The sequence below is a fragment of the Cajanus cajan genome, chromosome 6, assembly GCF_000230855.2.
Source record: "Cajanus cajan strain Asha chromosome 6, NIPB_CcT2T_4, whole genome shotgun sequence".
Lineage (NCBI taxonomy): Eukaryota > Viridiplantae > Streptophyta > Magnoliopsida > Fabales > Fabaceae > Cajanus > Cajanus cajan.
Window position 1 is genome coordinate 15,126,596 of NC_138522.1, and position 144,179 is coordinate 15,270,774.

At 38.8% G+C, this 144,179-nt stretch overlaps 3 protein-coding genes, 1 long non-coding RNA gene and 1 other non-coding gene across 10 annotated transcripts; 2 read left to right on the top strand and 3 right to left on the bottom strand.

Moving 5' to 3' along the window:
- The first annotated feature begins 50,231 nt into the window (after positions 1–50,231).
- Positions 50,232–92,842, top strand: LOC145958577 (uncharacterized). The gene is made up of 7 exons (XM_083076083.1): positions 50,232–50,457; positions 50,869–51,071; positions 51,150–51,443; positions 51,570–51,653; positions 51,792–51,843; positions 52,204–53,241; positions 92,703–92,842. The coding sequence occupies exons 1-7, from the start codon at positions 50,232–50,234 to the stop codon at positions 92,840–92,842; spliced, it is 2,037 nt and encodes a 678-aa protein (XP_082932209.1).
- Positions 60,033–60,139, bottom strand: LOC145949441 (small nucleolar RNA R71). Its single transcript, XR_014427648.1, has one exon. It is a non-coding gene; the product is annotated as a small nucleolar RNA R71 (small nucleolar RNA).
- A 19,676-nt stretch (positions 92,843–112,518) lies between the features above and the next one.
- On the bottom strand, positions 112,519–114,382 carry LOC109792398 (polygalacturonase). Its single transcript, XM_020351807.3, has 4 exons — positions 114,210–114,382; positions 113,714–114,025; positions 113,098–113,613; positions 112,519–112,975 (listed from the first exon to the last, which is right to left on the bottom strand). Exons 1-4 carry the CDS (start codon positions 114,339–114,341, stop codon positions 112,757–112,759), a joined length of 1,179 nt encoding a protein of 392 aa, XP_020207396.1. The 5' UTR covers positions 114,342–114,382; the 3' UTR covers positions 112,519–112,756.
- Positions 114,383–120,166: 5,784 nt separating this feature from the next.
- Positions 120,167–131,742, top strand: LOC114915412 (uncharacterized). 3 transcript variants are annotated; one of them, XR_014434571.1, is made up of 5 exons: positions 120,167–120,303; positions 120,443–121,129; positions 121,214–121,331; positions 122,450–123,183; positions 130,852–131,742. XR_014434571.1 is itself a non-coding variant. In XM_083076789.1 (4 exons), the coding sequence occupies exons 2-4, from the start codon at positions 121,056–121,058 to the stop codon at positions 131,017–131,019; spliced, it is 360 nt and encodes a 119-aa protein (XP_082932915.1). In that variant the 5' UTR covers positions 120,177–120,303; positions 120,443–121,055; the 3' UTR covers positions 131,020–131,742. The 3 variants fall into 3 exon arrangements, 1 of the variants encoding a protein (XP_082932915.1); XR_014434570.1 differs by having other exon boundaries at positions 120,170–120,303; positions 122,496–123,183; XM_083076789.1 differs by lacking the exon at positions 122,450–123,183 and having other exon boundaries at positions 120,177–120,303.
- A 1,278-nt stretch (positions 131,743–133,020) lies between these two features.
- LOC145958976 (uncharacterized) lies at positions 133,021–139,426 on the bottom strand. 4 transcript variants are annotated; one of them, XR_014434574.1, is made up of 7 exons: positions 139,316–139,426; positions 138,074–138,852; positions 137,791–137,990; positions 136,616–136,757; positions 135,916–135,997; positions 134,776–134,904; positions 133,021–133,335 (listed from the first exon to the last, which is right to left on the bottom strand). It is a non-coding gene; the product is annotated as an uncharacterized LOC145958976 (long non-coding RNA). The 4 variants fall into 4 exon arrangements; XR_014434575.1 differs by having other exon boundaries at positions 136,616–136,803; XR_014434572.1 differs by having other exon boundaries at positions 136,616–137,990.
- Positions 139,427–144,179: the final 4,753 nt, after the last annotated feature.

Sequence of the window (144,179 nt, forward strand, 5' to 3'; positions counted from 1 at the left end):
CAAAAAAAGAAAAAAGGGTTATTTATCCAAACCAAGCAATATCATGCATCATCTTAGGGACATCCTAAAAACATGATAATGCTTAGTTGAATAAACACAATGCATGCATATTCATCGCCATCATCTCATATCATGCATTCTTATCAAAGATCATGGAGGGATCTAGGTTTGCATTTCATACATCCCTCCTAGTAATTCATTAATAAACATTAATAATAAAAAAGAATTAATCGATGCGTATGTTCAAAGAATGGATCGCACGCCGTTCGTGATTAAATGCAAGCCAACAACCGCGTCAAGCGAACACACGTCAACTCCGTTGTTGGTAATCAAGACAAACAAAGGGGAAGGTCCGACACCGTTAAGGATCACTGCTCCAAGACCTTTTCCCTACGAATCAAATAAGGCTGTGCCATGGATATACGACATCCATTCTTCTGCCGACAGCGATATCTCTAACATCGCTGGACTTGGGGGCATGACTAGGAGTGGCAGGATCTACACTCCCGAAGATCTTCATGACAAAGCTCCCAAGAATAAAGGGAAAGAAAAAAGAAGAGAAAACCGAGGAAAATAAAGAATCCGAGGAGGAGACTGATGAGCTGTTAAAATATATCCGACAGAGCGAGTACTCCATCGTGGATCAACTTCATAAGATGCCAGCAAAGATTACTCTGTTGTCGTTGATCCTATGCTCCGAACCGCATCGACAAGCTCTGTTGAAAGTCTTGAACGAGGCATACGTGTCGCACACTATCTCCCAAGACAAATTCGAGGGGATTGTTAGTCACATCACGGCTAACGATCACCTCACTTTCACCGATGAAGAAATCCCCGTTGAGGGACCGAACAACAACAAGCCCTTACACATCTCTGTAAAGTGCAAGGGATATCACATCGCTAAAGTCTTGGTGGATAATGGATCTTCCTTGAATGTGATGCCAAAAAGAACGTTTGATCAAGTGGCAATCAAGGGAGTCCAAATGCGCCCGAGCAACATGATCGTCCGAGCTTTCGACGGTTCTAAAAGAGAAGTGGTGGGAGAAATCAATCTTCCAATCCAAATTGGACCCACCATCTTCAATGTCGAATTTCAAGTGATGGATATTACTCCCGCATACAGTTGTCTCCTCGGCCGACCTTGGATTCATGATGCGAAAGCTGTTCCCTCTACGCTCCACCAGAAAGTCAAATTCATAGTGGGTGACAAGCTGGTGACTGTACAAGCTGAAGATGACATACTCATCAGCAAGCCATCTGCCATACCTTACGTGGATGCAGCAGAGGAAGCTCTAGAAACCGCCTTCCAAGCATTGGAGATTGCCAATGTCAAAATATTTCCCCGAGAAATGAAGAAGGTAGCCTACATGCTCACCAAGAACGGATACTTGCCTGGACAAGGACTTGGCAAGGATTCCCAAGGAATTCCCGAGCTACCCATTATTAAGGATAATCCAGGGAAACAAGGGTTAGGATACAACCCTAATAAAGATCAAAGGACGAAGAGGAACCAAGATCCTTCTCGACGTTCTTTAAGCCAGATCTTTAGGAAGGCCGGTTCACAAGCGTCAAGGCCGGTCGTCGTCATCAAGTGCTCTTCTCCTTCCGATAGGGATGTATAGACCTGATGACTATTAGAGATTACTCCTCGAGGACAGCCCGACCCCCGAGCCTCGATAGGGCACATGTTTCCATTATGATTATAATAAAATCATTCTTTATCATTTCTTACTGCTTCTCTTCTTTCTTATAATAAATTTCTAAACCGCATTATTTTTAACCCTGTTTGAATAAACATGAATGAGGTTAAAATCATCTTAATAACAATAAACCCACATCATTTTTATGTGGAAGTGTGTGAAAACTTGGAGCACCTTCCCTTGGCCTCGACAAGTGCCATCATGGGTAAAAAGAAATCTTTTAAAGTAAAAGAAGCTCGGCAGGAAACCCAAAAAGGGGGCTGCGCAAAAATAAGAGCAAAAGACCCGCTAGGAATCCCACGAAAGGGTGACCTAGGCAAAAGTTAGGGTTGCAAAAATAAACAAAAACAAAGGTCCGCTAAGACGCCACAAAGGGGCGTTTTAGGCAAAAATAAGGACAATCAAAAAGCGAAAATAAATCTATGATGGTACCATGAGCCGAATTCAAAAAAGGTTCAAGGGAAGCTATCTAAGTTGTCAAATCACAACGTCAAATAACAAGACTTTCTTAACTTCATAAGTGTTTAATCAAACAAGCCTAAACACATGAGCCTACCTTGGCCAGCTATTCTTACAAAAACCATTTTCAAAATAATAATAATCCCCTCTAAAACACAAACTTTTGATCAAAAAATATCTTTCCTTTCTTTTCTCTCTTGTCCCAAACGATTTTAGAATAATCTAGTGGAAACATGGAGATATAGTGGTCAATAGGAGGGTTGACATGTCTTCTAAAGGAAGGGAAGGATCACTTGGTTGATGACACCAATCTCGATATAACACGCATCATTCCTCGGTTACAGAAATCGGCATCGCACAGCCCGTCTGGAGGAATGGCAAAATTCAAACAGAGAAACGCATCGGTTAATTCTTTTGAAAAATGAATCAAATAGAATTAGGTGCATCATACCGCATACATGCATACAGATGATAGGTGTACTGGAAGATCACTTATTCTCTGTTTATTGAAAAAACAAACAAAAAAAAACAAAAAAAAACAAAAAAAAACAAAAAAAACAAAAAAACAAAAAATATAAACTTCAGAAAAAAAAAAAAACAATGTGCCCGTATCATGTTCAGTACACCCGTACTAAAATCAGGGTTATGAACAAATTTTCAACTCAATACGGGCGTACCGAAATGAATACGGCAGCATTGGCCATAACGTCCACACCAATACGGACGTATTGAATTCAATACGGCCCGTATTGGCCCATTCTCATTCATCACAACATCTTCATTCCTCTGCATGCTTCATCTGTGAGTGTGTTTGAGATCCCTCCAACATAAAAAGCCGAAATCAACGAAAAAAGGCAAAATTCAGAAAATCCAACAAATATACAGAATAATTGAGCCTGGAGAGGCTTGCCGAAATAATACTCCCGCATCATACAGAATAACTGAGCCTGGAGAGGCTTGCTGAAATAATACTCCCCAAGAAACATCTCAGCTTGCATTCTTGGGCTGAACAGAAAATCAACAAATTGTACAGAATAACTGAGCCTGGAGAGGCTTGCCGAAATAATACTCCCTCATCATACAGAATAACTGAGCCTGGAGAGGCTTGCTGAAATAATACTCCCCAGAGACTTCTCAGCTCACACTCTTGGACCAAATCCCCAGTAAGAGCTATCAAAGCAAGATCGGTAAGATCCCCCAATGGAAGCAATGATCATCCAAACGAAATATCCGAGTCAAAGGACTCAGACTTCCTCAGTGGAAGATAGCTTTCCAACTCGAGCGACGAGTGAAGCTAAGCCTGAAGAGGCTTTCTAAATAATACTCTGGGATACATAAGATCTTCAATCCCCATTCGCCTACTCAGAGGCACCCCTTCAAAAAGAGAAAAATCAAAAAGATCAATAACCATTCCCCAAGCGGAATCCGGCACTCAGCCGAACACCAAACATCAAGATAATTCACCTACTCAGAGGCACTCCTCCAAAAAAAGGAAAATCCAAAAAAGATCAATAATCATTCCCCAAGCGGAATTTGGTATTCAACCACATACCGAACATCAAGATGATCCGCCTAACAGAAGAGGCCAATCAAAATCAACGACAAAATCCCTCAGTGGATAACAGCCTACACAGAGGCAACAAAAACTGGAAAATCAAAAGAGTCACCCGAATAAGGATAACCGGGATACTCCACCAACGTCGAAAGGACGTCAGCCAATCATAAGGCATCGCTCACATCAGAAAAGAGCATCTTTGTGTCTACACCCCAAGGAATCAGAAATTCCCCAATGGGTACCAACTACGCAATGGAAAGTTGGGACACAAGAACCTATGAGTAACTGCACATCCCCCAGACGGATCCCTGCGTTATCCAGCCCTCAGCGGCATCAAAAGCAAAAACAACCGTCGAAGCAGCATCGTGGACTGTGGAGACAAAGTCATTGCAAATCCCTGGAAAGGGCAAACTCACACTGCCACCGTCGTCACAAACACGGAGGTATGCAGCTTCCGGCTCGGGTGTCGAGCGAAGCTAAGCCTGGAGAGGCGGTACTCACGCTACCCCCGTCGTCAAAAACACGGAGGTATGCAGCTTCCGGCTCGGGTGTCGAGCGAAGCTAAGCCTGGAGAGGCGGTACTCACGCTACCCCGTCTTCAAAAACACGGAGGTATGCAGCTTCCGGCTCGGGTGTCGAGCGAAGCTAAGCCTGGAGAGGCGGTACTCACACTACCCCCGTCGTCAAAAACACGGAGGTATGCAGCTTCCGGCTCGGGTGTCGAGCGAAGCTAACCCTGGAGAGGGTAAACTCACGCTACCAAGGTTGTCAGAAGCACCGAGGTATGCACGAGCCTGGAGAGGCAACGACTAATACTCAACCTGGAGAGGTTACTCAACAATTTTCCACCGGAAGACACTACAAGTCAGAAGGATGGCCTACTCCCCGGACAATTGGGTCAACTCATTTACTTGTCAACCGGTACACCAAAAAAACGTTTGACTAAGTAAAGGGGGGGCAACTGTAGACCCCTTAAATTGTCCGGGTCAGAAATAAGACTCGAAGACTCTCGAAGACCAAAGGAAAGTCAGCCGGAAGGACTCCTAGAGGACCCTAGGATGATTATTCGTAGGTTTAGAAGTCTTAGAGTAGCTTAAAATAAGGTTGTGGAAGGATTGAAGCTCAATACGGCCTCCTAGAAGTTCAGTACGGCCGTACTGAACAATTTGAACTACAATACGGCCATACTGAAGCCAATACGGCCATACTGAAGTTTTTGAACTTCAGTACGGCCGTTGTAGACCCCTAAAATTGTCCGGGTCGGAAATAAAGCTTGAAGACTCTCGAAGACTGAAGGAAGATCAGCCAGAAGGACTCCTGGAAGGCCCTAGGAGGGTTCTCTGTAGGTCTAGAGGTCTTAGAATAGCTCAAAATAAGGAAGTGGAGGGAATGAAGCCCAATACGGCCGTACTGAACTTAATACGGCCGTATTGAAGCTTCAATACGGCCGCAGTGAACTCAATACGGCGTATTGAAGTTTCTGAAACTTCAATACGGCCGTACTGAAATCAATACGGCCGTATTGAAGCTTCAATACAGCCGTATTGAACTCAATACGGCCGTATTGAAATTTCTGAATTTCAATACGGCCGTATTGAACTCAATACGGCCGTATTGAAATTTCTGAATTTCAATACGGCCGTATTGAACTCAATACGGCCGTATTGAAGTTCAAAAATTTCAATACGGCCGTATTGGTTCTGTAGCCCGTATTGGGCCTGTTCCCTATAAATATGACGTCAATTGGACGTCATTTGACACTTTCACACTCAGTTTTGACTCCCTCCTTGAGTATTCTGGGGTTTTTGAGCAGTGTTCTGCCCTAGAAATCTCTCTGGGAGTCGATCCGACGAAGTTCTGGAATTCCGAGCACTTAGCTTGGAGATTCGAACCTAGTCGAAGGGAAATCCTCCGGATTTCCATAGTCAAAATTTTATAGGAGAGAGCGAGCGAGCTTGTAGAGCGAGGGAACGCCAAAAAGCTTCCCAGTTTTACTCAATATATAAAAGCACGCTTCAAGAGGTTTCTTCTTAAATCCTTCCTTTTACTGCTTTCTGTGTGCATATTTAAACTGTCATCATGTAGATAGTTAATTTATAATCGCTTATAATAAATAGGGGTAATTTAGTAATTTTACGCTATTATTTTAGAAATAATCTGTCATAGGGAACCCGAAAGGGGCGCTGTGGGGTGCTAACACCTTCCTCACGCGTAACCGACTCCCTTACCCGACTCTGGTTGTAATGGCCAAAGTTGATTTATAAAATCAATTGCCTTATCCCTTTTTCCAATGTTTTGAGTAAAACATTGGTGGCGACTCCACGAACCCTCCTTTTGCGAAAACCACTAATCCATGGAGGGTCCCGCTTGGGATTAATATGGATTGGTGAGACTTTTAATAAATAAATTGGATAAGATCGACAAGGTCTCAGTTTGAGAACAAGTCGTTCTAATAATCCAATACATTTTCAAAACTAAAAATAAAAAGCGAGCTCGACCGTCTTCGCGATCGCCGAGGCCCGTTTGGGCCGGTGGCGACAGATGGCGACTTCACTGGGGAAGCTTCGAGAGTCAGTCCCATTTAGTGACAGATTGTTTTTAACAAATAATAGTTAAAAATTACTTTATTACCCCTTGCTTGTATGATAACATGATTTATTATATGGCTTTAAATAACTGTTGTATGTTTAAATTCCGCAATTGTTTGAAATACAAACTGTACACAAACCTTTGCACACAACAGTTCCCTCTATACCCGGGGGCATGAGTGATTAACCATAGGGAGTGGATGTTAGTACGGCCGGTTGAATGGGTCTATAGGAGCCTACGAGACCGTTGTCGGAAAAACATCACTCAAGGTGATAACCATGAACTCGAGTCCGACAGTGCGTTGGAGCTTTCCATCGACTTACGACGAGAGGAATTGGGTCCCTATAATGGGGGCACCTTGGGGGCCTTTGACCAAGTGAGAACAGTTAGATCCTCCTTGAATATGCACTTTTCTGCAGGAGACCCCTACCTCGTGATTCGCTCGTGACTGTTCGTGGATGAGTGAATTGTTTGTGCATTTTTATGTGACATTGTATGAGCATACATTTGCACCTTTTAAACATACAACATTCTTTTTTTAAATAAAAAGAATAAATAGAAATAAAGATCTTCTAGTACATGGTGTTAACATCTACCTTCATTGCATTCATATAGGTAGTTTCCCTTTTCACCCAAAAAATACAAAAAAGATACAAAATATTCAAAAGAAAAATAAATATTTACCCAAACCAAGCAATATCATGCATCATCTTAGGAAAATCCTAAAAACATGCTAATGCTTAGTTCAATAAACACAATGCATGCATATTCAACATCATCATCTCATGCATATAGATCATGGAGGGATCTAGGAATCATTCATTTCATACATCCCTCCTAGTAATTCAGTAATAAACATAAATAAAAAGAAAGGATTAAATCGATGCGTATGTTCAAAAATGGATCGCACGCCGTTCGTCATCAAGTGTAAGCCAACAACCGCGCCAAGCGAGCGCACATCAACTCCGTTGTTGGTAATCAAGACGAATAAAGGGGAAGGTCCGACACCATTAAGGATCACCGCTCCAAGACCTTTCCCTTACGAATCAAATAAGGCTGTGCCGTGGATATACGACATCCACTCTTCTGCCGACAGCGATATCTCCAACATCGCTGGACTTGGGGGCATGACTAGGAGTGGCAGGATCTACACTCCCGAAGATCTTCACGATAAAGCTCCCAAGAATAAAGGAAAAGTAAAGGAGAAAACCGAGGAAAAAGAATCCGAGGAGGAGATAGACTAGCTGTTAAAATTTATCCGACAGAGCGAGTACTCCATCATGGATCAACTTCATAAGACGCCAGCAAAGATTATTCTGTTGTCGTTGATCCTATGCTCCGAACCGCATCGGCAAGCTCTGTTGAAAGTCTTGAACGAGGCATAGGTGTCGCACAGTATCTCCCAAGACAAGTTTGAGGGGATTGTTAGTCACATCAAGGCTAATGATCACCTCACCTTCATCGATGAAGAAATCCCCGCCGAGGGATCAAACCACAACAAGCCCTTGCACATCTCTATAAAGTGCAAGGAGTATCACATCGCTAAAGTCTTGGTAGATAATGGATCTTCCTTGAATATGATGCCAAAAAGAACGCTCAAGCAATTGGCAATCAAGGGAGTCCAAATGCGCCCGAGCAACATGATCGTTCGAGCCTTCGATGGTTCTAAAAGAGAAGTGGTGGGAGAGATCAATCTTCCAATCCAAATTGGACCCATTATCTTTAATGTCGAATTCCAAGTGATGGACATTACTCCCGCATACAGTTGTCTCCTCGGCCGACCTTGGATTCATGATGCGAAAGCTGTACCTTCTACGCTCCACCAGAAAGTCAAATTCATTGTGGGTGACAAGCTGGTGACTGTACAAGCTGAAGATGATATACTCATCAGTTAGCCATCCACCATACCTTACGTGGATGCAACGGAGGAAGCTTTAGAAACCGCCTTCCAAGCATTGGAAATCGCCAATGTCGAAACGTTTCCCCGAGAAATGAAGAAGGTAGCCTCCATGCTCACCAAGAACGGATACTTGCCAGGACAAGGATTAGGCAAGGACTCCCAAGGAATCCCGGAGCTACCCATTATCAAGGATAATCCGGGGAAACAAGGGTTAGGATACAACCCTTATAAAGATCAAAGAACGAAGAGGAATCAAGATCCTTCTCGACGTTCTTTAAGCCAGATCTTTAGGAAGGCCGGTTCACAAGCGTCAAGGCCGGTCGTCGTCGTCAAAATGTTTTTCTCCTTCTAATAGGGATGTGTAAATTCAGTGACTATTAGAGATCACTCCTCGGGGACAGCCCGACCCCCGAGCCTCGATAGGGCACATGTTTCCGCTGCGATTATAATAAAATCATTCTTCATTAATTCTTTATTGCTTCTTTTCTCGCTTGCAATAAAATTCTAGACCACATTATTTTAACCCTGTTTGAATAAACATGAATGAGGTTAAAATCATCTTAATAATAATAAACCCACATCATTTTTATGTGGAAGTGTGTGTGTCAACTTGGAGCACCTTTTCTTGGCCTCAATAAGTGCCGTCATGGATAAAAGAAATCCATTCAGGACAAAAATCCTAAAAAAACAAAAAGCTCGGCAGGAAACCCAAAAAGGGGGCTGCACAAAAATAAGAGCAAAAGACCCGCTAGGAATCCCACAAAAGGGTGACCTAGGCAAAAATTAGGGTTACAAAATAATGAACAAAAACAAAAGCCCGCTAAGACATCACAAATGGGTGTTTTAGGCAAAAGTTAGGGCCGTCAAAAAAGAAAAACAAAATAAATCCATGATGGTACCATCAATCGAATTCAACAAGGGGCTCAAGAAAAGCTATCCAAGTTGTCAAAGCACAATCATTAATAACAAAGATGTGCTTAACCTCATAAGTGTTTAATCGAACAAGCCTAAACACATAAGCCTACCATGGCCAGCCATTCTTACAAAAACCATTTTTCAAAAATAAAATAATCCCCTCTAAAACACAAACCTTTGAAAATATATCATTTCCTTCTTTTCTCTCTTGTCCCAACGATTTTTGAATAATCTAGTGGAAACATGGAGATATAGTGGTCAATAGGAGGGTTGACACATCTTCTAAAGAAAGGGAAGAATCATTTGGTTGATGACACCAAAATCAAATATGCATCATTCCTCGGTAACAGAAATCGGCAGAGCACAGTCCGTCTGGAGGAATGGCAAAATCTAAACACAAAAACGCATCGGTTAATTCTTTTGAAAAAAGAATCAAATAGAATTAGGTGCATCATACTGCATACATGCATACAGATGATAGGTGTACTGGAAGATCACTTATTCTCTGTTTATTGAAAAAACAAAAAAATAAAAAATATAAATTTCAGAAAAAACAATGCGCCCGTACCATGTTCAGTACACCCGTACTAAAATCAGGGTTATGAACAAAATTTCAACTCAATACAGGCGTACTGAAATGGATGCGGCCGTATTGGCCATAAAGAAATTTTCAAAGACCTCGTCATGAGGCAACTACATAAATTAGAAAAAATAGGAAAAATTGCTTGTGTATGACAGCAGCAAACAAAATGCAAAGATTCAGAAAATCAACAGCGTCATACAGAATAACTAAGCCTGGAGAGGCTTGCCGAAAGAATACTCTCAGAATAACTGAGCCTGGAGAGGCTTGCCGAAAAAATACTCTCAGAATAACTGAGCCTGGAGAGGCTCGCCGAAATAATACTCTCAAAATAACTGAGCCTGGAGAGGCTTGCCGAAATAATACTCTTTCAGAATAACTGAGCCTGGAGAGGCTCGCCGAAATAATACTCGACAAATTGTACAAAATAACTGAGCCTGGAGAGGCTCGCCGAAATAATACTCTCAAAATAATTGAGCCTGGAGAGGCTCGCTGAAATAATACTCTCTCATAATAACTGAGACATTTCTGTACAGAAAAAGCCGAAAAACAACAGAAAAGGCAAAAATACAGAAAAAGCCAAAAAATGACAAAAAAGGCAAAAATACAGAAAAAGCCAAAAAATGACAAAAAAGGCAAATATACAGAAAAAGTCAAAAGTCGACAAAAAAAAGACAAAGATTTCACATCTTTCGGAATAACTGAGCCTGGAGAGGCTCGCCGAAATAATACTCTCAGAATAATTGAGCCTGGAGAGGCTTGCTGAAATAATACTCTTTCAGAATAATTGAGCCTGGAGAGGCTTGCAGAAATAATACTTCCTCAGAATAACTAGAGCCTGGAGAGGCTCGCAGAAATAATACTCCCTAGAGGAACCTCAACTCATGCTCTTGGATTCAAAATCCCCAGCAAGAGCTATCAAGCAAGATCGACAAAATTCCCAATGGAAGCACGATCGCCCAAGCAGTATATCTAGTCAAAGGACTTAAAACTTCCTCAGTGAAAGATAGCTCTCCAACTCAGGCGTTGAGTGAGTCTAAGCCTGTAGAGGCTTCCTAAATAATACTCTGGGATACATAAGATCCCTCATTCCCCAATCGCCTACTCAGAGGCATCCCTGCAAAAAGAGAAAAATCAAAAATATCAATAACCATTCCCCAAGCGGAATTTGGCACTCAGCCGAACACTGAACTTCAAATCCCCAGTCGCCTACTCAAGAGGCACCCCTTCAAAAAGAGAAAAAATCAAAAAGATCAATAACCATTCCACAAAAGGAATTCGGCATTCAGCCAATCATCAAACATCAAGATAATTCGCCTATTCAGAGGCACTCTTTCAAAAAAGAGAAAAAATCGAAAAGATCAATAATCATTCCCCAAGCGGAATCCGGCTCTCAGCCTATCATTGAACATCAAGATGATCTGCCTAACAGAAGAGGCCAATCACAACCAATGACAAAATCCCCTGGCGGATAACAGCCTACACAGAGGCAACAAAATCCAAAAATTAAAAAGAGTTACCCGAATAAGGATAACCGGGATACTCCACCAACGTCCAAAGGACGTCAGCCAATCATAAGGCACTGCTCATCTCAGAAAGAGCATCTTCGTGTCTACACCCCAAGGAAACAGAAATTCCTCAATGGGCGCCAACTACTCAATGGAAAGTTGGGACACAAGAACCTATGAGTAACTGCACATCCCCTAGACGGATCCCTGCGTTATCCAGCCCTCAGTGGCACAAAAATCAAAAACAATCGTCGAAACAGCATCGTGGACTGTGGAGACAAAATCAACATCCAGAATCCCCAGCGGATAACAGCCTACACAGAGGCAGCAAAAATCAGAAAATCAAAAAGAGATACCCGAATAAGGATGAACCGGGATACTCCACCAACGTCAAAGGACGTCAGCCAAACATAAGGCATCGCTCAACTCAGAGAGAAAGAGCATCTGTGTCTACACCCCAAGGAGTCAGAAATTCCCCATGGGTACCAACAATGCAATGCAAGTTGGGGCACAGGAACCTGTGAATGACTGCACATCCCTTAGACGGATCCCTGCATTATCCAGCCCTCAGTGGCATCAAAATCAAAAACAATTGTCAAAGCAGCATCGTGGACTGTGGAGACAAAATCAAAATCAACATCCAGAACCCCCAGTGGATAACAGCCTACACAGAGGCAGCAAAAATCAGAAAATCAAAAAGAGATACCCGAATAAGGATGAACCGGGATACTCCACCAACGTCAAAGGACGTCAGCCAAACATAAGGCATCGCTCAATTCAAGAAGAGCATCTGTGTCTACACCCCAAGGAGTCAGAAATTCCCCATGGGTACCAACTATGCAAATGCAAGTTGGGGCACAAGAACCTATGAATGACTGCACATCCCCTAGATGGATCCCTGCGTTATCCAGCCCTCAGTGGCACAAAATCAGAAAAACGTCGAAGCAGCATAGTGGACTGTGGAGACAAAAAAAATCATCTCAGATCCCTGGAGAGGGTAAACTCGCATTGCCGAAGTGATCAGAAGACACGGATGCAGACCCTGGAGAGGGCAAACTCAATCACCGAAGTGTTCAGAAAACATGGAGGTGTGCAACTTCCGGCTCGGGCGTCGAGTGAAGTTGTGTCTGGAGAGACCGTACTCGCAGCTTCCGGCTAGGGCGTCTAGTGAAGCTAACCCTGGAGAGGGCAAACTCAAGTACCGAAGTGTTCAGAAGACATGGAGGTATGCAACTTCCGGCTCGGGCGTCGAGTGAAGTTGTATCTGGAGAGACCGTACTCGCAGCTTCCGGCTAGGGCGTCTAGTGAAGCTAACCCTGGAGAGGGCAAACTCAAGTACCGAAGTGTTCAGAAAACATGGAGGTATGCAACTTCCGGCTCGGGCGTCGAGTGAAGTTGTATCTGGAGAGACCGTACTCGCAGCTTCCGGCTAGGGCGTCTAGTGAAGCTAACCCTGGAGAGGGCAAACTCAATCACCGAAGTGTTCAGAAAACATGGAGGTGTCCAACTTCCGGCTCGGGCGGCGAGTGAGGTTGGGCCTGGAGGGGCAATACTCAATCATCAGTGATGTTAAAACACTGGTGTCTAGCTTCCGGCTCGGGCGTCGAGTGAGGCTAGGTCTGGAGAGACAGTACTCAAGGTCTGGAGAGACAATACTCAAGGTCTGGAGAGACAATACTCAGCCATCAACGTCGTCAGAGGCACGTTGGTGTTAAACTTAGCTACCGAGGTTGTCAGAAGCGCCGAGGTATGCAACAACCTGGAGAGGCTACTCAACAATTTTCCACCGGAAGACGCTACAAGTCAGAAGGTTGGCACATCACCCGGACAATTGGGTCAACTCCTTTACTTGTCAGCCGGTACACCAAAAGACCGTCCGACTAAGTAAAGGGGGGGCAGCTGTAGACCCCTAAAATTGTCCGGGTCGGAAATAAAGCTTGAAGACTCTCGAAGACTGAAGGAAGATCAGCCAGAAGGACTCCTGGAAGGCCCTAGGAGGGTTCTCTGTAGGTCTAGAGGTCTTAGAATAGCTCAAAATAAGGAAGTGGAGGGAATGAAGCCCAATACGGCCGTACTGAACTTAATACGGCCGTATTGAAGCTTCAATACGGCCGCAGTGAACTCAATACGGCGTATTGAAGTTTCTGAAACTTCAATACGGCCGTACTGAAATCAATACGACCGTATTGAAGCTTCAATACAGCCGTATTGAACTCAATACGGCCGTATTGAAATTTCTGAATTTCAATACGGCCGTATTGAACTCAATACGGCCGTATTGAAGTTCAAAAATTTCAATACGGCCGTATTGGTTCTGTAGCCCGTATTGGGCCTATTCCCTATAAATATGACGTCAATTGGACGTCATTTGACACTTTCACACTCAGTTTTGACTCCCTCCTTGAGTATTCTGGGGTTTTTGAGCAGTGTTCTGCCCTAGAAATCTCTCTGGGAGTCGATCCGACGAAGTTCTGGAATTCCGAGCACTTAGCTTGGAGATTCGAACCTAGTCGAAGGGAAATCCTCCGGATTTCCATAGTCAAAATTTTATAGGAGAGAGCGAGCGAGCTTGTAGAGCGAGGGAACGCCAAAAAGCTTCCCAGTTTTACTCAATATATAAAAGCACGCTTCAAGAGGTTTCTTCTTAAATCCTTCCTTTTACTGCTTTCTGTGTGCATATTTAAACTGTCATCATGTAGATAGTTAATTTATAATCGCTTATAATAAATAGGGGTAATTTAGTAATTTTACGCTATTATTTTAGAAATAATCTGTCATAGGGAACCCGAAAGGGGCGCTGTGGGGTGCTAACACCTTCCTCACGCGTAACCGACTCCCTTACCCGACTCTGGTTGTAATGGCCAAAGTTGATTTATAAAATCAATTGCCTTATCCCTTTTTCCAATGTTTTGAGTAAAACATTGGTGGCGACTCCACGAACCCTCCTTTTGCGAAAACCACTAATCCATGGAGGGTCCCGCTTGGGATTAATATGGATTGGTGAGACTTTTAATAAATAAATTGGATAAGATCGACAAGGTCTCAGTTTGAGAACAAGTCGTTCTAATAATCCAATACATTTTCAAAACTAAAAATAAAAAGCGAGCTCGACCGTCTTCGCGACTGCCGAGGCCCGTTTGGGCCGGTGGCGACAGCCGTACTGAAACCAATACGGCCGTACTGAAGTTTTTGAAACTTCAGTACGGCCGTACTGAATTCAATACGGACGTACTGTAGTTCAAAACTTCAGTACGGGCCGTATTGATGTCAGAGGCCGTACTGCGCCTCACTCCTATATATAGGACGTCATTTGGACGTCATTCCACACTTTTCCACACTTCTTGGACTCTCTTCTTGAGTTTTCTGGGGTTTTTGAGCAGTGTTCTGCCCTAGAATTCTCTCCGAGAGCCGATCCGACGAAGTTCTTGAGTTCTAAGCATTTAGCTTGAGAATTCGAACTAGTCGAAGGGAAATCTTTTTGATTTCCATAGTAAAGATTAATTTTTAGGGAAGGAGCGAGCGAGAGTGTAGTGGGAGGGAGCGCCAAAAAGCCTCCTAACATTTGAATATATAAAAGCACGCTTCAAAGGTTTCTTCTTCAAAATCCTTCCTTTTACTGCTTTCTGATTGTTGCATCGCATGTTTAATTTATTCATCATGTAGATATCTTATTCATAGCCGTTTATAATAAATAGGGGTAATTTAGTAATTTTACACTGTTATTTATGAAATATCCGTCATAGGGAACCCGAAAGGGGCGTTGTGGGGTGCTAACACCTTCCCCGCACGTAACCGACTCCCTTACCCGACTCTGGTTGTAATGGCCAAAGTTGATTTATGAAATCAATTGCCTTATATCTTTTTCCAATGTTTTGAGTAAAACATTGGTGGCGACTCCAAGAACCCTTCTTTTTGCGAAAACCACTAATCCATGGAGGGTCCCGCTTGGGATTAACATGGATTGGTGAATCATTTAATAAAATTGTTAGTTCGATGAGGTCTCAGTTTGAGAATAAGTCGTTCTAACAATCCACCACTTTTCGAACCATTAAAACGAGTCCGACCATCGTCGCGAATGCCAAGGTCCGTTTCGGCGGGTGGCGACACATAGGAACTCTTTTCTCTTCACTCACATTGTGGCAAGTGAAGAGTTGTTCAACCTTCACCTCCCAATCCAAGTAATCATCAACATTGTCTTTTCCATGAAAGGGAGGAAGGTCATCTCTAGGTTCTCTAAGAGAGGTTGTTTCATGCCTAGGCCTATGTTGCCTAGGGGGTTTTTGATATTATCCATCATCATGGTGACTACTATAAAACCCTTCACTTGAGGATAAGTGAGTGTGTGAATGGTGACTATTGGACCTAGATGATCCTTCTTCATGTTTATGTCTATGGGACCTAGAAGGCCCTTCACCATCATGTCTTTTGGGCTTAGAAGGCCCATGACCCTCATTGGCATGGGGTTTGCTAGTCTCACCCCCCACCACAAGCTTACTTAACAACTCTCTTATAGTTTCATTATTTTTTTCATTTTCTATCTCTTTTTTCCTTATATAATTCCTAAGTTCTCTAAGTTCATCTTTAGTGCTTTTATGACTCTTAGGAGAATGATGACCATGCACACTACTTTCATGAGAATGATCACTCATTTTTGCAAGAGAAAGGTTTTCACAAATCTTAAAGAATTTTGCAAATTGAGTGATAAAGAGTTTCACAAAAGATTTTCTCTTTTTGGTGCAATACTAAGTACTTGGAGGTCTAAGTATACAAGTTGCACTATCAAGGGAGGTGAGCTACAAGGAGCCATTTAATAACCAAGCCTTTTCAAGTGGAAATTACTAAACCCCCTTATACCTTTCTTACAAAAAATTTTTTTCACACAAGCAAGTAAAGTAGTTGTGTGTGTGTGCACGAAACCCCTAATAGGCAAAGGAAGCCTTCTAAACGAACTTAGAAATTAAACAAGTAAAAAGAAAGCAAGTAAAGCATACACTAGTCGTAGGGTCCTAGGGTGGAAGTCCAAGTGACACTTGAAGTTTTTTGGGACACTTCCACAAGTTCTAAAGGTAGTATGAAAAACAAGTAAAACTAGGCGTATCCTAGTGGAAGCCCAAATGGCACTTGAAGCCTTTGGGGACCCTTCCACAAGTACTAAACGTGTCTAGGAACCTTTATTTAATACTATTTTGGAAGTGGTGGGACTTAAACAATTTCCCAAACAACCACTCCTAAATGTAGGTTTGTTTTAACAAAGGAAACTAAAAGTTAACCCAAGGTAGGGTTAAGGAGTTACAAAACAATGGAAACAAAACTAATCAAGAATGCTTGAAGAACTTCCACCAAGGGTGTTTGGAAGCAAGCTTGGACAGCCTTGGAGTCAAGTGAAACGTCCCAAATTGGTCTCCACCAATCCTTCTCTAAGTGTTCCAAATCCGTCACAAGTTCTTCAAATCCGTCACTAATTTGCTTCCAAAATCCGTCTCTAACTTTGACTTAAAAATCAAAACAAGTCTTGGATTCAAAAATAACAAACAAGTGAGCCTTTCCAAGGTGTTTCACTAAAGTTATTTGTACCTCAATCTCCTTCAAGTGTAGACCCCTTCGAGATTAACCCAACATGTCTCAATTAGCCCTTCCTTCCAAGTGTAATGGCTTGAAAAGTATTATATCTCACCAAGGCTTAACAATCAATCAAGAGAGAGTAGAGGCCAAGAAATGAAAACTGAAAAGCACAATTAGAAGAAGGCTACACTCTTGTAGGAATTTATGTGACAAAACAAAGAGAGCCAAGAAGACACAAAGCAACAATTAAAGGCTAATTTCAAAAGCTAGCACACAAAAGATTAGTCCTAGGAATGGCACTAGAATGGATTACAAAAACCAAAACAAAATTTGTGCAATTTTTTTGAGTGTTTCAAAGTATTTTTCCAACCACTAGACAGCAAGCAAACCTCAAGAAAAATCACACAAATTTTCAAGGCCAAGTGCTACTAATAATGTTTTGTTTTCACTTTGCTTTTTCTAGGTTTTTCTCTTTTGTTTTCTTTTCTTTTTCTTATATTTTTGTCTCTTTTCTTTCTTTATTTTCTTTGAATACAGAGATTAAGCACTTAAAACAGAGGCCACACAATTAATAAAGAGGTTTCCAAGTGGTGGAGAAAAGAGAAGTAAGAAGAGTAGAAGTGTAAGTGTACTAGTCAAAATTTTCAACACAAAAATGTTACTAGTTTTGATACTAGTTTGTTCTTATCTTTTGTACACTTTGATTTTCGTTTTTAATACACTTATAACTCTGTTTTCTTTTTTCAAAACAAGCACAAGACACACAAGGAATTTATGGTCACAAATTGCTAAGAAACAAATAGCAATTGAAGTTCACAAAAAATTGACTCTAGAACATGTTAGGTCTAATAACATGCATTGGAATCATTTTATGAGCACACTAAGATTTAATAATGTTCAACCAGAAATGACACCATATATGAACAGAGGTTAACACATTTAGATTCAAAAATAAAAAGGCAAAACAAGGATTTAATGACAAGTAAAACAACTACACATGACTCTAAGACAAAACTAGTAGATTAAGAAATGTAAAATGCTTGTATTCTTGTTTCTTTTTAGGAGTTTCTTTTTAGTCCGAATTTATAGGAGTTCAACGGAAGATAAAAGCAATCCTAAAACATTTAAAAATACATACAAAGAATACCTAAGGCACACAAAAAGATTGATTCACAAGAATTTAGAACATGAACCAAAAACAAACAAGACAAAGTGAGTGTGTTCTATAGATTTATGGATGTGACACAAGAACCACTCAAGGCACACAAACACAAGACAATAAAAGGAAATACATGTAGGAACAGTTTAGACACACTTTTACATGATTTTAACCGAACAAAACAAGACAAGAAATCTTAAGAACGAATTTACCAAGGAGACCTAGCTCTTGATACCAAATGATGGAAAACTTGTTGGAGAATCCGGATTGATGTGAATCCTCTTCAAGTTCCTCCCTAGATCTTTGGCTCCTTGATTCTTCCTAAGCTTTGCTAAGGTCTCCAATGGAGGAGGAGACCTTAGAAACACCACGGTTTGGTGGAGAAATCTCCCAAGAGATGTCACTCCTTGATGAAGAGATAAGTCTCTTCAATTCTCACCACACTCTTCTAGTGAAGGGATAAGAGAATTGGATGAATATCAAAGAGGTTTAGCGACTTTTAAAAGAGAGAAATCTGAACAATTCTTCAGAAATGAAATCTCAATATCTCCAAAAGTGTCTTACAATGAAAGGAATACAAGTATATAGGAGTAGGAAGCTTAGAGAGCAAGCTAGCCTTAACCATGGTTCACTGGGAACCATGGTAAGGTCTAGCTAATCCGTCCATGGTCTAAAGGCTTGGAGAGCAAGCTTCTCACTTAGCTTGCTTGGTAAGCTAGCTAAGGAAAAGCTTGTGCTTCAAGCTTCTAAGCTTGAGAAGAGCCAAGCAATCCAGCCAATGTGAACACAACTAAGGTGGGCGGCTTTTTGGACTTAATTTACTCCAACCGGTTTTGAAAATGTTAATTTGGTTTAGTTAGGTTCATCCAATGTAAAATTTAGCCTAGGACCACCTCTTGGCTAAATTGCTAGTAGCACTCTCTAGCTCGCTAATGCCACTCCCAATCCTACTACTAGAAAACTAAGAAAAGAGTGTATTTCTAGGTTAGGTTAAATGGAGTCAAAGTGCCCAATTAACCTACCCTAGAAACAATATACAATAGCTACTAAAAGGAAATAAAGTGCCTCTCAAATACAAAGGCAAAAATACACCTATACAAGTATCTACTATATACAAGGTACAAGAAATCAAACTATACAATGTATGTACAATAGAGACTATGAGACTAAAAAAAGGAATCATACTCAATACTCATATTGAGCATAGGTCTAAGAAGCATCTCCTCTCTAGAAGCCTCCTCTAGCCTCCTAACCATGGACCTAGTTAAAGGCCCAATGGTCTTCAAGTGTGAGCCTCCTTGGATCAACCTTCATCCTTCTTGGTCTTACCTCTTCCAAAGGGATCCTTGGGGATTAGATTTCCATCATAGTTACTCTAGCCCGAAATACTGCGACAGACCTTAGAGTTTGCCAGGTGACAGGGACAGAGATACTAGGTCCCTATAATGGGGGTACCTTGGGAGCCTTGAGAACCAGTGAGATTAGAACCATCCTATACAATGCACTTTTCTTGACAAGGACCACAGACCAAGGATTTGAACACGATCGTTCGTGGGTGTACGTTGATTGAGCATGTGTGTGTGGATTTATTTGTATTATTTTGTTCTAATATGATGGATTGGAATTTTAAAATAAGCAAACAGATAATAAAAAATATAAAAATAATAATAAAAATTTTATATCCCTTTGTGCATTCTTAGGTCAGCATTCCATTAACATCATATAGGTAGTTTCCTTTTTGTAAAAAAGAAATCAATAAAAGAAATCTCATCTTTACCATGCATCATTCCCCTTTAGATAATAGAAACATGATAAAGATTAGGCAAAAAAAAATGACATGCATTCTAGATTAGCTCATTAATTTCATTCATTTTATTTTATTAGCTAAGGAGGATTAGGTTGTCGTATGTATAGAAAGTTAAGAAAAGTGAATGCTCTAATATACAACAGTATTTGCACTTTAAAGAAAAACCCAAAGCATCTTTAAAATACTATGGTTTGACCCTTGCTTTGATATGTTTGTTAAAGTAAGTCTTCTTAGAATCTAATATAGATTCTCGCTTAATACTGTCAAAATCTATTTGAGCATTCACAAATAAACAAATCAATAAGACTGATATTTATTATTCTCAAATTTCTCTACATTTTGCATTAAATTCATTTAGAAAATATTCCTCCTTGTAAAAGAATAAATGAGAGTAAAAAGGGAAATTAAACTATGTGCGTTAGTCGAAAATAATGGAAAGTAAGCCATGCATAAAGAGTTTAAGGTAAAGAACTCCACAATCATTAAGACGCCAACTCTTGCCCAAAAAGGATAAAGTTGTGTCGTGCAACCGTGAAATCCAAGCGGAATAGGAGAAACGACTATAAATGGATGGATCCACACTCCTAACAAGTTGCAAGCTAATAAAGAGAACCTGCGAAAGACGAATCCCTCAAACATTGCTTGTTAAGAAGCTGCTAGAATGAAAACTTTCAAAGGGCATTCTAGGAAAAAAAAATCGAGAAGCAATGTTTGTTTGAGCTGAAAATCGAGAGACTGCTTGAATGTTCCTCTTAAGAAGCAAGACTCCATGGAAATCTCTATCATCGCTTCTACCCATTCCTACTTCTTAGGAAAGGCTCAGGATATGGGTTGAAAATACCTTTACAAGAGAAGAAGCCAAAGGACCTCCCTCTACACGAGATCTTCTGAAGAGCCACATCCATGCAAGTGGAGGACTAGCTCTACGGTTAAATGACTTAGGCCTCTCTAAGGGGCAACCTCTTTCTTTTTCTTTGTGTATGAATCACGAACTTGGGGCATGCCTGGGCCCTCAAGCTACATTAAATGGGCACGTGTAAATTGAAAATTCTATTTTAATGCCACACACTTTTCTACTTCATTTCTCTTCTCCCTTTTATCTAAGCCTCGTCAACAAACCTTAAATGAACAAGTACATTTGAAATAAGGACGTCATTAGAAACAATGGCTTAATACACAATAAAAAACACATAAAGATCAATCAAATTGGGCATGACTTGTGGATAAAAGTCCAAATGAAATCAGTACAAGGGGCATCCCCCTTTAATGAAGTAATGAAAGATGATCACAAATGCTGCAAAGACAAAAGCCTGACAGGAAACCCATTAAGGGGGCTGCACAAAAATTAGGGCAAGGTCCGCTAGGAGACTCACAAACAAAAAGGGTAGCCTAGGAAAAAGTGAGGATCAAAAGAAAATGTCCACTAGGGAACACATCTCAAGTAACCTAGGCAAAAGTTAGGAGAAAGCAGCATCCCGAGTTGAAAACTGAAAGTCAGCTCGAGAAGATCATTTAATCAATATGCAATCCCAAGTCATCGCTTAACTTTGAAGGAAATAATAAGCTAACGCGGAAAATGATTTCCTCACTTTGAATGTGTTTGTTCATCAGCCTAAACCACTAGCCTACCTCGGCCAGCCATTCTTTTATAAACCATTTTTGAAAAAAAATCCTTTCTACCAAAACTTTTACAAAAAATATATATGTATATATCCCCTTCCTCTCATTCCTCTTGACCTACATGGCATTAAGATAAATTTGAGAGATACACGGAATATGCACAGTGAAAACTCACAAGGAAAAGATGGAGGTGTCCTAGAACAGAGTCTAGGTACACTTGATCTAAGGGCTAACATATCATATCCGGTACAAGCGAGAGGGTTGAACTACACAAACCTTAGGTTCAAGAAGCAACACTGAATTCGACAAGGCTAAAGGCTACCAATCCATGTCATTGATCAATGCGCATAGATTAATTTCTTGAAAGTAAAAATAAATTTGCACTTTAAGCATTAGCATAGAAGCAAGCATAATATGCATATGGCACAAGTGTGCACAAAAGGGTATAAGTTCACTAAAAAAATAAATTTTAAAAAAATCCAATCCATTCCTGCTTTTCATTTTCTTTTACATTCTTGCATTCTTTGTGTGTGTCAATCCATCACTTGTCAGAGGAATCAAGAGGCCGAAGCACTCTAAAAAAGATCAACAGCTAGACAGTGCCTTAAGAGCCAAGATCGTGTCAAAAAGCATAGCCCCAACAAGGGCGTTCCATACAAGTGGTTTCATATAGCTACCAAGAAAAGGAAGACACATCAATAGCAAGACGGGATAGAACAGGAATCGACCGAATAAGCAAGCCCATAAGCATGAGGAGGCCATCGCGCCCTACTCCTCAACTGAATGAAGGATGATCTAAGAGAATGTCGAGACCAGGAATGACTTCCTAACCAAAGTCAGGAGTGGCTTCCAAAATAATACTCATCAATAAAGATTCAGCAAATAACATCATCATGGAATAGATCCCTCCACCAATGATGACAATAAAGAGCAAAAGCAACAACATGAGAAAAAGGAAAGCTTCGTAAATGTTGAAAAAGCCGAAGCATTTAAAAAAAATATATATATATATATATATAGAGAGAGAGAAAAAAAGGCAAGCTTTAATCATGAAAAAGCCAAAGCTAAGAAAATAAAGTTCAGAAAAATATTTCTACCACAAGATCAACGTCTGGAGACGCATCACAATACTCACCTTGACAAGAACAACACCAAACTCTTACCAACCATCCCACAATAAAGACGCTTGGAGAGGCATCACAATACTCACATGGCAGGGGCAACACCAGAATCCCTGTCACCCATCTATCGCCCATCAACACAGGGGCACATCAAGTACATCATGCCCATCCTCCTTGGGGCATTTTTCATCACAAGTCAACAACGAGGGTACCGTCGAGTACCTCAAATCGAAAAAGAATCACCATCAAGTATCCACCCAAGATTTCAAAGGTCATCCTTCAAAGGATATCAACAATCATCCAAGTCAAGAGCTGCCGTCGAGCCTCTCAAATCATTAATCGACAACGAGGGTACCGCCGAGTTCCTCGAAGTAAAAATTGGGACTGCCGTCGAGCTCCCACAATAGGCTAGCTGAAGCCTTAAAATTAGTCAAACTTGAATGAGAGCCGTTATCGAGCCTCTCAAATCAGCGAACGACAACGAGGGTACCGCCAAGTTCCTCGAAGTCAAAATCGGGACTGCCGTCGAGCTCCCACCATAGGTTCGCTAAAGCCTTAAAAATTAGCACAGCTTGATTGAGAGTTTCCGTCGAGCCTCTCAAATCATTAATCAACAACGAGGATATCGCCGAGTTCCTTGAAGTAAAAAACAGGGATTGCCGTCGAGCCCCCACCATAGGCCGGTTAAAGCCTTAAAATCAGTTCAGCTTGATCGAGAACTGCCGTCGAGCCTCTCAAATCAATGAATGACAACGAGGATACTGCCGAGTTTTTTGAAGTCAAAATCGGGACTGCCATCGAGCTCCCAGTATAGGCTGGCTGAAGCCTTAAAATCAATCCAACTTGGTTGAGAGCTGCCGTCGAGCCTCTCAAATCAATGAACCACAACGAGGGTACCGCCGAGTTCCTCGAAGTCAAAATCAGGACTATCGTCGAGCTCCTACCATAGGCCGGCTGAAGCCTTGATCGAGAGCCGCTGTCTAGCCTCTCAAATCAGTGAATGACAACGAGGGTACTGCCGAGTTCTTTGAAGTCAAAATCGGGATTTCCGTTGAGCTCCCACCATGGGCTGGCTGAAGCCTTAAAATATCAGTTCAGCTTGGAGAGGCTGAGCTACAAAACTACTTCAACAACAAAGAGGGTTACCTGACCTTAGCAGTGGGCTGGCTGAAGCCTTAAAATATCAGTCCAGCTTGGAGAGGCTGAGCTACGAAACTACTTCAACAACAAAGAGGGTTACCTGACCTTAGAGTGGGTCGGCTAAAGCCTTAAAATATCAGTCCAGCTTGGAGAGACTGAGCTACGAAACTACTTCAACAAAAAAGAGGGTTACCTGACCTTAGAGTGGGCCAACTGAAGCCTTAAGATATCAGTCCAGCTTGGAGAGGCTGAGCTACGAAACTACTTCAACAACAAAGAGGGTTATCTGACCTTAGAGTGGGCCGACTAAAGCCCTAAATGTCAGTCCAGCTTGGAGAGGCTGAGCTCGGAATATACTCCCTCTTTAACAAGCTCACAAATAAAAGAATTCACTACATGAGACAAGCATAAGCAACAAGAAGCATCTACATCAAGACCAGAAGCCTAGATGTTTCGAATTTTTGCCTCACTATCACAAGAAAAACAATGGAGCACCTACTCGAAGACTGAAGATCAGGTGTATAGTTTGTCACCCTTGTTACCCCATAGAGTATGCAACCAAACACTCAAGTGCTCTATGTCGCCACCGGCCCGAAACGGGCTTTCGGCATTCGCGAAGGATGGTTGGACTCTTTTATTTGTTTAAAAATATGGATTGCTAGAATGACTTATTCTCAAACTGAGATCTCGTCAAACGAGCAACTTTATTAAAAGGCTCACCAATCCATGTTAATCCCAAGCGGGACCCTCCATGGATTAGTGGTTTTCGTAGTAAAAGGGTTCATGGAGTCGCCACCAATGTTTTACTCAAAACATTGGAAAAAGAAGCTTAAGGCAATCGATTAAAAAATCGACTTCGGCCATTATAACCAGAGTCGGGTAAGGGAGTCGGTTACGTGTGGGGAAGGTGTTAGCACCCCACAACGCCCCTTTCGGGTTCCCTATGACAGATTATTTCTAAAAATAATAGTGCAAAATTACTAAATTACCCCTATTTATTCTAAGCAATTATAAATTAACTATCTACATGATGACAATTTAATATGCACACAGAAAGCAGTAAAAGAAGGGATTTTTAGAAAAGAAACCTCTTGAAGCGTGCTTTTATATATTTCGAGTAAAACTGGGAAGCTTTTTGGCGTTCCCTCGCTCTACAAGCCCGCTCACTCCTTCCTAAAAAATAATTTTTGACTTGGAAATCCGATGGATTTCCCTTCGACTTAGTTCGAGACTCAAGCAAAATGCTCAGAACTCAAAAACTTCGTCGGATCAACTCTCCGAGTGATTTCTAGGCAGAGCACTGCTCAAAAAAACCCAGAATACTCAAGAAGAGGGTTAAAACTGTGTGTAAAAGTGTCCTATGACGTCAAAATGATGCCATATTTATAGGGAACAGGCGCAATACGGGCTATGGAATCAATACGGTCGTATTGAAATTTTTGAACTTCAATACGGCCGTATTGAGTTCAATACGGCCGTATTGAGTTCAATACGGCCGTATTGAAATTCAGAAATTTCAATGCGCCCGTGTTGAGTTCACTGCGGCTGTATTGAAGCTTCAATACGGCCGTATTGATTTCAGTACGGCCGTATTGAAGTTTCAGAAACTTTAATACGCCGTATTGAGTTCACTGCGGCCGTGTTGAAGCTTCAATACGGCCGTATTAAGTTTAGTACGGCCGTATTGGGCTTCATTCCCTCCACTTCCTTATTTTAAGCTACTCTAAGACCTCTAAACCTACAAATAGCCATCCTATGGTCTTCTAGGAGTCCTTCTGGCTGACTTTCCTTCGATCTTTGAGGGTCTTCGAGTTTTATTTCCGACCCGGACAATTTTAGGGGTCTACACTCTAAAAGGTAATGATATGAGCAAATACACCTATCCAAGGGAAGCAACGTAGAAGCGTCACACAAAGAGACAAAGAGAAGACACGGACGAAATGTCTACGTCTTTACTTGCCTTTAGAAAAGAAACACAATGTTATTCCAAAGGACAAGTAAAGAAGGGCAGTTGTAGACACCCAATTTCGTCTGGGGGTCATACAAACAAAGAAATGGACGTCTATTATCAAGGAAAGGAACTCAAAAAGCAAGAAAACAACAAGACAGGACATCAGACGGCTGAAAGCCCAAAAATAACTAGTTTTAGTGGCCCGGAACGGGTTGTCCCAAAACTGGAACCGGTCGTTTTAGGGGTCTACAGCTGCCCCCCCTTTACTTAGTCGGACGGCCTTTTGGTGTACCGGCTGACAAGTAAAGGAGTTGACCCAATTGTCCGGGTGATGTGCCGACCTTCTGACTTGTAATGTCTTCCGGTGGAAAATTGTTGAGTAGCCTCTCCAGGTGGGTGCATACCTCGGCGCTTCTGACATCCTCGGTAGCTGAGTTTACCCTCTCCAGGGTCAACTTCACTCGACGCCCGAGCCGGAAGTTGAACACCGACGTGCCTCTAGCGACGCTGGTGATTGAGTACCGTCTCTCCAGACCTAGCCTCACTCGACGCCCGAGCCGGAAGCTAGACACCAGTGTTTTAACATCACTGATGATTGAGTATTGCCTCTCCAGGCCCAACCTCACTCGCCGCCCGAGCCGGAAGTTGGACACCTCCATGTTTTCTGAACACTTCGGTGATTGAGTTTGCCCTCTCCAGGGTTAGCTTCACTAGACGCCCTAGCCGGAAGCTGCGAGTACGGTCTCTCCAGATACAACTTCACTCGACGCCCGAGCCGGAAGTTGCATACCTCCATGTTTTCTGAACACTTCGGTACTTGAGTTTGCCCTCTCCAGGGTTAGCTTCACTAGACGCCCTAGCCGGAAGCTGCGAGTACGGTCTCTCCAGATACAACTTCACTCGACGCCCGAGCCGGAAGTTGCATACCTCCATGTTTTCTGAACACTTCGGTACTTGAGTTTGCCCTCTCCAGGGTTAGCTTCACTAGACGCCCTAGCCGGAAGCTGCGAGTACGGTCTCTCCAGATACAACTTCACTCGACGCCCGAGCCGGAAGTTGCATACCTCCATGTTTTCTGAACACTTCGGTACTTGAGTTTGCCCTCTCCAGGGTTAGCTTCACTAGACGCCCTAGCCGGAAGCTGCGAGTACGGTCTCTCCAGACACAACCTCACTCGACGTCCGAGCCGGAAGTTGCACACCTCCATGTTTTCTGAACACTTCGGTGATTGAGTTTGCCCTCTCCAGGGTTAGCTTCACTAGATGCCCTAGCCGGAAGCTGCGAGTACGGTCTCTCCAGACACAACTTCACTCGACGCCCGAGCCGGAAGTTGCACACCTCCATGTTTTCTGAACACTTCGGTGATTGAGTTTGCCCTCTCCAGGGTCTGCGTCCGTGTCTTCTGATCACTTCGGCAATGCGAGTTTACCCTCTCCAGGGATCTGAGATGATTTTTTTGTCTCCACAGTCCACTATGCTGCTTCGACGTTTTTCTGATTTTGTGCCACTGAGGGCTGGATAACGCAGGGATCCGTCTAGGGGATGTGCAGTCATTCATAGGTTCTTGTGCCCCAACTTGCATTTGCATAGTTGGTACCCATGGGGAATTTCTGACTCCTTGGGGTGTAGACACAGATGCTCTTCTTGAATTGAGCGATGCCTTATGTTTGGCTGACGTCCTTTGACGTTGGTGGAGTATCCCGATTATCCTTATTCGGGTGTCTCTTTTTGTTTTTCTGGTTTTGTCGCCTCTGTGTAGGCTGTTATCCGCTGGGGGATTTTGTCATTGATTGTGATTAGCCTCTTCTGTTAGGCAGATCATCTTGACGCTTGATGTTTGGCCAAGAGCCGGATTCCACTTGGGGAATGATTATTGATCTTTTGATTTTTTTTCCTTTTTTTTTTTTTGTAAGAGTGCCTCTGAGTAGGCGAATTATCTTGATGTTTGATGATTGGCTGAATGCCGAATTCCGCTTGGGAAATATTTATTGATATTTTTTTTGATTTTTTCTCCTTTTACAGGGATGCCTCTGAGTTGGCGACTGGGGAATGGGGGATCTTATGTATCCCAGAGTATTATTTAGGAAGCCTCTGCAGGCTTAGCCTCACTCAACGCCTGAGTTGGAGAGCTATCTTCACTGAGGAAGTTTTAAAGTCCTTTGACTTAGATATTCTTCTTGGGCGATCGTGTTTCCATTAGGGATTTTGACGATCTTGCTTGATAGCTCTTGCTGGGGATTTTGAGTCCAAGAGCGTGAGTTGAGGTTTCCTCTGGGGAGTATTATTTCTGCGAGCCTCTCCAGGCTCATTTATTCTGTACAATTTGTCGAGTATTATTTCGGTGAGCCTCTCCAGGCTCAGTTATTTTGTATGAGTATTATTTCGGCAAGCCTCTCCAGGCTCAGTTATTCTGCATGAGTATTGTTTCGGCAAGCCTCTCCAGGCTCAATTATTCTGTATGATTTGTTGGATTTTCTGTATTTTGCCTTTTTTGTCGATTTTGGCTTTTTCTGTGTTTTTGCCTTTTTTATTGATTTTGGCTTTTTCTGTGTTTTTGCCTTTTTTGTTGATTTCGGCTTTTTCTGTGTTTTTGCCTTTTTGTTGATTTCGGTTTTTTCTGTACAGAAATGTCTCAGTTATTCTGAGAGAGTATTATTTCGGCGAGCCTCTCCAGGCTCAATTATTCTGAAAGAGTATTATTTCGGCGAGCCTCTCCAGGCTCAGTTATTCTGAGAGTATTATTTCGGCAAGCCTCTCCAGGCTCAGTTATTCTGAGAGTATTCTTTCGGCAAGCCTCTCCAGGCTCAGTTATTCTGAGAGTATTCTTTCGGCAAGCCTCTCCAGGCTCAGTTATTCTGAGAGTATTCTTTCGGCAAGCCTCTCCAGGCTTAGTTATTCTGTATGACGCTGTTGATTTTCTGAATCTTTGCATTTTGTTTGCTGCTGTCATACACAAGCAATTTTTCCTATTTTTTCTAATTTATGTAGTTGCCTCATGACGAGGTCTTTGAAAATTTCTTTATGGCCAATACGGCCGCATCCATTTCAGTACGCCCGTATTGAGTTGAAATTTTGTTCATAACCCTGATTTTAGTACGGGTGTACTGAACATGGTACGGGCGCATTGTTTTTTCTGAAATTTATATTTTTTATTTTTTTTGTTTTTTCAATAAACAGAGAATAAGTGATCTTCTAGTACACCTATCATCTGTATGCATGTATGTAGTATGATGCACCTAATTCTATTTGATTCTTTTTTCAAAAGAATTAACCGATGCGTTTTTGTGTTTGGATTTTGCCATTCCTCCAGACGGACTGTGCTCTGCCGATTTCTGTTACCGAGGAATGATGCATATTTGATTTTGGTGTCATCAACCAAATGATTCTTCCCTTTCTTTAGAAGATGTGTCAACCCTCCTATTGACCACTATATCTCCATGTTTCCACAAGATTATTCAAAAATCGTTTGGGACAAGAGAGAAAAGAAGGAAAGGATATATTTTCAAAGGTTTGTGTTTTAGAGGGGATTATTTTATTTTTGAAAAATGGTTTTTGTAAGAATGGCTGGCCATGGTAGGCTTATGTGTTTAGGCTTGTTCGATTAAACACTTATGAGGTTAAGCACATCTTTGTTATTAATGATTGTGTTTTGACAACTTGGATAGCTTTTCTTGAGCCCCTTGTTGAATTCAATTGATGGTACCATCATGGATTTATTTTGTTTTTCTTTTTTTGACGGCCCTAACTTTTGCCTAAAACACCCATTTGTGATGTCTTAGCGGGCTTTTGTTTTTGTTCATTATTTTGTAACCCTAATTTTTGCCTAGGTCACCCTTTTGTGGGATTCCTAGCGGGTCTTTTGCTCTTATTTTTGTGCAGCCCCCTTTTTGGGTTTCCTGCCGAGCTTTTTGTTTTTTAGGATTTTTGTCCTGAATGGATTTCTTTTATCCATGACGGCACTTATTGAGGCCAAGAAAAGGTGCTCCAAGTCGTTATGCACATTTTCACATAAAAATGATGCGGGTTTATTATTATCAAGATGATTTTAACCTCATTCATGTTTATTCAAACAGGGTTAAATAACGTGGTTTAGATTTTTATTGCGAGCAAGAAAAGAAGCAATAAAGAAATAATGAAGAATGATTTTATCATAATGGAAACATGTGCCCTATCGAGGCTCGGGGGTCGGGCTGTCCCCGAGGAGTGATCTCTAATAGTCACTGAATTTACACATCCCTATTAGAAGGAAAAGGACACTTGATGACGACAGCTGGCCTTGACGTTTGTGAACCAGCCTTCCTAAAGATCTGGCTTAAAGAACGTCGAGAAGGATCTTGATTCCTCTTCGTTCTTTGATCTTTAACAGGGTTGTATCCTAACCCTTGTTTCCCCGGATTGTCCTTGATAATAGGTAGCTCCGGGATCCCTTGGGAGTCCTTGCCTAATCCTTGTCCTGGCAAGTATCCGTTCTTTGTGAGCATATGAGCTACCTTCTTCATTTCTCGGGGAAATATCTCAACATTGGCGATTTCCAATGCTTGGAAGGCGGTTTCCAAAGCTTCCTCTGCTGCATCCACATAAGGTATGTTGGATGGCTTACTGATGAGTATATCATCTTCAGCTTGTACAGTCACCAGCTTGTCACCCACAATGAATTTGACTTTCTGGTGGAGCGTAGAGGGTACAGCTTTCGCATCATGAATCCAAGGTCGGCCGAGGAGACAGCTGTATGCAGGAGTAATGTCCATTATTTGAAATTCGACGTTAAAGATAGTGGGTCCGATTTGGATTGGAAGATTGACTTCTCCCACCACTTCTCTTTTAGAGCCGTCGAAAGCTCGAACGATCATGTTGCTCGGGCGCATTTGGACTCCCTTGATTGCCATTTGCTTGAGCGTTCTTTTTGGCATCACATTCAAGGAAGATCCATTATCTACCAAGACTTTAGCGATGTGATACTCCTTGCACTTTACAGAGATGTGCAAGGGCTTGTTATGATTCGGTCCCCCAGCGGGGATTTCTTCATCGGTGAAGGTGAGGTGATCACTAGCCGTGATGTGACTAACAATCCCCTCAAACTTGTCTTGGGAGATAGTGTGCGACACATATGCCTCGTTCAAGACTTTCGACAGAGCTTGCCGATGCGGTTCGGAACTTAGGATCAACGACAACAGCGTAATCTTTGCTGGCGTCCTATGAAGTTGATCCACGATGGAGTACTCGCTCTGTCGGATAAACTTTAACAGCTCGTCTGTCTCCTCCTCGGATTCTTTTTCCTCGGTTTTCTTTTCTTTTTTTTTTTTTTTTTTTTTTTTTTTTTTTTTTTCTTTATTCTTGGGGGCTTTATCATGAAGATCTTCGGGAGTGTAGATCCTGCCACTCCTAGTCATGCCCCCAAGTCCAGCGATGTTAGAGATATCGCTGTCGGCAGAAAAGTGGATGTCGTATATCCACGGCACAGCCTTATTCGATTCGTAGGGAAAAGGCCTTGGAGTAGTGATCCTTAACGGTGTCGGACCTTCCCCTTTATTCGTCTTAATTACCAACAACGGAGTTGACGTGTGTTCGCTTGGCGCGGTTGTTGGCTTACACTTGATAACGAACGGCGTGCGATCCATTCTTTGAACATACGCATCGATTAATTCTTTCTTTTTATTAATGTTTATTAATGATTTACTAGGAGGGATGTATGAAATGTAAACCTAGATCCCTCCATGATCTTTGATAAGAATGCATGATATGAGATGATGACGATGAATATGCATGCATTGTGTTTATTCAACTAAGCATTATCATGTTTTTAGGATGTCCCTAAGATGATGCATGATATTGCTTGGTTTGGATAAATAACCCTTTTTTCCTTTTTTTTTTTTGGGTATTTTGTATTATTATTTTTTTTGGGTGAAAAGGGAAACTACCTATATGAATGTGATGAAGGTAGATGTTAACACCATGCAATGGAAGATTCTTATTCCTATTTATTCTTATTTTAAAAAGGAATGTTGTATGTTTAAAAGGTGCAATGTATGCTCAAACAATTTCACATAATCAATGCACAAACAATTCACTCATCCACGAACAGTCACGAGCGAATCACGAGGTAGGGGTATCCTGCAGAAAGGGTGCATATTCAAGGTGGTTCTAACTGTTCTCACCAGTCCAAGGCCCCCAAGGTGCCCCCATTATAGGGACCCAATTCCTCTCATCGTAGGTCGATGGAAAGCTCCAACGCACCGTCGGACTCAAGTTCATGGTTATCACCTTGAGTGATGTTTTCCGACAACGGTCTACGGGCACCTATAGACCCATTCGACAACCGGCCGTACTAACATCCACTCCCTATGGTTAATCACTCATGCCCCCGGGTATAGAGGGAACTGTTGTGTGCAAAGGTTTGTGTGCAGTTTGTATTTCAAACAATTGCGGAATTTAAACATACAACAGTTATTTAAAGCCATATAATAAATCATGTTATCATACAAGCAAGGGGTAACGAAGTAATTTTTAACTATTATTTGTTAAAAACAATCTGTCACTAAATGGGACTGACTCTCGAAGCTTCCCCAGCGGAGTCGCCATCTGTCGCCACCGGCCCGAAACGGGCTTTCGGCATTCGCGAAGGATGGTTGGACTCTTTTATTTGTTTAAAAATATGGATTGCTAGAATGACTTATTCTCAAACTGAGATCTCGTCAAACGAGCAACTTTATTAAAAGGCTCACCAATCCATGTTAATCCCAAGCGGGACCCTCCATGGATTAGTGGTTTTCGTAGTAAAAGGGTTCATGGAGTCGCCACCAATGTTTTACTCAAAACATTGGAAAAAGAAGCTTAAGGCAATCGGTTCAAAAATCGACTTCGGCCATTATAACCAGAGTCGGGTAAGGGAGTCGGTTACGTGTGGGGAAGGTGTTAGCACCCCACAACGCCCCTTTCGGGTTCCCTATGACAGATTATTTCTAAAAATAATAGTGCAAAATTACTAAATTACCCCTATTTATTCTAAGCAATTATAAATTAACTATCTACATGATGACAATTTAATATGCACACAGAAAGCAGTAAAAGAAGGGATTTTTAGAAAAGAAACCTCTTGAAGCGTGCTTTTATATATTTCGAGTAAAACTGGGAAGCTTTTTGGCGTTCCCTCGCTCTACAAGCCCGCTCACTCCTTCCTAAAAAATAATTTTTGACTTGGAAATCCGATGGATTTCCCTTCGACTTAGTTCGAGACTCAAGCAAAATGCTCAGAACTCAAAAACTTCGTCGGATCAACTCTCCGAGTGATTTCTAGGCAGAGCACTGCTCAAAAAAACCCAGAATACTCAAGAAGAGGGTTAAAACTGTGTGTAAAAGTGTCCTATGACGTCAAAATGACGCCATATTTATAGGGAACAGGCGCAATACGGGCTATGGAATCAATACGGTCGTATTGAAATTTTTGAACTTCAATACGGCCGTATTGAGTTCAATACGGCCGTATTGAGTTCAATACGGCCGTATTGAAATTCAGAAATTTCAATGCGCCCGTGTTGAGTTCACTGCGGCTGTATTGAAGCTTCAATACGGCCGTATTGATTTCAGTACGGCCGTATTGAAGTTTCAGAAACTTTAATACGCCGTATTGAGTTCACTGCGGCCGTGTTGAAGCTTCAATACGGCCGTATTAAGTTTAGTACGGCCGTATTGGACTTCATTCCCTCCACTTCCTTATTTTAAGCTACTCTAAGACCTCTAAACCTACAGATAGCCATCCTATGGTCTTCTAGGAGTCCTTCTGGCTGACTTTCCTTCGATCTTTGAGGGTCTTCGAGTTTTATTTCCGACCCGGACAATTTTAGGGGTCTACACTCTAAAAGGTAATGATATGAGCAAATACACCTATCCAAGGGAAGCAACGTAGAAGCGTCACACAAAGAGACAAAGAGAAGACACGGACGAAATGTCTACGTCTTTACTTGCCTTTAGAAAAGAAACACAATGTTATTCCAAAGGACAAGTAAAGAGGGGCAGTTGTAGACACCCAATTTCGTCTGGGGGTCATACAAACAAAGAAATGGACGTCTATTATCAAGGAAAGGAACTCAAAAAGCAAGAAAACAACAAGACAGGACATCAGACGGCTGAAAGCCCAAAAATAACTAGTTTTAGTGGCCCGGAACGGGTTGTCCCAAAACTGGAACCGGTCGTTCCTAAATTGGAACGGGCCGTTCCGAGCCAGCTAAAAGGCTTAAAGACTCTTGGTTGGAACAGGCCGTTCTAGACCTGAACGGGTCGTTCCAAACTAATCAAAAGGCCTAAAACCTTGGTCTGGAACGGGCCGTTCCTACACCAGAACGGGCCGTTCCTACACCAGAACGGGCCGTTCCAAACTGTTAAAAAGGCCTAAAAACCTAGTTTGGAACGGGCAGTTCTAAGCATGGTAACATAGTGTTAATCTCAACTCTGGAATGGGCCGTTCCCAGGTGCGTGATTAACACACAACGTTCTGCTCCAAAACAGGTCGTTCCGGTTTTGGAACGTGTCGTTCTGGCCACTTTCTGATGCCTATAAATAGACAACTCGGGCATTGTTCTCAAGACTCCAAATTTCGTCCAGACTCCTTAGAGCTTGAAATTTCTCTCTTTTTTCTCTCTCTCTCTCTTTTGTATTTCTTGAGATTTTGTGAGGGACATTGTAGTGTGAAACGTTGCCACAAAGCACCTAAAATCTTCATATTTTGAAGATACAATAGAGCTCATTCAAGAGGTATTTCAGTTAATCTCTTTCTCTCTTTTTTATTTCTTATCTATAATAAATATTGTTATAATTAAAATAATCATGTAGACATTTTAGGGTTAATTGTATAATTTAAATTTCAAGCATGTAAATAATTATTAATAAAAGGGGATTTAATATTTCTATTATTATCATTTATAATGCTAACTTCATCATAGGGTACCAATTAAGGGCGTTGTAGGGGTGCTTAATACCTTCCCTACACGTAACCAACCCCTGAACCCAATTCTGGTTATCAAGGCTATTATTGGATTGTTTAAAAAACCTTTTCTTTTTTCCAATGTTTTGAGTAAAACATTGGTGGCGACTCCATGAAATCATTTTTCAAAACCATTAATTAAGGATTAGTCTGGTGTCCGGGCATTCCTTAATTGATGAGACTTTCAAAAGGATGTCTAAATCATTAGTCGCGAGATCGGACATTTTCGGGTTGCGACAACAGCAAGGCTCTTTTCACCTTGATGGCATCGTTACTAGCATTGGTGGAGACATGATGACCAATGTGAAGGGACCCTTGACTCCTTGGATCAAGTTCTTCAAGATTAACGTCTTTAATGGAGGAAATGATGAAAATGGAGGTTGGATATTAGGTATTTGATGGAATGCTTGAGAGGTACTCTAGGGTTTGGCTCACTCCAATGTAGATGAAGGCCACTCCTAGGGTTGTTACTCAAGGTGGAGATAGGTAGGGTTCTTGGTCGAAAATGATCAAGAGAGACTAAGGAAAATATAAAGGCACAAAAGGCTCACTCTATATTAATTTCCAAAGTATTTACAAGGAGGCTAGCCTAGGGTATTTATAAAAGGGAGGATGCATTTAGGGTTACATTTGAGAGTGCATGGCCAAGTAATGCAATCCAAATGCACTTCAAATGAAACCTAAATTAACCCTAGATGCTACTCGGTGGCCAAGTATGGAATCTTTAGGTTTGGTTAAGCTACATCTAGGTGCATGATAAGACCATGCAACCTAGGTGCCCTTCACTTGGGCCTAAGCCTTGCCAAGTCCAAAAATAAATCCAATGTCACCAAAAAACATGTCTAGGCCTAGTTTCCAACCTTAATAAAATATCCTATCTATAAAATAAAATCCTATAATCTAAGACACCCCATAATAGAAGGGTAAAATGGGAAATACAAGTAAAAATAAATCCTATGACTAAGATACCCCAAAATACAAGGGTAAAATAGGAAATACTAGAAAAATAAATCTTATGTCTAGGCAGCCGAAATACAAGGGTAAAATAGGAAATTAAAGATGATGAGTCATTATTTTCCCTTACTTTCTTACCTTTCTGTACTTATTTTAATCTCTAATTTGTGCTTAATTGTTTATATTCTGTACTGTTTTCTATTTGGGTTTTAATTCGACCGGTAATTCATATTTTAATTAATTTGAATTTTCTGAATCTAATTATTCCAAATTTCATTTTCAGGGCAGTTTAATAATTATCTGGGCTTGGAATTAATTTCTGGAGTTCAAGTAGAGCTGCCACGTCATCTGCCACGTCATCTTCCACGTCATCTGCCATGTCACTGCTGCACCATTTTCCACCTCAGCAGTCATTTTTAGTGTTTTAGGCTATTTTATTATTATTGGGTCAGACTTGTATTTTTTGGGGCCCAATCTCATTTTAGGTCATTTTTAGGTTTAGGTTAGGGCTGACTTGGCTACCACTAGGGGAGGGGTCTGATGTGACCACGTGAACAGTAGCCCCCTTCATTATTCTGGACGTTTTAGCTTCTTCTTCTTTGAGTTTTTACGTTTTGGTCTCTGGAGGTGCAAAAACGTTTTGTTTTTCTTTCTCTGCTCAAAAACTCCATTATTATTCACGTTTTTCTTCCTGTTCTGCTTCCTTTAAGTTTTACTGGTTGTAATGTGAGACTCCATTTACGTTTGAATACAGATTACTTTCGTTCTCATTCTCATTCTCTGCCTTGCAATTTCGTTTTCGTTCTTCTCCTTGCATTTTCGTTTATGTGCTGCATTTTGATTTAATGGAAGACTAAAAACCACTGGGTTGGCTTCTTGTTGTGGATTGTAATCTCTGTTTGAGGTTGTGTATGTGTGTTCATCTCTGTTCTTCTTGTTCTTCTCCAGTAAACCTCTGTATAAATGCCACAGTTGCTTAATCTGTGAAAAGGAGGTTGATGTTGTATACGTTTGCTTAATTCGTGTAGGGAAATCTTGAGTTAATCTTCGCTTAGTTGGTTAACTCGGATGGAACAAGGATTAAGTGGTTAATAGAGTAATCTTTTGAGAAACCAGGGATAAGAGAGTTATAATCCGAACAAGGAGCCAATCCATTTTACTTACTGTGTTATCTGCATTTATTGTGTTACAAACTGAATTTCTGAACCAAACCCCCCATTTTGTGTGTTTAAGCCTTTAACAGTAAAAGACGATCCTTGGGAGACGACCTAGGAGTCACTTCCTAGTACTACATTTACTTGTATTTATTTGACCGGATACGGCTTCGATCAAATTTGGCGCCGTTGCTGGGGACCATCGGTTCCTGTTAAAGGTTGTGTGTTATTTGTTTTTGTTGTGTGTTTAGTGTTTTAGAGTCTTTGTTATGCTCTATGTGTTTTTGGTGTAGTGTGTTTTAGTGTATTAGTATATCAGTGTTAGTGTATTAGTAAACCAATGGAACGGTAACTCGAATTTTGGTGCATTTGTTGTTGTTTTATGTGTTTGTGATAACTGATCTTTATTGCATTTCATAGCTCATTGTCCAATTATATTGATTCCATTTGGTGTGCTAAATCATTGTTGTGTTGTGTTGTGTTGAGCTTCAATTCGTCCATAAGTGTAGACATCAAAATCTAATGCGTTTTTTTTGGCTCAAATTCTGGTGCATTTTGGCTCAAAATCTGGTGCATTTTGGCTCAAAATCTGGTGCGTTTTTCCCCTGTTTTGATGCATTTTTTTGGTCCAGTTTGGTGCATGCTCTGTTTCGGTTTGGGCATGCTCTGTTTTCTCTCCCTACTACTCCTCTGTTCGGGTTCTAAAATTGGGGGAAATTGGTGCGGAGTTGGTCCAATTTTGGTGCACAAATCTGGTGCAAAATGTGGCGCATGAAAAGTTCTGAATAGTGCCAGAATTTTCCAATTAATTGTGATTTTTGGTTTTTATAGCTAGACTTGTTATTTTTGTCTGATTTTTTTTTAGGTAACTTCTTTCAACCTATATTTTGTGTAAAAAATAGCTAGGGCACTTAGTTTGGTCAAGATTTGAAGATAACAAAATTTTTGAAAATTGTTTTCAGCAAAACTTCAAAGGGCCATAACTTTTGCTCTGGTTATCGGAATTAGGCAAACTTTTTTTTCATTTTGTGTAGAAAAAAAAAGATCTATCCAACCCACACATCTATGCAGTGTGGCCCCAGCCAGATCTTCAAAAAAACTTCATTTACTATTTCTTTTTTATTTTTGAAGTTTTATTTCACTATTTTTCCAAACTTTTATATTTTTTTTAAAATAGTTAGGTTTTGAATTTTGTTTTCAAAATTTTTGTGGTAGTGTCTTATGATTTTAGGATGATATTGGTGCATTAGATTGGATGTTTTCTGAGTTTTCATGGAAATTCCCTTTTTACCCCTACTGTTCACTGTCGCCACCGGCCCGAAACGGGCTTTCGGCATTCGCGAAGGATGGTTGGACTCTTTTATTTGTTTAAAAATATGGATTGCTAGAATGACTTATTCTCAAACTGAGACCTTGTCAAACGAGCAATTTTATTAAAAGGCTCACCAATCCATGTTAATCCCACGCGGGACCCTCTATGGATTAGTGGTTTTCGTAAAAAGAAGGGTTCATGGAGTCGCCACCAATGTTTTACTCAAAACATTGGAAAAAGAGGTTTAAGGCAATCGACTCAAAAATCGACTTCGGCCATTACAACCAGAGTCGGGTAAGGGAGTCGGTTACGCGTGGGGAAGGTGTTAGCACCCCACAGCGCCCCTTTCGGGTTCCCTATGACAGATTATTTAAAAATAATAGTGCAAAATTACTAAATTACCCCTATTTATTCTAAGCAATTATAAATTAACTATCTACATGATGACAGTTTAAATATGTACACACAGAAAGCGGTAAAAGAAGGGATTTTTAGAAAAGAAACCTCTTGAAGCGTGCTTTTTATATATCAAGTAAAACTGGGAAGCTTTTTGGCGTTCCCTCGCTCTACAAGCCCGCTCACTCCTTCCTAAAAATAATTTTTGACTTGGAAATCCGGAGGATTTCCCTTCGACTAAGTTCGAATCTCCAAGCTAAATGCTCGGAATTCCAGAACTTCGTCGGATCGACTCCCAGAGAGATTTCTAGGGCAGAACACTTCTCAAAAACCCCAGAATACTCAAGGAGGGAGTCAAAACTGTGTTCAAAAGTGTCCTATGACGTCAAAATGACGCCATATTTATAGGGAACAGGCGCAATACGGGCTATGGAATCAATACGGCCGTATTGAAATTTTTGAACTTCAATACGGCCGTATTGAGTTCAATACGGCCGTATTGAAATTCAGAAATTTCAATGCGCCCGTGTTGAGTTCACTGCGGCTGTGTTGAAGCTTCAATACGGCCGTATTAAGTTTAGTACGGCCGTATTGGGCTTCATTCCCTCCACTTCCTTATTTTAAGCTACTCTAAGACCTCTAAACCTACAGATAGCCATCCTATGGTCTTCTAGGAGTCCTTCTGGCTGACTTTCCTTCGATCTTTGAGGGTCTTCGAGTTTTATTTCCGACCCGGACAATTTTAGGGGTCTACATTCACGTGTCCTGATCAATGTGTTGCATGTAGTGCATGACTAGGAGCAGTCCTGATTTTTTGCATCCATTTGATCATGAGATTGATAGGACATTCCATAGATTAATTAGAGAGCATATCATTCCATCTTTAGATAGTTTTAGTCATAGCCATAGTGATAGTGTTAGTGATAGTCTTAGTGTAAGTGTTGCATCTGAACTTGATTCAAGTCAACCACAAAACATGGGTGAACATAATGGACCTCATGAGAGGACTCTTAGGGAGATGGTTGCACCTGATTTTACATATGAGAGTCTATGCATTCAATATCCTGAGGAAGATGTTCCTTTTGTGCTTAAAACTGGACTAATCCATTTGTTGCCTAAGTTTCATGGTCGTGCAGGTGAGGATCCACACAAGCATCTCAAGGAGTTCCACATAGTTTGTTCCACCATGAGGCCACCTAATGTCCCTGAAGATCACATCTACCTGAAGGCATTCCCTTTTTCATTGGAGGATCTTGCCAAGGACTGGTTGTACTATCTGGCTCCTGGTTCAATAACAGGTTGGGATGACTTGAAGAGAGTATTCCTCGAAAAATTCTTCCCTGCATCCAGGACCACTGCAATCCAGAAAGACATATCTGGAATTAGGCAACTCATGGGGGCAAGCTTATACGAATACTAGGAAAGATTCAGGAGGCTGTGTGCTAGCTGCCCTCACCATCAAATTTCTGAGCAGTTATTATTGCAATATTTCTATGAGGGGTTGAACATGATGGATAGAAGCATGATTGATGCAGCTAGTGGAGGAGCTTTAGGAGATATGACACCTGCTTCTGCTAGAGGGCTGATTGAAAAAATGGCATCCAACTCACAACAATTCAATATGAGGAGTGATGCCATAGTTGTGAGGGGTGTGCATGATGTGGTAGCCCCAGATTCCACTGAACAAAAAAAGCTGGAGAGTAAGATTGATGCTCTCACCAACTTGGTTTCACAACTGGCTGCAAATCAAAAATCATCTCCACCACCAGCAAGAGTATGTGGCATCTGCACTGCAATTAGTCATCCAACATATGCTTGTCCCTCCTTGCAAGAATCTTCTACAGGTCCTGATGCCCCACAAGCATATGCTGCCAACATTTACAACAACAGACCTCCACACCAGCAACAACATAATTATAATCTGTCTTCCAATAAATACAATCCTGGTTGGAGGAATCATCCTAACTTGAGGTGGGGAAACCCTCAACAGCAGCAAAATCCACCACCTTTCCAGAATAATCCCTCAAGTTCTACATATCAGCCTCCTCAACAGAGACCTCCTCCTGCAACTGCAGCCCAACCAGCTCCTCAACCTTCTACTTCTGAACCTTCATTGGAGGAGCTGGTGAGGCAGATGACTCTTCAAAACATGCAGTTCCAACAACAGACCAGAGCTTCCATTCAGAGTCTGACAAATCAAATGGGTCAGATGGCTACTCAGCTGAATCAGGCACAGTCTCAAAATTTAGACAAGTTGCCATCACAGACTGTGCAAAATCCGAAGAATGTGAGTGCCATCACCTTGAGGTCTGGCAAACAAAATTGACGCAACCCCAGCTATACCTACACCTACACCTTCACCTGAGCCTACACTTGAGAAAGAAGGCCCTACAGGTAGTAGCAAAAATTTTCATGCAGGTGGACCTTCTTCCAGTGCACACAGTGATGACTGTCGCCACCGGCCCGAAACGGGCTTTCGGCATTCGCGAAGGATGGTTGGACTCTTTTATTTGTTTAAAAATATGGATTGCTAGAATGACTTATTCTCAAACTGAGACCTTGTCAAACGAGCAATTTTATTAAAAGGCTCACCAATCCATGTTAATCCCAAGCGGGACCCTCCATGGATTAGCGGTTTTCATATAAAGGAAGGGTTCGTGGAGTCGCCACCAATGTTTTACTCAAAACATTGGAAAAAGAAGTTTAAGGCAATCGATTCAAAAATCGACTTCGGCCATGACAACCAGAGTCGGGTAAGGAAGTCGGTTACGCGTGGGGAAGGTGTTAGCACCCCACAGCGCCCCTTTCGGGTTCCCTATGACAGATTATTTAAAAATAATAGTGCGAAATTACTAAATTACCCCTATTTATTCTAAGCAATTATAAATTAACTATCTACATGATGACAGTTTAAATATGTACACACAGAAAGCGGTAAAAGAAGGGACTTTAAAGAGATAAACCTTTGAAGCGTGCTTTCTTATATATCTTGACAGAAATTGGGAAGCGTTTTGGCGTTCCCTCCCTCTACAAGACCGCTCGCTCCCTCCTATAAAATTTTAACTATGGAAATCCGGAGGATTTCCCTTCGACTAGGTTCGAGACTCAAGCAAATGGCTCGTGACTCAAGAACTTCGTCGGATCAACTCTCCGAGTGATTTCTAGGCAGAGCACTGCTCAAAAAAACCCAGAATACTCAAGAAGAGGGTTAAAACTCAGTGTAAAAGTGTAGAATGACGTCCAATTGACGTCATATTTATAGGGATGAGGCGCAATACGGCCTCTGGGGGTCAATACGGTCCGTATTGAAGTTTTGAACTACAATACGGCCGTATTGAATTCAATACGGCCGTATTGAAGTTCAAAAAACCTCAATACGGCCGTATTGAAGTTCAGTGCAGCCGTATTGAAGTTCAGTGCAGCCGTATTGAATTCAATGCAGTCGTATTGAAGTTCAGAAACTTCAATACGGCCGTATTGAGTTCAGTGCGGCCGTATTGTAGTTTAAAATGTTCAATACGGCCGTACTGAACTTTTGGGAGGCCGTATTGGGCTTCATTCCCTCCACTTTCTTATTTTTTGCTACTCTAAGACCTCTAAACCTACAGATTGTCATCCTAAGGTCTTCCAGGGTCTTCCAGGAGTCCTTCCGGCTGACTTTCCTTTGGTCTTCGAGAGTCTTCAAGCTTTATTTCCGACCCGGACAATTTTAGGGGTCTACAGCTGCCCCCCCTTTACTTAGTCGGACGGCCTTTTGGTGTACCGGCTGACAAGTAAAGGAGTTGACCCGATTGTCCGGGTGATGTGCCAACCTTCTGACTTGTAGTGTCTTCCGGTGGAAAATTGTTGAGTAGCCTCTCCAGGTTGTTTGCATACCTCGGCGCTTCTGACAACCTCGGTAGCTAAGTTTACCCTCTCCAGGGTCAACTTCACTCGACGCCCGAGCCGGAAGCTGAACACCAACGTGCCTCTGACGACGCTGATGGTTGAGTACTGTCTCTCCAGACCTTGAGTACCGTCTCTCCAGACTCTGAGTACCGTCTCTCCAGACTTTGAGTACCGTCTCTCCAGACTTTGAGTACCGTCTCTCCAGACTTTGAGTACCGTCTCTCCAGACTTTGAGTACCGTCTCTCCAGACTTTGAGTACCGTCTCTCCAGACTTTGAGTACCGTCTCTCCAGACTTTGAGTACCGTCTCTCCAGACTTTCTTTGAGTACCGTCTCTCCAGACTTTCTTTGAGTACCGTCTCTCCAGACTTTCTTTGAGTACCGTCTCTCCAGACTTTGTTTGAGTACCGCCTCTCCAGACTTTCTTTGAGTACCGTCTCTCCAGACTTTCTTTGAGTACCGTCTCTCCAGACTTTGCTTTGTCTCTGACGACCTAGGCAACTGAGTTTGCCCTCTCCAGGGTCTGCGTCCGTGTCTTCTGATCACTTCGGTAATGCGAGTTTACCCTCTCCAGGGATCTGAGATGATTTTTTGTCTCCACAGTCCACTATGCTGCTTCGACAGTTGTTTTTGATTTTGATGCCACTGAGGGCTGGATAACGCAGGGATCCGTCTAGGGGATGTGCAGTCATTCATAGGTTTTTGTGCCCCAACTTGCATTGCTTAGTTGGTACCCATGGAGAATTTCTGACTCCTTGAGGTGTAGACACAGATGCTCTCTCTCTGAGTTGAGCGATGCCTTATGTTTGGCTGTCGTCCTTTCGACGTTGTGGAGTATCCCGGTTATCCTTATTCGGGTATCTCTTTTGGGTTTTTTTTATTTTTGTCGCCTCTGTGTAGGCTATTATCCGCTGGGGGATTTTGTCATTGATTGTGATTAGCCTCTTCTGTTAGGCAGATCATCTTGACGCTTGATGTTTGGCTGAAAAGCCAGATTCCGCTTGGGGAATTGTTATTGATCTTTTGGATTTTTGCTTTTTGTAGGAATGCCTCTGTGTAGGCGACTGGGGATTTGAAGTTCTTATGTATCCCAGAGTATTATTTAGAAAGCCTCTTCAGGCTTAGCTTCACTCTTCGTTTGAGTTGGAAAGCTATCTTCCACTGAGGAAGTCTAAGTCCTTTGACTTGGATATTTTGTCTGGATCATGCTTCCGTTGGGGAATTTTGCTGATCTCGCTTTGATAGCTTTCACTGGGGAATTTGGCCCGTGAGTGGAAGCTGAGATATCTCTGGGGAGTATTATTTCGGCGAGCCTCTCCAGGCTCAGTTATTCTGAGAGAGTATTATTTCGGCAAGCCTCTCCAGGCTCAGTTATTCTGTAGGAGTATTGTTTCGGCAAGCCTCTCCAGGCTCAGTTATTCTGCATGAGTATTGTTTTTTGTTCAGCCCGAGAATGCGAGCTGAGATGTCTTTTGGAGAGTATTATTTTGGCAAACCTCTCCAGGCTTAATTATTTTGTGGGAGTATTTTTTCAGCAAGCCTCTCCAGGCTCAATTATTCTGTGGGAGTATTATTTCGGCAAGCCTCTCCAGGCTCAGTTATTCTGTGGGAGTATTGTTTCGGCAAGCCTCTCCAGGCTCAGTTATTCTGCATGAGTATTGTTTCGGCAAGCCTCTCCAGGCTCAGTTATTCTGCATGAGTATTGTTTCGGCAAGCCTCTCCAGGCTCAGTTATTCTGTACGAGGCGATCGATTTTCTAAATCTTTTGCCTTTTTTGTCGTTTTTGGCTTTTTCTGTATTTTTGCCTTTTCTGTTGATTTGCGGCTTTTTCTGTTGACCGCTGCCATACACAAGCAATTTTTCCTATTTTCTATTTTATGCAATTGCCTCATGATAAGGTCTTTGAATGTGCAACTAATGTGTGTGATGCATAAATGCAAGTTTTATTATTTAATGTTTTTAGAAAAATGAATGGCTCTCCCTATCCTCCTTTTCTTGGAGGAATTTCTGTCATCGACGTGAGGGAATATTTTTGTGAGCCTTTTATGCAGGAGATTATGGATTTTATAGGAACCCCTCCAATTTTCTTTATTGACCGATTATTAAGGAATTTCATACAATTTTTTAGAAATACCAATTTTAGAGGCATAATCACATGGTCAAGAGAGAAGAGAAAATGAATAGATATTTTATTGATATTCACAAGTGTTTTTACAGAAAGATATACAGAAGGATTTTCTGAAGAATGGCTGGCCAGGGTAGGCTATATACATTGGGCTTAACAATTATATCTGTAATTGTTGCTCTTTACATTCCCCTAGTTGCTTCGGGTGAGATGCCTGAGCCAGGAGCGTAGATGCTGCAAGACGCTTGCTTCTAGAAGATAATCACTTGAACCGCCTTTCGGTTTTCGATTCAAGTGACCGTTGCTTGCTTTGCTTTTACATCTTATTCTTTTGCCCCTATCTTTTGCCTAGGACGTATCCTAGCGGGGATAATTTTGCCTTTGTTTTGCCTAGTACCCTTGTACTGGCGGGCTTTTTGTTTTGCCCTAACTTTTGCCTAGGACGCCCTTTTTGGGTTTTCATCCTAGCGGGCCTATGCAAGCAACGTCTTCAAGCATAGTACTTCTTTACCACGTCAGCGTTGACTGGGTATCGAAGTTCTTTTCCATCCATGTCTGTGAGGATCAATGCTCCTCCTGAGAAGGCTCGTTTTACCACGTATGGTCCTCCGTGATTTGGGGCCCACTTTCCGGTTTTGTCCTTTCGAGTTGGTAGCAATTTCTTCATTACCAACTCTCCCTCATGGTAGACTCGAGGGTGGACTTTCTTGTCAAAAGCCTTTTTGATCTTCCTCTGATAGGCTTGACCATGGCATATGGCGTTCAGCCGTTTTTCTTCAATGAGGTTCAACTGGTCATACCGGCTTTGAACCCGTTCTGCTTCGGAAAGTTTTGCTTCCATGATTACCCTTAGGGAAAGTATTTCGACTTCGACGGGTAGCACTGCCTCCATCCCATAGACGAGGGAGAATGGAGTAGCTCTTATAGATGTGCGTACAGAAGTCCTATAACCATGAAAGCGAAGGGTAACATCTCGTGCCAGTCTTTAAATGAGACAACCATCTTTTGCACTATTTTCTTTATGTTCTTATTGGTTGCCTCGACTGCCCCATTCATCTTTGGCCGATATGGGGAAGAGTTATGGTGTTGGATCTTGAATTCTTGGCACAGTTCTTCCACCATTTTGTTGTTCAGATTAGATCCATTATCAGTGATGATTTATTTCTCCGTGCTTCCACTAGATTATTCTAAAATCATTTGGGACAAGAGAGAAAAGAAGGGAAAGATACTTTTATTCTGAAGTTTGTGTTTTAGAGGGGATTTATTTTTCAAAAATGGTTTTTATAAGAATGGATGGCCGAGGTAGGCTTATGTGTTTAGGCTTGTTTGATTAAACACTTATGAAGTTAAAAAGTCGTGTTGTGATTCGACAACTTGGATAGCTTCCCTTGAACCTTTCTTTTTGAATTCGGTTCATGGTACCATCATGGATTTATTTTTGTTTTTTGATTGTCCTTATTTTTGCCTAAAACACCCTTTTGTGGCGTTTTAGCGGACCTTTGTTTTTGTTTATTTTTGTAACCCTAACTTTTGCCTAGGTTACCCTTTCGTGGGATTCCTAGCGGGTCTTTTGCTCTTATTTTTGCGCAGTCCCCTTTTTGAGTTTCCTGCCGAGCTTCTTTTATTTTGAAAGATTTCTTTTTACCCATGATGGCACTTGTCAAGGCCAAGGGAAGGTGCTCCAAGTTGTCACACACACCTCCACATGAAAATGATGTGGGTTTATTATTATTAAGATGATTTTAACCTCATTCATGTTTATTCAAACAGGGTTAAAAATGATGTGGTTTAGAATTTTATTATAAGCAAGAAAAGAAGCAATGAAGAATGATTTTATTATAATCATAGCGGAAACATGTGTCCTTATTTCATCACTGATATGGGTCCCAATGTTGACCTCTTATATCTCTCGGCCATGCCCCAAATTCACAGTCTCCAATTTCTCTTGACGAGTTGGAGTAGGCGAGCTTCTCGTTCTAGCAGTCTTTGCAGATCCGGAGAGATGGTCTCCTCATCACTGTCCAACTCAACCCATTCACCTTCGGATCCCGGTCAGAGCGAACAATTACAGACATAATTATTTTATTGGTTCTGTTTAGGTTTAGAATTATTAATGTTAATGAGGAAAGAGAGAAAAGAACAAAAAAGAGAGTAATGTGCGAAAAATGCCTCTTTATTGATATGTATTAAAACTGTACAAAAACCCTTATTTACATGAAAAGGTTCTCATGATCTCGGGTACTGATCATGAGTCCCTAAAAGAGAAAAATGAAGGGGCCCTATCGTGGCTTGTTCTTCTCTCTACTCCTGCTTTGGCAGAGGATTCTTGCTCACGTCGGGCGCTGTCGAATCGAAGGTGACCCACCCGGCATCAACAAGGTTTTGGACCTTGTATTTGAGAGCTAGGCATTTCTCTGTTGAATGCCCTGGTGCCCCCGAATGGTATAAACATTTGTCTTGTGGCTTGTACCAATCGGGGTAAGGTGGGTCGATCTTCCTTGGTGGAACATGAGCTAGAAGTTTAGCTTCTACTAGCTTCGGCAGGAGATCGCTATAAGTGGTCGGAAGTTTATCAAACTTCTTCACAGGGGTGAATTGCGATCTTCCCGACTTCGAAGTGAAAGTAGCCGAGGGTATGGTTATAGCATTGACTCCTCCCTCTTTCTTCTTCCCGAAGGTCTTCTTAGCTTCATATGATTGGGAAGGCTTAGCCAGCTTCCCACTTTTGAGTCCTTGTTCCACTCTCTCCCCAATGGTGATGATGTCCGAGAAGAGTGTCGTTGTGTTCCCTATCATTTTATCGTAATAGGGACCAGTCAACGAGTTGATGAATAAGGACACCGTCTCCTTATCCGACAGCGGGGGCTCTATCTGTGCCGCCAACTCCCTCCATCGTTGGGCGTACGCCTTGAAAGATTCGTCACTTTTCTTACTCAAGGCTTGAAGATCTGACCTATCGGGTGTTAGGTCGATGTTGTATTTATAGCGCTTGAGAAAGGCGTCGGCCAACTGCCTCCATGTATGTACTAGATTTCCATCTAGCTGCATATACCAATTGAGCGCAGTATCGGCTAAGCTCTCTTGGAAGTAATGGATCAAGAGCTTTTCATTTGTGGCATATGCAGCCATTTTGCGACAGTACATGGTGAGATGACTCTTAGGGCAAGTCGATCCCACATATTTTGGGAAATCTGGCACTTTAAATTTGGGAGGGAATTGGATGTCCCTCACCAAGCACATGTCGGCGGCATCTTTGATGTCAAAATCATGCCCCTCCATAACCCTTAGCCGATCCTCAAGAGCATGGAATTGTTCCTTTGAAACCTCGGGCTCTTTAATCATGATCCCCGCCCCAAGGGGTACAGCTCGTGGAGGTTCTTCCTCATGTTCCTCCTCCTCATGATGATGGGACTCATGGTCACTGTGGTGAGACCCATGTACATTATGGTGACGCATGAGTTCCATCATTTGCGCCATTTGTTCTTTGAGCTGTGAGAGCTCGGCTGTAAGCTTCTTATTTTGGTCCTCCAGCGCTTCCATCTTCTTGATTTTCTGCGCGCGTGTGAGGACAGGGAGATGACCAGCCACTTTCTAAAATGAATGTTTTATTCTAATTAGTTTATTCATGGTATGAATACACTCTCGATGTGAGCTTGATAAGACTCCATCTTTAAGGCGCTGCCTTTTTAAGATGAAGGTTTATCACCCTCCCTAGCCTATGATCTCTCCCCAACGGAGAATCTCAATAGTCATGGGTCCCTTTTACTCACATCGAGAGGGTATTGGTGATCCTAAAATGAATAATTGATGAGGATGCATGAGGTATTATTGATAATGATGCTTATGCTCCTTACTTTTATTATATTTTCACACATTGGTTTTTCCTCTCATGTCATGACATTTTCATGCATGGGGATTATTCTTTAGACCTTATCACGAGGTTATTTATTAATGCACAAACAATTGCACATAAGCATTTACACAAACAATTCACTCATCCACGAACAGTCACGAGCGAATCACGAGGTAGGGGTTTCCTGCAGAAAGGTGCATATTCAAGGTGGTTCTAACTGTTCTCACCGGTCTGAGGCCCCCAAGGTGCCCCCATTATAGGGACCCAATTCCTCTCGTCGTAAGTCGATGGAAAGCTCCAACGCACTGTCGGACTCGAGTTCATGGTTATCACCTTGAGTGATGCTTTCCGACAACGGTCTACGGGCACCTATAGACCCATTCGACAACCGGCCGTACTAACATCCACTCCCTATGGCTTACCACTCATGCCCCCGGGTATAGAGGGAACTGTTGTGTGCAAAGGTTCGTGTGCAGTTTTTATTTCAAACATTTGCGAAAATTTAAACATACAACAGTTATTAAAGCCATATAAATAAAGCATGTTATCATACAAACAAAGGGGTAATGAAGTAATTTTAACTATTATTTGTTAAAAATAATCTGTCACTAAATGGGACTGACTCTCGAGGCTTCCCCAGTGGAGTCGCCATGTGTCGCCACCGGCCCGAAACGGGCTTTCGGCATTCGCGAAGGATGGTTGGACTCTTTTATTTGTTTAAAAATATGGATTGCTAGAATGACTTATTCTCAAACTGAGACCTTGTCAAACGAGCAATTTTATTAAAAGGCTCACCAATCCATGTTAATCCCAAGCGGGACCCTCCATGGATTAGCGGTTTTCATAAAAAGGAAGGGTTCGTGGAGTCGCCACCAATGTTTTACTCAAAACATTGGAAAAAGAAGTTTAAGGCAATCGATTCAAAAATCGACTTCGGCCATGACAACCAGAGTCGGGTAAGGAAGTCGGTTACGCGTGGGGAAGGTGTTAGCACCCCACAGCGCCCCTTTCGGGTTCCCTATAACAGATTATTTAAAAATAATAGTGCGAAATTACTAAATTACCCCTATTTATTCTAAGCAATTATAAATTAACTATCTACATGATGACAGTTTAAATATGTACACACAGAAAGCGGTAAAAGAAGGGACTTTAAAGAGATAAACCTTTGAAGCGTGCTTTCTTATATATCTTGACAGAAATTGGGAAGCGTTTTGGCGTTCCCTCCCTCTACAAGACCGCTCGCTCCCTCCTATAAAATTTTAACTATGGAAATCCAGAGGATTTCCCTTCGACTAGGTTCGAGACTCAAGCAAATGGCTCGTGACTCAAGAACTTCGTCGGATCAACTCTCCGAGTGATTTCTAGGCAGAGCACTGCTCAAAAAAACCCAGAATACTCAAGAAGAGGGTTAAAACTCAGTGTAAAAGTGTAGAATGACGTCCAATTGACGTCATATTTATAGGGATGAGGCGCAATACGGCCTCTGGGGGTCAATACGGTCCGTATTGAAGTTTTGAACTACAATACGGCCGTATTGAATTCAATACGGCCGTATTGAATTCAATACGGCCGTATTGAAGTTCAAAAAACCTCAATACGGCCGTATTGAAGTTCAGTGCAGCCGTATTGAAGTTCAGTGCAGCCGTATTGAATTCAATGCAGCCGTATTGAAGTTCAGAAACTTCAATACGGCCGTATTGAGTTCAGTGCGGCCGTATTGTAGTTTAAAATGTTCAATACGGCCGTACTGAACTTTTGGGAGGCCGTATTGAGCTTCATTCCCTCCACTTTCTTATTTTTTCTACTCTAAGACCTCTAAACCTACAGATTGTCATCCTAGGGTCTTCCAGGGTCTTCTAGGAGTCCTTCCGGCTGACTTTCCTTTGGTCTTCGAGAGTCTTCAAGCTTTATTTCCGACCCGGACAATTTTAGGGGTCTACAATGACCTACATCAGCCTCCTATCCCTCTTCCATTTCCACCAAAATCAATTCCAAGCAAAAAGATGGAAGAGGTGGATAAGGAGATCTTGGAGACTTTCAGGAAGGTGAAGGTGAACATACCTTTGCTGGATGCCATCAAGCAAATTCCCAAATATGTTAAATTTCTGAAAGACTTGTGCACCCACAAGATGAAGCTGAAGGGCAATGAGCGAATCAGCATGGGCAGAAACGTCTCAGCACTCATAGGTAAATCTGTTCCACACATTCCTGAGAAGTGTAAGGACCCAGGTACATTTTGTGTACCGTGCATTATTGGTAACAATAAATTTGAAAATGCCATGCTTGATTTAGAAGCTTCAATTAATGTCATGCCTCTGTCTATTTTCAATTCTTTGTCTCTTGGTACTTTGCAACCTACGGGTGTGGTCATTCAGTTGGCCAATAGGAGTGTTGCCCACCCCACAAGTTTTATAGAGGATGTCTTGGTTCGGGTTGGTGAACTAATTTTTCCCGCTGATTTTTATGTTCTTGATATGGAGGAGGGATTCTCCCATGGTTCTGCCCCAATCATTTTGGGTAGACCATTTTTGAAAACAGCCCGGACCAAGATTGATGTTTATGCTTGCACCTTGTCTATGGAATTTGGTGATATTGTTGTTCATTTTAATATTTTGGATGCCATGAAATTTCCTTCTGAAGCTCATTCTGTTTTTCGTGCTGATTTGATTGATGATCTAGTTGATGAGCATATTCGTGATTTTGATTCTTCTCATGCTAAGAAGCATTCATTTTCACTTGATTTGCATAGCTGTCTTCCATGCATTGAGTCTGAGTCTGAATCTGAATATCAATCTGAATGTGAAACTAATTATGAGGCATCTGAATTTTACACTTTGGGTGTTGTACCTCTTGCTCTTGATTTTATACAGTCAGAATGCACTAACCATGTTGCAGGAAGTACAAAAGAATCTGACTTGCAGGTTGAGGTACAGGCTGCGGAGCCACTTCTCCCTTTTTTGGTTCCTTCTGATGTTCAGCCAGCACCCACACCAGAGTTGAAGCCTCTTCTAGAGAACCTCAAGTATGCTTACTTGGAGGATAATGAGAAGTTTCCAGTGATCATTTCCACCTCCCTTGATGCTGTTGAAGAGGAGAAATTGTTCCAGGTTCTAAAAAAGTATAAGAAAGCCATCGATTGGACCCTGGCGGACATTCCTGGTATCAGTCCATCCACATGCATGCACAGGATATTACTGGAGGATGGAGCTAAACCAGTGAGACAGCCCCAGAGGCGACTCAACCCCGTCATTTTAGATGTAGTGAAGAAGGAGGCGACCAAGCTTCTTCAAGCTGGGATCATTTATCCTATATCAGATAGTCAGTGGGTGAGTCCGGTCCAGGTGGTCCCCAAGAAGACAGGCCTCACTGTTGTGAAAAGTGAGAGGGATGAGCTCATCTCCACTAGAGTGAAAAATAGTTGGAGGGTCTGTATTGACTATCGGAGGCTCAACCAAGCAACAAGGAAGGATCATTTTCCTCTGCCCTTCATTGATCAGATGCTTGAGCGTCTGGCAGGTAAATCTCATTACTGTTTTCTTGATGGGTTCTCTGGTTATTTTCAGATTCATATTGCTCCTGTGGATCAGGAAAAGACCACATTCACCTGCCCTTTTGGTACTTTTGCCTATAGGAGGATGCCTTTTGGCCTATGCAATGCCCCTGGCACATTCCAGTGGTGCATGCTCAGTATTTTTAGTGATTTTTTGGAAAATTGCATAGAGGTGTTTATGGATGATTTTACTGTTTATGGATCCTCTTTCGATGCATGTTTGGATAGAGTTCTGAATAGATGCATTGAGACTAACCTTGTTCTTAATTTTGAGAAATGTCATTTCATGGTATAACAGGGTATAGTTTTAGGGCATATCATTTCTAGTCGGGGCATTCAGGTAGACCCTGCAAAGATATCTATCATTGCACAATTTCCTTACCCCTCTTGCGTGCGAGAGGTGCGATCTTTTCTTGGCCATGCAGGTTTCTACAGGCGTTTCATTAAGGACTTCAGCAAGAAAGCCCTTCCACTGTCCAGCTTGCTTCAGAAGGATATTGAATTTGATTTTGATGACAGGTGCAAGGAGGCGTTTGATTGCCTCAAGAGAGCCTTGACCACCACGCCTATCATTCAGGCACTAGACTGGACAGTTCCCTTTGAGCTGATGTGTGATGCTTCAAATTATGCACTAGGGGCTATCCTAGCACAGAGGGTTGAGAGATCACCTAGGGTGATATACTATGCTTCCAGGACACTGGATGCTGCTCAAGCAAATTACACAACCACGGAAAAGGAACTTTTAGCTATTGTTTTTGCACTTGATAAATTTCGATCATATTTGCTTGGTTCTCATGTCGTTGTTTTTACAGATCATGCATCTCTAAAGTACCTATTGAAGAAGGCTGACTCAAAGCCTAGGTTGATTAGATGGATGCTCTGGCTTCAAGAGTTTGACTTGGACATCCGTGACAGGAGCGAAGCACAAAACTTAGTGGCAGACCATCTCAGCAGGATTGAGAGAGCTGAGAATAGTGCTGATGTCTTGCCCATCCAGGATAACTTTCCTGATGAAAATTTGTTGATTGTTTCTTCTGTTTCTGTTCCTTCCCCCACCCCTTGGTTTGCGAACATTGTTAATTATTTAGTTGCTTCTATTTTTCCTCCTTTAGCATCTAGAGCTCAGATTGATAAACTCAAGAGTGATGCTAAACATTATGTTTGGGATGACCCCTATTTGTGGAAGTTTTGCAGTGATCAGGTAATCAGGAGATGCTTGCCGGACCATGAGATTGACTCCGTCCTGCAATTCTGTCATTCTTCTGCATCTGGTGGTCATCTTGGCATTCAGAGGACAGCTCGCAGGGTGCTTGACTGTGGTTTTTACTGGCCCACCATCTTCAAGGATGCGTGGAAGATTTGCAGCACTTGTGAGCAGTGTCAAAGAGTAGGAGGATCCCTTACATGGAGACAGCAGATGCCTCAGCAGCCCATTCTATTTTGTGAGGTGTTTGATGTCTGGGGTATTGATTTCATGGGTCCCTTTCCTGTTTCTTTTGGTTTTTCATATATTCTCCTAGCTGTTGATTATGTTTCAAAATGGGTGGAAGCCAAAGCCACCAGAACTAATGATGCTCGGGTTGTTGTGGATTTTGTCAGATCTAACATATTTTGCAGGTTTGGAGTACCCAGAGCTATTGTTAGTGATCAGGGCACCCATTTTTGTAACAGATCTATGCAGGCTTTGCTCAAGAATGTCGCCACCGGCCCGAAACGGGCTTTCGGCATTCGCGAAGGATGGTTGGACTCTTTTGTTTGTTTAAAAATATGGATTGCTAGAATGACTTATTCTCAAACTGAGACCTCGTCAAACAAGCAATTTTATTAAAAGGCTCACTAATCCATGTTAATCCCAAGCGGGACCCTCCATGGATTAGCGGTTTTCATAAAAAGGAAGGGTTCATGGAGTCGCCACCAATGTTTTACTCAAAACATTGGAAAAAGAAGTTTAAGGCAATCGATTCAAAAATCGACTTCGGCCATTACAACCAGAGTCGGGTAAGGGAGTCGGTTACGCGTGGGGAAGGTGTTAGCACCCCACAGCGCCCCTTTCGGGTTCCCTATGACAGATTATTTAAAAATAATAGTGCGAAATTACTAAATTACCCCTATTTATTCTAAGCAATTATAAATTAACTATCTACATGATGACAGTTTAAATATGTACACACAGAAAGCGGTAAAAGAAAGGACTTTAAAGATATAAACCTTTGAAGCGTGCTTTCTTATATATCTCGACAGAAATTGGGAAGCGTTTTGGCGTTCCCTCCCTCTACAAGACCGCTCGCTCCCTCCTATAAAATTTTAACTATGGAAATCCGGAGGATTTCCCTTCGACTAGGTTCGAGACTCAAGCAAATGGCTCGTGACTCAAAAACTTCGTCGGATCAACTCTCCGAGTGATTTCTAGGCAGAGCACTGCTCAAAAAAACCCAGAATACTCAAGAAGAGGGTTAAAACTCAGTGTGAAGGTGTGAAATGACGTCCCATTGACGTCATATTTATAGTGAAGAGGCTCAATACGGTTTCTGGGGGTCAATACGGTCCGTATTGAAGTTTTGAACTACAATACGGCCGTATTGAATTCAATACGGCCGTATTGAAGTTCAAAAACCTCAATACGGCCGTATTGAAGTTCAGTGCAGCCGTATTGAGTTCAATGCAGCCGTATTGAACTTCAATACGGCCGTATTGAGTTCAGTGCGGCCGTATTGTAGTTTAAAATGTTCAATACGGCCGTACTGAACTCTTGGGAGGCCGTATTGGGCTTCATTCCCTCCACTTTCTTATTTTTTGCTACTCTAAGACCTCTAAACCTACAGATAATCATCCTAGGGTCTTCCAGGGTCTTCCAGGAGTCCTTCCGGCTGACTTTCCTTTAGTCTTCGAGAGTCTTCAAGCTTTATTTCCGACCCGGACAATTTTAGGGGTCTACAGCTGCCCCCCCTTTACTTAGTCAAACGGCCTTTTAGTGTACCGGTTGATAAGTAAAGGAGTTGACCCAATTGTCCGGGGAATAAGGCCATCCTTCCGACTTGTAGTGTCTTCCGGTGGAAAATTGTTGAGTAGCCTCTCCAGGTTGAGTTTGCCCTCTCCAGGGTGAGTATTAGTCGTCGCCTCTCCAGGCTCATGCATACCTCCGTGTTCTTGACAACCTCGGGGTAGTGTGAGTTTTCCCTCTCCAGGGTATACCAACGTGTTCTTGACAACCTCGTGGTAGTTGCATACCTCCGTGTTCTTGACAACCTCGGGGTAGCGTGAGTTTTCCCTCTCCAGGCTATACCAACGTGTTCTTGACAACCTCGTGGTAGTTGCATACCTCCGTGTTCTTGACAACCTCGGGGTAGCGTGAGTTTTCCCTCTCCAGGGTATACCAACGTGTTCTTGACAACCTCGTGGTAGTTGCATACCTCCGTGTTCTTGACAACCTCGGGGTAGCGTAAGTTTTCCCTCTCCAGGGTATACCAACGTGTTCTTGACAACCTCGTGGTAGTTGCATACCTCCGTGTTCTTGACAACCTCGGGGTAGCGTGAGTTTTTCCTCTCCAGGGATTTGTGATGATTTTGTCTCCACAGTCCACGATGCTGCTTCGACGATTGTTTTTTATTTTTGTGCCACTGAGGGCTGGATAACGCAGGGATCCGTCTAGGGGATGTGCAGTTACTCATAGGTTCTTGTGTCCCAACTTTCCATTGCGTAGTTGGTGCCCATTGAGGAATTTCTGTTTCCTTGGGTTGTAGACACGAAGATGCTCTTTCTGAGATGAGCGGTGCCTTATGATTGGCTGACGTCCTTTTGACGGTGGTGGAGTATCCCGGTTATCCTTATTCGGGTGACTCTTTTTGATTTTCTGATTTTTGCTGCCTCTGTGTAGGCTGTTATCCGCTGGGGATTCTGGATGTTGATTTTTTGATTGACCTCTTCTGTTAGGCAAATCATCTTGATGTTTGATGTTTGGCTAAGAGCCGGATTCCACTTGGGGAATGATTATTGATCTTTTGATTTTTTCTCTTTTTGTAGGAATGTCTCTGTGTAGGCGACTGGGGATTTGAAGTTCTTATGTATCCCAGAGTATTATTTAGAAAGCCTCTTCAGGATTAGCTTCACTCTTCGTTTGAGTTGGAAAGCTATCTTCCACTGAGGAAGTCTAAGTCCTTTGACTTGGATATTTTGTTTGGATCATGCTTCCGTTGGGGAATTTTGCTGATCTCGCTTTGATAGCTTTCACTGGGGAATTTGGCCCGTGAGTGGAAGCTGAGATATCTCTGGGGAGTATTATTTCGGCGAGCCTCTCCAGGCTCAATTATTCTGTACAATTTGTTGAGTTTTATTTCGGCGAGCCTCTCCAGGCTTAGTTATTCTGTGGGAGTATTGTTTCGGCAAGCCTCTCCAGGCTCAATTATTCTGTACGAGTATTATTTTGGCAAGCCTCTCCAGGCTCAATTATTCTGTGGGAGGCGATTGATTTTCTAAATCTTTTGCCTTTTTTGTCGTTTTTGGCTTTTTCTGTATTTTTTTGCCTTTTTTGTCATTTTTTTTGGCTTTTTCTGTATTTTTGCCTTTTCTGTTGATTTGCGGCTTTTTCTGTTGACTGTTGTCATACACAAGCAATTTTTCTATTTTCTATTTTATGTAATTGCCTCATGATAAGGTCTTTGAATGTGCAACTAATGTGTGTGATGCACAAATGCAAGTTTTATTATTTAATGTTTTTAGAAAAATGAATGGCTCTCCCTATCCTCCTTTTCTTGGAGGAATTTCTGTCGTTGACGTGAGGGAATATTTTTGTGAGCCTTTTATGCAGGAGATTATGGATTTTATAGGAACCCCTCCAATTTTCTTTATTGACCGATTATTAAAGGAATTTCGTACAATTTTTATGAAATACCAATTTTAGAGGCATAATCACATGGTCAAGAGAGAAGAGAAAATGAATAGATATTTTATTGATATTCACAAGTGTTTTTACAGAAAGATATACAGAAGGGTTTTCTAAAGAATGGCTGGCCTGGGTAGGCTATTTACATTGGGCTTAACAATTATATCTGTAATTGTTGCTCCGTACGTTCTCCTAGTTGTTTTGGGTGATATGCCTGAGTCAGGAGTGTAGACACTGCAAGACGCTTGCTTCTAGAAGATAATCACATGAATCGCCTTTCGGTTTTCGATTCAAGTGATCGTCGCTTGCTTTATTTTTATGTCTTATTCTTTTGCCCCTAACTTTTGCCTAGGACGTATCCTAGCGGGGATAATTTTGCCTTTGTTTTGCCTAGTACCCTTGTACTGGCGGGCTTTTTGTTTTGCCCTAACTTTTGCCTAGGATGCCCTTTTTCGGGTTTTCATCCTAGCGGGCTTATGCAAGCAACGTCTTCAAGCATAATACTTCTTTACCTCGTCAGCGTTGACTGGGTATCGAAGTTCTTTTCCATCCATGTCTGTGAGGATCAATGCTCCTCCTGAGAAGACTCGTTTTTCCACGTATGGTCCTCCGTGATTTGGGGCATACTTTCCGATTTTGTCCTTTTGAGTTGGTAGCAATTTCTTCATTACCAACTCTCCCTCATGGTAGACTCGAGGGTGGACTTTCTTGTCAAAAGCCTTTTTTGATCTTCCTCTGATAGGCTTGACCATGGCATATGCCGTTCAGCCGTTTCTTTTTGATAAGGTTCAACTGGTCGTATCGGCTTTGAACCCATTCTACCTCGGAAAGTTTTGTTTCCATGATTACCCTTAGAGAAGGTATCTCGACTTCGATGGGTAGAACTGCCTCCATCCCATAAACGAGGGAGAATGGAGTAGCTCCTGTAGATGTATGTACTGAAGTCCTATAGCCATGAGGAGCGAAGGGTAACATCTCGTGCCAGTCTTTAAATGAGACAACCATCTTTTGCACTATTTTCTTGATGTTCTTATTGGTTGCCTCGACTGCCCCATTCATCTTCGGCCGATATGGGGAAGAGTTATGGTGTTGGATCTTGAATTCTTGGCACAGTTCTTCCACCATTTTGTTGTTCAGATTAGATCCATTATCAGTGATGATTTATTTCTCCATGCTTCCACTAGATTATTCTAAAATCTTTTGGGACAAGAGAGAAAAGAAAGGAAAGATATTTTTGTTCTGAAGTTTGTGTTTTAGAGGGGATTTATTTTTTCAAAAATGATTTTTGTAAGAATGGATGGCCAAGTGATGTTGTGTATTTTACTCGTATTTTAGCACTTTAATTCACAAGAATTCATAGCATAATCATGCATATCTTTCATGTTTTTAATAAATTTTTATATCATTTTCCTATTTTATGCTTTTCTTGGTATGTGTTGTGTTTTCTCTGAGCAGGATCAAGATTTAAGAATTAAAGAGGAAATGCTGAGCTATAGGGAAAATCACGGCCGTGATTCTAAATCACGCCCGTGATTCACCAGAGAAAATCACGGCCGTGACTCCCAATCACACCCGTGAACGCCACTGACCCTTCATAGATGTGCTCCAGAGAAGATCACGGTCGTGATTCTCAGTCACGGCCGTGATTCACTTCGCGTCGATTTGGTGAATGAATGTGCTCCAGAGAAGATCACGGTCGTGATTCTCAGTCACGGCCGTGATGCACTTCGCGTCCCAGCTTTTTAAGTTTTATGTTTTATTTTTATTTTTGTAATTTTTATCTTGGTAGTTTTACCTTTTTACCCTTTTAGGTTATAAATTAGATGAGGTTAGCCTAGAACAGGACTTTTGGGTTTCGGAGACAGTTTTATTTAGTTTTTGACACTTGGAGAAGGTTGGGCGCCTGTGCCATCGACTCTAAGGTTTGCTTTTCTTTTATTCTTCTTTTCCTGGAGAACTACTATGAACTCCTGTGAGTAGTTTCCCTTTTTCTGGGATCAGGGCTTAGCCTCTGAGAACCTCTATATTAATGCATTATTCAGTTTCTTAATTTTATTCCAATTCTTGATTTGTTCTTTTATATTTTATATATGAACTTTAACATTATTGTTTTCATAATAACATTAATTAAGGATGAACTGAGAGGAGAACTTGATTATAATTATGATAAACAATTAATCTTAATTTTCATAATCATAGATAATTAGGGATGAACTGAGAGGAGAACCTAATTATCGGAACCTAAAGGAACAGACTTGAGTGTTAAATCACGAGAGTTGATTTAAGCTTTCGAGGAGCAATAGATTAACAAAGATCTTAATGGGTTTAATTGAACGTAATTACCACGAGAGTAGGGATTAATTTTAATTAAACACGTCCTCGTAGCCTGAGAAGGTGCAAGGATTAAATTAGGTTAAGACTACCTTCAAGATGGAATAGAATTAATTAATGAAAATAATAATTCAATATTGTTGGAACTCTTTGTGCGAACCCTAGATTCCCGGAAATCTCCTTATCTTATCTTAAAGTTTTATCTTATTCATTAATTGCATTACTATCTCTTTTACCAGCGAATCTGATCTTATCATCTCAAAACAAACATTCTATCTGTTTTAAAATTCAAATTAAAATACTAGTAATTCTAGGTCAAACACGTAGTCCCTGTGATTCGATATTTATTACTTGACGACAACCGTACACTTGCGGTTTTTCCACACATCAAGTTTTTGGCGCCGTTGCCGGGGACTACGTCTCTTGATTTAAATTACAATTATTTTAATTCGAATTTTTAAAACAAAAAAAAAAAAAAATTAAATAAATAAATAATTTTTTTTTTAGTGTTTAATTCTCCAATTCAGATTTCACGGGTCACTTTCTTTTTTTTTTGCAGTGCCTTAGGGTTAATGCAAAAGAGATCTCTACGTCTTGGGAAACCAACACCACTTGATCCTGAGATTGAAAGAACTCTCCTGAGAAGGAAAAGAAACCTTTTTAGAGAATTTGACATGGCTGCACAACGAGATAATTTACCGCTTCGGGATTACTCTGCACCCGTAGCTCGTGGGATACCTGGAGGGGAGATGCAAACTGGAGCTACTGTACCAGCTTCTCTGGTGAATATGCTCAAACAGAACACCTTTGGAGGACTACCATCAGAAGATCCTAATGACCACTTAGAGGGGTTCTTGGAAATCTGTGAGACCCAGCAATTTGATGATGAAGTTTCTGATGGAATGCGACTCCGCTTATTCTCACTCACCTTGAGAGATAAGGCAAAGGTGTGGCTAAGAACAGTGCCTAGAGAAAAGATAGCAACTTGGGAATTATGTGAAAGAGCTTTTCTAGAGAAATTCTTTCCTCCTTCTAAAACTAAAGAATTGAGGAAGAAAATCACTAATTTCCAACAAGGCACTGGAGAGACTATTTATGAAGCATGGGAGCGGTTCAAAGGATATCTTCAAGCATGCCCACAACATGGCTTCAACCGTTGGCTTACCATCCAATTTTTCTTTGAAGGATTGGACCAACAAAGCACCATGATATTAGACTCAGCAGCTGGAGGATCTTTCATGGGGAAACCTATTAATGACTGCATGATTATTTTGGAAAATGTAGCCTCAAATCACAGCCAATACAGTGAAAGAGAAGTCACAACAAGGAAAGGAACTCCGGGGCGATATGAAGTGAACAATATTGAGTTACTCTTAGCAAAATTTGATACTCTTAATCAAAGATTAGACAAGATGGAAAAAGCTAAGGTTAATTCAGTGGCTACAAATCAAGTATGTGACCTTTGTAGGGAACAAGGGCACACTGCAGTAGATTGTACCTCAATTTTTACTGGAGAAAAAGAAGATACTACTGAACAAGTGGCAGCTTCTCATAATTTCTATGACACTCCTCGAAGAGAGAAGAGTAATCCATATTCCAACACATACAACCCTGGTTGGAAGAATCATCCTAACTTTTCTTGGAAGAATAACCCAGTTCAAGGAACTAGCAATCAGCAACCTAATTTCCGTCCGTCCAATCACTTCATTAATGGGGAAGGAAATCCAGTACAGACACCCTCAATTCAACAAAGTGTTTCAAGATTAGAAAACCTTATGGAGAATTTTGTCACTAATCAAAAACAGACCAATGATTCAATGGCAAATTCTATTCAAAACCTTGCTGTCAAGGTTGAGAATATTACTCTCCACAACAAGATGCTGGAAAATCAAATTGCACAGTTGATGCCTAGTTCAAACAATTCTCCAGGTAAGTTCCCAGGTAAAACAGTTGCAAACCCAGCTGAAAATGTTAATGCTGTTACTTTAAGGAGTGGGAAGAAATTAGACGGACCTGTGTCTAATCAAAATGATAATATTGAGATTGATGAAGACGCTTCTCCTATGGTTGAAAAACCTGAAAAAGAGAGATTAGAAAAAGAAAAAGTATCTTCATCAAAGCCTCAAACTGTTTATCACCCTCCAATTCCTTTTCCTCAAAGGTTAGCAAGGACTAAACTTGATAGACAATTTGAAAAATTTTTAAATATGATCAAACAAGTGTATGTAAACATTCCATTTGTAGAAGCTCTACAACAGATGCCTACATATGCTAAATTTCTTAAGGATCTTTTAGCTAACCGAAGGAAATTGGATGATAGAGAGACTGTTACATTGATCCATCATAATTTGCCCAAAAAACTTAAGGATCCTGGTAGTTTCTCTATACCTTGTCTCATTGGAAATCTAAGGTTTGAAAAAGCCTTATGTGACCTTGGGGCAAGTATCAGTTTAATGCCTTTATCAATTTGCAAGAAATTAGATATGGGAGAATTAAAGCCTACAGCAATGTCAATCCAGTTAGCAGATAGATCTATAAAATATCCAATAGGAATTTTAGAAGATGTTCCAGTTAAGATAGGTAAATTTTTAATTCCGGGAGATTTTGTTGTTTTAGAAATGGAAGAGGACAAACAAATACCAATCATATTAGGTAGACCATTTTTGGCTACAGCAGGCGTGATAGTAGATGTCAAACATGGAAAATTGTCCTTATCCATTAATGATGAAACAATGGAATTTAATATTGCTAAATCTGTTAGACAACCTTCTCTTGAAAATATTTGCTGCAGGGTTGATATATTGCCTAAAGACATGGAGGAAGAAGTCATGAGATCTATTTTGAGGGATCCCTTGGAGAATTTTCTAGTTGGAGGAAAGCACATAGATCTTGAGGGGATTCAACCTAATTATGCTTGCTTGATCGATTCAAGTCCCCCGTGTAAAGAAAAAGATCCTCTAGTAGAAAGTCTTCTTGAGTCTTCAACAGATTGGCAAGAAGAAAACTCTCTGTCGCCACCGGCCCGAAACGGGCTTTCGGCATTCGCGAAGGATGGTTGGACTCGTTTATTTGTTTAAAAATAGTGGATTGCTAGAATGACTTATTCTCAAACTGAGACCTCGTCAAACGAGCAATTTTATTAAAAGGCTCACTAATCCATATTAATCCCAAGCGGGACCCTCCATGGATTAGTGGTTTTCATAAAAGGAGGGTTCGTGGAGTCGCCACCAATGTTTTACTCAAAACATTGGAAAAAGGGATAAGGCAATTGATTTAAAAATCAACTTTGGCCACTACAACCAGAATTGGGTAAGGGAGTCGGTTACGCGTGGGGAAGGTGTTAGCACCCCACAGCGCCCCTTTCGGGTTCCCTATGACAGATTATTTTTAACAGAACAGTATAAGATTACTAAATTACCCCTATTTATTCTAAACAATTATGAATTGACTATCTACATGATGACAGTTTTAATATACACACAGAAAGCAGTAAAAGGAAGGATTGAAAGGAAACCTCTTGAAGCGTGCTTTTATATATTGTAAAGAACTGGGAAGCGTTTTGGCGTTCCCACGCTCTACAAGCCCGCTCCTCGCTCTCCTAGAACAAAATTTTAACTAAGGGAATCAAAAAGATTTCCCCTCGACTAGGTTCGATCCTCAAGCAAAATGGCTCGGGGCTCAAGAACTTCGTCGGATCAACTCTCCGAGTGATTTCTAGGGCAGAACACTGCTCAAAAACCCCAGAATACTCAAGGAGAGGGTTCAAACTCTGTTGAAAAGTGTCGAATGACGTCCAATTGACGTCATATTTATAGGGAATAGGCGCAGTACGGCCTACAGGGCCAATACGGCCGTATTGAAATTTTTGAACTTCAATACGGTCGTATTGGAGTTCAATACGGTCGTATTGAAAGTCAGAAATTTCAATACGCCCGTATTGAGTTCGCAGCGGTCGTATTGAAGTGTCAATACGGTCGTACTGACTTCAGTATGGCCGTATTGAAGCTTCAATACGGCCGTATTGAGTTCAGTACGGCCGTATTGGGCTTTTTCCCTCCACTTCTTTATTTTGAGCTATTCTAAGACCTCTGGACCTACAGAGAACCCTCCTAGGGCCTTCGAGGAGTCCTTCTGGCTGATTATCCTTCAGTCTTCGAGAGTCTTCAAGCTTTATTTCCGACCCGGACAATTTTAGGGGTCTACAGCTGCCCCCCCTTTACTTAGTCGGACGGCCTTTTGGTATACCGGCTGACAAGTAAAGGAGTTGACCCAATTGTCCGGGTATTGTGCCGACCTTCTGACTTGTAGCGTCTTCCGGTGGGAAAATGTTGAGTAGCCTCTCCAGGTGGGTGCATACCTCGGCGCTTTTGACATCCTCGGTAGCTGAGTTTACCTTCTCCAAGGTCAACTTCACTCGACGCTCGAGCCGGAAGTTGGACATCAACGCACCTCTGATGACGCTGATGGTTGAGTACCGCCTCTCCAGGCTTAGCTTCACTCTTTGTTTGAGCCGGAAACCAAGCACCTTTGCGACGACGGTGAACAGTGTGAGTTTTGCCTCTCCAGGCCTTGCTTTGCTTGTTGCCCAAGCTGGAAGCTGTGAGTACCGTCTCTCCAGGCTTAGCTTCACTCTTTGTTTGAGCCGGAAGCTAAACACCTTTGTGACGACGGTGAGCAGTATGAGTTTTGCCTCTCCAGGCCTTGCTTTGCTTGTTGTCCAAGCTGGAAGCTGTAAGTACCGTCTCTCCAGGCTTAGCTTCACTCTTTGTTCGAGCCGGAAGCTAAGTACCTTTATGACAACGGTAGGCGGTGAGTACCCTTTTTCAGAGATAGCTTCGCTCATTGTCCGAGCCGGAAGCTGCATACCTCCGTGTTTGTGACGACGGGGTAGCGTGAATATCTCCTTTCCAGGGATTCATGATGATTTTGTCTCCACAGTCCACTATGCTCCTTCGACGGTTGTTTTTTTGATTTTGTGCCACTAAGGGCTGGATAACGCAGGGATCCGTCTAGGGGATGTGCAGTTACTCATAGGTTCTTGTGTCCCAACTTTCCATTGCGTAGCTGGTTCCCACTGGGGAATTTCTGATTCCTTTGGGTGCAGACACAAAGATGCTCTTTCTGATGTGAGCGGTGCCTTATGATTGGCTGACGTCCTTTCGACGTTGGTGGAGTATCCCGGTTATCCTTGTTCGGGTAACTCTTTTTGTTTTCTGATTTTGCTGCCTCTGTGTAGGCTGTTACCCACTGGGGGATATTGTCGTTGATTTTGATTAGCCTCTTCTGTTAGGCATATCAGCTTGACGTTCAATGATTGGCTGAGAGCCAGATTCCACTTGGGGAATGATTATTGATTTTTATTTTCTTTCTCCTTTTGCAGGGATGCCTCTTGAGTAGGCGACTGGGGATTTGGGGATCTTATGTATCCCAGAGTATTATTTAGGAAGCCTCTACAGGCTTAGCCTCACTCGACACTTGAGTTGGAGAGCTATCTTCACTGAGGAAGTTTAAGTCCTTTGACTTGGATATTCTGCTTGGGTGATCGTACTTCCATTGGGAATGTCGTCGATCTTGCTTTGACAGCTCTTGTTGGGGATTTTGAGTCCAAGAGCGTGAGTTGAGGTTTCTCTGGGGAGTATTATTTCTGCGAGCCTCTCCAGGCTCAGTTATTTATGAGGGAGTATTATTTCGGTGAGCCTCTCCAGGCTCGGTTATTTTGAGAGTATTCTTTCGGCAAGCCTCTCCAGGCTCAATTATTTTGAGATGTGGGGGATGAGGAGTATTGTTTCGGCAAGCCTCTCCAGGCTCAGTTATTCTGTGCAAACTGGTTGTTGGATTTTCTGTACCTTTGCCTTTTTTATTTTTTTGGCTTTTTCTGTATTTTGCCCTTTTTTATGTTTTTTGGCTTTTACTGTACAGAATTTTAAATTGCTAGAGAATTTTGAATTCAAAAGTGGCAAATTTCATTAAAAATGAATTTGTACAAGAAAAATTTGGGAAATGGGGCTAAGCCCAACCAAATTAGTACATGAAAAAGCACTAAAACAGAAGCCAGTCTTCACTCCTCTGCTGGCGGGTCCTGTGGCGAGTCAGGGAAGCGGCGATGCATCCAGACGGAGAGGTTGTCGAACCCCTGCACCAAGGTATCTAGTCGAGCATCGGTACTCTGCTGCCATGTACCGACACTATGCTGAAAAGCATCGAATCGCGTGTCGATGCTCTGCTGAAAAGCATCGAATCGCGTGTCAATGCTCTGCTGTAGTGTGTCGAAGCGGGCGTCAAAGTATCCCCTGTCCGACCGTGATGTGCTAGCCTCTGGCTGCGGGGTGTCGCCTCCCTCAAAGTCGAGATTGTTGAGGAGGTCGTCGAAGGTCTCGAGGCCATCTACTCGCACAAACCCCCCTCCTGGCGATCTAGCGATGATCTTCATGTTGATCAGGGTGGAGGCACCAATCAATTTTGGCGCCAACGCCCCTGGCTCCGCACCATCGGGACATCCCCATGTCTCCGCCAGCTGTGAGAGGAGTGGGGCAACCAAGATGTACCCCTGTCTGGACTCTCCTCCCTCTCGTATCCCAAACTTCTTCACGTGCTCAAGGAAGAAATATCCAGGGTTGGCCTTCCGGCCGGTGGCCATGCAATATAAGGCCAGCAGATCCGGTCGTGTAATCGACTCCTGACTCTTGGACCTGCCATGAATGGTACTGGTGAGGATCTTGTGACAGATCCTAAGAGCAGTCGGGAGCCGGGAGCCCTTCACCCCTGAATGATAATCCCGTCGGCCAGTGAGCAAACTCCACATCTCAACCGGAGTCCACTGATCAGGCCACTCGCATATGGCATCTCGGAAGGCCAGCTGATCAGTGCGGCTGAAAAACCCTGCCTGGACGTTGAACTCGTCCAACGTCAGCGTGCGGTATCCTTCATTCATCCAGAAATCCACCGCGCAAACATCTTCCCCATAGCTGTTAGTCGACTCCGTGACGCCGACTGTGGCCAAGAACTCCTTCGTGGCCGTCAAATATAGCTGGGATGGTGGATTAAGGACAAATCCCCATCCTATGGCGTCGAAGTAGTTCCTGACATCATTCTCCAAGCCCACCGCTTGGAGAAGCTCAAAGTCGAGCACTCTTGACGGCTCGATGGTGAACGTCTCTATGAGCTGCAGCCGGTCTCGGTGTCGGTCTGTCATTACACGTCTGGCTGGGGCTCTCTGCCTTTTGCGAGAAGATTCTGCCATTTCCGATAATCTCTCTAGGAATGCACTCACAAGCAAGGAATGTGGAGAATGAAGAAAGGTATGCAAAATGAGGGAGGGGAAGCCTTTATTTATAGGCAAAATTCCGCCAATACGGCCCGTATTGGATTCAATACGGCCGTATTGGCCTTTCCGTTGATGTACAAAATTTACATCCAATACGGACCGTATTGGATTCAATACGATCGTATTGGGATTCAATACGATCGTACTGGATTTTAATACGCCCGTATTGGAGTTGAAACGTTGTGCTTAACGTTAACTCCAATACGACCGTATTAATACCAATACGGGCGTATTGGATTTTTTTCTGATTTTATGGTTTTTTTTTTTTTTTTTTTTTTTTTTTTTTTTTTTTTTTTTTTTTTTTTTTTTTTGATAAACAGAGAATAAGTGGTCTTCTAGTACACCTATCATCTGTATGTATGTATGCGAATGAGATGCACCTAATTCTATTTGATTCAGTTTTTCAAAAGAATTAATCGATGCGTTCTTTGTTTGGATCTTGCCATTCCTCCAGACAGACTGTGCTTTGCCGATTTCTGTAACCGAGGAATGATGCGTATTTGTTTTTTGGTGTTATCAACCAAATGATTCTCCCTTCCTTTAGAAGATGTGTCAACCCTCCTATTGACCACTATATCTCCATGTTTCCACTAGATTATTCAAAAATCGTTGGGGACAAGAGAGAAAAGAAGGAAGAGGTATATTTTTCAAAAGTTTGTGTTTTAGAGGGGATTGTTTTATTTTTGAAAAATTGTTTTTGTAAGAATGGCTGGCCATTGGTAGGCTTATTGTGTTTAGGTTTGTTTGATTAAACACTTATGAAGTTAAGCACATCTTTGTTATTAATGATTGTGCTTTGACAACTTGGATAGCTTTTCTTGAGCCCCTTGTTGAATTCATTTGATGGTACCATCATGGATTTATTTTGTTTTTCTGTTTGTCCTTATTTTTGCCTAAAACCCCCTTTTGTGGCGTTTTAGCGGACCTTTGTTTTTTGTTCATTTTTGTAACCCTAATTTTTGCCTAGGTCACCCTTTTGTGGGATTCCTAGCGGGTCTTTTGCTCTTATTTTTGCGCAGTCCCCTTTTTGGGTTTCCTGCCGAGCTTATTATCTTTAGGATTTCTTTTATCCATGATGGCACTTATTGATGCCAAGAAAAGGTGCTCCAGGCTATCATGCACACTTCCACATAAAAATGATGCGGGTTTATTGTTATCAAGATGATTTTAACCTCATTTATGCTTATTCAAACAGGGTTAAAATAATGTGGTTTAGAATTTTATTGCAAGCGAGAAAAGAAGCAATAAGAAATAATGAAGAATGATTTTATTATAATCATGATGGAAACATGTGCCCTATCGAGGCTCGGGGGTCGGGCTGTCCCCGAGGAGTGATCTCTAATAGTCACTGAGTCTATACATCCCTATCGGAAGGAGAAGGACACTTGATAACAACAGCTGGCCTCGACATTTGTGAACCAGCCTTCCTAAAGATCTGGCTTAAAGAACGTCGAGAAGGATTTTGATTCCTCTTCGTTCTTTGATCTTTAACAGGGTTGTATCCTAACCCTTGCTTCCCCGGATTGTCCTTGATAATAGGTAGCTCCGGGATTCCTTGGGAGTACTTGCCCAATCCTTGTCCTGGCAAGTATCCGTTCTTTGTGAGCATATGGGCTACCTTCTTCATTTCTCGGGGAAACGTTTCAACATTGGCAATTTCCAATGCTTGGAAGGCGGTTTCCAAAGCTTCCTCTGCTGCATCCACATAAGGTATGTTGGATGGCTTACTGATGAGTATGTCATCTTCAGCTTGCACGGTCACCAGTTTGTCACCCACGATGAATTTGACTTTTTGGTGGAGCGTAGAGGGTACAGCTTTCGCATCATGAATCCAAGGTCGGCCTAGGAGACAGCTGTATGCAGGAGTAATATCCATCACTTGGAATTCGACGTTGAAGATGGTGGGTCCAATTTGGATTGGAAGATTGACTTCTCCCACCACTTCTCTTTTAGAACCGTCGAAAGCTCGAACGATCATGTTGCTCGGGCGCATTTGGACTCCCTTGATTGCCACTTGATCAAGAGTTCTTTTGGGCATCACATTCAAGGAAGATCCGTTATCCACCAAGACTTTTGCGATGTGGTATTCCTTGCACTTTACGGAGATGTGCAAGGGCTTATTGTGATTAAGTCCCTCGGCGGGGATTTCTTCATCGGTGAAAGTAAGGTGATCATTAGCCGTGATATGGCTAACAATTCCCTCAAACTTGTCTTGGGAGATGGTATGCGACACATACGCCTCGTTCAAGACCTTCAACAGAGCTTGCCGATGCGGTTCGGAGCTTAGGATCAACGACAACAAAGTGATCTTTGCTGGTGTCTTGTGAAGTTGATCCACAATGGAGTACTCGCTTTGTTTGATGAATTTTAACAACTCATCAGTCTCCTCCTCGGATTCTCTATCTTCCTCGGTTTTCTCCTTTTCTTTTCCTTTATTCTTGGGAGCTTTATCGTGCAGATCTTCGGGAGTGTAGATCCTGCCACTCCTAGTCATGCCCCCAAGTCCAGCGATGTTGGAGATATCGCTGTTGGCAGAAGAGTGGATGTCGTATATCCACGGCACAGCCTTATTTGTTTTGTAGGGGAAAGGCCTCGGAGCGATGATCCTTAACGGTGTCGGACCTTCCCTTTCGTCTGTCTTGATTACCAACAACGGCGTCGTCGTGTGTTCGCTTTGCGCAGTTGTTGGTTTACATTTAATGACCAACGGCGTGCGATCCATTCTGAACATACGCATTGATTATTTCTTTCTTTTTATTAACATTTATTATCAAATTACCGGGAGAGATAAATGCAAATGAATGACTATGAGATGCAAAGGCGATAAATCTCAAGAATTCGACTTTATTCATTGAAGAAAGTGTACAACTTTTTATACAATGCTTTGAAGTAATTTTTTACAATAAGAGAAAAGCCGGTAAAAACCCACAGGCGGGTTCATGTTTCTTTGCCACTCATCTTCGGCTTCCTCGATGTGACGACCCATTGCTTTAATCTGTGTATGGACCGCTTGGCTCATATCGTCACTGATTTTCTGAGCCTCCTTCGCTTTCTGAGTATAGTAGTTGATCATGGCCTGTAGCTCATTAAGCTCGTCTTCGGCTCGATCCTTCTCCTCTCGGAGTCTAGCCATTTGTGCTAGTCCCTCCCTTTCCTTTTTGCGGAAATCGGAAAGGTTTGCGGCTTGTTGTTGAGCAACTTCCCGCCATTGTTGTGCATCGGATCGAGTCAAGAGCAGATCTTCTTGCATGTTCTTGATCAACTGAGCCTGCCTTGCATGTTCGGCTTCCAGGTGTGCTATCTTTGCATTGACTTCTTGGAGTTGACTACTCGGTTCAACCTTTGGCATTTTGGATGCCCGAGTAGTCTCCTCATTGAGGTTAGCACACTCATCCTTGAGCCGCTCTATCTCGTGGTCTTTCTTCTTGCATTGCCTTTGAAGACCATCAATAGTAAAACTGGATTCTTCATTTTTTTCTTCAAGAAACCTCATTTGAGCTTCCATACTTTCCAGCTTTTTGGTCAAGGCATCGACTTGTTCTTGCATTAACCTCCTTGTGGTTGTGGTTGCGCAAGAGGTGGATGGTTGAGGCACCCCTCTCTCGTTCCTCCATATCTCGTAGTCGGTAGAGGCGGATACCCGAGGCTTTCCAAGCTCGCGATCTCCCACATAGATTGGTTTCTCCCATGCTCTAATGACAGCATGCATGTCCCTCTGATGTTCGGGATCAAAGGAGAAACACAACCCTCCAAGCTCCTCTTTGGTAAGAACAATTTGAGTCCTCATGAGTTGCCTCATAGCCAATCTAGGTGAATAAGCTATGCAACCTCTGAGGCCCATTAATGGTACGCTTGGATAATTGCCGCATTTTGTCAATACATTGCTTGGACGGAACCAAGGACAAACCCACGTGAAGTGCTCAATACTCCACTGTTCCATCTCTTCCTTCCACTCAGAAGCATACCGGCGGCGTGCGGGGATCTTCGAAAAACTTCTTAAAGGGTCGGGCAAAGTCCCCATATGACTAGAGGCATAAAAGTGTGTGATGCCCCACACATACAACAAGGAGGTACAGCATCGGATAGTTTTCCCTTGCTTCTGTTGAGATAAGTTGACAGAAAGCAAGGTGTCGGCAAGAATGGCAGGCACGGGACTCTTCGTATGTGCGTCCCAAGCGAAGAAGGCGTCCATGGCAGCATGGTCCACTGTGTTAGCGTGAAAGGGGAATAAGATCATCCCAAACACGGCTAACGCTAGAGTCTTGTTGAAAGCTAACCAATCTCCCTCATCAGCCAAAGAAGAAAGGTGGTTTTCAATCATAGCAAGCTTCCAACCCTTGATACTGCCGTTCCCCACTAAAGCAGATAATCGTGGCGGTAGTTTGACTTGAGTGGCAACTCTCTCTACGGCCACATGATTTCCATGGAAAATATAGACCCCTGTTGATTTGGGCCATCGAAGCATGAGTTCGTACTCCTCGAGAGTAGGAACTAAGTCAAACTGGGGGAACTCGAAACAATGTAGATCGAGACTCCAAAAGTGGACCAATGCTCTCAGAAAGGATGGATCTACACAAATCTTCATCAAGTCGAGAACTCGTCCATAGGATTTTTCAAACTCCAAACGAGCCTCTCGTGGCATCAAGGTACAGAGGTGATCCAACCTCTCGGCACGGTATAATAAGAAGTCCACTTTCTTCAATTGCCCTTGCACTCCCCTAGATCCCTCCATGATCTACAGTAAAATGCATGATATGAGATGATGGAGATGAATATGCATGCATAGTGTTTATTTAACTAGGCATTATCATGTTTCTTGGGATTTTCCTAACATGATGCATGATATTGCTTGGTTTGGGTAAATATTATTTTTTGTATTTTGTATATTTTTTTTTTTTTTGGGTGAAAAGGGAAACTGCCTACATGAATGTGATGAGGGTAGATGTCAACACCATGCACTAGAAGATCCTTATTTCTATTTATTTTTATTTTACTAGGAATGTTGTATGTTTAAAGAATGCAAATGTATGCTCATACAATGTCACATAGTCAATGCACAGACAATTCACTCATCCACGAACAGTCACGAGCGAATCACGAGGTAGGGGTCTCCTGCAGAAAAGTGCATATTCAAGGAGGATCTAACTGTTCTCACTTGGTCAAAGGCCCCCAAGGTGCCCCCATTATAGGGACCCAATTCCTCTCGTCGTGGGTCGATGGAAAGTTCCAACGCACCGTCGGACTCAAGTTCATGGTTATCACCTTGAGTGATGTTTTCCGACAACGGTCTACGGGCACCTATAGACCCATTCGACAACCGGCCGTACTAACATCCACTCCCTATGGTTAATCACTCATGCCCCCGGGTATAGAGGGAACTGTTGTGTGCAAAGGTTTGTGTGCAGTTTTTATTTCAAACAATTGCGTAAATTTAAAAATACAACAGTTATTAAAGCCAAATAGATAAACATGTTATCATACAAGTGAGGGGTAATAAAGTAATTTTAACTATTATTTGTTAAAAATAATCTGTCACTAAATGGGACTGACTCTCGAGGCTTCCCCAGTGGAGTCGCCATCTGTCGCCACCGGCCCGAAACGGGCTTTCGGCATTCGCGAAGGATGGTTGGACTCGTTTATTTGTTTAAAAATAGTGGATTGCTAGAATGACTTATTCTCAAACTGAGACCTCGTCAAACGAGCAATTTTATTAAAAGGCTCACTAATCCATATTAATCCCAAGCGGGACCCTCCATGGATTAGTGGTTTTCATAAAAGGAGGGTTCGTGGAGTCGCCACCAATGTTTTACTCAAAACATTGGAAAAAGGGATAAGGCAATTGATTTAAAAATCAACTTTGGCCACTACAACCAGAATTGGGTAAGGGAGTCGGTTACGCGTGGGGAAGGTGTTAGCACCCCACAGCGCCCCTTTCGGGTTCCCTATGACAGATTATTTTTAACAGAACAGTATAAGATTACTAAATTACCCCTATTTATTCTAAACAATTATGAATTGACTATCTACATGATGACAGTTTTAATATACACACAGAAAGCAGTAAAAGGAAGGATTGAAAGGAAACCTCTTGAAGCGTGCTTTTATATATTGTAAAGAACTGGGAAGCGTTTTGGCGTTCCCACGCTCTACAAGCCCGCTCCTCGCTCTCCTAGAACAAAATTTTAACTAAGGGAATCAAAAAGATTTCCCCTCGACTAGGTTCGATCCTCAAGCAAAATGGCTCGGGGCTCAAGAACTTCGTCGGATCAACTCTCCGAGTGATTTCTAGGGCAGAACACTGCTCAAAAACCCCAGAATACTCAAGGAGAGGGTTCAAACTCTGTTGAAAAGTGTCGAATGACGTCCAATTGACGTCATATTTATAGGGAATAGGCGCAGTACGGCCTACAGGGCCAATACGGCCGTATTGAAATTTTTGAACTTCAATACGGTCGTATTGGAGTTCAATACGGTCGTATTGAAAGTCAGAAATTTCAATACGCCCGTATTGAGTTCGCAGCGGTCGTATTGAAGTGTCAATACGGTCGTACTGACTTCAGTATGGCCGTATTGAAGCTTCAATACGGCCGTATTGAGTTCAGTACGGCCGTATTGGGCTTTTTCCCTCCACTTCTTTATTTTGAGCTATTCTAAGACCTCTGGACCTACAGAGAACCCTCCTAGGGCCTTCGAGGAGTCCTTCTGGCTGATTATCCTTCAGTCTTCGAGAGTCTTCAAGCTTTATTTCCGACCCGGACAATTTTAGGGGTCTACACTCTCCAAAGTTAGAACTTAAACCACTTCCTTCATCTTTAAGTTCTTCATTTTGTATGCATCGCATCTTCTTGGAGGAAAGATCCAAACCTTCTGTTGAAGCTCAAAGAAGACTAAATCCCAAGATGAAAGAAGAGGTAAAGAAAGAAATTTTGAAATTATTGGATGCTAAGGTAATTTATGCTATATCTGATAGTCCTTGGGTAAGTCCAGTTCATGTGGTTCCTAAGAAAGGTGGGATGACAGTAGTTAAAAATGATAATAATGAATTAATTCCCACAAGAACTGTGACTGGGTGGCGTATGTGTGTTGATTATAGAAAATTAAATAATGCCACTAGAAAGGATCACTTTCCCTTACCTTTTATTGATCAAATGCTTGAAAGGTTAGCAATGCATTCATACTTTTGTTATTTGGACGGATACTCCGGTTTTCATCAAATCCCTATTCATCCATTAGACCAAGAGAAAACTACTTTTACATGTCCCTATGGTACTTTTGCTTATAGGAGAATGCCTTTTGGCCTATGTAATGCACCCGCTACCTTTCAAAGATGTATGACTGCAATCTTTAGTGATTTATTAGAAAAAGAGATGGAAGTTTTCATGGATGACTTTTCAGTTTATGGTATTTCCTTTGATGACTGTCTATTCAATCTAACTAAAGTATTGCAGCGTTGCTCTGAAGTGAATTTAGTCTTAAATTGGGAAAAATGTCATTTTATGGTACAAGAAGGAATTGTCTTAGGACACCTAATATCTGGGAGAGGAATTGAGGTAGATAGAGCAAAAATAGAAGTAATTGATAAATTGCCTCTTCCAATTGATGTTAAAGGTGTTAGAAGTTTCTTAGGGCATGCCGGTTTCTACCGAAGGTTTATTAAAGATTTTTCAAAAATCTCTAAACCATTATCTAATCTACTTGTGAAAGAGGTACCTTTTAACTTTGATGTTTCTTGTAAGAATGCATTCTACAGGTTGAAAGAAGCTCTCACTACAGCTCCTATTCTGCAAACTCCTGACTGGAGCCTTCCTTTTGAAATCATGTGTGATGCAAGTGACTATGCTATAGGAGCTGTATTGGGACAAAGAAAGGACAAGAAGGTTCATGCTATATACTATGCCAGCAAGACTCTTGATGAAGCCCAAGCCAATTATGCAACAACAGAAAAAGAATTGTTAGCAGTCGTCTATGCTTTTGAAAAGTTCAGATCTTACCTTGTCGGGTCTAAGGTTATTGTTTACACAGATCACTCTGCCCTAAAGTATCTTTTTAATAAAAAGGATGCTAAACCTAGGCTCCTCAGATGGATTCTCCTTTTACAAGAATTTGATTTAGAGATTGTGGACAGAAAGGGAGTAGAAAATGTAGTAGCTGATCATCTCTCTCGACTTCCACAAGACCAAGCAACAAAGGAGGAACTCCCTATTAATGACAGCTTCCCAGACGAAAAGCTTTTAGCAGTTGTTGTGAAAAACAGTCCCTGGTATGCAGATTATGCGAATTACTTAGCATGTGGAGTCCTTCCTGAAGACTTTAATTATCAACAAAAGAAGAAATTCTTTAGTGACCTTAACAGCTTTATTTGGGATGAACCTTACCTATATAAGAGGTGTAGAGATGGTATCTACAGAAGGTGTATCTCAGAAGAAGCAGCTCCTCACATCATTCACTCATGTCATTCTTCCGCATATGGAGGGCATGCTAGTACGTCAAAAACTGCAGCTAAAATTCTACAATCTGGTTTTTACTGGCCAAACTTATTTAAGGATACTTGGAAGATGGTAAATTCTTGTGACCAATGCCAAAGATCAGGGAATATATCCAGGAAACATGAAATGCCATTAAATGGGATTTTAGAAGTGGAAATTTTTTATGTATGGGGAGTAGATTACATGGGACCATTCCCAAGTTCTAAAGGTTACAAGTTCATATTAGTTGCAGTTGATTATGTGTCCAAGTGGGTAGAAGCGATTCCCGCTCAAACGAGTGATTCAAATACTGTCATTAAACTCTTCAAAAGAATTATATTTCCAAGATTTGGGGTCCCAAGAGCTGTGATCAGTGATGGAGGCTCACATTTTATTGAAAGAAAGTTTGAATCTCTCTTAAAAAAGTATAGAGTCACTCACAAGGTTGGTACACCTTATCACCCTCAAACAAGTGGACAGGTAGAAATATCCAACAGAGAAATCAAAAAGATTCTTGAGAAGACTGTATCTACAACAAGAAAGGACTGGTCTTTAAGATTAGATGAAGCTCTTTGGGCCTACCGGACTGCTTACAAAACACCTATTGGCATTGTCGCCACCGGCCCGAAACGGGCCTCGGCGGTCGCGAAGACGGTCGAGCTCGCTTATTATTTTAGTTTTGAAAATGTATTGGATTATTAGAACGACTTGTTCTCAAACTGAGACCTTGTCGATCTTATCCAATTTATTTATTAAAAGTCTCACTAATCCATATTAATCCCAAGCGGGACCCTCCATGGATTAGTGGTTTTCGCAAAAGGAGGGTTCGTGGAGTCGCCACCAATGTTTTACTCAAAACATTGGAAAAAGGGATAAGGCAATTGATTTTATAAATCAACTTTGGCCATTACAACCAGAGTCGGGTAAGGGAGTCGGTTACGCGTGGGGAAGGTGTTAGCACCCCACAGCGCCCCTTTCGGGTTCCCTATGACAGATTATTTCTAAAATAATAGCGTAAAATTACTAAATTACCCCTATTTATTATAAGCGATTATAAATTAACTATCTACATGATGACAGTTTAAATATGCACACAGAAAGCAGTAAAAGGAAGGATTTAAGAAGAAACCTCTTGAAGCGTGCTTTTATATATTGAGTAAAACTGGGAAGCTTTTTGGCGTTCCTTCGCTCTACAAGCTCGCTCGCTCTCTCCTATAAAATTTTGACTATGGAAATCCGGAGGATTTCCCTTCGACTAAGTTCGAATCTCCAAGCTAAGTGCTCGGAATTCCAGAACTTCGTCGGATCGACTCCCAGAGAGATTTCTAGGGCAGAACACTGCTCAAAAACCCCAGAATACTCAAGGAGGGAGTCAAAACTGAGTGAAAAAGTGTGGAATGACGTCCAATTGACGTCATATTTATAGGGAATAGGCGCAATACGGCCTACAGGGGCAATACGGCCGTATTGAAATTTTTGAACTTCAATACGGTCGTATTGAAGTTCAATACGGTCGTATTGAAGTTCAGAAATTTCAATACGCCCGTATTGAGTTCGCTGCGGTTGTATTGAAGTGTCAATACGGTCGTACTGACTTCAGTATGGCCGTATTGAAGCTTCAATACGGCCGTATTAAGTTCAGTACGGCCGTATTGGGCTTTTTCCCTCCACTTCTTTATTTTGAGCTATTCTAAGACCTCTGGACCTACAGAGAACCCTCCTAGGGCCTTCGAGGAGTCCTTCTGGCTGATTATCCTTCAGTCTTCGAGAGTCTTCAAGCTTTATTTCCGACCCGGACAATTTTAGGGGTCTACAGCTGCCCCCCCTTTACTTAGTCAAACGGCCTTTTGGTGTACCGTTTGATAAGTAAAGGAGTTGACCCAATTGTCCGGGGAATAAGCCATCCTTCCGACTTGTAGTATCTTCAGGTGGGAAAATTGTTGAGTAGCCTCTCCAGGTTGAGTTTGCCCTCTCCAGGGTGAGTATTAGTCGTCGCCTCTCCAGGCTCGTGCATACCTCCGCGCTTCTAGTCACTTTGGTAGCGTGAGTCTTGCCCTCTCCAGGGTGAGTATTAGTCGTCGCCTCTCCAGGCTCGTGCATACCTCCGCGCTTCTAGTCACTTTGGTAGCGTGGGTCTTGCCCTCTCCAGGGTGAGTTTGCCCTCTCCAGGGTGGTGCATACCTCCGCGCTTCTAGTCACTTTGGTAGCGTGAGCCTTGCCCTCTCCAGGGTGAGTTTGCCCTCTCCAGGGTGGCTGAGTTCGCCCTCTCCAGGGTGAGTTTGCCCTCTCCAGGGTGAGTTTGCCCTCTCCGGGGTGAGTATTAGTCGTCGCCTCTCCAGACTTGTGCGTGAGTCTTGCCCTCTCCAGGGTGAGTTTGCCCTCTCCAGGGTGAGTTTGCCCTCTCCGGGGTGAGTATTAGTCGTCGCCTCTCCAGACTTGTGCGTGAGTCTTGCCCTCTCCAGGGTGAGTTTGCCCTCTCCAGGGTCTGCCTCCGTGTTCTTGACGACATTGGCAATGTGAGTTTGCCCTCTCCAGGGATTTGAGATGATTTTTGTCTCCACAGTCCACGATGCTGCTTCGACGGTTTGATTTCGGTGCCACTGAGGGCTGGATAACGCAGGGATCCGTCTAGGGGATGTGCAGTCATTCATAGGTTCCTGTGCCCCAACTTGCATTGCATTGTTGGTACCCATTGAGGAATTTCTGTTTCCTTGGGGTGTAGACACAGATGCTCTTCTTGAATTGAGCGATGCCTTATGTTTGGCTGACGTCCTTTGACGTTGGTGGAGTATCCCGGTTATCTTTATTCGGGTATCTCTTTTGGGTTTTCTGATTTTTGTCGCCTCTGTGTAGGCTGTTATCCGCTGGGGATTCTGTCGTTGATTTTGATTAGCCTCTTCTGTTAGGCGTATCAGCTCGACGTTCAATGATTGGCTAAAAAGCCAAATTCCACTTGGGGAATTGTTATTGATTTTTTTTCTTTTTTTTTTTTTTTTTTTTTTTTTTTTTTTTCTTTTTTGAAGGAGTGCCTCTTGTGTAGGCGACTGGGGGTTTGAAGTTCAGTGTTCGGCTGAGTGCCAGATTCCGCTTGGGGAATACTTATTGATATTTTTGATTTTTCTCTTTTTGCAGGGATGCCTCTGAGTAGGCGATTGGGGAATGAGGGATCTTATGTATCCCAGAGTATTATTTAGGAAGCCTCTGCAGGCTTAGCCTCACTCAACACTTGAGTTGGAGAGCTATCTTCACTGAGGAAGTGTTAAGTCCTTTGACTTGTATATACTGTTTGGATGATCGCACTTCCATTGGGGATTGCGTCGATTTTGCTTTGATAGCTCTCACTGGGGATTTTTCCGTGAGCTTGAGCTGAGGTTCCCTCTGGGGAGTATTATTTCTGCGAGCCTCTCCAGGCTCAGTTATTCTGCATACTGTGGAGGATGTGGAGTATTATTTTGGTAAGCCTCTCCAGGCTTAGTTATTCGGTACAAATTGTTTGTTGGATTTTCTATATCCTTGCCTTTTTTATTTTCGGCTTTTTCTGTATTTTGCCTTTTCTTCTGATTTGGCTTTTTCTGTATTTTGCCTTTTTTATGTTTTTGGCTTTTGCTGTACAGAAATTAAAAGTGCTAAAGAAATTAAATTCAGTTATTATGAGAGAGTATTATTTCGGCAAGCCTCTCCAGGCTCAGTTATTTTGTAGGAGTATTATTTCGGCAAGCCTCTCCAGGCTCAATTATTCTGAAGGAGTATTATTTCGACAAGCCTCTCCAGGCTCAATTATTCTGTGAGAGAGTATTATTTCGGCGAGCCTCTCCAGGCTCAGTTATTTTGAGAGAGTATTCTTTCGGCAAGCCTCTCCAGGCTCAGTTATTCTGAGAGAGAGTATTATTTCGGCGAGCCTCTCCAGGCTCAGTTATTTTGAGAGAGTATTCTTTCGGCAAGCCTCTCCAGGCTCAGTTATTCTGAGAGTATTCTTTCGGCAAGCCTCTCCAGGCTCAGTTATTTTGAGAGTATTCTTTCGGCAAGCCTCTCCAGGCTCAGTTATTTTGAGAGTATTCTTTCGGCAAGCCTCTCCAGGCTCAGTTATTTTGTATGACGCTGTTGATTTTCTGAATCTTTGCATTTTGTTTGCTGCTGTCATACACAAGCAATTTTTCCTATTTTTTCTAATTTATGTAGTTGCCTCATGACGAGGTCTTTGAAAATTTCTTTATGGCCAATACGGCCGCATCCATTTCAGTATGCCCGTATTGAATTGAAAATTTGTTCATAACCCTAATTTTGGTACGGGCGTACTGAACATGATACGGGCGTATTGTTTTTTCTGAAGTTTATATATTTTTTGTTTTTTCAATAAACAGAGAATAAGTGATCTTCCAGTACACCTATCATCTGTATGCATGTATGCAGTATGATGCACCTAATTCTATTTGATTCTTTTTTCAAAAGAATTAACCGATGCGTTTTTGTGTTTGGATTTTGCCATTCCTCCAGACGGACTGTGCTCTGCCGATTTCTGTTACCGAGGAATGATGCATATTTGATTTTGGTGTCATCAACCAAATGATTCTTCCCTTTCTTTAGAAGATGTGTCAACCCTCCTATTGACCACTATATCTCCATGTTTCCACTAGATTATTCAAAAATCGTTGGGACAAGAGAGAAAAGAAGGAAAGGATATATATTTTCAAAAGTTTGTGTTTTAGAGGGGATTATTTTATTTTTGAAAAATGGATTTTGTAAGAATGGCTGGCCATGGTAGGCTTATGTGTTTAGGCTTGTTCGATTAAACACTTATGAGGTTAAGCACATCTTTGTTATTAATGATTGTGTTTTGACAACTTGGATAGCTTTTCTTGAGCCCCTTGTTGAATTCAATTGATGGTACCATCATGGATTTATTTTGTTTTTCTTTTTTGACGGCCCTAACTTTTGCCTAAAACACCCATTTGTGATGTCTTAGCGGGCTTTTGTTTTTGTTCATTATTTTGTAACCCTAATTTTTGCCTAGGTCACCCTTTTCGTGGGATTCCTAGCGGGTTTTTGTCTTCATTTTGTAACCCTAACTTTTGCCTAGGTCACCCTTTTGTTGGATTCCTAGCGGGTCTTTTGCTCTTATTTTTGCGCAGTCCCCTTTTTGGGTTTCCTGCCGAGCTTATTATCTTTAGGATTTCTTTTATCCATGATGGCACTTATTGATGCCAAGAAAAGGTGCTCCAAGCTGTCATGCACACTTCCACATAAAAATGATGCGGGTTTATTGATTATTAAGACGATTTTAACCTCACTTATGTTCATTCAAACAGGGTTAAATAGTGTGGTCTAGAATTTTATTGCAAGCGAGAAAAGAAGCAATTAATGAAGAATGATTTTATTATAATCATAATGGAAACATGTGCCCTATCGAGGCTCGGGGGTCGGGCTGTCCCCGAGGAGTGATCTCTAATAGTCACTGAATTTACACATCCCTATTAAAAGGAAAAAAAAAACATTTTGACGACGACGACCGGCCTAGACGCTTGTGAACCGGCCTTCCTAAAGATCTGGCTTAAAGAACGTCGAGAAGGATCTTGATTCCTCTTCGTTCTTTGATCTTTGTTAGGGTTGTATCCTAACCCTTGTTTCCCCGGATTGTCCTTGATAATAGGTAGCTCCGGGATTCCTTGGGAGTACTTGCCCAATCCTTGTTCTGGCAAGTATGGAGCTACCTTCTTCATTTCTTGGGGAAACGTTTCAACATTGGCAATTTCCAATGCTTGGAAGGCGGTTTCTAAAGCTTCCTCTGCTGCATCCACATAAGGTATGTTGGATGGCTTGCTGATGAGTATGTCATCTTCAGCTTGTACAGTCACCAGTTTGTCACCCACTATGAACTTGACTTTCTGGTGGAGCGTAGAAGGAATAGCTTTTGCATCATGAATCCAAGGTCGGCCAAGGAGACAGCTGTATGTTGGAGTAATGTCCATCATTTGAAATTCGACGTTGAAGATAGTGGGTCCAATTTGGATTGGAAGATTGATCTCTCCCACCACTTCTCTTTTAGAACCGTCGAAAGCTCGGACGATCATGTTGCTCGGGCGCATTTGGACTCCCTTGGTTGCCAATTGCTTGAGCGTTCTTTTTGGCATTACGTTCAAGGAAGATCCATTATCTACCGAGACTTTTAGCGATGTGATACTCCTTGCACTTTATAGAGATGTGCAAGGGCTTGTTGTGGTTTGATCCCTCGGTGGGGATTTCTTCATCGATGAAGGTGAGGTGATCATTAGCCGTGATGTGACTAACAATCCCCTCAAACTTGTCTTGGGAGATAGTGTGCGACACGTATGCCTCGTTCAAGACTTTCAACAGAGCTTGCCGATGCGGTTCGGAGCATAGGATCAACGACAACAGAGTAATCTTTGCTGGCGTCTTATGAAGTTGATCCATGATGGAGTACTCGCTCTGTCGGATAAACTTTAACAGCTCGTCTGTCTCCTCCTCGGATTCTTTTTCCTCGGTTTTATCTTTTCCTTTTTCTTTATTCTTGGGAGCTTTTTCTTGTAGATCTTCGGGAGTGTAGATCCTGCCACTCCTAGTCATGCCCCCAAGTCCAGCGATGTTAGAGATATCGCTGTCGGCAGAAAGGTGGATGTCGTATATCCACGGCACAGCCTTATTTGATTTGTAAGGGAAAGGCCTTGGGACTGTGATCCTTAATGGTGTCGGACCTTCCCCTTTATTCGTCTTGATTACCAACAACGGAGTTGATGTGCGCTCGATTGGCACGGTTGTTGGCTTACGAACGGCGTGCGATCCATTCTTTGAACATACGCATCGACTAATCCTTTCTTTTTATTAATGTTTATTAATGGATTACTAGGAGAGATGTATGAATGACTCCTAGATCCCTCCATGATCTATATGCATGATATGAGATGATGGCGATGAATATGCATGCATTGTGTTTATTGAACTAAGCATTATCATGTTTTCGGGATGTCCCTAAGATGATGCATGATATTGCTTGGTTTGGATAAATAACCCTTTTTTCTTTTTTTTGGGTATTTTTATTTATTATATTTTTTGTATTTTTGGGTGAAAAGGGAAACTACCTATATGAATGTAATGAAGGTAGATGTTAACACCATGTAATGGAAGATTCTTATTCCCATTTATTCTTATTTTTAAAAAAAAGGAATGTTGTATGTTTAAAGAAATGCAATGTATGCTCAAACAATTTCACATAAACAATGCACAAACAATTCACTCATCCACGAACAGTCACGAGCGAATCACGAGGTAGGGGTCTCCTGCAGAAAAGTGCATATTCAAGGAGGTTCTAACTGTTCTCACTTGGTCTGAGGCCCCCAAGGTGCCCCCATTATAGGGACCCAATTCCTCTCGTCGTAGGTCGATGGAAAGTTCCAACGCACCGTCGGACTCAAGTTCATGGTTATCACCTTGAGTGATGTTTTCCGACAACGGTCTACGGGCACCTATAGACCCATTCGACAACCGGCCGTACTAACATCCACTCCCTATGGTTAATCACTCATGCCCCCGGGTATAGAGGGAACTGTTGTGTGCAAAGGTTTGTGTGCAATTTTATTTCAAACAATTGCGGAAAATTAAACATACAACAGTTATTAAGGCCAAATAGATAAACATGTTATCATACAAGTGAGGGGTAATAAAGTAATTTTAACTATTATTTGTTAAAAATAATCTGTCACTAAATGGGACTGACTCTCGAGGCTTCCCCAGTGAAGTCGCCATCTGTCGCCACCGGCCCGAAACGGGCCTCGGCGGTCGCGAAGACGGTCGAGCTCGCTTATTATTTTAGTTTTGAAAATGTATTGGATTATTAGAACGACTTGTTCTCAAACTGAGACCTTGTCGATCTTATCCAATTTATTTATTAAAAGTCTCACTAATCCATATTAATCCCAAGCGGGACCCTCCATGGATTAGTGGTTTTCGCAAAAGGAGGGTTCGTGGAGTCGCCACCAATGTTTTACTCAAAACATTGGAAAAAGGGATAAGGCAATTGATTTTATAAATCAACTTTGGCCATTACAACCAGAGTCGGGTAAGGGAGTCGGTTACGCGTGGGGAAGGTGTTAGCACCCCACAGCGCCCCTTTCGGGTTCCCTATGACAGATTATTTCTAAAATAATAGCGTAAAATTACTAAATTACCCCTATTTATTATAAGCGATTATAAATTAACTATCTACATGATGACAGTTTAAATATGCACACAGAAAGCAGTAAAAGGAAGGATTTAAGAAGAAACCTCTTGAAGCGTGCTTTTATATATTGAGTAAAACTGGGAAGCTTTTTGGCGTTCCTTCGCTCTACAAGCTCGCTCGCTCTCTCCTATAAAATTTTGACTATGGAAATCCGGAGGATTTCCCTTCGACTAAGTTCGAATCTCCAAGCTAAGTGCTCGGAATTCCAGAACTTCGTCGGATCGACTCCCAGAGAGATTTCTAGGGCAGAACACTGCTCAAAAACCCCAGAATACTCAAGGAGGGAGTCAAAACTGAGTGAAAAAGTGTGGAATGACGTCCAATTGACGTCATATTTATAGGGAATAGGCGCAATACGGCCTACAGGGGCAATACGGCCGTATTGAAATTTTTGAACTTCAATACGGTCGTATTGAAGTTCAATACGGTCGTATTGAAGTTCAGAAATTTCAATACGCCCGTATTGAGTTCGCTGCGGTTGTATTGAAGTGTCAATACGGTCGTACTGACTTCAGTATGGCCGTATTGAAGCTTCAATACGGCCGTATTAAGTTCAGTACGGCCGTATTGGGCTTTTTCCCTCCACTTCTTTATTTTGAGCTATTCTAAGACCTCTGGACCTACAGAGAACCCTCCTAGGGCCTTCGAGGAGTCCTTCTGGCTGATTATCCTTCAGTCTTCGAGAGTCTTCAAGCTTTATTTCCGACCCGGACAATTTTAGGGGTCTACAGGCATGTCTCCATTTAGGCTGATTTATGGCAAATCTTGCCATCTTCCTGTAGAGCTAGAACACAAGGCTTTGTGGGCAATAAAATACTTCAACTATGACCTAAAGGATGCTGGAGAAAAAAGGAAATTGGAACTCAATGAGCTTGATGAAATCAGATTAGACTCATATGAAAATGCTAAGATTTACAAAGAAAGAACAAAGAGGTGGCATGACAAGCATATACATAGAAGAGAATTCAAGCAAGGGGACTCGGTGCTATTATTTAATTCCAGACTCAGATTGTTTCCTGGAAAATTGAAGTCAAGATGGTCAGGGCCTTTTACAGTTCAAAAAGTATATCCCTATGGAGCTGTAGAAATCAGAAACGATAAAGGCGACATATTCAAGGTCAATGCACAGAGATTGAAGTTATATTTCCATGGGGAACACTTAGAAAAATTATACTCTATGGTTCTTCAGGAACCTACTCAAGTTTCTTAAAAAAAAATAAATAAATAAATAAATAAATAAAATAATAAAAAATAAAAATAAATAAAAATAAAAAAATAAAAAAATAAAAAAATAAAAAATAATAATAAAATAAAATTTCAGAGTTCTAGAGAGAATCACGACCGTGATTCTAAATCACGGGCGTGACCTTCTCTGGAAAATTTTTTGGAAAACTCCAGAGAGAATCACGACCGTGACTCTAAATCACGGGCGTGATCTTCTCTGGAAAATTTTTTGGAAAACTCCAGAGAGAATCACGGCCGTGATTTCCAATCACGCCCGTGATTCCCTGCTGACGCTCAACAGATACAACCCATGATTTTTTGAAATTCCCTTTTTCCCTTATATATTTTCCCCCCTCCTTTTACATTCTCACTTCTCTCAAACTTACGAACTCTGCCCATTCTCTCTTTTCTTCTCTCCCAAACCCTAGCTTCTCACTTCTTCTTCCTCTTCTTCCCTCTTCCTCCCACATTCACTCCTTCCGTTCATCCATGGCTCCCAAGCGCACCCGTACCGTTGGTTCGTCCTCCACCGCTTCCGATACCCACAGTTACGAGGAAGAAGCAAGTGAAATTCCGCACCTTCCTCCGAGGTTCTATCGGAACGATGAACAGCGTGAGCGGAACGAGGTATTACGCTTCCGCACTATCCATCCTACCAGGTATCTCGACTTCCCATTTATTCGTAAGTTGGGTTTACGTGTTGATATCAATTTCATGTTAACTAACATTGGGTGGACAACCTTTGCTACCATGCATAATGATGTTGTTTATCCTCGACTAGTTCTTGAGTTCTTGAGCTCTCTCCACACGGAAATATTATCTGGGCCAAATTGTTCTGAAGGTTTGATTTCTTTCCGTATGTTTAACCAAGAACACGAATTAACCCTGGCTCAGTTCAATAATATTTTTGGATTTCCCACTGGAGGGAGCACGAGAACCCCAAGTTCTTTCAACCCTGGTTCTTTTTGGTATAGTTTGACAGGTACAAGTAATTGGGTCGCTGGAAAATGTAATTCCTCTGCTTTCCGCCATCCCGCCATCCGTATTATGCACCGCTTTATTGCCTCTACTGTTTTGGCCCGAGGTGATTCTGAAGGAAAGGTTCGTTTGAGCGACCTTTTACTTTTATGGGGTATGATGGAAAACAGAGAGGAGCCTATTGATTCTGGCAGTCATTTGGCACGACAGTTCCAGAGTATTTCCAATACCAGCCACGGTGCGATTGTGAATGGCGGCCTCATTACCACTATAGCCAAACACCTTGGCTATCACGCTTGGCTGGACCAGTTAGAACCACTCCCTGGAAGCCGTACTATTAATTTTGCTACCTGCTCTTCTATGAACTGCATTGCGAAAGATGAAGATGATAAATACTACTTTGTAGTAACCCAGTCGGGAGTGCACCACCAGTTACCAAATCCAACATACACCGTGAAGAACCGGGCTACACGGCAGTTTCCACTGGAGCCATTAGAGGACCTACCTCCAGCAGCTGAGGAAGCGGCTCCTGCAGATGAGGAAGCAGCTCCTGAACAACCCCCTCTACATCCTGGACCTGAGGTGGACAATGCTGCTATCCTGGCAGCTATTCAATCAATGGATAACCGGCTGAAACAAATGGATGAACGCCAGCAGCATTATAATTACATGGTTGATCAAATGTATCAATGGCACATTCAACGGTATCCAGATGATTTTCCACCACAGTGAGATCTTTCTTATTCCTTATTTTACTCTGATGCTTAGGGACAAGCATTCCTTTCTGTTGTGGGTTGGTTGCATATTCATGCATTTTATAATTTTGTCAAAATAATCTATCATGCATTCATTAGCTCTTTGCTTCGGGACAAGCAAATCTTTAAGTTTGGGGTTAGGAGGATGTACGCATTTCATTCATTCATGCAAAGTAAAAAAAAAAAAAAAAAAAAAAAAAAAATCATGCATATATACATATTCAGTTAATCCCAGCTTGAATTTGTGTTTGAAAAGTAAATATTTTTAATGAAATTGTTCGTCTTTGAAAACACTGAATGTGATGAATTGAATCTTGAAGTCTCAGAACAAAAGGTTGAAAAATTAGCTGGTTTTGTGGCTAGCACTTGGTTCTTAGTATTGAGACTTGAAATGATCGAGAATTATAAAAATAGTCTCTTGAAGATAAATTCTTTTTAATTCGTGCTTAAAAGCTTTTGGGGGGTAATAAAAAAAAAAAAAAAAAAAAAAAAAAAAAAAAAAAATCACCTAGCACCCCTTTGAGGTCATAGGTTAGAGGGAGAATATTCTTAACCTTAGAAAACTAAGGGAACTAATTAGCTACTGGGGAATTGTTTAGTAAAATAGCTAGACCCCCTTTGAGGCTACGTGTTCTTGAAATTATCATCCTCTCTACACTGATTGGCTACTGGGGAAATGTTTTAGGTGAGACAAAAACAAAAATAAAAATATTACCCCTATTTGTGTCACAAGCATTGAAAAATTATTTCTGTTAAATTATCTTCGTTTGACTAATGAGCTTTACAAGATTTGACATCATGAAACTCTTAGAAACTAAGAGTTGGCGCTAGTAATGAAAGATTAAGATTCTAATTGGACCTTGTGAGACTAAGAGTGAAGATTTTAAATGCTCAGTTAATTCTTGATGATTCTTTTTTTTCAAAGTGCTAATTATTGTTTGAGGACAAACAAAAGTTCAAGTTTGGGGTTATTTGATGTTGTGTATTTTACTCGTATTTTAGCACTTTAATTCACAAGAATTCATAGCATAATCATGCATATCTTTCATGTTTTTAATAAATTTTTATATCATTTTCCTATTTTATGCTTTTCTTGGTATGTGTTGTGTTTTCTCTGAGCAGGATCAAGATTTAAGAATTAAAGAGGAAATGCTGAGCTACAGGGAAAATCACGGCCGTGATTCTAAATCACGCCCGTGATTCACCAGAGAAAATCACGGCCGTGACTCCCAATCACACCCGTGAACGCCACTGACCCTTCATAGATGTGCTCCAGAGAAGATCACGGTCGTGATTCTCAGTCACGGCCGTGATTCACTTCGCGTCGATTTGGTGAATGAATGTGCTCCAGAGAAGATCACGGTCGTGATTCTCAGTCACGGCCGTGATTCACTTCGCGTCCCAGCTTTTTAAGTTTTATGTTTTATTTTTATTTTTGTAATTTTTATCTTGGTAGTTTTACCTTTTTACCCTTTTAGGTTATAAATTAGATGAGGTTAGCCTAGAACAGGACTTTTGGGTTTCGGAGACAGTTTTATTTAGTTTTTGACACTTGGAGAAGGTTGGGCGCCTGTGCCATCGACTCTAAGGTTTGCTTTTCTTTTATTCTTCTTTTCCTGGAGAACTACTATGAACTCCTGTGAGTAGTTTCCCTTTTTCTGGGATCAGGGCTTAGCCTCTGAGAACCTCTATATTAATGCATTATTCAGTTTCTTAATTTTATTCCAATTCTTGATTTGTTCTTTTATATTTTATATATGAACTTTAACATTATTGTTTTCATAATAACATTAATTAAGGATGAACTGAGAGGAGAACTTGATTATAATTATGATAAACAATTAATCTTAATTTTCATAATCATAGATAATTAGGGATGAACTGAGAGGAGAACCTAATTATCGGAACCTAAAGGAACAGACTTGAGTGTTAAATCACGAGAGTTGATTTAAGCTTTCGAGGAGCAATAGATTAACAAATATCTTAATGGGTTTAATTGAACGTAATTACCACGAGAGTAGGGATTAATTTTAATTAAACACGTCCTCGTAGCCTGAGAAGGTGCAAGGATTAAATTAGGTTAAGACTACCTTCAAGATGGAATAGAATTAATTAATGAAAATAATAATTCAATATTGTTGGAACTCTTTGTGCGAACCCTAGATTCCCGGAAATCTCCTTATCTTATCTTAAAGTTTTATCTTATTCATTAATTGCATTACTATCTCTTTTACCAGCGAATCTGATCTTATCATCTCAAAACAAACATTCTATCTGTTTTAAAATTCAAATTAAAATACTAGTAATTCTAGGTCAAACACGTAGTCCCTGTGATTCGATATTTATTACTTGACGACAACCGTACACTTGCGGTTTTTCCACACATCACCAAGGTAGGCTTATGTGTTTAGGCTTTGTTTGATTAAACACTTATGAAGTTAAGAAAATCTTTGTTTATTGACGTTGTGATTTGACAACTTAGATAACTTCCCTTGAACCTTTCTTTTTGAATTCGGCTCGTGGTACCATCATGGATTTATTTTTGTTTTTTGATTTGTCCTTATTTTTGCCTAAAACACCCTTTTGTGGCGTTTTAGCGGACCTTTGTTTTTGTTTATTTTTGTAACCCTAACTTTTGCCTAGGTCACCCTTTCGTGGGATTCCTAGCGGGTCTTTTGCTCTTATTTTTGCGCATTCCCCTTTTTGAGTTTCCTGCCGAGCTTCTTTTATTTTGAAAGATTTCTTTTTACCCATGATGGCACTTGTCAAGGCCAAGGGAAGGTGCTCCAAATTGTCACACACACCTCCACATAAAAATGATGTGGGTTTATTATTATTAAGATGATTTTAACCTCATTCATGTTTATTCAAACAGGGTTAAAAATAATGTGGTTTAGAATTTTATTATAAGCAAGAAAAGAAGCAATGAAGAATGATTTTATGATAATCATAGCGGAAACATGTGTCCTTATTTCATCACTGATATGGGTCCCAATATTGACCTCTTTTATCGCTCGGCCCTGCCCCAAATTCACAGTCTCCAATTTCTCTTGACACGGTCGGAGTAGACGAGCTTCTTGATCTAGCAGTCTTTGCAGATCCGGAGAGATGGTCTCCTCATCACTGTCCAACTCAACCCATTCACCTTCGGATCCCGGTCAGAGCGAACAATTATAGACATAATTATTTTATTGGTTCTGTTTAGGTTTAGAATTATTAATGGGGAAAGAGAGAAAAGAACAAAAGAGAGAGTAATGTGCGAAAAATGCCTCTTTATTGATATGTATTAAAACTGTACAAAAACCCTTATTTATATGAAAGGTCCTCATGATCTCGGGTACTGATCATGAGTCCCAAAAAGAAAAAGAAAATTAAGGAGGGGCCCTATCGTGGCTTGTTCTTCTCTCTAATCCTGCTTTGGCCGAGGATTCTTGCTCGCGTCGGGCGCTGTTGAATCAAAAGTGATCCACCCAGCATCGATAAGGTTTTGGACCTTATATTTGAGAGCTCTACAGTTCTCCGTTGAATGCCCCGATGCCCCCGAATGGTATAGACATTTGTCTTGCGGTTTGTACCAATAGGGATGAGGTGGATCAATCTTCTTTAGTGGAACGTAAGCTAGGAGACGTGCTTCCACTAGCTTTGGCAGGAGGTCGCTATATGTGGTCGGAAGTTTATCAAACTTCTTCACAGAGTTGTATTGCGACTTTCCTGACTTCGAAGTGGAGGAAGACGAGGAAATGGTTATGACGCTGACTCCTCTCTTCTTCTTCTTCTCAAAGGTCTTCTTAGCTTTAAATGATTGGGAAGGCTTAGCTAGCTTCCCACTTTTCAGCTCTTGTTCCACTTTTCCTCCAACATGGTGGGACTCATGGTCACTGTGCTCAGCCCCGTGTATGTTGTGGTGACGCATGAGTTCCATCATTTGCGCCATTTGCTCCTTGAGCTGTGAGAGTTCGGCTGTAAGCTTCTTATTTTGGTCCTCCAGTGCTTCCATCTTCTTGATTTTCTGCGCGCGTGTGAGGACAGAGAGATGACCAGCCACTTTCTAAAATGAATATTTTAATTAGTTTATTTATGGGATGAATACGCTCTTGACATGAGCTTGATAACCCTCCATTTTTAAGGCGCTGCCTTTTTAAAACAGAGTGTTACTACCCTCCTTGACTTATGATCTCTCCTCAACGGAGAAACTCGATAATTATGGGTCTCTTTTACTCATGTCAAGAGGTATTGGTGAACCTAAAATGCATGGTTTATGAGGATGCATGATGTCTTATTGGTAATGATGCACATGCTCCTCACTTTTATTATATTTTCGCACATGGTCTTTCCTCTCATGTCATGGTTTTTTTCATGCATGGGGATTTATTCTTAGACCTTATCACGAGGTTATTTGTTAATGCACAAACAATTGCACATAAGCATTTACACAAACAATTCACTCATCCACGAACAGTCACGAGCGAATCACGAGGTAGGGGTTTCCTGCAGAAAGGTGCATATTCAAGGTGGTTCTAACTGTTCTCACCGGTCTGAGGCCCCCAAGGTGCCCCCATTATAGGGACCCAATTCCTCTCGTCGTAAGTCGATGGAAAGCTCCAACGCACTGTCGGACTCAAGTTCATGGTTATCACCTTGAGTGATGCTTTCCGACAACGGTCTACGGGCACCTATAGACCCATTCGACAACCGGCCGTACTAACATCCACTCCCTATGGCTTACCACTCATGCCCCCGGGTATAGAGGGAACTGTTGTGTGCAAAGGTTTGTGTGCAGTTTTTATTTCAAACATTTGCGAAAATTTAAACATACAACAGTTATTAAAGCCATATATATAAAACATATTATCATACAAACAAGGGGTAATAAAGTAATTTAACTATTTTTTGTTAAAAATAATCTGTCACTAAATGGGACTGACTCTCGAGGCTTCCCCAGCAGAGTCGCCATCTGTCGCCACCGGCCCGAAACGGGCTTTCGGCATTCGCGAAGGATGGTTGGACTCTTTTGTTTGTTTAAAAATATGGATTGCTAGAATGACTTATTCTCAAACTGAGACCTCGTCAAACAAGCAATTTTATTAAAAGGCTCACTAATCCATGTTAATCCCAAGCGGGACCCTCCATGGATTAGCGGTTTTCATAAAAAGGAAGGGTTCATGGAGTCGCCACCAATGTTTTACTCAAAACATTGGAAAAAGAAGTTTAAGGCAATCGATTCAAAAATCGACTTCGGCCATTACAACCAGAGTCGGGTAAGGGAGTCGGTTACGCGTGGGGAAGGTGTTAGCACCCCACAGCGCCCCTTTCGGGTTCCCTATGACAGATTATTTAAAAATAATAGTGCGAAATTACTAAATTACCCCTATTTATTCTAAGCAATTATAAATTAACTATCTACATGATGACAGTTTAAATATGTACACACAGAAAGCGGTAAAAGAAAGGACTTTAAAGATATAAACCTTTGAAGCGTGCTTTCTTATATATCTTGACAGAAATTGGGAAGCGTTTTGGCGTTCCCTCCCTCTACAAGACCGCTCGCTCCCTCCTATAAAATTTTAACTATGGAAATCCGGAGGATTTCCCTTCGACTAGGTTCGAGACTCAAGCAAATGGCTCGTGACTCAAAAACTTCGTCGGATCAACTCTCCGAGTGATTTCTAGGCAGAGCACTGCTCAAAAAAACCCAGAATACTCAAGAAGAGGGTTAAAACTCAGTGTGAAGGTGTGAAATGACGTCCCATTGACGTCATATTTATAGGGAAGAGGCTCAATACGGTTTCTGGGGGTCAATACGGTCCGTATTGAAGTTTTGAACTACAATACGGCCGTATTGAATTCAATACGGCCGTATTGAAGTTCAAAAACCTCAATACGGCCGTATTGAAGTTCAGTGCAGCCGTATTGAGTTCAATGCAGCCGTATTGAACTTCAATACGGCCGTATTGAGTTCAGTGCGGCCGTATTGTAGTTTAAAATGTTCAATACGGCCGTACTGAACTCTTGGGAGGCCGTATTGGGCTTCATTCCCTCCACTTTCTTATTTTTTGCTACTCTAAGACCTCTAAACCTACAGATAATCATCCTAGGGTCTTCCAGGGTCTTCCAGGAGTCCTTCCAGCTGACTTTCCTTTAGTCTTCGAGAGTCTTCAAGCTTTATTTCCGACCCGGACAATTTTAGGGGTCTACAAAGAAGTATCGGGTAGTGCACATAATTTCTACACCCTACCATCCCCAAACTAATGGGCAAGCAGAAATTTCAAACAGGGAGATCAAGAGAATCTTAGAGAAGATTGTCCAGCCCAATAGGAAAGATTGGAGCAATAGGCTAGAGGATGCTCTTTGGGCGCATAGGACTGCCTACAAGGCACCTATAGGGATGTCTCCTTATCGGGTTGTCTTTGGTAAGGCATGTCATTTACCTGTGGAGATAGAGCACCGAGCCTACTGGGCTGTGAAGACTTGCAACTTCTCTATTGATCAGGCTGGAGAGGAAAGGAAGTTGCAACTGAGTGAGCTTGATGCGATCCGCCTTGAAGCTTATGAGAACTCTAAGTTCTACAAGGAGAAAACCAAGAAGTTCCATGACCGATTGATAGCTAGGAAGGACTTTGTGGTTGGCCAGAAAGTTCTCTTGTACAATTCTCGGCTCGGACTCATGGGTGGTAAGTTACGTTCTAAGTGGATTGGACCTTTTGTTGTTACTAATGTTTTTCCTTATGGTACAGTTGAGATCAAAAGTGAATCCATAGACAAGAGCTTCAAAGTTAATGGGCACCGTCTGAAGCCCTTCCTCAGCAATCCATCCCTGTTGAATGTAGTTGAAAAGGAGATGTCTCTGCTCGACCCTGCTACTCTCCCACCATGACTTAGGGAGTTTTCTTTCCCCCTCTCCTTCTTTACTTTTATTGCACTTGTCCAGATTTATTGATTGTTCTGATTGCTCTGATCTTCTGTTTGGGCCACATTGGGACAATGTGTGATTTAAGTGTGGGGGGGAACTATTTTGGTTTGATTACATGCTTTTACGGTTTATTTTTTATTTTAGGTTTTATGTTTAGGTGTTCTGTACAGCTTTGCATGTTTCTCTGTGATTTTTGGGTTTTGATTGTTTGTAGGCACTTACTTCATTCTTGGATAGGAGTTTCTTGATACTATATGGTTTGAAATCCCAGTTTTTCTCTGCTTGGAAAGATGATTTTGAGGTTTGAGAGGTTGTTTTAATTGTGACAGATATACCCTGTCTGAGGATTTGAGCCACTCTCTGTTCTTACTTGTGTGTTATACCTCTTGATTGCTTGCACAGTTGCCTTGTCTTGACTCTGTTTGATACTTCTTGATTCACATGCATGTTTGGATATGATTAAGGCATTTTTATTCTGATAAGCCTCTGGCCAAATAAGCCTACCTTGATTTAACTCCTCTGATAACCCCTGTTGAGCCTATTTCCCCCTTCTTTGTTTGAAGCTCATTACAAGCCTTAAGCGAAAAACCATGATTACCTTAACCTTAGGGAGTTTTGGAGCTTTGGAATTGTTTTGGGAATAAGTTCTTGAATAAGTGTGGGGGTGTGTGTATGTTTCATTGGATGATGTATGTTGGCTAGTTGATTCCTTATGCTGTACACTTTTCTTCTCTGCATGTTATCTCATTTCAAATTTTCATGTGTACTGTTCACTATGTACTGTTCATGTTTAAAAAAAGTGAAAAAAATGAAAAAGAGAAGTTGTTTGAGGCAAGAGAAAGAGGATTCATCATCATAGAGGTCATTAGAGGTTTTTGGGTTTGTTTCTTGTGCGTATTCTTAACTTATTCCCCATTGCTCCTCTAGTTCCTCTGGTTTGTAGTTACTTATCCCATATATTATCCTCTACCCTGTCCTCGGCCTCATTACAACCCTGAAAAGACCTTTTGATCCTTATGTGCATGTTTGTTGGATGTTGATTTTAGAGGCTTGCCAAGTCTATCTGTTGCTTGTTTTCATGAGTGCTTTGAGAGTATAGAGTTGCCTAGACACTTGAGAGATACAGTGATACAGTGCATCTAGTGAGGCTCTGTTGCTTTTGATTCACCTCTTGAGCTGATTGATTGTTTTGCAATGTTTTGAAATGCTTGGATGATTTCCATAAGTATCTGGTTCCTCTGACTCTTTTTGTGTTGGATGATGTCTACTCATTTTCTTTTCCTAGGATTCATTGAGGATTGTGTAAATCTGTTTGTTTTCTTGTGTGTATTCTTGTTTTTCTTTCTTCATGTTGTGTCACTCTCTTTGTTGTCTTTGGAATTGTTCCTTGCTCTGCTTTTTGATTTTGCCCAGGAGTGCAAAAGGCTAAGTGTGGGGGAATTTGATGAGTCATTATTTTCCCTTACTTTCTTACCTTTCTGTACTTATTTTAATCTCTGATTTGTGCTTAATTGTTTATATTTTGTACTGTTTTCTATTTAGGTTTTAATTGGACCGGTAATTCATATTTTAATTAATTTGAATTTTCTGAGTCTAATTATTCCAAATTTCATTTTCAGGGCAGTTTAATAATTATCAGGGCTTGGAATTAATTTCTGGACTTCAAGTAGCGCTGCCACATCATCTGCCACATCATCTTCCACGTCATCTGCCATGTCACTACTGCACCATTTTCCACCTCAGCAGTCATTTTTAGTTTTTAGGCTATTTTATTGTTATTGGGTCAGACTTGTATTTTTTGGGGCCCAATCTCATTTTAGGTCATTTTTAGGTTTAGGTTAGGGCTGACTTGGCAGCCACTAGGGGAGGGGTCTGATGTGACCACGTGAACAGTAGCCCCCTTCATTATTCTGGACGTTTTAGCTTCTTCTTCTTTGAGTTTTTACGTTTTGGTCTCTGGAGGTGCAAAAACGTTTTGTTTTTCTTTCTCTGCTCAAAAACTCCATTGTTATTCACGTTTTGCTTCCTGTTCTGCTTCCTTTAAGTTTTACTGGTTGTAATGTGAGACTCCATTTACGTTTAAATACAGATTACTTTCGTTCTCATTCTCATTCTCTGCCTTGCAATTTTGTTTTCGTTCTTCTCCTTGCATTTTCGTTTCTGTACTGCATTTTGATTTAATGGAAGGCTAAAAACCACTGGGTTGGCTTCTTGTTGTGGATTGTAATCTCTGTTTGAGGTTGCGTATGTGTGTTCATCTCTATTCTGCTTGTTCTTCTCCAGTCAACCTCTGTATAAATGCCACAGTTGCTTAATCTGTGAAGAGGAGGTTGATGTTGTATACGTTTGCTTAATTTGTGTAGGGAAATCTTGAGTTAATCTTCGCTTAGTTGGTTAACTCGGATGGAACAAGGATTAAGTGGTTAATAGAGTAATCTTTTGAGAAACCAGGGATAAGAGAGTTATAATCCGAACAAGGAGCCAATCCATTTTACTTACTGTGTTATCTGCATTTATTGTGTTACAAACTAAATTTCTGAACCAAACCCCCCATTTTGTGTGTTTAAGCCTTTAACAGTAAAAGACGGTCCTTGGGAGACGACCTAGGAGTCACTTCCTAGTACTACATTTACTTGTATTTATTTGACCGGATACGGCTTTGATCAAAAGATAAGGGCAAAAATAGGAATAAATCTTATACTAATAAAAACTTAGGAGCTAAGGCCCAAAATTAGTCTCACTGCTCTTATCGTTTTCAAAACTAACCCATTCGTCTTGCCTCCTTCAATATATCACTTCTTGGTCTTATTGGCCTTAGTGTGATTCCATCACACCTGTTGCTGGAATAATTGGTTACACTTAATGATAATCGATTATTTTGAGTTAGCTTTCAAAAACTCAATTTTATACTTCAAAAATATTTCCAAGCATTTTAAATCATCATCACACTCACTCTCAGTCAATTTAGATTAAGAATAACTCCTGCACAAAGCATACACATGCAAAATAAACTAATCAAAATAATACAACACATAAGAACTCATGAGCTACTTCTATTACACATCATGATATTCATATCTTCCTTTCTTGCTGATTTGTGTCCTTGGTCAGCCTCAACTCCTTTGTTATCATCAAAACCCTCAGAATCCATCCTTTGTTATCATCAAAATTCTCAGACTCTAGGGCTAAGTTTATTCATTACCCTATGAATCTCAAAAATTAGGTGCTGATATGACCCTTTCCATTATAGTTGAAGCACGTGACATCTTTGTCAGAACATTCATAGCTAATGTGGCCACACCGTCCACACTTCTTGCATCGGTCCGTGGGAGTAGAAATAAACTCTCCAGCACTACCTGTATCACTAACAGTGCATCCTCTAGCATAGGATTTACTTCTACCAGCATGTGATTTGCTTATAAGAATTTTTGACAAAAATTGACAATCATAAAGATCATCAATAAAATTTTAAATATATATATATATATATATATAAGAGAAAGAGAGAGAGAGAGAGACAAGAGGAGGATGAATCAAATGACTCACAAAGTAACTCTTAGTAAAGTTACTCCACTCAATAACTCATGGTGTATGTTGAATTTCATCGATCCATCACAGCATAATATGATTCATGCTTCCAAGTTGAGCCTTAATCCTTACAATTTCATGATCAAGGTTACCAAACCGATCAAGAATGCCAGAATAATATGATTCATGCTTCCTTTTCATTTACATGATAGCATCTAACTTATTTATCATAATTTGTTCAAATAGAGAAAACACCTTAGGTTCTGATTGTTGCTCTTGTACCGGTTCAGGCTCCACTTGGGGTGGCAGTTCCTCATCATGAGATGGAACTCCATCTTCATCCGTTGCTAGTTCTGGTGTTGAAGGAACATCACCCTTGAATACCCATTTATCTTCTTGTTTTAGCATCCCCATATGATGCAAAGAAGATTTTTCAATCTTATTTGAGGCATGGAGAATTATCTTTTTCTCCCCTTGAAGATCTACTCCAGCCTTCTCAAATATTCTTGACAGCAATAAAGCATAGGGTATAGAACCATCTTCCTTTCTCCTAGCCTTCCAGATACAATCATTCACAACAGATATCCAGTCTATCTTTTCCTTTTTCTTAATTACATGCATTAACAAAATATCATCTCTAGACATCTGAGCATGATTCTGAAGCCTAGCTTTAAGCATCCAGATAATTATAAAAGAAATTAACCTAGAGTTTTTCTTCATACCTCCAGCTAGAAATTTGTTGTAATTTGTGGTCTCCGAATTTCTTTGACAATCCCTAAAAGTTCTCAGTTCTTCAAAGTCACCAAAATTGAAAGGTTGGGACTTCATACTTCCTGTTCCACTCAGCCCAGCCACTTCTTTCAAAGTTGGTCCATCAAGCTTTATGAGCTTTCCTTTCACGACTGATTGTATTATTCCTTCGTTGCTCGAGGTGAAACACAAAAATAGCCTAATAAGCTCCAGGTAATATGGACTTTCCAGTTCCAAGAACTTTCCAAGCTCTTGATGCTCCAAGAAAGGAGGAAAATTGAAACCTTTACTCTTGAACCACTCCAACTTCAAAGTCTTTGGAGGAATGATTCTCCTACCTGCATACCACTCAAAGTAGTAGTCTTGGGTTTCTTTGTTAGCAAACCATTTGGAGATCAGTTGCTCAACTCCTGTGGGCAGAGGTATTTTGCTCCCCCTGACTTCAAGCTTCTTGGTTCTCTTGGAAGATGAGGTCATTTTGTGCTTAAAGATGAGTTCTTGGTTTGGAGAATAGAAGATGAAGATGAATGCTTAGGGTTAGGGTTTGTGTGTTTGTCTTGAGAGAATGAATGGGTTTTATAGAAAATAAGAGGGTTAAGTGATTTTTGTTAAGTCAGACGAAGAAGAAAACAATTCCCAACAAGGTTTTGAATGAGACAAATATAATACATGTTGTTATTTCTACAAAGTGTGTTAGTGTTTCAGATATAAGTACAGGAAAGTTAAAGAATAGAGAATATGCATGAGTTACTGTCCATATCAGAACCAAGAGATAAGCCAAGCACTAGAGAAAGGCTGATCAAATAGAGGGAAATACATCAAACGAAGATACCCACAAACATAGACACGAAAGAAATAAAGAAAAAGGACATGAGCAACCAAGTTGAAGGGGAAAAGCTAACAACACGATCAAACGAAATCAAGTCCAACACAAGAAGGAAAATAATAAAGCCTCAAATGATACAAGACCATGGACGTGGGACAAAACTGAGTCCCAGCCAACCAGACGGAGACTCAAATAACACAGACGAAGATCAAGAATGTTGGATTACATCTGTAGAAATAATGAGACAAACTACCTGGCATCCATACTCTTTGAACAACACATGAAGACATCAAAATAGAAGAAGAAAGATAAGAAAAATGGATGAGTGCTTATCCACATATCAAAACTGCGTGTGTTAGAGAAAGTACACTTACTAGTCAGCAAAGGACAATGCCTCTATAGCTACAACACCAGGAAAGTATAGAGATATCTAGGTCATGATTAATGCCAGACATAAAAGCAAACAAACAATACAAAAAGACTCCATGAAACACAGATTCAGCAAGCAAAACATTTAATGCAAGATCAGATGCATTAAATGCAAGAATTAATGGAGCCTGTGCAAACTAAACAAGAGAATCAGATGATGGTTAGTCAAGCATCAAAATGAGGTCTGCTCATAGACGAAAGAACACTCAACAGACATCAGATGAGGACTACTACCAGAAAGAGACATTGGAGTATCAGAAGAAAAGCCAAAGCAAGATCAAACCTGGAACAAGGAAAGCGGTGTCAAACATTAGAAGAAGCCAGATGGATGTATGTCAAGAACAAGTGAAGAAATAGACCAAACGTTAGAAGAAAGATAAGAAGAAAGTCAATCATGCATCAGACAAGGACAACACAGACTAAGAGACACTCCAAAAATAATAATTGTCTACTCACACTATTGACCAGATCAAAGAAAAATCAAAGCATTAAACTTAGACGTTGAGACGAAAGTCAAGATTGAAGTGCACAGAACCAACAGACGAAGATGGAGACTGCCATGCAAGCAATTAAAGAATTACGTCTCGAGAAACAAGCCAAGACATCATCGATAACCACATAAAAGCTTTCAACGTAAAATGCATGATCTAAAGGAACAAAGAAAAAGAGAAGCACGCAAAAGTAGAACATACATGTGTCAAAAAAAGTGCGTTACTTTTTTAGAAAAGGACAATGGCTATATTACTGCATAACTAGAAAATGACAAATAATTTCTAGGTCCTAGATAAAGTCAAACACTACTGGCAACAAGACAAGAGAAGAATACACGCAATGTCTTAGAACAAGAAGCAACATTTAATGCAAGACCAAATGCATCAAATGAAAGGATCAAACTAGTTGTGAATGAATATATCTACTTCAACGGACACTTGCAATGGGCAAATCTTACAAGCCTATAAGTATGCAATAACATCAAACCGGAAGAGGCTGGCAAGAAGCAACGAAAGAATAGCTATAGGCATTACCCTAGGCTCTGAACATTAAGTACCAAAAGTAAAATTAAGCCCAAAAGAAAAATAGAGAAATTAGAGATCAATTCTTCATAGTCAAATCTACAATGTATCATTGTATTCGTCTTTGTAGTCTAAGGTGTTCCAAGTGTGTTTTAGGAAGGAAACCTTAGTGAGTGTTGTAACCTTATTTATCCTCTTTGTAAAGAGTAATCCACACACTCAGAATCTTTGTAGGACTAAGGTAGTGAAACCTTAGAGGGTGTAGATCATATATGTATCCTCTCTGTGAGAGTAACCCATACACTCAAACCAAACCTGCCTAGTTGATAGTTGTAAAGCCTGAAGAGGCTAGGTAAAGAATACTTGTAAAGTTCGGAGGGGCTTGTCAAAGAATACTCATTGCGAGCCTAAAGAGGTTGATTAAAGAGTACTAGTGCTAGTGAGTGAAGCTTGCGACCAGGAGTGGTCGAGAATACTTGGCCCAGGAGTGGTTCTGACCTAGAGGGTCCATAATACTCACTGATAGCAAGAAGTGGCTGATAAGAATATACTAGCGTTGGTGAGTGAAGCTGGCGGGCCAGGAGTGGTTAAGAATACTTGGGGAACTAGAAGTGGTTTAAGAATACTAGAGCTGGTGAGTGAAGCTAGCCAACCAAGAATGGTTGAGAATACTCATGACCAGGAGTGGCCATGATCGGGATGGTCTAGAATACTCATGGCCTGGTGAGGTCGAGAATAATTGGACCAGGAGTGGTTCTAACCTGGGTGGTCCATAATACTCATTACTAGCCTGAAGAGGCTGATAAGAAAATACTAGCATTGATGAATAAAGTCAATGGGCCAGTAGTGGTCGATAATGCTTATGTACTTAATTGCATATTTAGTGGAACCTTTCAGTTGAAGGAGACTGGACGTAGCTCAGTCTGAGTGAACCAGTATAAAATAACTTGCACTGCTAATTCATATTTCTTTTAGACGCATATCTTCATTACTAGTTAAACCTTTGTGAAAAACTTCGTCCACCTTGAATCTCTTATTGAAATTATTTTTTTTCAGACACAAATGCAAACTTTGTTTAATATATATATTTAATACAGTGAAGAGTTTTATCTACTGCTTATCTTTAAATGAAAATATCTTGAAGAGGAAAATGCAAGAACTTTAATCATAATTGTTATATGAAACATTTTCCTTTAGTAGACGATAAATCCTTCAGACAAAATGATATTGTATTAAGCAAATTCTGCATAACCGTCTGGTATCTAAAAGTGCATTGGACGTAGAACATTATTCTTGAGAAAATGGTTTAAAATTCCTTCTTACACACACACACATATTCAACCCCCCCTTCTATGTGCTTCATGACTAAATTCAATTGGTATCAAAGCTTGACCCCTTAGGTTGAGTATCTAACAATGCACAGGATATATCAATCCATGAAGGAACGAGGGACAATGAGAAGTCAGAAAAGCAAGGAGAACAAGACAGTCAGAATAGGTAAAGCAAGTATCATTTTTTTTTGTATGAACCAGTTACTACAAAAAAAATGAACATGTTAAACTTGCTAGCATATTAATATATATACTGTCTAACCCTTAAGCGTACGGAAGTAATTATGTCCATGAACTCCTCAGAATGCAGTAAGAAACCACTGCATCTGAAAATCGTAGTTTGATGCTACACCAAGGTAATTTTCATATGATCATCTAACTCTTGCATTGAGAAACTCTATTGATTGTACTCCGAATTGATAACAATCATCATCGAAAGGCATGTCTGTAATGTGTAATCAAGTATTCCCCATTATCAATACATATGCTCTTCAATCAATAGGTAGTAGGACTATCACTTGTGTATCTGTTGGAAAAGACGACTCCCTTATCTCCAATTAAATGTAGCCGCACATTACTCTGCACGAGGAAGACAAATAGGTGCCACGTAATACATGTATCAAAAATAATCATAAAATTCCAAGCTCTCTCTGGCTATAAAAACCCATAGGGCTCTTAGGATTCACAACACGACTCAATCTTTCACATACTTCATCTTCCAATCCTTTCTTCTGATGTTTCTTTTATATAAAAAAAACTCATTGTCTCAAAACAAGATCATCTCCTCTGTACACACATCAATCACACCCCGTTCTTACTCTTTTAAAGACTTGGTCTGTAACACATGTGGAAGCATCACCATAATATCAACCAGATGAAGGAAAGTGGGATACTCTGGTGTATCCATACTAGAAGTATCATCTACACGAACTTGGTGTTGTTGCACTACGTCTTCTCGAATGTTCCTCAAAGATTCCTGGAAGGAATGGTGTCTGGTGCACACACACCTTCTCAAAGCAAGTGTTCTACGTCAAAACAGATAGAAGAAGATGCAACCTAGAATGGATAGACAAGTGAAAATAGTTATTTCAAATTCGGTGCTGAAGAAGCACAAGAAGAATGAGGAGTGGGCTTTGGCGGAGAAGAAGGGAGAAGCAAGTTCATCTGCAAGAAAAACTCTCGTATGTTCCTGCTCCATAAAAATGACCTTCTGCCCTAGAAATCAAGCAGAAGTTCCCCTATCCTCTTCTTACTTTTATTTTTTTTTAAAAAGGCTTTCAGATAATCGATTATTTGTCTTTGTAAAATCAGTTTGAAAACCCTATCTGCACTAAATAATCAATTATTTTCAGAATAATCGATTATTCCAAAGATTAACTCTTTCTAACCTTCCTAGATAATCGATTATTTGCCAAATAATTGATTATTCTAAAGACTTCTAGAATTCAAATACTTCCCAGATAATCGATTATTTGTAGAATAATCGATTATTTGCCTCATCTTACTTAAAATAATCGATTAAATTTTACAATAATCGATTATTTTAGAAAAGTTTGGTTTCACTATTTTAAACCTTATAAAACTTTCCTCATCCATTTCAACTCTTAAAAACACTCTTTTATAAACCACACTTCAATGTTTTATACACATATCAATCAAGTTTTATTCAAGCAATCACACTCAAGTGCACATTCACAATCAATTCAAACAAGACTAATTGATAATTCAAATTTCAATTCTCAATTGATTAAATCTTTCTTTTAGTAGAGGTTTTGTAAATATATCAGCTAATTATTTATTTGTTTCAACAAACTCTACTATACAATCATTTTTTTGGACATGATCTCTTAAAAAATGATGTCTTATTTCTATATGCTTTGTCCTAGAGTGTAAGATTGGATTTTTTGTGAGATTGATTGCACTTGTGTTATCATATCTTAAAGGAATTTTGTTCAATTCAGTTCCATAATATTTTAGTTGTTGTTTCATCCAGAGGATTTGTGCACAACAGTTGCCAGCAGCTATGTATTCAGCCTCAATTGTACTTAAAGCAACACATGCTTGCTTTTTGTTATGCCATGAGACAAGTGCACTTCCAAGTAGGTGACAAGTACCACTTGTACTCTTCCTATCAAGTCTACACCCAGCATAGTCTGAATCTAAATATCCTATCAGACTTAGTGAGACTCCTTTTGGATACCATAGTCCTACATCTGTTGCTCCTCTTAGATATTTAAGAATTCTTTTAACAGATTTCAGATGAGACTTTTTTGGATTTTCCTTAAATATTGCACACAAGCACACAACAAACATTATATTAGGTCTACTAGCTGTCAAATATAAAAGTGATCCAATAATACCTCTGTATTTTGAGTTGTCAACAGTTGTCCTTTTCTCATCCAAGTCAAGATTGCATGAGTTTGATATTGGTGTTGCATCCTCCTTACACCCTTCCATACCAAACTTTTTTAATAGTTCATTGCAATACTTGCTTTGACTTATAAAGATTCCATCACTCATTTGCTTAATTTGTAACCCCAAGAAAAATGTAAGTTCTCCCATAATGGACATCTCAAATTCACCTTGCATGGTCTTAGCAAATTCTTTACATAGAGATAGATTAGTAGATCCAAAGACAATGTCATCCACATAGATTTGAACATACATTGTATCATTCTTAAATTTCTTCACAAACAATGTATTATCTACTTTACCTCTAACATAGTCATTCTCAATCAAAAACTTTCTCAGCCTATCATACCATGATCTTGAGCTTGTTTCAAACCATAAAGTGCCTTTTTTAGTTTGTACACATGATTTGGATATCTAAAATCAATAAAACCAGGTGGTTGCTCGACATAAACTTTTTCTTGTATGAAACCATTTAGAAAAGCACTCTTTACATCCATTTGGTATAGCTTGAAATTCATTATTGAAGCATAAGAAAGTAGTAATCTAATGGCTTTTATCCTTGCTACTGGGGCAAAAGTCTCATCATAATCAATTCCCTCTTCTTGATTATACCCTTTAGCCACTAACCTTGCCTTATTTCTTATAATGATTCCAGATTCATCAAGCTTATTCCTAAATACCCATTTAGTTCCAATAATTGGATAATCACTTGGTAATGACACTAAATCCCAAACTTCATTCCTTTCAAATTGGTTTAGTTCCTCTTGCGTAGACATTAACCAATGTTTATCATGTAGTGCTTCACCTACTGTTTTGGGTTCAACTTGTGAAACAAAAGCCATAGTGTTACAAATATTCTTGATGGATCTTCTAGTTGACACTCATTTACCAATGTTTCCAATTATATTTTCAATTGATAAATCCTTAGAGGTTTTCCATTCCTTAGGCAATTGTTCACTTGTCTTTTCAATGGTGTCAATTGATTCACTCTCGTTAGGCATTTCACTTTGTTCATTTTCTAAGGGAGGTTGTTCAAGCAAATCAATTAAGTCCTCTATTTCAGTTTTCTTTGTTTCTTTCTTGTTAGTTTCATCAAACACAACATGTACTGATTCTTCAACTACTAGAGTTCTCTTATTATATACTCTATAGGCTTTGCTATTTGTAGAGTAACCCAAGAAAATTGCTTCATCATCTTTAGCATCAAATTTGACAAGTTGTTCTTTACCATTGTTCAGCACAAAACATTTACAACCAAATACTCTAAAGTGTGAGATATTAGGCTTCCTTCCTTTATAAATCTCATAAGGTGTTCTTTTTAGAATAGGCCTATTTAGAACCTTATTTAACACATGACATGTTGTGTTAATTGCATCAACCCAAAAGTATTTAGGTAGTTTAGTCTCATTCAACATAGTTCTAGCTAATTCCTCAAGAGACCTATTTTTCCTTTCCACAACCCTATTTTGTTGAGGTGTCCTAGGTGCTGAAAAATTGTGATCAATGCCATGTTCCTCACAAAATTTTTGGAACAAAACAATTTGGAATTCACCTCCATGATCACTTCTAATTGAGGTAATATTTTTGTTTTTCTCATTTTGAACAAGCTTAGCAAATTTCTTAAAAACATTGAAAGCTTCACTCTTATTTGCAGGAAACATAACCCATGTGAATCTTGAATAATCATCTACCATAACCAACCCATAGTAATTCCCTCCTAGACTCATGGTTCTTGAAGGACCAACAAATTCATGTGAATTAATTGTAAAGGTCTAGAAGTTGAGATCAGATTTTTGCTTTTAAAGCTAGCCTTCACTTGCTTGCCTTTTTTACAAGCATCACATAATTTGTCCTTGTTGAACTTGAGTTTAGGTAATCCTATTACTAGCTCCTTTCTACTTAATTTTGTTTAAATGATCCATGTGTATATGTGCAACTCTTCTAATGCCAAAGCCAAATATTTTCTTCTTTAGTGATCAAACACTTGATGTTAGAAATTGTAATTGAATGTTCTAAGTCTAGCATGTAAATGTTATCAATCCTTTTTCCAATGAATCTAATTTCTTTTGTCAATTTATCACAGATTAAACAACAAGTATTATCAAATTCAATTTTAAATCCTTTATCACTAAGTTGGCTTATACTAAGCAAGTTATGTTTCAGCCCTTCAACAAGCAATACATTTTCAATCAATATTGAGGAAGAAGAGTTACCAACATTTCCATAACCAAGGATCTTCCCTTTGTTGTTGTCACCATATGTAACAAACCCTTCATTCTTTAATTTCATTAAAGTTTAAAATTCTTTCTCATATTCTTTGAGTCATTCACTTGCTTGCCTCTTTGACAAGCATAACATAGTTTGTCCTTGCTGAACTTGAGTTTAGGTAATCGAATTACTAACTCCTTTCTACTAAGTTTGTTCAAGTGATCCATGTGAATATGTGCAGCTCTTCTATGCCAAAGCCAAATATTGTATTATTTGGTTATTAAACACTTGGTGTCAGAAATTGTAATTGAATGTTCTAAGTCTAGCATGTAAATGTTGTCAATTCTTTTTCCAATGAATCTAATTTCTTTTGACAATTTATCACAAATTAAACAACAAGTATTATCAAATTCAATTTTAAATCCTTTGTCACTAAGTTGGCTTATACTAAGCAAGTTATGTTTCAGCCCTTCAACAAGCAAAACATTTTCAATCAATGCTGAGGAGGAAGAGTTACCAATGTTTCCATGACCAAGAATCTTCCCTTTGTTGTTGTCACAATATGTAACAAATCCTTCATTCTTTAATTTAAGACTTGAGAATTTTGAAGGATCAACAGTCATATGCCTTGAACAGTCACTATCAAGATACCATAATAAGCTTTTGGCTCTCAAGCATTTATGCAACAAACTCAGAAAATTGATTTAGGTACCCATGTGAAGGGTCCTTGATGGTTAGTTCTCAGCCTTTGGCTCTTTTTAATCCAAATCATTTCTCCATTTGGAACACCATATTTCTTAGAATAGCAATTCCTTATTGTATGTCCTTTCTTACAACAATAAAAGCAAGTAGTTTGTTTTATGAGATTGCTTTTGAAATTTCTAAAAGATTGTTTTCTATCAAAAACTCTTTCCTTTGATTTTAATGGCATGTTCATGCTTTGATTAAAACCAAGTCCACTTCTATCAAAATCATGTCTTTGCTTTCCCGAAATGATATTCAAATTTGCATTTCCATTTGTGAATTTTGCAAGAGAGTTTTTCAAACTAGCACTTTCTTTTTCCAAAACATTGCAACTTTCACAATCAACTTTTGAAAAAAGGGAGGTTTCACAATGAGCGTCATTGAAGTTTAAAATTGTTTGAAGATTTTCATGTTCATTTTTCAAATTTTCAAGCTCTTCTTTAGCTCTAATTAAAGAATTTTCATACCATGGCAACTTGTTTTTAAGCTTTGAATTTAAAGCATCTAATTTCACAACCTCTTTGTGAATTTGAATGAAAGCTTCTTGAATTTGATCATAGTCCAAATTAGATTCAAGATCAGAATCACTTACTATTGTGTCTTGATCAGCTCCAGCCATTAAACATAAGTTGTTTTCCTCAATTTCAGATTCATCACTTGTTGTGCTTGAGTCATTATCTTCCCAAGCTATGTAGGCTCTTTTTCCTTTGTAATTTTTCTTCCCTTTCTTTTCCTCTTGTTCCTTCTTTAGAAGGTTGAGGCATTCAACTTTTATGTGACCTGGTTTTCCACATTCAAAACAATTGTAAGAGGATGTGCTTCCTTCCTCTTTCTTGTTGGCCTTCTTGTTGAACTTCTAGGGGGAACTCCTCTTCTTTCTTAAGAATTTTTTAAACTTCTTCACCAGCAAGTTGAAGTTCTCTGAATCAGAACTTTTCCCTTTTTGTCTTACTATTCAATTTCCTAAAAAATGTGTAGCTTTTGCTCATGCTCTCTTAACTTTCCAAAGAGATTTGCAAGGGTCAATGAAGTTAATTCCTTTGATTTTTCTATTGCAGTAACCTTTGCTTGCCAAGATCTATCCAAGCATTGTAGCACTTTCAAATTTAATTCTTCTTCTTCAAATTTCCTGCCAAGATTAACAAGGTGATTTATCAAGTGTGTAAACCGTTTTTGAAAATCAGAAATTGATTCACCATGATTCATTCTCAACAATTCATATTCTCTTATAAGAGTATGCTTTCTAGATCTTTTTACATCACTTGTTGCTTCATGAGTAACTTGAAATGTGTCCCACATTTCTTTAGCTGACTTGCATTGAGAAATTCTAAAAAAAACTCATCAATAGACAATGCAGATGTTATTATGTTCTTTGCTCTATAGTCATATTGAGCTCTCTTTTTCTCATCATCACTCCACTCACTCCAATGTTTTTCTTTCTTTCCATCACCATCTTTGGTCATAGGGATATAGGGTCCATTTTCTATTGCATCCCACACAACAATATCAATTGCTTCAATGAAAATTCTCATCCTAATTTTCCAATAAACATAGTTTTCACCATTGAAAACAGGAGGTCTATGAATCGACACACCCTCACCATAGGGTATAGGTTGTTGTTGGCCATTTTTGAAATCTTGATTAACACTCAAGAACCTTGCTCTAGATATCAATTGTTAAAAAAGAATGGCTCAATCTAAGAGGGGGGTGAATTGGATTCTATGACACTTAAAAAATTTTAGAGTTCTAAGGATCTTTATTTCAACTTAAACTTTTCTAATATGAATTCTCAAAAAAAGTTCCTTGAAAGACTTGCCAATGGGAATGAGTCCTATATGCTTTCTTGATTAATCTTGATTAAGTTCAATGTTAAGAACAACTAATATGCAATACTTTGATTCAGTTTAAAGCAATGTTATGCATACAAACATATTAATCAAGACCAGCCAATTTAACACTCAACCAAGATTTTTCTCAATGTAAAAGATAAGAGTGAAAGAGAAGAATGTACAAGTATTTTATTTTGGTTCACCCACTCCACATGTTACCTACATCCAGTCCTCAATCATAACCTGATCAAGATTTGTTCCACTATCTTAATGAAGAAGTTTTACAAGCATACCACACATGCATATACTCCTACATTCAAGATAACCACTTTCTTGCCCCCAAGAAAGCACTTCTTGTAGAAAGCCACTACAAGAATTCCTTACCACTTGCTACACTTTACACAAAGAATTAAAGGAACGAATTCACCTGGAAGCTGAAGAAATCATACTGTGAATTCCAAAAGCAAATCTTAATCTTCCTCTCCCAAGAATGTAGTGATGATGATGATCTTTTTCAAAGCATTTCACAAAATGTTTTTCTTCTTCGTTTCACAAAGAAAACACTCCAAGAAGGTCACAAAGACTTCACAATATAGTTTTTCTCTCGTTGATTCTCAATTCATTCTCTGTTCTAAAGTTTCAAAGTGAGAAAGCTATTTATAAAAATTTCAGAACCAGATAATCGATTATTTTAAAGGATAATCGATTATTTTAAAGGATAATTGATTATTTTGCTCTTCATGATTTCTGGAAATCACTCAAGAACAGAATAATCGATTATTTTGCAAGATAATCGATTACTCTAGAGAGTGCTTCCTAGAATAATCGATTATTTCACAAATAATCGATTATTACAGCAAGGCTCTTTTCACCTATTGCTGGAATAATCTATTACACTCAATGATAATCGATTATTTTGAGTTAGTTTTGAAAAAACTCAATTTTATACTTCAAAAATCTTTTCAAGTATTTACATCATCATCATACTCACTCTCAGTCAATTTAGATTAAAATTAACTTATGCACAAAGCATACACATGCAAAATAAGCTAATCAAAACAACACAACTCATAAGAACTTATAAACTACTCCCATTACACATTATGATATTCATATCTTCTTCTTGACTTAGTTTATGTCCTTGGTCAGCTTCAACTCTCAGAATCCACCCTTTGTTATCATCAAAACTCTCATGCTCTCTCATACTTCAGAGCTTAGTTGATTCACTACTCCATGAATCCCAACAGTAGGGTGCTTAACACCTCTATCACACGTAAATGACACTCGAACTCAGTTCTGGCTATGAAGGCCACAATTGACTTTTCAATAAACTTTTCTTTTTTCGATGTTTTGAGTAAAATATTGGTGCCAACTCCTTCAAACCCAAAAACCATTGATTAAAGATTAGTCTAATTTTTGGGCATTCCCTAATCGATGAGATATTCATAATGGAGGTCCAAATCATCTATCGGCAAGATCAAAAAATTTTGGGTTCCGACGAGTGGCATTACACCTTTCCAAGGAAAGGATGAGCAAAAGGTGATGTTATTGTCACAAGGAGAGTTTTTCTTGATGAAAAAACTTAGGAGAAGAATTCTCCAACAAGACTTTAGAGAGAATGAGAGATATTTTTGAAAATGATTCTCATATAAATCTTAAAAGTGATGAATATATGTAGGTAACAAGGTTATATAAAGCTAGGTTCCTTATGGGGCAACCTAGGCTAAGAATGATCAAGTTAGAACCATGTTGGCTTAGCTAGAGTTAGTTAGCCAAATATTTAAAATTTAAATTCAAATATTTAGAATGAAAAACTTTTGACTCTAAAAGCCATGTGCTCTGGATCTAAACTAACCAATAGGAAGGTTCCATGTGGCAAATAAAGGTGGTGTGACTAGTTTATAATCCATGTAGTTAATTTGGAATTATTCTAGCTAACCATGTGCTCTAACTCTAAATGGGACATCGCAAGTGTTATTGAATTTATTCAAATTAGTACATGACTCAAATATTAGATTCACCTCCTAAGTCCATTATTTACTTATCAAAAAATACATGAACAATATTTCCTCGGATACTTGGCCCAAAAATAAGAAAACTGTATGAAAGTGCACAAGAGGTATTGGACTCATATATATAGTACCTTATAGCCAAGATGGGCTTAGGCTTACTCACTTCAACATGGTTTCAATAATCTTGAATTCTAACTACTAGACTAGCCTACTCCTCTAGGCTCCTTTTGAATAAGAACCTTGGGCATGATTCCATCACCTTATCTAATTTGAGCTCCTTATAAGCAATAATCAATGTAGAAGAAAACTCCTTGTAAACTCTCACCACAACTCCCATAACTTTGATCATCAAAAGTCTCAACTCTATAATCTTCCTCTAGCTTCAAGATCTACCAATCTCTAGCGTGAGGGAAGATCCATGGCCTTAACGATAATTAGAAGTTAGAATAGTAGCTCAAATGATGGAAAACCCTTTGGAGAGACTAGATTGATGTAGTTTCTCCTCCAAGTTCCTAGAATGGATATTTTCCTTCTTGGTCTCCTTCCAGCTTTTCAATGGCTTCCAAAGGTGTTAGTAGCTATCTTTAAACACACATGAAAAGTTAAATAGTCCCCTTGGAGACGCCTCACTTATGGAGTGATAAGTCCTTTCGAATCTCACCACACTCAAGAGAGAATAAGAGAAATGGAATAAGTTTCAAGGAGAGAAACAAGCTTTGAGAGAGAGAATTAGAGGAAATTCATCCAATTCATATAAAAATCAAAGTTAAAGTTCAGTCAATACAAGGAAATCCTATATTTTTTGTTGGCTTATGGTGCAAGCTAGACTAACCATGGTTAAGTGTAACCATGGTTAGCTATCTTGCACTTAAGCTAACCAACCCTAGTTAACTTTCTTCAAGTCTAGTTAGTTATCTAGAAGCTTATGGACTTTTTAGACATGAGATATCTCATAATTTATAGATTGTTACTACTGAGGTAAAATACACTTGCCTGTAAAATGCATTTTTTTTCAGCAACATAAACAAACAAATAAAACTTCATTTCTTAATAAAGAAGCATTACACGTGTTATTCTTGTGTGACCTCATTCATGATGAAGTTTTTATTTGCATAGGACTACAACTACTTAACATCTCCTCATTTTATGGGGATGACTTATCAACTTTGAATAACAAAATTGCACAAAAAAAATTAGATTAAAAATAATATAGGCATCATTTCAACAAGTCATTTTAGGCTTTCTAAGTATGATCTTTTCCAGTTGTTATAGGCTTGCATTACCATATTTAGCCATTTTTGCATCTCAATTGAACGTGAGATCAACATCAACAATTTGTAAATCCTCACATGGTACAACCTACTACAAACATAAACCATTCCTTATTTAGTTATTTAAGCACTTTTAATGTTTTTGAAAGAAACCGCTTATCTTGAATTTGGGTAAATTTTAAGTCATTAAAAGTGCAAGAAATGAAATGGAAATAGTTGTAGTATAGTAAGTTAATTGAATATTATTATGTAAAAGATTCTTAGTCATAGATTATTTATTGATTTGATCTCATTTATTGTACATTCACATTAATTTAGTTGTGTTACTAATCTAACATATTACTTGAATCAAATTTTTCTATAAAACAAGTCCATCCACTATTCTAACAACAATGATTAATGTTACATATCAATAAAAGAAATGAACTCAAAATATATTTATCATTTGTATCTACATTTTATACCAATGTACAAAACATGCTTAAATATTGAACATTAGTATGTTGTTGGACCAAATAAAAACTTATTATTCTTACCAACAAAGACAACTTCATTTCTTAATCAAGAAGCATTACACGTGTTATTCTTGTGCGACCTCATTCTTGGTGAAGATTTTATTTTCATAGGACTACAACTACTTGTCATCTCCTCAATTTTTATGGGGATCACTTATAACTTTGAATAGAAAAATTGCACAAAAAAATTATATTAAAAAATAATATAGGCATCATTTCAACAAGTCATTTTAAGCTTCGCAAATATGAGCTTTTCTAGTTGTTATAGGCATGACATTAGCATATTTAGCCATTGTTGCATCTCCATTGAATGTGAGATCAACATCAACAATTTGTAAATACTCACATGGTACAACCTACTACAAACAAAAACCATTCCTTATTAAGTTCATTAAGCACTCTTAATGTATTTGAAAGAAATCGCTTATCTTGAATTTGGGTGGATTTTAAGCCATTAAAAGTGAAAGAAATGAAATGGAAATAGTCGTAGTATAGAGTAGGTTAATAGAATATTATTAAGTAAAAGATTCTTAATCATAGATTTTTAGTGATTTGATCTCATTTATTGTATATTCACATGAGTTTAGTTGTGTTACTGATCTAATTTATTACTTGAATCATTTTTTTTGTGAAACAAGTCCATCCACTATTCTAATAAGAATGATTAATGTATCATATCAATAGAAAGAAATGAAGTCAAAATATATTTATCATTTGTATCTATGTTTTATATCAATGCAGAAAATATGCTTAAATATTCAACATTAGTATGTCATTGGACGAAATAAAAGCTTGTTATTTTACCAACAAAGACAACTTCATTTCTTAATCAAGAAGCATTACACATGTGATGCTTGTCTACCTCCTTCATAATGAAGCTTTTATTTACATAGTATTACAACTACTTGACATCTCCTCATTTTATGGGGATGACTTATCAACTTTGAATAGGAAAAATGCACAAAAAAATAGATTAAAAAATTGTATAGACATCATTTCAACAAGTCCTTTTATGCTGCACAAACAGGAGCTTTTCCAGTTATTATAGGCTTGACATTAGCACATTTAGCACTTGTTTCAGCTCCATTGAATGTGAGATCAACGTTAGCAATTTGTACTTCTTCACATGGTACACCCTTACTACAAATAAGACTCATTCCTTCTTTTGTTCCTGAAGTGCCCTTAATGTTCTTGAAAGAAACCTTGCTTATCTTGATTTTGGATGGTTTCTAAGCCATTAAAAGTGAAAAAATGAAATAAAAATTAGTCTTTTTAAATCACCTTAGTCTATTGAATGTTGTAAAAAAAATAATATCACCATCTTACATTTAATTGATAAGAAATTACATACCTCTTTGGTGCACTGGTTCCATGGACAATATTCTTGGTCTACTATGATAGGGTTGCTAACATTAATCATGGTAATATCTTCAAAATTCATATCAGTAACAGTAGCTCCTAGATCGCTAGGCCAAGTCTTAATCCTCACACCATTGTCAGTATTTTTCAAAGTGCAATTCTTAACTAAAAGACCTTCAACAGGCTCTTCATTTTCGTACCTGCCAAGACTTCCAACACTAATGCCATGACCAGGTCCACAATTCACATTTTGGACAACTACATTTGAGGTGCCATCACCTATTGAGATACAATCATCTCCAGTACCAATGTTGGTATTGAGAATCTTCACACCATTTGATCTTCCAATGTGGATCCCATCAGTGTTGGGGCTCTCGGCTGGGGCAATAATTTTAAACCCATCAAATGTGACATTACCACACTCCAAAACATTGGCATGGAAGTTTTTGCTATCCTTGGAAGTAACATCTCGAATAGTTGAATCGTTCAAGAAGTGAAAACCAAAATTCTGTTAAGTATTAAAACAATAGAAGCCAATTAAATTTTTGTTCGATAAAGGCACATGATGTTACATTTTTATTTAAATTCAAGGAATAATATTTTGTTACCATGCAAAGCATCTTGCAATCCTTATTTTTTGTACAATCATTTTGTTTCCAAGAAGTTGGACCTAGACCATCAAAAACTCCGACACCTGATAGGGTGAAAGAGTTGACATGGCTAATCTTGAACCAATATTCAACCCCTTTAAGTGCAGCTGCGTCTGTAGGTGCACTAACTGTTCCATCAACTTGAAGTTCAATAGGAGCCTTACATGGACCTTTTAAATCTACTGAACCCATTATGTATTTACCGGCTGGAATCACAATTTTTGAAGGAGTTGTTGCTGCACATGCTTGAGTAAATGCACTTACAATAGCCTTCATAATTAATATGTATACCATAAATAAGTTATAAACAATGAGTTAATAATAATAATAATAATAATGATAATAATATTAACAATAATATAAAAGACACTACTCCTTGATATTACCCTTAAAATTACTCGACAAATGGGAAAATTATTTTCACTTTTTTCAATAAAGTCATACGACGACGTACCTTGGCTATATCTGTATTTGGTTTTCCACCAAATCTTGATATGTCAAGATTCCCAGCTTGACCTAAAACAAGGTTTGTTTGAAATAATGATAAAACAATTGTGATTATAAAAAATTTCATGTTGTTTTCCATTTTGTTTGTAGTACTCTGTTTACACTTGAATGAATTGATTTCAAAACATGATTAGGCTCTATTTATATTGGAGTAGTGATGCTTGAAGGCCATACATATTGTAAACTAATTTTATCTAAATATATCTTTCCTTTTTAATTTTGTGGATGAACTTTTTGATTCAATTATAAACTTTTTGCATCACTCAATTAAAACCTATCATTATATTTTCCAAAGAGTAATATACTGCGAAAAAGTTGATTTAATTTTTGTAGATGTATTTTAACTTCATTAAGTCAAATATCAAATTTTATCTAAATATATCTTTCCTTATAAATTGTGTTGAAGGTTTGTTTTGATTCTGTTATAAACTTCCAATTTTTCTTCATCACTAAAAATCTATCATTATACTTTTCTTAAAAAATTATAAATTAAAAAAAGTTGATTTAATTTTAGTAGATGTATTTTAATTTGATCAAGTCAAACGCCATATATTGAGTTGATTATATAAATTTAGTTGAACAGGTCATTTTAATTTATTTTCCCACATTTTTACCAAAAAAGAAACTCACATATTGACTACATAACTATAAATGATTGTAAATTCTGAAATATTAAATTTAAATTATTCTAATTATATAGAAAGTCAATTTATTTATTTTTAATATTTTAATACAAATATTTAGCACTTCTTCATCATGAATCTAAGTACCTAAATATTAAACATATATATTACCTAATTATTTTTGTTTAAGAAAATCAATATTATTCCCTTTTAATTAAGAAAAAGAATGTTGTTTTAATTTCAATAATTGTACCTCAATATATATGTGAAGTTTTTAAATTTACATTAAGGCAATGAATTATTTAAATAATATTTTGTTAGTTGAACTACTTCTACTAAGGCAAGAAATACATCCATGATGTATTCGTATCTATATGTTATTTTTGTAGTAAAACATGGACATGTTACACCTAAGTACAATCACCTACTTAAAAGGAAATCTAAAGTTTTCAATGCTAATGTGAACCATTAGGGTATCTAGAACAAAAAATTTTCATGTTGCATATATCCTTGATAGAAAGAAAAATAGTCATGGCACCTAGATAATGGATGTTCATGTCACATGATGGGAGAATAATTAATGTTCCAAAGCCTAAGGCCAAATAGTGGTGGTCAAATCACTTTTGGAGGAAATCAGAAAGGAAAAATAAAAGGAATATGTAAAATAGGTCTATTTGGGTACCTAAAACAAAAATTATTCCTATTGTAGATATCAGGAAAAATAGTATAGTGACAGTACGTAGACAGTGACTGTTCATGTAACATGCTTGGAGAAGAGTCTAAGTTCCAAAATATGAGGCCAAAGAGTGGTGATTAGGCCGCCTTGGAGGAAATTAGAAAGGCAAGATCACAAGAACATGTAAGATAGGTATATCCTCCTCATTATCTATTAATAATGTGCTATTGGTTGATGGACTCAAACACAACCTACTTAACATAAGTCAATTGTGTGATATTGGGTTTGATGTGTCATTCAACAATGATGTGTCCATATTCTGAAATAGTATCGATGCAAATCTTCACCACTAATAGACAAAACTATATATATATATATATATACGTATGTATATATGTATGTATGTGATTCAATTGAGCAAATTAACAAGGAAAAATGTAGGTTGTTTGGTTTCAATTGAAAACCACTAGACATTGCACAAGAAACTTAGACATGCAAGTTTGAGATTAAAATCAAAGCTAAAAAATCATAACCTCGTAAGAGGGCCTCCAAATATTTTTTTACCTCTCCAGTGAGCTTTGCCAAGCATGCCAGAAAGGGAAATAAGTAAAAACTTATTTTGAATCCAAAAATGTTTCTACTTGAAGACCCTTGAAGCTTTTACATATTGACTTGTTTAGTCCAATCAAGATTGCATTTGTTAGTGCTAAGAGATAAAGACTCATCATAGTGGACGACTACAATAGATGGACATGAGTTTTGTTCATAACCCACAAGGATAAGTCTTTCAAGGTTTTTTGTATTTTCTATAAAATAATTCAAATGACAAAGGTATATTCATTGTATACTAGAGGTGACCATGTGATGGCATCCTAGCTTGCATGAACTTGAGATGATGAGCAAGGGAGAGGACGCCTACTCCAAGGATCAAGTCCTCCAAGGGTGATACGTGATTTAGAAAAGGAATAAGGTGGGTTGGACGAAAATGGAGAGTGTGGGTGAAGTGTTTGATGAAAGGTTTGAGAGGGAACTCTAGGGTTTGGCTCACTTCAAGGTAGATGAAGGCCACTTCTAGGGTTTTTCTCTCAAGGTAGAGATATGATGGGTGGTGGCCGGATTTAGCCAAGGGTGACTAAGGATGATATAGAGGCAAAAATGCTCTCTTTATATTCAATTTCCAAAGTATTTACATGATGCATAGCTTAGGGTATTTATAGGAGTGGGAGGCATCTAGGGTTGCATTTGGAGAGTGCATGGCCGAAATTCACAAGCCAAATGCACACTAAATGAAATGCAAATTAACCCGGTTTTTGTTCCCACCCTAATCAAATACCTTAGCCCAAAAATAAAAACCTATGATCTAAAGCACCCCATAATACAAGGGTAAAATGGGAAATACAAAGAAAATAAACCCTATGACTAAAATATCCCAAAATACAAGGGTAAAAATGGAAAATCAAAGACAAGGGAAAAATAGGCATAAAAATAAATTCTAGGCTACCAAAGCTTAGGAGTGTGATTAGTGCATTTTAATCTTGAGAAGTATGTCTTCTAGGGTTTTGACTTCCCTAACCTCTTCCAATCTCCTAGCCATTAGCCTAGTGATGGTTCTCACATGAAGCTCCATGGATGGTCCTCCATCATCCCCTCCTTCTTGAGAAGGATTTGACCACAAATCTTCAAGCTCAATCATTCCATTAGTACCTTCAAGAGATGTGAAACCACAATTAGGGAAAGAAACTACTTAAAAACTTAGCTATGCAATCCTTAAGGACAAAATTTGTTGAATGAAAGTGTTAGGGTCATTGAGAAAGTCAAAAGGCATAACCATATAAGAAAATTTTCAAAAGTTGTGGTGACCCCATGTAATTCATTCATCAAATCGTCTATCTTAGGGATTGGGTGCCTAGACTTTATTTATGGCTTTCTAAATTGGTGCACATCCTCTATTACCATCTTTCTTTGGCACCAAAAGAATGAGGATGACACAAGGGTTAAGGTTCTCTTGAACCTAACCCTTTTTCTTCAAAGGAAAAATTCTTTTTTTCTTTTCTTTTCTTTTTGTTTTTGTTTTTTCTTTTCTCTTCTTCATCTTTCTTAGCTTTTAATTTGAGTTGGTCCTCATTCACTTGAGAGGGTGATAGAGGACACCAGACAAACTTCTTACCTAAGTGTTGGAAACTTATTTTATTTGTGAGGCCATCATGGATTGTTTGCTTGTTAAATTGCCATGGCCTCCCAAGAAAGACATGACTAACCTCCAATGGCACTATGTCATACAAAACTTCTTCTTGATAATTGCAAATGGAAATCGGTATGCTTGCTTGTTGGTTAACTACAATACCTCTCTCCTCATTGATCCATTGCATTGTATAAGGTTTAGGATGAGGTTTTGTAGTCAAGGCTAACTTATCAGCCAATCTAGTGCTACAATAATTGGAAGTTGACCCACTATCTACAATGAGAGAACAAGTTTTGTCTAAGACCTTACATTTTGTTTGAAACAAGTTCTAGGCATAAAAATAAATTCTAGGCTACCAAAGCTTAAGAGAGTGATTAGTGTATTTTAATCTTGAGAAACATGTCTTCTAGGGTTTTGACTTCCCTAACCTCTTCCAATCTCCTAGCCATTGGCCTAGTGATGGTTCCCACATGAAGCTCCATAGATGGTCCTCCATCATCATGCAAGTGAATTCAAAAATGAAAGTTTTCACAGGTTCTATGAGGTGAATGAAATTCTCCACAATTTCTTTACAACACGAACACTACAATAAAATGGTGTAATTGAGAGAAATAATAGGTCATTATAAGAAATGGCTTCACCCATGTTCAATGATAATTCCACTACAAGAAAAATTGTTATTATCTACGGAATGTTACCAACAAAATTTTTTTCGTAGATAATGTTTAGTTATCTATGGAATATTATCTATGGAATTTTTTCCGTAGATAATATTTAGTTATCTACAAAATATTACCTACGAAATTTTTTCTGTAGATAATGTTTAATTATCTACAAAATATTACCTATGAAATTTTTTCCACAGATAATGTTTAGTTATCTACGGAATATTACCTACGAAATTTTTTCTGTAGATAATGTTTAGTTATCTATGGAATTTTTCCTGTAGATAACGTTAGTTATCTACGAAATATTACCTATGAAATTTTTTCTGTAGATAATTTTTAGTTACCTATGAAAATTTTTAGTAAATAACATATGGTGGGTGGGTAACGAAAAAATTCAGATTACTTACGAATTTTTCGTAGTTAACCTTGGCGGGATGCAAGGCAAATTTTTTTTTTATGCTCTAAGTGATGTAAAGAATATTTTGTAAAAAATAAATATTATTAAAATTTTTCATTTTTAATTTTTTATTTTATAAATTAATGATAATAAAAAATAACATAGTAATTTTTATAATAATATAAAAAATATTTAATAACATTTAATTTAAAAATAAGTACAATATTTATAATTTATTTAAATATTTATAAATGAATATTACATTAACTCCATTGATTATTTTAATCCTTGTCTTTAATTTTATTATATATAAAAATTATTTACCTAATATATTTTGAATTTATTTTCATGAATCTTATTTTATTTCAATTATTATTTTAAACGTTACACTTAACTATTCAATTCAATTGATATAATCGTGTTAGTTTCATTGTCTTAAAAGCAATTGACTTATAAAAAATTAGTAAGAATTTGTGAAACAATTATAAAACAGAATATTTTTTAGTAATTTAAAAAAATTATTATCTTTTGATTTTAATTTACTCAAAGATGTTCATAGTATTTAACTTATGATATATAAGCCTCCTTTTTATTATAATTACACCTTCTTTGTTTTAAAAGGCTAAAATTGTTGACAGTAGAGCTCAAATCGACACACATATTATGTGGAGAAAATCTTAAGTCTTCCCCCTTAACTAATTGGGCAAACCACCCACTTGTTCTTTTTGATCGGTTTTTAATACATCATAATACGTTTCTTTGCTTTTTTCTCTATATCAAACAGGATACTTGACCATTTTAATGGAGTTTTTCTTATTCGCACATTTATTTTAAAGTTTCGTGTTGAAATAAAATCCAAACACAGATTAACATATTTTATTATCTTTTCATTTTAATTTATTCTAAAATCTTTAGAATATTTAAGTTAACATCATTAAAAAAAACCATTATAAGATTTTAAAATTTATTTTTAATATAATTATTCATAAAAAATACTTTTAACCATCATATTCACCAAAAATATATTTTAAAAATTTAGTATCAGAATATTTATTATGATTTTAGTTATAATTTTTATAATCTTTTGATTTAATATTGAATTTCTTTTGATTTTAAAACATAGTAAATAAAATCTAAAATCTGTATCAATTTATTTGATACAAATATTTAATTAATTTTAATATATAATAAATCTTTTAAAAAAATTAATACCCATCCCCGGTTTAATTATTTTAAAAGTATTTAACATTTCAAAATTAATGTTAAGGATGTCTTATGACTACGAGTACCACATTTCAAAATCTTTGCCCATATGCATTTGAGAGTTAGGGTTAAAAGTTGAGACTCGCCACTCTCCAGTCACACCGCACCACTCCAGCCTCCAAGGGATCAAGGTTGTACCTGCCGTGCCACTCTAGCACCGCACTAGCCAGTCGCAAGTCGCATCGTTAACTGTTGTGCTTTCTCCTTCCGAGTAGCTCCCTCGCAATGACTGGTATGTCTCTCTCTCATAAGAATATAAGAAAAAAAATAATTAAATATATTTTTCAATGTACAAAACTTTATAATTTTGATAGTAATTTATAGAAACGAAATCCATTATATATCTACTTTTGCTGTGTTATTGCGATTAGATTTGGGCCATGAATAGTGCAACGACACCGAAAGCCCAGAAACATTGGTATATGGGACGGCCCAAAAGTCTAAACCCTAACAGCCCAGCTCTGACAAACTAAACCCTAATCTTCTTATTCTTCTTCTCGCTCTCGTTTCTTATTCATCAAAACCTTAAACCCTAACCCTCTATCATGGCTTCCGGGAGGGTAAGTACCGAGATGATGGCGAAATCCGTCGACGCTCTCCTGAAATGGCGTCGCTCCCAATCGGAGACTCAAAAACCGAAGCTATTCGACGAGGACGAGGAATTCATGTACCTAATCCTACGATGAAGAAGATTCCGGCGAAGTCTCGCATGAACCCTCACAAGGTCCCTCTCCCGCACTCGCTAATCTCTCCGCTCTCGGAGCAGTGCCTGATCCTCGACGACAAGCCCAACAAGGCCCGCGTGACAAAGGCCCAGGTCCAGGCAAAGATCCAGGCCGACTCCATCCCCGTCGCGAAGGTCCTTAAGCTCTCGAAGCTCGCCTCCGATTATCGCCCCTTCGAGGCGAAGCGCAAGCTCTGCGACTCCTACGACCTCTTCTTCGCCGAGAAAATCATTGTTCCATTGCTTCCGCGACGTCAAGAATGACGTATACAACCGCTTGCTCGAAACCGGCCACGACCAAGCCATTTCTAATCGCGAGTTTCGCGAACACGAGGTTCCGTTATTTCACTCTTTTCTTACTATTTTTGGATTCGACTTGTTGAACGAAGCGTGTAATAGTCTCTTGCTGTTGTTTTAGTTACGGACTCGATGTTAATATCGACAGAGCTAAAGACGTTATGTTGCATCCAACGCTTCTTGCTTTGCCAAGGGACCCTGCAGACAAGCGTCCCGTCTACTATATACGCTTCCTCGAGGTATTTCTCTAGTTCCTTTTTTATTGCTATTTTGAATTTGAACTAGTTAGGATCATCCATGATTGGTTTAATTGGATCTTCTTCGAGCAACTTTCCATGATTCATATTTATTTATGTAGCTTTCAAATAAGACTTTAATTGTAATGTATGGTTTGTGTAGAGATTTTTATAATTAGTTAATAGACTTCTCCCGAAACATTTTCAGAAAAAAGGAAATAAGAAGGTAAAAAATAAGTTTCTTTTGAAGTTAAAGCTAGCTTATGTATACGCTAGAATAAGCTTTTGGAGAAGCATAGTTCATGTGTAACCTAATTTTAACTTATTGGAGATGCATAGTTCACATTCACCTTATTTTCATCTTCTATAATTGCTTATTGACACGTCTAACCAATTAGGGACAATGTCAACCAATCAGAAATCATCTTCAACATGACTTTTTTAAAAGTCTGGATATAGTTACAACTTGACCTGAGCGTGGAGTAACAAGATTGGATAATGTACAGAATCATGTAAATCTAACATAGTCTGACTAGATAAAACTTGGATGTTGTTTTTTAGGTGCTTGTGGTGCTTTTCCATAATCAAAATTGAAGCTTTACCTTCACAAATGAAGCAGTAAAGGTTGGCTTGGGTTAGTGAGTTGAAACTTCAATTTAATTAGAGAACAACACCAACACCTAAAGAATAACACCTAAGTTTTGCAATGAATCCTAAAATCAATGATACTGTTATGCCAACATCTTATTTTGAACATACAACCAATAAATTTAACCTTTTGGGTGATTTGTTTGTATACTTACAGTTTCAATGTTTGTTGCTTATGGTAGCACTGAAGAAGAATTACATATGTTGTTGATTTTGAAATTTTAGATTTTTGTGAATATCAAATACCTATCCAAAATATAAATGTTATTAGATTACTTTAACTATCTTTGCTTCTTAATTACAAGAATTTCTTGCAAGGGTTTCACTTTCTCTCTTGTAACTTGTACATTTTATATTCAGTTGAACACTCAAGTGCTTAAGTTGGTAAATGGTAATTATTTGTAATCCTTAGTATGTACTATGTACCGTCTGTTGATTGTTTTCTTTCTTGGTCTTCATCTACATCTATTTAGTAGGCTATCTTGCATATAACAATTTCTTCTTGATGGGACCTTGTAGACACTCAATTTCATCCGGGAGCATACAAATAAGGAAATAGACTTCTGTTATGAAGGGAATGAACTTCTAAAACATGCAAACAACAGGACAGGACATTAGAAGGCCCAAAAGCCCAAACAAGCTAGAATGGACTATTGCAAAACCAGAACGAGCTGTTCCCAATTCCGAACAGGCCGTTCCAAGTTCCTAAAAAGGCCTAAAACCCTAGTTTGGAATGGGTTGTTCCTAAATTGGAACGGGCTGTTCCAAACTCCTCAAAAAAGGGCTAAAACCTTAACTGGAACGGGCCGTTCCTAAATTGGAACGGGCTGTTCCAAGTTATTAAAATGACCTACAAACTTTTGTTTGGAACGGCCGTTCCAGTCTAGGCAATTATGTGTTAACCTCACCTCTGGAATGGGCCGTTCTAGTTTCAGAACGGGCCGTTCCAGTCACAAGATTAACACACAACGTTTGAATCCAGAACGGGTCGTTCCAGTTTTGGAACGAGCCGTTCTGGAAACCCTTCTGATGTCTATAAATAAACAACTTGGGCATAGTTCTCGGGGCTCCAAATTTTATCTAGACTCCTTAGAGCACGAAATTTCTCTCTTTTTCTCTCTCTCTTTGATACATTGTAATGTAAAAGGTTGCCATAAAGCACCTAAAATCTTCCTATTTTGAAGATTCAATACAACTCATTCAAGAGGTATTTCAGTTAATCTCTTTCTCTCTTTTTTATTTCTTATTTATAATCAATATTGTTATAATAAAAATAATCATGTATACATTTTAGGATTAATTGTATAATTTAAATTTCAAGCATGTAAATAGTTATTAATAAAAGGGGATTTAATATTTCTATTATTATCATTTATAATGCTAACTTCATTATAGGATACCAATTAAGGGTGTTGTAGGGGTGCTTAATACCTTCCTACACGTAACCGACCCCCGAACCCAATTCTGGTTATCAAGGCCATTATTGGACTTTTTAAAAACCTTTTCTTTTTCCAATGTTTTGAGTAAAACATTGGTGACGACTCCATAAACCTATTTTCAAAACCATTAATTAAGGATTAGTCTGGTGTCCGGTCATTCCTTAATTGATGAGATTTTCAAAAGGATGTCTAAACTATTAGTCGCGAGATCGAAAGTTTTCGTGTTGCGACAGATGGTGACTTCAATGGGGACGTTATAAGAGGGTCAGGTCTATAACATATGATGAAATTAGCATTATAAAAAATAATAATTTAAATATTTTTCCCCTTTTATTTTGTTTGTTTTATTTGCTTGGCTTTCATATCTGTTTGCCTGTTTAAATTCAGCACTTGTTTGAAATAAAAATTGTACAAAACCTTTGCGCACAACAGTTTCCCCTACACCCGGGGGCATGAGGGTCTTAAACATAAGGAGTGGTTGACGTACGACCGGCCTAAGTTTGGCCTTGGAGCCTGTGAGCCTTGTCGGAAATCACACTTAAGGTGATAACCGGTTATTCTAACCCGAAATACTACGACAGACCTTAGAGTTTGCCAGGTGACGGCGACAGAGATACTAGGTCCTTATAATGGGGCCACCTTGGGGGCCTTAAGACCATTGAGATTATAACTGTCCTATACAACACACTTTTCTTACAAGGACCATAGACTAAGGATTTGAATGTGACTGTTCGCGGGTGTACATCTGCATGAGCATACGTTTGTTTCATTTGTCATATCATTTTCCAAATGAATGACATTAAGAGGGCAATAACTAAAAAAAAAAAAAAGAGAATGTCTTTCCATGTGTTCTATTTTTCCTTTCGCATCATAAATCTTAGAAGGAAACATGATAAAAGTAGGTAGACAAACCCCAATTCATTTCTTTTAGGATGATAAACCATTTTTCATAGATATGGAAGTTATAGATAGTAGCATGCATGGACCGTTGAGGAAGGTGAACATTCCAAATTCTGCAATGCCTCGAGTAAATGAGATATGTGCCTCGATGCCAAAAGAAGCCAAAACAGAATTTGAAAAACGTTATGACAGAATCCTCGACTTGTTTAGAATACCTGTCGACCCTGCTTTCATGAGAGCTTTGATACACTTTTGAGAGCTAGAGTTCCGTTGCTTTTGATTCCCACACTTTGATATAGTGCCCACTATAGAGGAGTATGACCTAATGACTAAGTGGCCCAAGTTGGGAGGAGTTTTCTTTGTTTAAGAAGGGCGTATATCCTCCGACAAGGTTGCTGAATTAATTGGATTACCCTCTCACTTGTCCATTCTAGAAGGCAATGGAAGCTTTCCATTTTGGAAGAACATCTTTCCTTTCTAGGTCACCAAAAGAATTGGATAACCTTCAACAAGATCGTAGCCTTAATCTTGTTTAGGATAATCCTCTTCCCCTTTCATGAGAGGGTGGTAGATCATGTCGCAATCGACGCCTTCCTTGCTTGGGACGCCCACTCCAACAGCCCTATACCTGCCATCCTTGCTGATACCTTGCTCAAAATCAACCTTTGCCGTCAAAATTCAAGAAAACAGATGAGATGCTGCAATCCACTCCTTTATGTGTGGCCATACACTCATTTCTTCGCCAAAAACCATATGGGAAAATTTCCTGACCCATTAAGAAGTTTCCCTAGGATTCCATCATCAAGGAAGTATGCCATGGCGTGGAAAGCTGAAATGGTGTCAACTTGGGTTTATCGAGCTCACTATCTCCAAAATAAAGTGGCCTCTTCTAAGCCTCTCGTATGGTGTCAACTTGCGATTGCTGCCTTGAGGTGTATAGGAAGCAAATGTCGCCGAAGTCTTCTTGATTTAGTAGAGTTTGTGTCCTTCCAAGTTGTCTTAACACTAGCTTTGGAGAGTAGGCTATGCATCCTCTTACACCCATCAAAGGTAGGTTATAGAACTGGCCACACCGTACTAACACGTGACTCGATCTAAACCAGGGGCACATCCATGTGAAAGTGCCTTCAGTGTATCCCTCCATTTCAGCTTTCCACGCCATGGCGTACTTCCTCGATGATGGAATCCTAGGGAAACTTCTTAATGGGTCAGGAAATTTTCCCATATGGTTCTTGGCGAAGAAATGAGTGTACGCCCACACATAAAGGAGTGGATTGCAGTATCTCATCTATTTTCTTGATTTTTGACAGTAGAGGTTGATTGCGAGCAAGGTATCAGCGAGGATAGCAGGTACAAGGCTGTTGAAGTGGGCGTCCCAAGCAAGGAAGGCGTCGATTGCAGCATGAGCTACCACCCTCTCATGAAAGGGGAAGAGGATTATCCCAAACAAGATTAAGGCTACGGTCTTGTTGAAGGTTATCCAATTCTTTTGGTGACCCAGAAGGGAAAAATGTTCTTCCAAAATGGAAAGCTTCCATCCTTTGACTACTCCATTGCCTTCTAGAATGGACAAGTGAGAGGGTAATCCAATTAATTCAGCCACCTTGTCGGAGGATATACGCCCTTCTATAATGATAACTTCATCATAGGGTATCGATTAAGGACGTTGTAGGGGTGCTTAATACCTTCCCTACACCTAATTGACCTCCGAACCCAATTCTGGTTATCAAGGCCATTATTGGACTTTTTAAAAACCATTTCTTTTTCCAATATTTTGAGTAAAACATTGGTGGCGACTCCATAAACCTATTTTCAAAACCATTAATTAAGGATTAGTCTGGTGTCCGAGCATTCCTTAATTGATGAGATTTTCAAAAGGATGTCTAAACCATTAGTCGCGAGATCGAAAATTTTCGGGTTGTGACAGACCTTTGCTGGTTTTCTCTCTAAATCATCCATTTTTTCTCTCTTTCTCCTAATATCCGTAGATAAGTTATCTATGGAAATATCCGTAGATAACCTCACCCGTTGATAAATTTCGTAGGTAAGTCTTTTAAATCTTATTCGTAGATAAAATTCGTAGATAACGTTACCTACGGATATTTTTCGTAGATAATTAACACTTATCTACGAATTTTCATGCTTATCTACAGATTTCTTCCGTAGATAATCTTGATTTTTCTTGTAGTGTTCAACCCAAAGAACTTTTGGACAGAAGTCATGAATACAATCTTTTATTTACAAAACAAAATGCATATAAGAATGATTTTGGGCAAGACTCCTGGTGAATTATGCAAAGGCTGCAAAACCAATATATCATTTTTCCATCCATTTGAATGTCAATTTTTCATTTTGAACACTAAGGATAAGATGGAAATCTTTGATTCTAAGTTTGATGTTGGAACATTGTTAGGCTATTTAGAAACATTCAAGACATCTGAAGTTTATTATTCTAGAACCTTAGTCATAGAAGAAGCCATTCATGTGAGGTTTAATGGCAATATGCCTGACAAGGAATTATTAGAGCTAAGAGAAGCTTTTCATGTTTAGCAAATTAATGATTCAAGGAAAACATCATTGTCCAACAAGACAGTGAATGATTCAGTGGACGAAGGAAAACTTGAGACTTCTAGAGGCAACTAGCTAGTAAATGAAGATGCATCACCTAGACAATCAAGTAATTGATGATGAAAAGGACATAAAGGACTAGAGGATCCTTCAAAAAGCAAGCTCACACAACCCTAATCTCTCAAGTAGAATATTGCGTCTAAAATACTCATAAAGGTTAATGTATGATGGAGGCCCATCAAAGGAGATCACACACTTGAAGACCGTTGGGCCTTTAACTAGGTCCATGGTTAAGAGGCTAGAGGAGACTTCTACAGAGGAGGTGCTTCATAGACCTATGCTATTCATGAGCATTAAGAATAATTCCTCTTATTAGTCCCTAAGCTTCCATTGTAAATACATCATAAATATTTATACATAGTAGTACTTGTATAGGTGTATTTTGCCTTTGTATTTGTAAGGCACCCTTTTCCTTTTCTTATAGGTCATCCTTTTAAGATTCTAGGGTATGTTGTTTGGAGACTTTTGCTACATTTAACCTTGTATTAAGGGTCATTGATTTTCATATTTTTAGTAGTAGAAGTGAGGTGACAAATAGTAAAGTGTGTAGGTGAAGCTAGCAATTGGGCCTATAGTGGGCCCTGGCTAATTTTTACATATTAGTCTTGTTTTCCTCCATTGAATCCAAGGAATTGATTTAGCTAGGTCTCACCCTCATTAGGTGAACCTAGCTAAACCAATTCCAACATTTTTGGATTGGATTAAGTGAAGGAAAACAAGCTTGGCCGCCTAAGCTCATTATGGCCAGATTCCTTACCTTAGCTTCTCCCACAAACTTGGTTAGCTTCTGTTACAAGCTTCTAGCTTGGCTTGCTCCACAACCTTCAAAGCTAAGCTTGTTCCACAAGCTTCCAAGTGACTAGGAAGGTTAACTTGAGTGCAAGAAGGCTAACCATAGTTCTCCTTGAACCATAGTTAGACTAGCTTGCACCATAAGCCACCTCTTCCCTAAGTCTTTTCTTAAACTTTGTAAACACTTTTGATTCATTTATGAGAGATTTCGGATTTGACTTTTGAACTTTCACTCTTCTAAAAGTCTTAAACCTCTTTGATATTCATCCAATTCTCTTATCCTCTTCATACAAGAGTGTGGTGAGAATTGAAGTGACTCATCTGCTTCCAAGGAGTGGCGCCTCTTGAAGAGTGTTCTTCACCTTCTTTGATGAAATCTAAGGTCTCATCCACCATTGCAGGCTTTGAGAAAGTTTAAGGAGATCCAAGGAGCTAAAGATCTAGGGAGGAGCTTGGAAAAGAAACCAACCTCAATCCAGTTCTTCAAGAAGTTTTCCATCGGTGTATCTTATCACAATAGTAGCAATGGATAAAATTTAAATATCAAACGCAAAGAATTGGATTCAAGAAATTGCCAACTTAATTGTGATTTTTAGCAATTTTGAGAAAATAGAATTTGATTTGAGAAAATATTAGTTTAAAACTTTAAACAAAAGATTTGTTATTTAAATTTAGAGAAAAACTTTAGAGTTGTGACTTATTGTTTCCAATCAACCCTAAGATAAAATTCATAAATTATAAAATAATGTCCCTAATTTTACTTATAAAATTGTTGACAATCCTACGATTGTAGGAATCTAACAGACTATATTTCAATAAAAATCAAAATTGATTATGAAAGATTTATTTTAAAAATAAAACATAAACACACAAAAATAATTTAATTTGATTGGAAATTAATAAAATAGTTTGATTATACAAATTTTCCAAAATTCAATTATTTTAAGATTTTGTCAATTAAAAGAGTTGATAAATCAAGGTTTTCATGTTGGCATCGCTATGGGCTCACCAAGTTTGGATTATATGAGTGGTTAGTGATGCCCTTTGGGCTCACCAATGCTCCTAGTACATTCATGCGTCTCATGAATCATGTCCTTAGGGATTGTATAGGTAAGTTTGTTGTAGTTTATTTTGATGATATTCTCATATATAGTAGGTGCCTAAGTGATCACATAGGACACTTAAGGCAAGTTTTTGATATTCTTAAGAAAAATCAACTTTTTGGAAACTTAGAAAAATGTACTTTTTGTGTAGATAGTGTTGTTTTCTTAGGGTTTATCATTAGTAAAAAAGGGGTCCACAATGGCCCACTCCTAAAAGTGTTGGAGATATTAGGAGCTTCCATGGTTTGGCAAGCTTCTATAGAAGGTTTGTTCCTAATTTCTCCACACTAGCCTCCCCATTAAATGATCTAGTCAAGAAAAATGTGGAATTTATATGGGGAGAGAAACAAGAAAATGCGTTCACAACCTTGAAGCATAAGCTTACCCATGCATCACTTCTAGCTCTACCAGATTTTTCAAAAACTTTTGAGTTAGAATGTGATGCCTCTGGAGTTGGCATAGGGGCGGTTTTGTTACAGGGTGGGCACCCTATTGCATATTTCAGTGAAAAACTCAAAGGTGCTTCCCTTAACTATCCCACCTATGACAAATAACTCTATGCTTTGGTTAGGGCCCTTCAAACTTGGGAACATTATCTTATTCCCAAAGAGTTTGTCATTCATAGTGACCATGAGTCACTTAAATATTTGAGGGGCCAAGGCAAGCTAAACAAAAGGCATGCTAAGTGGGTAGAGTTCTTAGAACAATTCCCATATGTGATTAAATACAAGAAAGGGAAAAATAATGTTGTGGCTGATGCCCTTTCTAGGAGACACACTTTGTTAGTCTCCCTTGGATCTCAAATCTTGGGATTTAATCACATTAAGGAGTTGTATACTAGTGATCTCGAATTCAAAGAAAATTATACCCAATGCTTAGCAAAGCCTCAAGGAGGTTTCTATATTTCTGAGGGGTATTTGTATAAAGAAGGAAGAATTTGTATACCCCAAGGATCTATAAGAAAACTCCTTGTTAGAGAAAGTCATGAGGGTGGTCTCATGGGGCACTTTGGAGTTGAAAAGACTCTAAGCTTTTTAAAAGAAAAATTCTTTTGGCCCCATATGAGAAGGGATGTTGAGAGCTTTTGCTCTAGATGTATAGCTTGTTTACAAGCAAAGTCTAAAGTAATGCCTCATGGCATCTATACACCCTTACCTGTTGCTAACTCTCCATGGGTTGATATCAGTATGGACTTTATTTTGGACTTGCCCAAGACCCAGAGAGGCATGGATTCTATTTTTGTGGTGGTGGACAGATTTAGTAAAATGGCCCACTTTATACCCTGCCACAAAATAGATGATGCAAGCAACATAGCAAGACTCTTCTTCAAGGAAGTGGTTAGACTTCATGGTCTACCCAAAACCATTGTCTCAGATAGGGATACTAAGTTCCTTAGCCATTTCTGGAAAACTCTCTGGAGTAGGCTAGGAACTAAATTGATTTTCTCTACTACTTGTCACCCACAAACTGATGGGCAAACAGAAGTAGTTAATAGATCCATATCTACAATGTTAAGGGCAGTCCTTAAGGGTAACCATAAGTCTTGGGATGAGTACTTGCCCCACATTGAATTTGCTTACAACAGGGTAGTCCATAAGACTACCAAAATCTCACCTTTTGAGGTTGTGTATGGTTTTAACCCTCTTACTCCTTTGGACCTAATACCCCTACCAGATTCTTCTCATTATTTTCATAAAGAAGGGGTATTTAGGGCTGAATTTGTTAAAAGATTACATGAGAAGGTTAAAACTCATATACAACAACAAAATGAGAGAACTGCTTTAGATAGAAGCAAGGGAAAGAAAACCCTCATTTTTAAGGAAGGGGATTGGGTTTGGCTTCATTTGAGAAAGGAAAGGTTTCATTCTCAAAGGAAGTCTAAACTCAACCCAAGAGGAGATGGTTCCTTCCAAGTCTTCCAAAGAATCAATGATAATGCTTACAGGTTAGATCTTCCCAGTGATTATGGAGTAAGCAACACTTTTAATGTGAGTGATCTTATTCCCTTTGCAGGTTATGATGAGGACAAATCCTTCTCAAGAAGGAGGGGATGATAGACCATGGGCCAAGGGCCTAGTAACCAGAGCTATGGCTAGAAGAATACAGGAAGAGTTAGACCTTGTGAAGACTAGTGGGCTTGTCAAGCCCAAGGTAATCTTCATTTGGAATGCTCTATCATGAAGAGAAGGCCTAGTTCTAATTGTTTATATTGTACAGTTTATACATAGTCTTTTGTATAGGTTATTTTTGCCTTTGTATTTGTGAGACACTTTACTTGCTTTTCTTAGTGTTTGTATATTGATTTTGAGGTAGGTTACTTGGAGAGTTTAACTCCATTTAACCTCCCTAGTTGATACTTTCATCTTGTATTTTTTCAGTAGGGAAAAGGGGTGACATTTAGCAATGCTTGAGGGTGTGCTTAGAAATTGGGCCTGAGTTGGGCCTAGGCAAAATTTTGCATATTGGACTCATTTTGCTCCTAATTTTTCATAGATTTGATTTAGCTAGGTCTCATCATCATATGATGAACCTAATTAAACCAAATCAAGGATTTTCAAATTAATTCATGGAGCATTTTTGGTTCAAGGTCGCCTAGCTCTCTTGTTCTCCTTTGGCCGAATTTTCTAAGTATTCCTTCTTGAGTTTTGAAGCTTGTCTTGCAAGCTTCTAAACTCAAGTAAGGTTAGCTCACCTTACCATGGTTCTTAAGTGAACCATGGTCAAGGTTAGCTTCTCCTACAAGCTAGCTAAACCGTGGGAGTTTAAGTTAATCCTACCATGGTTCCTAGTGAACCATGGTTAAGGTTAGCTTCTCCTACAAGCTACCTCTCCCTATATATTTGTTTTCTATACTCTTGTAATCACTTTTGAAAAATTTGAGAAATAAAATCTGAATTTCGCTCCCACTCAAGAGTCATAAAACCGTAGAGAGATCTCTCCTAGGTTTTCTATCCAAGGTTTTCAACCTTCACTTTGGTTCCTCAAGCTTCTATACAAAGCTAGGAGTAACCGAATTACCTTGAAGACTTCTCCTCCATGGAAGGTTTCTTCGTGGAGCTTCAAAGTCTCTATGAACACCTCAAGAGTTCACGGTCCTAAGCATGGAACTAATGGAGAACTTCAATCCTCTTCATCCTAGCTCCATCAGGTTGTGCATGCCATTCCTTGGCTTGCTTGCTTGAAGATTCTACGTCACTTCTGTCTTCCTCTCCCGCATTTGAAGGTCGAAGGATATGATGACTAAATAGATTTGGTTTGAGTGTATGGGTTACTCTCAGAGAGGATACATATGTTTCTACACTCACTAAGGCACTACTAGAAAAAATAAAATTAGAGAGGGAAAAAATCTGTCACTAATCTTCATAAAATCCGTCACAAATAAGTTATTGACGGAATTTGTGACGGAAATGATTCCGTCACAAAATTTGGCGTCACAAAATATTTAGTGACAAATTATTTTCTCCATCACAATTAGTGACGGAATTAAGGCATCACAAACAATATAATTTCCGTCACTAATTTGTAACAATACATGTTTAGAAATTAATAAAAATCCGTCGTAATTTGTGAGGGATTAAATCCCTCGCAATTTGTGAGGGATTAAATCCCTCGCAATTTGTGAGGGATTTAATCCCTCACAAATTGCGAGGGATTGAGAGGTATGTGAGTCCGTCACAAATTGTGATGACACAAAATCCCTCACAAATTGTGATGAAAGAATCCCTCGCTATTTCCCTCGCTATTTGAGAGGGATTAAATCCCTCGCTATTTGAGAGGGATTTAGAGGTATGTGAGTCCGTCACAAAATCCGTCACAATTTGCGACGGATAAAATCCGTCACTAACTGGGTTGAATCCCTCACAAACTGGGCATCTTTGATGAGTAAATTTGTGATGAATAACTGCGAAATCTGTCACAAACTGTTGTACTGAATGAAATCCATCGGTGATAAATAAAATCCGTCACAAATTACAAATTATTTTTCGTAAATTTGTAAAGAATATATTTTTCTCCTATAATTGTGATTAACAAATAATTTATTAATTAATCAAAGAAGTTGAATTTATTGTGTAATTGTTTAAAAAATTAACAAAATAAATAATTAAGAAAAATTTCTCAATTCTATAAAAACATGTAACTAAACACAAATACAAGAAAGTCAAGCATACATAACACCAAATATAACAAAGTATCCCTAATGTATGATAAGTACTATAGTAAAACTTAAACATAACAAATTATAAGTTTAAAGCATAGTAAACATAATAATAAAAGATAATGCATCCCTAAACATCTATATCATGGTCATCATCTAACTCATTATCATCAGATTGTACAGTGTCAGCATCATGTGTAGGAGGAGGTTGGGGAGGACGAGAAGATTGAGAAAACATCTCCATAAATTGCTTCAGCTGCTGACGAACCAACCGAGACTCTTCCTGTGAAGCACGAATCAAATCTGCATGGCTTTACAATTGTTCTTTCAACACATTACACCTGAAAGTAAAACTTAATAAATTCTAGGAACAATATATATAAATTATTGCAAGTATATATAAATAGACGAGGCAGACGAGAGGCAAGTACTATAAAACAACAATGAACCATATTAATATCAACCAGCTATTAGAAAATAGCAATTAAGAAATAAGCCATTTTGCTCTATGATCATGGTCTTTTCACTAAGTCTCGTGAAAAAAATTAGCTTGATTTGATAACCTTGATTCATGTACATACAGCACACACGCTAACAGGGGCAATAAACTAAAATAAAATTATATCATATATAATTACAACAACATAAGACTGTTCGCACTCAATTTAGTTCTATAAGCTTAAAAATATTTTTGTTTATATATTATGATGGAATGGTTAACTCAACATATTGACAAGTTTTAAAAAAAAAAATTAAGTGAGATTTTTAAAAAATTAATAATAATGTGTTTTGATAAAAAAACAAATATTTTAGAGAAGTGTTTTGAAAAAATATTTATATTTATATATTTTTTTTAAAGAAAGATGGATCTTTTAAAGTGAATTCTTAAAAATATAAAAAAATAATTTTTGAATTATAGATCTTGAAAAAATATATACTATACTAAATAGTGTACACTTTGAAAGAGAAACTCAATCTGTTTATGGCATGATTGACTAATTTGCCTTTGAGAAAGCCAATGTGGTTGCTATTAAGTTATTTTCCCTGCGATTCATGTTGATCAAGTAAATTATAAGGAGATAAAAAAACACAAGCTCTCTTGCAGCTTCAACCATAAAATTCTGCACCACATATTCGTATTATTTCTTCATTACCAAGCTAACTAATCATGTGAAGAGCATGCTTGGTTTAACTCATTTTGAAGAAATGATTGCTTATTTATATTAGCTTTCTAAGAGAAGTACTAAGGGTCTATTTGTCTAAATTTAAGCATCACCAGACATGCATTAAATCTGTTCAAACATTGCCAAAATACATCCAGCAAGATTAACATCCACTATCACATTTAATGTGATGATGAAAGAAGGCAGGAGCCACTGGAATTAAAAAGAAATGTGGCCAATATTTTTTGGTCAGTCCTAAATACCTTATAATCTGGTCACAAACAACATATGAAAGGCTTTTCAGAGGTAAAACACAAATAAGTTAGTATTTTCATCAACAAAGCAGTACATGGAATAAAACTGAATCATTAAAATAGTGTGCTACAAAATTGACTGGTGTGGGTAGTTACTAGTAAGTTGAGCAGATTTGGGATGGTACCCCAAAACTACAATACAAGTTTCCAATTTCTGTGAGGATTTCTTTTTTCAAGCAGCTGTTCAATTTCTATGATTGCATAAACATTTCAACAGTTCTATTTCATTCCTAGCACTAGAAATGCAAAACACAGAGGAATTAAGATATAGTCATTAAACACTTCCAAATAAAACTGAATTTACCTTTTTCAACAGTGGAATGAATTTGTTGTAAAGGAGTTCCAAGCTAGTTTTGATTTCCAAACAGGGTCCTTGCACCACTTGATTTTTTCTTGGTAGTTCAAATAAGGATTAAAGTTGGGCGTTTGACTTCTGGATCAATAAGGAAAAGGTTTGCCACATTAGGATTCACAGTTTGATAAAAACTAACATCATTTAAACAATATAACATTATAATTTAAACACAATGCAAGACTTAATATACTTAATAGTGAAAAATAATTAAAAAAGAGGAAAAAATGAAAAAGGTTTTCTCTTTATGATTGGTACAAGCAAAAGACCATAAGAAATTATTATGCAAAAACTAGTTTCAATTGGTTACAACATTAGAAAAATAATAAAAACAATCTAATTGACTACTCAAAACCTATGAATATAATAACAAGATTTAAACACCACTCATTTTTTTTAATTCTTTAATAACAAAATTGATTTCAAGATTCAGGTTTATCAATGACTATTGTAGCACCAGGATCAGTAGCCTCTCTTAGATCAAAATCAACTTGAGTGCTAGGATCAACACCAGGAATCATGGCTGGAATCAAATGGCCATGCAAGTCAGTGTTCTAAATTCACCGTTTAAACTTTCTTTTTTATATTTCTAAATTTACCGTTTAAACTTTCTTTCAAGCTTCCAGCTTTTATGTTGTCAAATATGAAAAATCAGCATAGGACAAAAATAAAGTTACAAAATTAAGATCCAAAATAGGGGACATTGTAACTGTAATAGTGGTCTATGTTCTTTTCTTCAAAAAAATAAAGAATAATAACTATTTTTAATAAACTTAACAACAAGTACTTATATATTAAAAGAAAGAAAAAGAATCAAAGAAATTAATAACAAATCAAGTTAATGGAATTTTTCACAAAATATCTTACAAAAACAATTTATTCAAACAATTCAAATATGCATCAATCATAAAATATTAACAGACAAAATCATCTATTCATAAAATATAAATAAAAAGATGTTGTTCAATTAAATTGAAATCACAGCATCACTGTAAATGAAATATTGACTGACAAGTTCAAATGACAACAACAACAACAAATTCATATTTTTAATATCTGAAAAATTGAGAAAAACATTAAAACAGCAACTACCTTTCACCCTTCACAGCAAGCACACCAGCCATAATGTCACTATGACCAACAATAAATTTTGTAGCTGAGTGCATGACAATATCTGGAGCAAAAATGTTATAGTTAGAGTATACTTTGGGTAGAATTAGGCATGTTTAGATGTTCTTAATAATTTCCTTTATACATTAAAATATAGTAGAGATAAAATGGTGTATACATTGCAGTGAAAATATTTCATCATACCCTTCACAAATATTTCTACTCAAATGAAAATGGTGTATACATTGCAGTGAAAATATAATGCTAAGCAACCAATCAAAATGATATGTAACTTTCCCATTTGTATAATTTGATGAGACTTAAATGCACAAAAATCAGTACCAATGATGAAGTATATTGCATTTTTTTTCATAAGGAATTGGAAATGATTCTCAATATTTCATCCCTCAAAATCTACCTTCAATTTTTCACTGTTTAACAATATTTCATATCAAAAGTTAATATCATAGATTATAAGATGAGGATTTGAATTTTGAAATATGTTCTGTATTAGATATCAGAAAATAACTAAGTGACAATACAATGACAAGGTAGTAAAGCAAATAGTAATTCAGGAATGAAAACTCCTATAAACTTATGATGAACATATGTCTAATAAAACTGAAATTGGAAGTGATTGTCAAGGGAGAAAAATTGATTTATAATTAATAAGTAAACTCACGCTCTAGAGGTATGACCCTTGAGCTCTGCCATCTTCACCATTGAAGTGTATTTCCAAAGAGAGAGCTGGTTGTGGGTGAAACCATGCGAGCTAAGCAACTCACGCTCATTCTTGTTCAACAGCAAAGCGCACACCTGCGAGCCTGTTTCAACAGAGTTCAAGCAAGCCCATGTATGGGCGTTCCAGAACTAATACAAAAAAAATTCTTAATCTGACTTTGCAATAGAACCATTAATATATTTAAAGTTATAAAACTATACCTACGAAAAACAATAAAACAAAATGTATATAACCATGTATTTAAGGAGATTCATTGAACAACCAATAATTCAGATAAAATCATCACAAATCAATGCATGAATCCAGCATCACCTTTTGCATCGTTTACCTTTGAATTTGGTTAAAATTTGTTGAGAGTCACGTATTCCTTGTTGTTTTTGGAACTATAGTGAATGAGTGGTTTTGAATTGTTGCTCCTTAGGGGCATTGCTCTATGACCATGTCATGCATGTCTCAGATAAATTTATTTACTTAGTAATGAAAACTTTATTATTATATTATTATGCCTAATTTTAGGTTACACGTGTCTTTAAAAAGAGGAGGCTAGATACTTGTTATCATATCTATCCATTATTATTGAATCATGAACATATAACAACACTGTTGACTCTGCTACACCAAATTAAAGGCTAAAACTCGGGAAAATAAATCAAAGTTCATTCTTCTTCATATATAATACTATATATATTATATATAAAGAAAAAAACTATTTGTTTTATATTATGTTAGACTTTATATAGAAGACTTTTTAATTAATAATGTTTTTTTATATATACGTGAATCTAAGCATGAAATCTAAGATTACATATTTGAATGACCTAAGTTCCTTCCACTCTAATTAATGCGCAGACAGCTAAAATTGAGGGCACTTATAGAACTAAAATTCGGGACAAAATTCTCACAATCAAACCATTTTATTTTATTTTACATATTTTACATAAATTTATGTTATTTTCCAAATAAACTCTTCGGGCTCGGAATTTTGAATTCCAAGCAAAAATGTGAGCAACCTGAAGCAAGCTAATTATTTTTTTGCATATAATGATGTAATAGTATTTTCCAGAATTTAAAACAGGCTTAACTTAAAATTCGATGCTTGTATAACTTGTCACTACCTTCCACTAGCGATTGGCTTAATGCTGGATACCTTTTGAGCTGATCTACTGTACTATCAGATTTCATGACAAGCCCAGCATTCCAATACCAAGGTTGAAGATAGGTTGAATCATTGGATGAGGACCACGAAGATGGATGGAGTATCACAGAACCCCAATCCCTGCTTCCAAGCCTTGCTTCCTTCACTCTTTATTAACAGCTGCATACATAAAAGCATTATACCATATTAAATAATCCATAAATCTTGCAACAAAGAAATAAATAAAACCTGAAAACCCTTACTCTTCTTTTCAGCTAAACGCCCTTGCTGAATCACCAGAGCATCAAGTGCAAGCTTTTTGTAAGCCCTTTCAATGACAAGATTATAGTTTCGAATTTCATCAATTCAGGGGTACACATTATTAAGCAAATCATGTATAGTTATGAACTCAATAAAACTGCTATAATAATAATAATAATAATAAAAAAGATCTTGACAGTAAAGAGGATTGAGATTCAGCCATCCGTGCGAACTGCGAAGATGCAATAAAATTAAAAAAGTCCACAGCAAAGAAACAAAAATGGGAAAAACATTTTGCAGAAAGCAAGCGAGCACCCCCATCTGGATTGCTTTTCACACCCTCACACTCTCGAAGCAAAGTGAGTCTGAGAGATAGAGATGAAGCTCTCCGGCAAAGCCATATCGAGTCCGGGTCAGAGCGACAAGTTCCCTCCCCCATTGATGCGGTTCCTGAGGAGCAATGCAGGAAGCAGGAGCAGAAGGTCCAGGTCCAGCCCCATGTTCGTCCGCAGGAGAAACGCCACCACCATCGAAACCCAGGAGCCCTCCTCCCCCAAGGTCACCTGCATGGGCCAAGTCCGAGTCAGGCGCTCCTCCAAACAGCCCCCAACCAAGCGCGACACGCCCCGCAACTGCTGCTCCATCCGAAACCCCAACTCCTACCGCTGCCAGCCCCTCTGGCCCTTCTTCCGCCGAAACCCCAAGCCTCTGTAAAGTTGTGGGGTTTGTGATTTTTTAGGGAGGGAAATCACAATTTTATTTATTTATTTGGAGAGGTAACCTGTAAAGTTGGAGAGGGAAATTCCAGATTTTGGAATTTGTTTTAGAGGGAAATTTTTTTTGAGACAAAAACTGGAAAAATAATATTTAATTAATAGAGGTTATAAACAAAGACAAAAGATGGCCAAGATGCTAGCAATGTAACCCTATGTGAATAAATCCAAAAAAGACAAAATAAGGATCCATTTCTTTGTGTTTTTATAATTCAAAAAATCATTAGACAAGTTCTTCTGGAGAAAAAACAAAAAAAATTAACAAAAAGTTGGGTTGTTTTTTATTTCATGAGTAAAAAGTAATAAATCCTAAAAGAAAAATTATATATAATAGAAAATTATATAGCTGAATGATATAGTATTAACACATTTTGAGCAGCATAGATCAAACTATAATTTCTTTACAGCAATAATGTGTTACATTTTTTGAAAAGAGTGAACAAAAAGTGCTGCCATAATCTCAAACCTTACCAAATCTCAATCTGTGGAAGAACAATAAACCTCGAATCCCCCCTCTCCTCCTCCCAGACAGTGGGATCGACAGAGAATTCGGAACCCACTCGAAACTGTCAGCGACGAAACCCTCCAAACCTTTGTGCCACATCTCTGGCTTGCTACTCGCGGTGGCAGTGAATTCGGAAGACAAAATCTGAAAACCCTAATTCTAAATCCCTTTATATTTCGTAGGACCCAACCCATAACCCGTTTTATTTGTCTTTCTAGTTGTTAATTGCACCTTTTTTATTAAGTACATTCCCTTTATTCTTTTTTAAAACATATTACTAAATATATTTTTTTAACCTTCGTTTTTTCACCTATCATATTTATTATTTTTAATCATATTTCTATAATTTATTTTTATTATTTTTAAATCTTAATATTTTTAGTATTTTTAAACCCTCGTCTTCATGAAATTATATATAGATAATATATATAATTTAGTATTTCAAAATATATTTAGGCTGAATATTTATTATAAATAATTAAAATTTATAATAAATTATATATAGATAAATTTTATACTTGAATATATAAATTCTTATTGAATGCATAAATATTCATCATTAATATATAAAGACATTAATTTTACTTATTTTCAAAAAAACTCTTAAAATAAATTAAATTAAAAGTTTTACTATAATCTATTTAGTTTAAAAGCATAGGCTACAAGTTATTTAAAAAAATAAACTTATATTACACTTAAAATATTGATCTATTTAAATAAAAATGAATAATAATAAATTAAACAGTGTCAAAAAAAATTTAACTTACAAAAGATACACAACATAAACTTATGACGAGTTTAACTTTATTTAAAAGTTAATTAATTAAAATTAATTTAGATATATGATTAAATATTATAAAAAAAAACTAATAATTAAATTATATATTATATTATTATTATACATAATAATTATTAAATTGAGAATATATATATATATATATATATATATATATATAATCAATGTATTTTAATTACATTTTAAAGTAATATATAAGCTCTAATAATGGATGTTCCCATTTTCTGAATATGCAGAGACATATATATTTCTGTTCTAAAGATTAATTAATTAAGTTAAAAATAATTAAATGAAAAGAGAAAAAATAAATAAATAAAAAATGTTAATTTTTTAAAAAATAATTCAGTGAAAAGGAAACGTTATTTTTAAAAAATTTATTTTATTAAATAGAAAATAATTAAATAAAATAAAAATATTAATTTTAAAAAATAATTTAAATATATTAATTATATGTTCTTGAAAATATTTTTATTTAATCACAAATTCTTGTTAATTATCGATTACAGTTAACTATATCTTCTTTAAAGAAAAAAATACTACTTCCTTCCGTCTTTATATAGCTCCTTTTCATACACTATTTTAATTACATAAACTATATATTTTCTAAAAAATATTATTTTTGTTAAATATTTTCTTATACTTTTCATACACTATTTTAATTACATAAACTATATATTTTCTAAAAAATATTACTTTTGTTGAACATTTTTTTATACTTTTTCAATGGTTCAGTTCAATATCTTCTCTAAATTATTTTTATTTCATTAATTTTTTAAAAAATAATAATATTTAAAAATAAGATAAAATTTGTTTAATTTAAAAATTAATTAATTAGGTAAAAATAATTGAATAAAAAAGAAATATTTAGTTTTAAAAATACTTAATTAAGAGAACCCTAAGAGAAACAAATAAACTATGCAAGTTTATATTTTGCTTTTTGATTGTTCTGTTGTATTCCTTGTTGCGTGAGATGTATGAATATCTATTTAATTCCACAAATACATGAGTTTTGATTTGAATGAAACATGTTTGGTATTTCAATTATGAAAAAGATTATGTCATTCAATTTTTGTTATTTGTGTTATGGTATGTGGGGTAGAGGGTGTCACACAAATGATATATATTTATTATTAATAAATACATAAAATATATATATATATATATATATATATATTATATTTTTATAATATTATTCATAAATTAATATCAATAATATTATTAGTATATTTATACATAAACTAGTAATTTGATAAATATAACTTATTATATATTAATATACTTTTACAAAAATATAAATATACATATCTTATCTACTATATTTATATTTTTGTAAAAGTATATTAATATATACTAAGTTATATTTATCAAATTATCAATTTATCTATAAATATACTAAAAATATTATTGATATTAATTTATTAGCAATATTAAATTATTAATAATATATAAATTTTATTTATTTAGTAATAATAAATATATATCATTTGTTACATTAATAAAAATTATAGTATATGTTAACTTAAATAAGCAAATAATTGTATAATTTTAAATTATTATTATATATATATATTAAAAATTTAAAATTATTAAATTTTTAATGGGAGAGATTCAAATTGCACAATTATGATTTTTGAGGGACTAAAATTGTTCAATTAAAAATTAAAGGACTAAAATTGCAGAATTACGATTCTTTAGGGACTAAAATTATCCAATTAAAATCTTAGGGATCAAAATTGCACAATTACAATACTTGAGGGATCAAAAATGTAATTAAGCCAAAATTAAATTAATATATTTTTTTTAATTTCACAAGTTTTTTTTAAATATTTTTAATGAATGTCTTAGTTTCTTATGTTCAAAATTGACAATTTTTTATTTAGTTAAATGAATTTCATAATTTTTTCAGTCCTTTAATGAAATAAAATATTTTTAATTTTATTATTTTTTTTAAAAAAATTTAACATATTTTCTTTAATTATGCATAATTCTTAAATATAAAAGTTTCATAAATAAAATTTAATATTTTGAGAGGGAACAATTTGTCACAAATTTTTTAACAAAAAATATTTTAACCTATTTGTGACGGAATTTTGAGAGGGAACAATCCTTCACTAACATTTTTTTTATTTAGTGATGAAATTTGTGACGGATTTTTAGAGACGAAAATTTTTCCGTCACAAATTTTTTTTTTTTGATTCAGTGACGAAATTTGTGACGGATTTTTAGAGACGGAATATATTCCGTCACAAAAGTCAATAAATTCTAGTCCGTCACAAAACTTAAAATTCCCTCACAAAATGCGTCACTATTAGCGATGCTATTTTTTCCGTCACAAAATTCGTCACAAATATTAATTTTTCTAGTAGTGAGGTATGTAACCTTAGTCTTTATAATGACTGAGTGTTTGGTTTGCTCTCATAGAGAGGATACATAATTGATTCACTCACTAAGGTTTTGTTCCTAAGATACACATGTTTGGAACTCCTTAGTTTACAGAGATGAATACACTATTAGTACATTCGACTCTATACGCTCTATCTTTGGTTTCGTTGTTTCATAGGCTTGATATCACTTGGTTAAGAATACAAACATGGAAGCCAACCTTCCAAGGTTTGAGATAGTGATGTATATATTGTCTTGTAGAATCTGCCCAGTGCAAGTGTCCGTTGAAGCAGATATAGTCGTTTATGACTAGTTTAATCTACTCATTTAATGCTTGATTTATTGCATTAAATGTTGTTTCTTGTGATAGACCTTACGTGAAGTCTTCTTTGCCTTGTTAGCAGTAGTGTCTGAATTTAGCAGAAACCAAGGAACCTTTTTGTCTTTTTCTGGTCACATAGCTGTAGAATGTTGTTCTTTAACTAAAAAAGTGATGTACTTTATCTGACACATGCATGCTTTTGCTTTTGGGTGCTTTTCTTCTTCTTCTTCTTTTCTTCTCTTTGATCATGCGTTTACGTTGAGAGCTTTTGTGTGGTCGTAGATGATGCCTTGGTTTGTCTCTTGAGACTTGATTCTTTTATTGCTTGTGTGGAAGTCTTCGTCTTCGTCTGTTGGTCCTGTGCATCTCAATCTTGATCTTCGTCTTAGCATCTAAATTTAATGCTTTGACTTTTCTTTTGATATGGTCAACAATGTGAATATCAGACATTGTTTCTTTTTGGAGTGTCTTTCAGTCTGTGCTATCGTTTGTTTTATGCGTTATTAACTTTCTTCTTATCTTTGTCTCTTGCTTGGTCCATTTCTTCATGTTGCACTGGAGGTTGTTCTTAACACATATCCATCTGATATTAGACTCATAGTCATCTGGTGCACATATTGTACTTTGTCTGTTCAATTAGCCTGAATTGTCTGGTTCTCATGATGTGCCTTGCCTTAACTGTTCTTTTAACAAAGTTGACCATCTAGTTTCATCTGATGTTTGACACAACTTTTCTTATTCCAGGTTTGGTTTTGTTTTGGCTTTTCTTTTGGTCCTCTAATGTCTCTTACTTGTAGTAGGCTTCATCTATTATTTTTTGAATGTTCTTCTGTTAGTGATCAGATCTAATTTTGATGCTTGACTAGCCATCATCTGATTCTCTTGTTTAGTTTGAACAGGTTTCGCGGATTCTTGCATTTAATGCATTTGATCTTGCATTAAATGTTTGCTTGCTGAATCTATGTTTCACGAAGTCTTTTGTACCATTTGTTTGCTTCTATGTCTGACATTAATCATGACCTAGATATCTCTGTACTTTTCTGGTACTATAGCTACAGAGGCTTGCTGACTGGTAGGTGTACTTGCTTTGACACATGTAACTTTGATTTATGAATAAGCGCTAGTCCATTTTTCTTTGCTTTCTTCTTCTATTTTAATGACTTCATGTGTTCTTCTGAGAGTGTGGATGCTAGGCAGTTCTTCTCATTGTGACATCAGACGCAATCCAACATTCTTGGTTTTTGTCTATGTATTTGAGTCTTCATCTGGTCAGTTGTGCAAGTTCTTCACTCCGCCTAGGATGCTTTGAGTTAGTTTTTCCATCATTCGT

Excerpts from the sequence above, each read along its gene's own strand:
- LOC145958577 (XM_083076083.1), top strand. The coding sequence starts at position 50,232 with ATGGAAGAGGTGGATAAGGAGATCTTGGAGACTTTCAGGAAGGTGAAG. Across the intron at positions 51,654-51,791 it reads GAGTGAAAAATAGTTGGAGG|ATTCATATTGCTCCTGTGGA; the intron begins GTCTGTATTGAC and ends GGTTATTTTCAG. Across the intron at positions 51,844-52,203 it reads CACATTCACCTGCCCTTTTG|GTTTCTACAGGCGTTTCATT; the intron begins GTACTTTTGCCT and ends TTGGCCATGCAG.
- LOC114915412 (XM_083076789.1), top strand. The coding sequence starts at position 121,056 with ATGACGTATACAACCGCTTGCTCGAAACCGGCCACGACCAAGCCATTT. Across the intron at positions 121,130-121,213 it reads GCGAGTTTCGCGAACACGAG|TTACGGACTCGATGTTAATA; the intron begins GTTCCGTTATTT and ends CTGTTGTTTTAG. Across the intron at positions 121,332-130,851 it reads ACTATATACGCTTCCTCGAG|GTTATGATGAGGACAAATCC; the intron begins GTATTTCTCTAG and ends TTCCCTTTGCAG.
- LOC109792398 (XM_020351807.3), bottom strand. The coding sequence starts at position 114,341 with ATGGAAAACAACATGAAATTTTTTATAATCACAATTGTTTTATCATTA. Across the intron at positions 114,026-114,209 it reads CAAATACAGATATAGCCAAG|GCTATTGTAAGTGCATTTAC; the intron begins GTACGTCGTCGT and ends TTAATTATGAAG. Across the intron at positions 112,976-113,097 it reads GGAACCAGTGCACCAAAGAG|AAACCATCCAAAATCAAGAT; the intron begins GTATGTAATTTC and ends TTAATGGCTTAG.